General features: G+C 34.3%; 1 protein-coding gene across 1 annotated transcript; it reads left to right on the plus strand.

Moving 5' to 3' along the window:
- The first annotated feature begins 20,999 nt into the window (after positions 1 to 20,999).
- On the plus strand, positions 21,000 to 97,896 carry LOC143228563 (locomotion-related protein Hikaru genki-like). Its single transcript, XM_076459802.1, has 10 exons — positions 21,000 to 21,053; positions 24,091 to 24,301; positions 59,326 to 59,535; positions 69,057 to 69,314; positions 72,494 to 72,653; positions 74,978 to 75,126; positions 78,141 to 78,317; positions 91,838 to 92,014; positions 94,515 to 94,685; positions 96,052 to 97,896. The coding sequence occupies exons 1-10, from the start codon at positions 21,000 to 21,002 to the stop codon at positions 96,246 to 96,248; spliced, it is 1,764 nt and encodes a 587-aa protein (XP_076315917.1). The 3' UTR covers positions 96,249 to 97,896.
- Positions 97,897 to 136,608: the final 38,712 nt, after the last annotated feature.

Below are 136,608 nucleotides of genomic sequence, written 5' to 3' on the forward strand. Positions count from 1 at the left end.
TGTTTATAAAATGGATGCCCGTTATGATTCTTAGCACTTACGCCATTGAAACGCTTACAGCACAATTGAACGTGATTAGTATATTGTATTGATTTGTTTGTTTTTGGTCAAACAAAAATCTACACAATGGATTATTTGTGCTGTGCTCACCACAGCTATTGAAACCCGGTTTCTAGAGGTGTAAGTCTGCAAACATACGGCTGTGCCACTTGGAGTCAAAACGATAAGCACTCCTCTTCTTTCATTTGGACATATTGTAATATTACTACTTGATTACAATAAAACAACAACATGCTAAACACGTGTTGAGATCACGTTATAGAAAAAACCTGTTTCAGTTTCAAATTTCCAAGGAATTGCAGGCTAATAATATTTCACAAAATATTCCAAGGGTTTGGTTTGCTTTGAATTTCACGCAAAGCTAAGAGTTATCTGCACTAGCCGTCCCTAATTTAGCAGTGTAAGACTAGAGGGAAGGCAGCAAGACATCACCACCCACCGCCAACTCTTGGGCTACCCTTTTACCAACTAATAGTGGGATTGACCGTCACATTATAACGCCCCCACGGCTGAAAGGGCGAACATGTTTGGTGCGACGGGGATTCGAACCCGAGTCCCTCAGATTACGTGTGGACGCCTTAACGCGATGCTGGGTCCTATTCTGAGGGAAAACTCACTTAACGGTTTAGAAACAAAACATGTTATAATGTGGCAACTAGGGACAAATTTTTACAGAAAACCCAAATTTGTACGAAAAATAAACTTAATCACCAAAACATTAACATGAATGTTTGTTTTTAATTTTTGCGCAAAGCTACACGAGGGCTATCTGCACTAGTTGTTCCTAATTTAGCAGTGTAAGACTAGAGGGAAGGCGGCTAATCATCATCATCCACTGCCAACTCTTGGGCTGTTTTACCAACGAATAGTGGGGTTGACCGTAACATTATAACGCCCCCAGGGCTGAAAGGGCAAGCATGTTTGATGTGACGGGAATTCGAACCCGCGACCCTCATAGTAGGAGTCGAGTGCTTTAACTACCTGGCCATGCCGGACTGATATGAATAACTTAGGATAGTGTTTTAAATAGGAAAGTTAAAACCATTTCGGTTAAAAAAATCGAAAACTCAATATAACGTAATGTTTTCTTAAAACGCTCATGAACGATAGTTCAGTTTTCTAAGTTGTGTATAGGACGGAAGTAACTCAAGAGTTAGCACGTCCAACTGCGAAACCGAGGATCCAAGATTAGCGTCCCCTGCCACAAAATCGCGATTCGCATTTCAGGATCGTGGTATGAAATAAGAATGATAGTCAAATCATATTATTTGATTAACGTATTTCGAAAGTTGTAAACTTGTACTCTTGATTAACTACGTATTTACAGTCTATTACTCAAAATTAGGAACGGTTAACGCAGATGGGTCTTATACAATTGTGTGCGAGTTTCCAAAGCAAACCGGATGTGATCGATCTATTCCTGTGCTGAAAGACGTAACGGCTGAACGAGTAAAATACGCTGTTTCATATTTGTTTGTATGTGTGTGTGTCATTAATCTTAAAAGTTTCTAGTAAGTAAGTAATTAACTGCGTAGTAAGGATTTAAAAAATAACGTGTTTTAATACCGTTTATGACATTTTGTAATTTAAGTATTTGTTATCCATTTTACAACATAAGGAATGGATATTTAGGAAATAGTGTTAAAATATACTTTCAACAAAGACGCAGTTTTTCGAAGTTTTAATAAGACCTCGTAGACAAGTTCCTAACAATAAATAAATCAACATTACTAATTTTGAGTAAATGGCGATTCTGTTACAAAAATAAATTTTACACTTCAAATTTTTGGTTTGAATTGTTTTTTGAATTTCGCGCAAAGCTACACCTGGGTTATCTGCGCTAGTTGTCTCTTATTTTCAGTGTAAGACCAGAGGGAAGGCAGCTAGTCATCACCACCCACCACCAACTCTTGGGCTACTGTTTCACCAATGAATAGTGGGATTAACCATAACATTATAACGCCCCGCAGCTGAAAGGGCAAGCATGTTTGGTGTGATCGGGATTCGAACCCGCGACACTCGGATTACAAGTCGAACGCCTTAACCAACTGGCCATGCCAGGCCTGACTCTTTCATTTCCTCTAATTTTGAATAACAATAATGGCATTCTTTGATGGATTGTTTAAGCAGAGTATTCGTGATGAAACTTTGTAGAATGGACGGCACCTTCCTGTTGTGGAGACACAAGTGGAGACACGCCTTTCGTCTTCAGAAGACTTTTAAAACGTCGTCCTCTACACTTGTGTCTCCACAACAGGCAGTTGCCGTCCATTCTACAAATTTCAACAATAAGGGTATTGAGGAATAACTTGTAGTGTGCTCAAAACTTGTGAAAATTAAGTACAATGTTGTAGAAAGAAGGATTCGTGGAAGGTTTTTATCCATTTGATATATTTCATAACAATCAGGGTTATGTTTATAACACTGGGTTTAAACGTTCACTTTTCATCTCAGTTGTATATAATGTTCAGTTGGAAAGTCGTGACGTAGTACTATATCACCTCCGATAATTTTATGCAAGTAAACTGTGAATTTTATTGTCGATTTTTTGTGTGTAAAGTCACGTGTATAAGCTGCTAATCGAACATTTATAAAGGAAATAAAAGTTCCCCGCTAGTACAGTGGTAAGCCTACGGGTTTACAACACTAAAATCAGAGGTTCGATTCCTCTGTTTCGGTAGACTTAGTAGATAGTCCAATGTGGCTTTCCTGTAAAAAAAAAATATATATATATATACACACACACGTGAAATAAAAACTATACAGGTATTTATTTTGATTTGATCTTTCGATCTATTGAAAAACTTTGCAAGAAACCGACTACAAAAAAATATAGAAATAAATGTATATATATATATATTTATCTGAGAAGCAGAATTATCATATTCTTCGTTGTAAAGCTATTCAGAAAACGTTTTTGTACTGTTGACAATCGTTCCATTTATCCATTATTTCATTATACCATTAATGTACTCTTATTGGTATTCAGATATATATATATATATATTAGTGAAAATAATTACATTTTAGTGAAGTTAAACAGTAACACCATAAGGAAGGACTGTATTAAAAACAGTAAAACCAAACCTCTGACTAATTATATTAGTTTGTTGTTTTAACTCAAAAACAAGACAAAAAAACAACAAATCAAACAAAAAACGGTGCGTTTTCTGTTTAATTTGTTTTTGTTTCGGCTTGTTTCTGGGTTAAAATAAATTTTATATAGATGGATGTCCACGAGTAGTTGTTTTTTTACATTTTCACGTTGAAATTTATAGCTTTATTGTTCTTGGTAAAAACTGTATGCATCATTTTATTTGTCTATCTGGTGTAACGTTTGATATACATGCTTACCATGGTAATTTTTTCTGATGTTTCGAACATTGCAGAAGATATCTATGGTCCGAAATTGATAAGAATATAAAATATCAAGTATTCGTAATTGTATCGTAGAAGTATTTACCTCAGATTTCGAACAAAATAGTATAGAAGCATTATAGCGAATTAAAACAATTACAAAAAATATAAGGCCAGGTGAGTTAAAGTGTTCGACTCGTAATCTGAAAGTCGCGGGATTGAATCCCCGTTGCACCAAACATGCTCGCCTTTTCATCCCTAGGGGCGTTTTAATGTTACGGTCAATCCCACTATTGGTTGGTAAAAGAGTAGCTCAAGAGTTGGCGGTGGGTGGTAATGACTAGCTGCCTTCCCTCTAGTCTTACACTGCTAAATTATGGACGGCTAGCGCAGATAACCCTTGTGTAGCTTTGCGCAAAACTCAAAAACAAACAAACAAAAATATATCATAAAACATTTGAAATTGCAGTAATTTGACAATATTCGATGTATGTTAGATGGGGTTTCTTTGTAGTTTATGATAAATAAAGAAGGACTTTTGTTATTTCGAAATTTTTCTACGTGGAAACATCTTTATAAAACAGTCAGTTGATACAGATATATAATGTATACTTTGAGACTACAAAGATGTGATCAAAGTTTAAACTCATAATGCGAGCACTAAAAGAACATTAAAGGTACTGATTTCTCAGTAAGACTCATATTAAAGTAATGCTAACAAGGACTTGATGTAAGTTGTTTTCTTTTAAAACGTTTAAAAAGTGTATTATTTTTAACAAGCAAAAGACCCGTTCCCAGTGACGTAAATGTTTAAGTTAATCTATCAATTTAAATTATTTCATGGACTATAAAAGGGTTTATCGTGTTGCGCTCTTGGTTTCACTCGAAACCAAACTCCTTAGCTGTTTATACTACCAATCGCGAAAAGCAATAATTGTTGAGCATTTCAGCGACCCTGAGAGCCACTCAACAACAGTATATCTACAATATTATTAGTAAAATTACTTTGCACATACCGTATATCAAAACCCGGTTTTTATGGTTTAAGTCTTGACATACTGGAGACAGTATTTAGAGATATTTATTTGTTTGTTTAAAATTAAGCACAAAGCTGCCCAATGGGCTATCTGTGCTCTGTCCACCACGGCTATTGCAAGTCGGTTTCTGAAGTTGTAAGACCGCAGGCATACTGCTATGCCTCTGGGAGGCATTTACGGATACCCGCGTACCATTCAGCCAGATTATCAAATGATAGTTTTTACGATTTGATAATTTTATTAATCTTTGAGTAACAGTTATATCCACCAGTATACGAGTTCCTTGTGACGTAAATACCATTGTCCAACAGGTTGTAACTAAAGTTACATGTTCTGTTACTAATAAATCACTTAGTTTCATGTGTCTGAAATTAAAATGCAAGTTGTTATTTTCAGTCGAAAATCTCACTTGTTGCTCTTAGTAAACGCTTTTATTCACTCAATACAATTTGAGCACAAAACATTTGTCTATTTACCCTTACATGATAAGTAGTGTATCTGCCTGTCTTGCTAAAAAAAAAAGTAACAGAATATACAGTTTATCTCCGATATACTTGTTCAACACGTTGTTAAAACTGGCGCTCATTTCACGAATGAGCATAAATAACCATTCCTGTTAAATAACAACTTACAACGCGAAAGCTTAGAAGATCATGTTATCTTAATTCTTAATTACCTCATGATCAGAATATTTATCTTAACTTCAAATACTAAATTCACTCTTGATCTAAAGTCTTCCTTAATAAATTTAAATACTAAATTCACTTTTGATCTGAAGTCTTCGTTAAATTTAAATACTAAATTCACTCTTGATCTAAAGTCTTCCTTAATAAATTTAAATACTAAATTCACTTTTGATCTGAAGTCTTCCTTAAATTTAAATACTAAATTCACTCTTGATCTAAAGTCTTCGTTAAATTTAAATACTAAATTCACTCTTGCTCTAAAATCTTCGTTAAATTTAAATACTAAATTCACTCTTGATCTAAAGTCTTCGTTAAATTTAAATACTAAATTCACTCTTGCTCTAAAATCTTCGTTAAATTTAAATACTAAATTCACTCTTAATCTAAAGTCTTCCTTAATAAATTTAGATACTAAATTCACTTTTGATCTGAAGTCTTCCTTAATAAATTTAAATACTAAATTCACTCTTGATCTAAAGTCTTCCTCAAATATAAATACTAAATTCACTTTTGATCTAAAGTGTTCCTTAAATTTAAATACTAAATTTACTTTTGATGTAAAGTCTTCTTTGAATTTAAATACTTAATTTCCTCATGGTCTGAATGTTATCTTAAATTTAAATACTATGTTTCCTCGTGGTTTTAATGAAAAATGTTCTTCACAGTGACTGATTACTCTGTTATACGCTAATTCGCAGAAGAATCATAATTGCTGTACATATACATTCACTTTGTCGATGTGTACTGCTGATTATTATAATAAAAGATCATTAGAGCAGGATATGCCCTTTGTTTTGGAGGTGAGTAAGGAAGTAGGGCTTGCTCAGCGGTGAGATATACCGCTAATATTCTTAACCTCACATATTGTAGAATAAAAGTAAACACCAAATAAGTAAGAAAAATAAGAATAAGTTAGGAAAGAAAGATAAATGCCCAATTGTCCCACACCTACATCATCTTTCACTGCTAACAGACAGTTGTTAGAAAGTGACTGCTTTCCAAAGAAATTTAAAATGAAAGAAAATAACTAAGGTTCTACAAATAGGGTAAGAAGTGGAACTTTATTCATGATGTTGGCATTTCGTCTTCTACTGTATCATAGCAGCAAAAGCTGAAATTGTTAAGTTAATATTCGTAGTACAGTAGACAAATTATACTAGTGTAAAACTACAAACCCAATCAAGTTGTCTGAACTAGCACACTTTCCAACCTCCACCCATTAAATATATTCATAGAGTCTACTGTAACTATTAATTTTCAGATTTTATCTACCTGTTATAAAAACTTTTATATTTATGTTTGGTAATGGTGTTATTACGCGCATGAAAATAGTACCAAAATGTCTAAACGATCTTATTAAAAATTAAAATTTTTTATCGGAAGTTTCAAGAAAAACATTTTTAGTTTTTACTTCTTTACACTTATGTTATATGTTTATTACAAAATGTTTTAATAATTTTATTTAGTACTAAAATATTGATATAAAAAGGAATATTTAATTAACTTAATAAAGAAACATAAAATAACGTTATTACAATATTTTATGATAAATACAAAGACACAACTATCCATCGCAGCTGTACAGTAAATCTAATTGATATGTGTCCATATGAATGTGTTGTTGTTCCAGTTTCTCCACGTATCTTTTTTTTTTTCAATAAAACGGTAATTTATTTTGAACTGTAACTGGAAATGGCATTAACTCTCTTGTTAATTATATCAAGAGATGTTTCAGCTTTATTACAATATTTTTGTAACTGAGATGGTTCTGTTTCGGAATTGCAGCCCTCACTTTGCGTTTAAATGCATTGCTTGAATGTTGTATCGGCATCTTTTGTTATTCTAAATATTCTGTTGGGTTTTTGGGAGCTGTACAAATATTCTTTCTTGGAAATAGCTGAAACACATTAATCCAGCCATAATTTTCACCGATAGTGATATTGCATAGTTGAATGGTTGGGAACTTACTGTGAACCAGTTCGTATCATCGATTAAACATCACTGCATTACGTAGCATATGTTTAGGTTTTTAACCCTGTATAAAAGGTCTATATATGTCTGTGTAATTGAAAGATTTTTCTTAAGTATTTATGATATTATATCTTATATCTTGTCAGCTATGGGCTTGGCATGGCCAGGTGTTTAAGGCAGTCGACTCGTACGTAATCTGAGGGCCACGGATTCGGTTCTCCTTCACCCCAAACATGTTCACCCTTTCAGCCGTGGGAGCGTTATAATGTGACGCTCAATCCCACTATTCATTGTAAAAGAGTAACCCAAGAGTTGACGGTGGGTGATAACGATTATCTGTCTTCCCTCTAGTTTTACATTGTAAAATTATAGACGGCTAGGGCAGATAGCTTTCGTGTAGCTTTTAGCGAAATTGAAAAAAACAAACAGACGAACTTGTCAACAATGTTCTATCCTACAAAAAAGTCCACATAAAGAGGAAATGGAGATTAACTTGAAAATAAATAAAAATAAAACTGTAATCCACTGTGAATTAACATAAAGGATCACAAAAAAATAACTAGATTTCTAAAGACTCAGAAATGTTAGTGTTATTCCTTGACATTTCTTTTCCATAGTATGAATATGAATTGTGAACTATTCAAAAGTGCTCGTGTTTCTTGGTCTTTTGAAACCTTCAAAAAAAAAAAAAAGGAACATTAAAATTCAGCTAGTTAATTTACGGCTTTCATATAACGTTTTTCATATTCAGTAATTTTCTGATATTCAGCTTGAATATTTGCATATTAAAGAGTCCAAGTTATTTGGTTGGAAAATTTTTCACTGTATATTTTTTTAATCACTTAAAATCCTGACATAAATCCTACATATACATATATATATACACACACAAACAATGTTTTAGAGGTTCTATAAAAAATATCAATGGGGGAAAAACTGTAATGAAATAAGATTAAGAATACCATAAAATCTATATTTTCAGTGATTCTCTGAATTCCATATGAAAGATGTTGAGGTCTAAAGAACGTACTTAAATAAGATTCTAATAACTGAAAATTAACCCCCGGAATACTAGTATATATGTTGTGAGCTGTCTGAGGATAGTATTCACTTCACTATAAAGTTTGAGAATTAAACGTATCCCAAATAAAGTTAACGATTCAGTGCTCTCAAAGAGATATTTAGAAGTAACTATAAGACGTTTCTTGAGTACACTAACTCGTATTACGTTTTCTTTTAAGGTTCACAATTGTTCTACATCGAATAGAATTTTAGCTGTCTCAAGGTGTGGTGTCAAACCTTTTATTGATTTTAATTACTTCTGTCTCTGGTTCTAATATCTTTTATAAACATTGTTTGAAGTAAGTTCTATTGTTTAATATTCTTCGACATCTCACAAATTCAACTATTCCAATTCCTGGTGTAGCAAATTGTAAGCTAAAAGAACATATAGCATGTATGCAATGTCACATAGGATGTTAGTTTTGTTAACTACTGAACGTGTTTTTGACAACAACAAAAACTGAGCGACAGTGCTTTGTAGAACATATTAATAGCTTATCAGCATTTTAAAAAAAGGCCTGACGTTAAGTCGTAGAATAGCATTATAACCTAATTTAGTTATTGTATCAAGTACGATAAAGTTTAACCTCTGCTAAACTAAACTAAAACAAAGATACACAAGTTACTGTGTTAATTTACAGCTTTTTCGAATATAGGCTGGAAAGGCTTTACTAATGTTAGGCTTAAGATAAGTAGACTTATTGGTTTCGATGTTTATTTTTTATTCTTCTATTGAAAGTAGTGTTGCAATAAATATACTAATTTGACCACATGTGTATTGTAGGTTTCCGCCAGTTAGTAAGCAACATCTAGTAACAAAAAGTAATAGCTAAATAGTAATTACAATTATTTGATTATATAAACCACTGACCATTACAAGGAGTTGAATGTTTAGGCTAAGATTATACCAACAAAATTCTGACCATAATATAGGATGAAGTTTTAAAAATAAAACAAAATTACATTTCGTCAGTGTTCCAGAGTTCACATCTCGCTTTCCTAATTTCTAATTTTCTTATGTAAGACTAGCGAATTGGAGGTTAAGACTGATAGACGGTGTATCCCCACCGCAGTGTGGGCCCTACTTCTGCAGTCACCTCCAAAACCTAGGAAATATTTTCTAATCCCACGTTGTAGCATGTACCATATGATCCTTTATAAAAACATGCAGTGTATTGTGTTTCATGTTAATGTGTTTTGTTTATGGCTTGGGAATTTAAGGTTATAATATATATATATATATTGTGATTGTTTATTTTATACTTCTTCAAAGGTACACTACATATCAACAGAGCTGTAAAATTAATCATTTCTTTACTTCCGGGTTCCCTTTAAGTTAACGAAATCACTGAAACCCAATCTAGCAATGAAACTAAAGACACAACATAAACTATTGCATTAATTTTATGAAAAACTAGCTTTTGTTTGTTAAAATTAAAGGGTCTTGTTAGGAGACGTTGTGATGACTGAACGCAACCGATTTAGTTGAGTTATGTTTATTTTATATATATAAGCAATTTTTTGCTTCGTAATACAGGTTACAAAAGGATAGTAACTTTTAGGAGTCGTTGTGATGACTGAACGCAACCGATTTAGTTGAGTTATTTTTATTTCATATATATAAGCAATTTTGTGCTTCGTAATACAGGTTACAAAAGGATAGTAACTTTTAGGAGTCGTTGTGATGACTGAACGCAACCGATTTAGTTGAGTTATTTTTATTTCATATATATAAGCAATTTTGTGCTTCGTAATACAGGTTACAAAAGGATAGTAACTTTTAGGAGTCGTTGTGATGACTGAACGCAACCGATTTAGTTGAGTTATTTTATTTCATATATATAAGCAATTTTGTGCTTCGTAATACAGGTTACAAAAGGATAGTAACTTTTAGGAGTCGTTGTGATGACTGAACGCAACCGATTTAGTTGAGTTATTTTTATTTCATATATATAAGCAATTTTGTGCTTCGTAATACAGGTTACAAAAGGATAGTAACTTTTAGGAGTCATTGTGATGACTGAACGCAACCGATTTAGTTGAGTTATTTTTATTTCATATATATAAGCAATTTTAATGCTTCGTAATACAGGTAACAAAAGGTTAGTCACTTTTAAGTGGAAAATTAAAATACTAAGCGACCAGGCATGGCTAGGTGATTAGAACGATTGACTTTCAATCTGTAGGTCTCGCGATTGAATACCCATCACACCAAATATGCTCGCCCTGTCAGCCGCGAAAGCGTTATAATGGGACAGTCAATCCCACTATTCGTTGGTAAAAGAGTATCCCAACAGTTGGCGATGGGTGGTGATGACTAGTTGCCTTCCCTCTAGTCTTACAGTTACACTGCTAAATTAGGGATGACAAGCGCAAATAACTTTTGTGTATCTTTGAGCGAAATCCAAAAACAAACAAACAAACAAACCAAAGACCGAGTTTTAACTTTAATTTGCCTAAAACTCTTTAAATGAAAGTTTGTATTCAAAGAGTAAAAAAAAAAAATATTTCTCTTTTGTCAAATAAAATATCTTATAAAGTACTCGTTAAAAAGGAAAAAGCTCTCACTAAAACAAACAGCGCATGAAATAATTCCAAGGACTGACCTAACTCTATTAGTTAGATTTCACCAACTGTTTGAGGAGATATATTACTCTGCTTGTTTACTTCCATTTAAATATTAGCCCTTAAAATTTTCATCATAGAACAGAATGGCGTATCTTGAGGCACGAGTAACGTTCTTGCATTCTACTGCCAATAGGATGAATTCGGTTTTCAAGGACTTTTCCCTGAATTGGATGATATTTAAACAATATAGTCGAGTTCGAAGAAAGAGAATGCAAATAAAAGAGAATGACACGCATTCTGAATGAATCTCATACATTTTAACGAAACATCCGACGGTTAGCTTAATTAGCTTACTGAAAAGAGAACACCATCTACATACGTAACAGAAGGATAGAATGTAATTGTTTAGTTCCCTGTGCCTGAGAACCTAATTTATATACAAGAATTAATGTGTTGTTACTATAATTTCAAAATATGCAGACAAAGCAAGTATTGCGGTTTTTATTTGCCTTTGAATCGTTATATTATGATTTATCAAGTATATATGTGTGTGTATATATGTATAGTTGACTGGTTCGTTGTTGATTTATTTACTAAGTTCGTAAAGAAAAAGCATGAATAACCTTGGTTATTTAAATGTTTAATTTGTTTTATTACTAAATCAAGTTCGTACCAAACGAAATTCATCAGCAAATTTGATGATTAGTATTCACTATTGTAAATGATAATTTATATCTTCGATCAAAAGTAGTTTGTACTTTCAAGAGTCTAAGACTTATTACGTCATGTGCACGTGCACATGCATCATTTCCACGTAAAAAAAAAAAAATTGTTGAGAGGTTAAATGTTCCCAAACCTGTACCTAATGATAATACTTATTTTCTAAGGATATTAGTATTTTGAAATTCACTATGTTTATCACAGTAGTTTCAAAATACATGTCTGTTGCTTGCAAATTAACAATAACAAGAACAACAACAAAAAAAAACTAACCCGTGGCCCAAGCCCTTAGAAATAATATACAATTCTGCCACAGTAAATTTGTATCATTTGCATAAGACAAAACAATATAAACAAACAATACAATTATCACTAACCCTTGACCCTCTACGTAGTTACATTTGTAACACATGGAAAAAGTTTAAATATGAAATGTTCCTGCACTTATTAGACAGTAACATCAACCCCCCTCCACACACATATACACTCGCATATATAATTTTTTTATGTGAAAAACACAAAAAAATCAAGTACTTTGAGGCTGCATTTCTCAGACACGTGTACTCTTTGTATATTATGATGGATTTACTGTTATATATCTATTTTGATATCGATGCTTGTTTCAGTTCAAAATGTATTTAGAAATGCACGCAACTTATAATATTAAATGCGTATTGCAAAATTCTCGCCTATTCACTAAAATTGTAGAATATTTTCGAGTGTAAGAATCAAGAATATATGTGTGTACGATGGCACGAGCGTATCGTCAGTATTGTTGGGCGGACTGAATATTCTAGAAACTCTCCTCACGCCTATAAATGTAACTAACGCAATATTACAAAACGTTTAACTTTAGCGGATTAACATCGGACGTTAGTATTTTTACCAGGGCATTATATAACTTCAGTGCTAAAAAAACTCACCTGTGATCAGCGAAGAGCGAGCTAACTCCCAGCCAAGTGAATTGTACCTTTATCAACTCAGAATTAGCCCTCGATAACATGTCAAAGAAGTTCCTTATCGGATAGAAGACTTAATATTGTTTCTGAAAATTATTATAAATTATGTTATTGCTTCTATATTAAAATATATTTGTATTAAAAACTGTGTATCATTGTTTCTTAGCAAATACAGTAAATTTGATACCCAACGACATTTAATTAATTTTTAAATCCAAATTAGAGTTAAACTTAATTCCAGACTATTTCAAATTGTAATACGTAACATAATAAATTGGAGGCCTCATCCGAGATAAATCGTAATAGCTAACAGTACATAAAGGAAATTATAGCTACCATTAGTCTCAGACCCTACAGGCACCATACTCTAAAACCGCAGTATTTGTGTATCATTGATATCTGATTTGTAGTTACGCGTGGAGATACGCAATGAGCTGTTCGTAGCTGGAAAATAATGTTCATTGTAACAGTGATTTGAAACATTTTTTGTGCCCAACTACATGTTGCATGAACACAATAACAGCTGTAACACGTGAAGAAGGTACGTAAAACCCAAACGTGGCGTAATGTGTGTGTTGTTTTCTTATAGCAAAACCACAACTGGTTATGTATCTGCTGTGTCCACCAAGGGGAATCAACCCCCTGATTTTAGCGTTGTAAATCCGAAGACTTACTGCTATACCGGTGGGGGACACGAAGCGCATTAACTAAATAAAACGTTTATTTGATAGTAGTATTTCTATAATATAATACATAAATGTATATTGTATCATGATAGCAAAATTAGTGGAATAAAAAACAAAACTTTGTCAGAGACAACTACTACATAAAACAGCCTAATTATAAACGCTTGAGTTTTTTTTTTTTTACATTTAAAGTTAGTGTTTAGAATACAGGAAAAAAATCAGCAACTCTTATTGTTATCACTCTTATAGCTCCCCAGTGGCACAGCGACATACCTGCAGACTTGTTTGTTTGTTTTTGAATTTCGCACAAAGCTATTCGAGGGCTATCTGTGCTAGCCGTCCCTAATTTAGCAGTGTAAGACTAGAGGGAAGGCAGCTAGTAATCATCACCCACCGCCAACTCTTGGGCTACTCTTTTTACCAAGGGATAGTGGGATTGACCGAAACTTTATAACGCCCCCACGGCTAGGAGGGCGAGCATGTTTGGCGCGACGGGGATGCGAACCTGTGACCCTCAGATTACGAGTCGCACGCCTTAACACGCTTGGCCATGCCGGGCCATATCTGCAGACTTATAACACTAAAAACAGGCTTTTGATACTCGTGGTGGGCAGAGCGCAGATAACCCATTGTGTAACTTTGTGTTTAATTATAAACAATTACTTTTATAAATGTGAGAATTTGAAATTTAATAGATATCCAACTGCATTATGCGAAATGAATATACATTGAATTAATTTAATACGTCCATAGATAAACACTTATTTGAAAATATACTATTAACAGAGTTGGAATGCTATTGCTGAAAGAGCATCCCAATATTATATTGTTGTTTTCATATTATTATTGTTTGTTTAGCACAGAGTTACACAATGAGCTAACTGCGCTCTTTCCATCGCGATTATTCGAACCGAAACTCACCAGGTGAGGGATGGAGTTTTTCCTCTTAACAGGCGTGTCTTATTTTTTTATCATCACTATTTGATCTAGTCAAAGATCTCTCATTCAGTTGTGCCATTTCAGCTTATACAGGTTAAACAGTGATTGGTTGGCTTGTTGTTAAACGTAAAGCTACACAATCGTTTATCTGTGATTTACTAACCACTGTTATTGAAACCCAATTTTTAGCGTTGTAATTACATAGACTTGCCACCGAGTTTCTGGGTAACTTGTTCGATTTAATGCAATTCGATGCAAATCTTCGCATACTCTTTCGTATTTCTTGCACTAAATGAAAAATTGGAAGACGAAGCACCACATTTATAAGCATAAAATCGACTCCAACAATAAGATGTGTACTTACAGTAAAAAAAATCAAACAAACACATACGTGTATTACCAAAATCATTTTCACTATTCTTTTGAAATTCTCCTCTGACAATAGAGTAGAAGACAGACAGAAGATTTTTTTTCTGGAGTAAATTATTAATAGAGAGATGAATTAAGTATTCTAAACGTTGCCAAGTTTTAAGGTTTCAAATTTTGCTTTGATTATATAGCAGTTGGCGACAGTCCTTTATTGTTACATGGAGTAAGTAAATTTTATGATTATATTGCAGTTGGCGACAGTTTTATATTGTTACATAGAGTAAGTAAATCTTATGATTACTTATGATTCTCCGGTTTATTATGTTACGTACTTACGATTTCAAATAGCCGGAAATTTTAATTTAGAAGTTAATTGAATGTCGAAATGTATCAAATTTATGATATCTGCCAACAAAATTGATGCACACAATTTTCTCTCTTTTCACAAATATACAAACAAGAATACAATTTATAATAACGGTTGTTACAAATACTTATTACAAGTAATGATTTGTATACAAAAGTTTCACAACTTTACAAACAATATGAGTCTTGATTCTTCGATCTGGTCTATAACTGAATATTTTATCGACGGTTCACGGATAGCGAATTAATTTTTATTTATATGAAAAAGTTTTAGAAACTTACAAACAGTTATAAGCTCTAAATAATTTGTTGACAGTTCACGAGGCCAAAGTTACTTTCCTGTTGATAATCATATATACTTTACTTAACTATATTTTACTTCTATTTTTCAAATGGAAGTTTTTCCCAACAGAAATATCTTATGTCCTCATATATACTAACGACAAAAGTTAATTCACTGAAGTCTGTGATGTTTGAAATCTATAAACGTTCCTGGTTAAATATCTGCAGTTTTGCGGTTAATGAACGTTTATTACAGTTATAGCTTCAGAGGATCACACTATACTGACTGTAACAGACAAACAACAATATTTTAAAACTGCTTCTTGGCGCATCAATTTATGATCTTTATGCGAAATTCTCGAAAGTTCACTTGGCGACAATATTCGAAGATACTCTAGTGTTTTATTAAAGCATATGTTGTTGATTCTTTCTCTTGAGAATCATCCATAAATTTAGGGAACAGGCGAGACTTTCACAACACACATTTAACAATACCAGTTATACAAATTTCTAAATATATTTTAAACTGAGACAAATATAGATATTATAATAAATATACATTAGTAAATCCGTCACAACTTATACTGATATCTGTACAATGAGAGAAAATAAAACAAAGGTAAAGTATTGATGAAAAGTAAAATAAATAACAAAACTAAAATGGAATATCACTGATCCGTTCTTAATTCTATTGCTCAATCTTGATATTAGCGAAAATAATTATTAAAAGTGTATTCAAGTCTAACTTCAAGTTGTATGTAATTACAAAGATTTGACTGACTTTGTGTCTGAAGTTGGACGTGTGGGAGTGAACTGTGAATGTGAGGTTCGTGTCTCGTTGCCACTAAACCATGCTCTGAACTTTGAGATCATAGATAAGTTATAAAATTGACTGTCAAAACCTACTGTTCGGTCAGATAATAAGTTGTCGATAAATACTGTTTACCATTACCTCCACTCTAATTTACGAGTTTACAATTAGGGACAGCTATGCGCAGTTATCTCTAGTGAGCGCAGATAGCCCTCGAGTAGCTTTGCGCAAAATTCAAAACAATTATCCCTAGTGTAGTTTTACGCAAATTCCTAAAATAAACAAAACTTTTTCATTCGAGATTTACACTCGAATGAAAGGTTAAAGTAAATTATCGAAGGGATTAACGAGTTTTCTTGGTATAGCACTTAAATATTGATATAAATAACTACTTTCTTTGACGTTTTTTTTTTATTTGTACCAGACTTTGAAATATTTATGCCGTTTGCAAATTTGTAGGAACTGGTTTGGTTTGTTTTGAATTTCGCGTAAAGCTACACGACAGTTATTTGCGCTAGCCGCGCCTAGTTTTGCAGTGAAAGAATAGAGGGAAGGCAACTAGTTATCACCACCCACCGTTAACTCTGGGTTACTCTTTTGCCAACGAGTAGTGGGATTGACAGTCACATTATAACACCCTTACGGCTGAAAATGTGAGCGTGTTTTGTGTGACGGGGATTCGAACCCGCGACCCTCAGATTACGAGTCGAATGCCTTAACTACCTGGCCATGCCGGGCCTGTTGGAACTGACTTGTACTGTTATATTCCCAGATTAAAGTGAAAGTAGTCTTAATATCTTATACGGTAATCCGAAGGGCAAACAAACATTTTGTAAGATTTATTTCTGTGCTATCTTACGAGTAAACTCTGTAGGTTGTTGATAAAGATGACGTACATCACAGCTTCCATTAATGAGGACTATAATTTGGAATGTTTCCATGACAACGGGAAGAAATTAGATACTGAGTCATATAATAGACTGTATCTCTTAAGAAAACATAACTATGGAACGTTTCAGGATTGGAATTCCCTGGAGTTTTATTGTATATATATATATATATATAGGTATGCACAACAAAGAAAATCATCCACTATCTCAAATTAAACGACAAAAAATAGACTCATCATAATTTGAGATGCATTTCTATTTCCTCGTACTCTGGTTGCTCCATCGCTTTCTGGAGAGGATAAAAATACACTAAGCTATGCATAGTTAATTTATGAAAGTGTTGAGGAAATGTAACCAATGCACTGTTTCCTAGTTTCTTGTTTCAAATAAGCTTTAAATAAAAAATATGTTCAGAATTTTGTAAAGAATATTTTATTTAACTCACTATTCAAAATATAGTTATAGAAATGGTGTGATAAAAAGAAACATTTGCGTGAAGATATTGGTAGATTGACAGACACATGGAAGGACCAGTGGAAAACATTTTGTTTGTTACAAATATTTGTATAGGCTAAAGAGAATGTGGCCATCTCTAATTTTGATTGATAAACAGCCTTCACTGCAATCTCTTGGGCTACTGTTATAGAATAATATGATTTGGCTGTCACCCGTATAACTCACTCACAGTTCCAAACTGCAAAAAAGTGCTATTTTTACAACTCCGGGACACAAACCATGGATTCTCCTGCACGCTAGCCGCCAGATCAAAAGAAGTAGTAAGTTTAGTACATGGTACAGAACACAATACAGACTTGAAAAAGAAGAAAGTTCTAAAAGAAGGTATTACGATAATGAAATATATACCATGAAATCTCGAATGCGATAATATTGAATTCTTTGAGATGCAGCCCATTCAAAAACTATCCAATAAATTCCAAAAATTTCAGAAATATTATCTTGCGTAAGGGGTGACGATAAATTAGTTGACATATAATACAGATACGCAAATAAGATGATCCAATAAGGTATAACATTTGAAATACATGAGAATTTCCAGTTTTATATACTGACATTACGCCACCTAGTGTGTTCGTGATAGGTTGGAATTATATTACTTTCAGCACATGTCAATGTTTTCCTTTCATTTAGCTCAATGTCATGGGATTAGCAAGACCGCATATGAATAGGTTCAAAAATTACGTATCGGTATTCCTCAGTCACTTACTGACAAATGCAATACACGTATGGATCTACATGATCTATACGTATTCTATATGCGTACTGATGTATATATTCATTAATATTTCTATTATAGGCTTATCACGTTGGGTTAACTTATCTCTCTCTTTAAAGGCTCAATAAATGATATGCTCAGAGAAGTTTGACACACACTAAAATGCTCTAAAGATCCAAATGCATTTAATCGCCTATATGCGCACGCATTCATTTGATACCTGTACAAAATTCATTACATGAGGTGAACTAATAGCGCTAAGACAATTTTCATAATATGAGAAAACACTGGTCTCTTCCTTATGCCGTCTTTCTCGTCGAACCTGTCTGTAATGACAACACTAAATGTAGAATATAATAACAGAATACCTGCCTGAAACATATCGTAACGGAATCTTTCCTTTATATATTACCTTTTCACAGTCTATACGTAAAGGAATAAGCACATCACGTTTGTTTTGTCTAATGTGAGGGTATCCGTAAATAGCTCTTTCTCAGTCTGTATGAGGACCTTTTTAGTAAGTATCTGTGCATCTCGGCTTCCACCTGTGTGTGGGTGTTTTAACTTACGTATCCTGTTCTCCTCTCATGTATGAATATTTTAGTATGAATCCTACTCTCCTCCTATATTTGATTATTTCATTATGTTCTCCACTGTTAGGTAAGCGTTTCAGTGCCTATCTTTATCTGTATGTGGACGTTTCAGCGCGTATCAGATAATCCAACTCATGTCCGAGGTTTTCAGAGCGTGGCGTATCATCCAATTTATATGCGAGATTTTCAAGGCATGTGTATCATGTCCTCTAAATTATATGTAAGGTTTTTCAATGCGTATTGCATCTTCATTAATATATAGGCGTTTTAGCAACGCACCGTGTCTTCCATCGGCGTACATGAGTTTCACTGCGCATCGCGTTCTCCATTTGTTTGTGAATTTGTGTCATTTCCAGGTATATTGATAACTTTCAGGCAAATATAATAGTCGAAGAAACGGAAGACACACCATGTTTTTGTTTTCTTTACAGAATTAAACTCGAATTATCTACCTTATTTAATTGAATGTAAGGATCTAAACACAATGTAAAACAGCTCATAAACAGACACTTTATTCTTCTGTTGATACAAGACAGATGGATGGGATTTTACAAAGGGTGACTACAAGAAATTCCTAAACAGCACAGTTCCCTAAATGGAAAAACGTCACAACCAGAAAAATTCTGAATAAGCTTGCATGATGAATTAACCACTATTCAGAATTCCCTCAACAACCAATTAATTCAAAAATAGAATGATACAGGGAAACAACAACTAATGTAATGAAGTTTCACGGTCCCATCCACTGACAATATTATTGAGGTCGTTTGAGGTCATCTTCAAAATAACACTCTTTGGCAATTTTATCGACATCCATCATACACCCAAGATGACAATAATAAAGATGCAGAAATAACAAAAGTAACATTTTAAGCCAAAACTTACTAAATTGTCTGTTCAAGAATAGCAGTTATATCACCAAAGGCACCCAGTCTGTGACATGGAAACGTGTTACCAAATATTGAAATTCTACCGTATCAGAGATTGTACCGCAAAGCTGGTTTGAGGTGCAAGTTCAGGACTTTGTATGGGCGGGTTATTTTACCCTGAAGTGCTCATAATATTAAAAAAAATACATATTAAAAGTTCCCATATACTGCAGCTTCCGGTCTTTTAACTAAATAATTCAATTTCATGGAAGTCTGGAACAGTCCTTCTGTTGGAGAGTGTCATTAGAATGCCTAATCTGCTGCTATATTACACCAGATGGATACTTCCCTGATGAATCTCATCATTTATATCTTAAACTTTCTACAGTCCTACTTATGCATAGACGCTGCACGGGCAGACCAAGAGCTATCGTCACTGCCGACAATGAAGACGGCATGTTGACATTTTTCACATCCATATTTGGTATATGATACACATCGATAAAAATGTCGAAAAGTATTATGTTAAAGTTAATCTTGAACGACTACCTCAATAACAGTATCGCATGGTAGGCTCATAACACCACATCCAGTATCACTAACGATTATTCTTTTATACCTCTCCATTTCTAAATTATTTGCCAGTCAATGAACTTTTGACACATCCGTTCAATAAATATTTGTTAGGTCAAGACTCCCAGGGTACATTTTCCATTCACAAAACATAGTCAGTCGTAAACGCTTGTAAGTGTGCGTTTTTTCGAATGCTTTGGAAAACTGTTCACAATGCTAAACTAAAAGGGAAAGAAAATATGATATTTTTTATATACCATAGATGGGCCAATAAGTAATTCTTTTTAGTTGTATACCTAAGTGAAAAAATAGGGATCCTTGATGTATGCAAAACGTGAAGATCCAGATATTATACTTTGTAAATCTTAAACAGTATCTTGTAAAGCATAGACTTTATTCTGTCCATAATAATTCTGAGGTTCTTGCAGGTTTGTATGCATGTCCAGCTAATGCCAAATTTTCTCTTGAGAGGAAGTTAACAGAACCAAATTTGTCAAGCGGACTTGGTGCAGTATCCTAGCAAGAGAGGACATTAAGGGAAGGTGAAACATTCTCAGATCACCCAGATAGGATATGAGTATAAAGTAGACATCGAATTTTGTGTTCATGGATCGAATTTTGTGTTCACGGATTTTTGGGATACTGGGTGCATCATGTTTGAATTTGTGTTCATATTTCAATCACAAACTAGCAAGAATGTATTTGGCAGAATGATAAGTATCGTTCTCGAGTACAGACTTCATTAGGGTAATTACAGAGAGAACTGAGGCTGATCAAACAGCTAGAGTGGAGCCTTTATGAATTTTGAGGGACCTTTTGAAACTCCTAGCCGAGCACTGGTATTGTATTCTAACAATAATCAAATAATATATGTTTGAAGTTTCTAAAGATAAAACGTAAATCCAAAATAATAATCATTTCGCAGTTTATTGTTTCCTTGTTTTGAAGTTAAGCCCAAAGCTACACGATGGCCCATCGCTGCTCTGCTCACCACGAGTATCGAAGCCCCGTTTCCAACAATGTAAGTCCACAGACATACCGCTGTGCCACTGGGGGCATTCTCAGTTGAAGAATACTACATACAATATATTTTTCTCAAATAACATCAGTTTGAATTTTCGCGTATGTATACTCAGACAAGAAAAAACTAACTTCCTTAAACACATTTTTGTACTTATTAGTGCTATAGTATTATAGATGTGTATGCTATCCCAAGGCTTACAACACCATACAAATAGTTAAGTGTATTTGTAATTGGTGCCGAAATTCTCATAAGCTTACATTCGCTTTCTAGTTCTCTAACACTAAAAGAAATAAAAGCTATCTAAACTGAATCCAATTTGTCAAATAAAAAATGGTAAGGAGCTTACTTGTGTTTGGTCACCAAAGTATTTCTGTCGTTAGCAGACACTAAAGCTCCTTTCCTTTTCATGTTTGTCTCAGAACACATACAGATATACACGTTAACTGTATTGACTTTCATAGTTACATGTCAGAAACAGATATTTGTTTTGGAGTCTTAACTACCGAGAAACCTTAGGTACACACGGAAATAATCGCTTAAAGATAAATTGAATGTTCAATTTCGAATCAACATTTTTCTCTAATCGCTTCCAAAATGATAAATAAAAAAAAAAAAAATTAAACAAAGCTAAAACTTAGAAACAAATTGACGTTTGAAATAGTGACATTGCATTTAAAAACTAGTGAATAAAGTGTACTGCAAATCGTTTCAGGAATCATAATAATTTTAAATGGAATGCACCAGGCAAAGCGTTCAACATTTTCAATCTGACTGAAAGATGATTACAGTTCTATATACAAGGCATGGTATAATAGCTAGAATGCTCAGACCGTGGACCTGGGGTTTCATGATTTGCATCCCATCGTAGAGAAAAATATTCTATGCACTTTGGATAGTGGGCACGCTATAAAAATGATGTCAAATCTTCATATTTGATCAAATAAAATTAGCTATCGTCTAGCTCTGCCTTCTTTCTAGTTTGTCAGTTCAAAGACAGCTATGCACAAATAACTCCTTGTGTAGAGTTGCACGAAACATCTGGACCAAACAGAAAAAAAATCACTTTGAAATCATTTTAATAGAGTTTAAGTTTCTCGAGTACCTAGCTAATCGTATATCAACTATAACAAAACAGAAAATCCTGGGATTACTTGGTTATTTGTAATAAGCAATGATATTTCTGAAGCTCACCACAAGCAGGAATCTAATTAATAGGCCTGGCATGGCCTAGCGCGTTAAGGCGTACACTTCGTAATCTGAGTGTCGCGGGTTCGCGCCCGAGTCGCGCCAAAACATGCTCGCCCTCCCAGCCGTGGGGGCGTTATAATGTGACGGTCAATCCCACTTTTCGTTGGTAAAAGAGTAGCCCAAGAGTTGGCGGTGGGTGGTGATGACTAGCTGCCTTCCCTCTAGTCTTACACTGCTAAATTAGGGACGGCTAGCACAGATAGCCCTCGAGTAGCTTTGTGCGAAATTCCAAAACAATCTAATTAATACGTGTTTGTCAAGTCCTATATGTGCAGGCAGTGCTTTTTAACAATAATAAGATATTTTTTAAAACAAGAAGTTGAAACTGAAGTGGTATGTATTAATAGTGTACAGGCCGGAAAACATAATGATGAAAATTATCAAATGAAACAAGAACATAAAAGAGGAGAATTGTTTTTGTTTGAATTTCGCCCAAAAATACACGAGGGCTATCTGCACTATCTGTCTCTAATTTAGCAGTGTAAGACTAGAGGGAAGCAGCTAGTCATCACCACCCCGCCAACTCTTGGGCTACTCCTTTATTAATGAATAGTGGGATTGACCATCACAATATAATGCCCCACGACTGAAAGGGCGAGCATGTTTGGTATGATGGGTACTCGAACCCACGACCTTCAGATTAAGAGTCCAGTGCTTTACCACCTGGTCATGCCGGACCCGTTCGAAAAACATTGCAGGATCAGTTTTATAGCATGTAATCATACTACTGTTAAAGCACTGTTTTAGCACAATATATATTTACTTTAGCCTTCTCATGCGTGAAGTTTATCAGAAACGCTCACTCTCAAAAGCATATCACTAAGAATTATTGATTTTTCATGAACGTTTGGGGCTCGGCATGGCCAGGTGGTTAGAGCACTCGACTTGTAATCTGAGAGTTGTGGGTTCGAATTTCCGTCACACCAAACATGCTTGCCCTTTCATTCGTGGGGGCGTTATAATGGTACGGTCAATCCCACTCTTTGTTGGTAAATGATGACTACCAGCCTTTCCTCTAGTCTTACATTGCTAAATAAAGGACGGCTGGTGCAGATAGCCCTTGAGTAGCTTTGCGCAAAATTTAAAACAAACCAAACCGAACGTTTGGTGAGGGGGAAAAGGATATTAAATGGTTGATTTGTCTATCCTTTGTGCCAATAATCTGGAGTATATCACTTTAGATCGTATTTAAGTTTGTTTATTTTTATCATCAGATATTGGTAAGGAATATCGATAAATCTTTCAAAACTGATGCCTTGTCAACAGTTTAAACTCTTACAATAAACTGTATGGCAGTAACTAATTGTGGAAAAATATAATAAAATATTATTCCTACGTTTCCCTCCAGGAAGGCTCTTTTTATCGATATATCCACTTCATTCTAATACAATACTATAAAAAGTAACTTTGATTTTCGAGCCAATTAAATTTGCCACTGTCTGCATGTAAAAACTACACTTCATCTCCTGAAGCCTCAGAACTATCATTACATTCCCTATGGTCATCGTCTTCCCATTTGTTGTCTTTCTGGCGGCGCCACCTCGAAAAATCTTCTTCGAATTGGTGATTGGTGTAGTCTGACGTGACGTATTGATAGCGTTTCCAACCAGAAACAACACTCTCGACGCAAAATAACGCGGTTCGAACAACAACTATTCAAAGAGGACCAGGCAGTCAAACAAACGAGTGATGAAACTGCGTTCGACTCTCAGATCGACTTTCTTTGTAATGTAACTAAACATTTCTGTCTTACAAGTTAACAATTTTAAATACTGATTAAATCTCTAAAGTTACTCACGTTTTCTTCACCAAGAACACAGCATATTTATTGACTAATAAATATAATTTTAAAGAACAAAAGCGATCACTCATCGAGTATCTCAAGGTGAATCTTCTACACATCCATGTATTCCTTCAGTCAAACGATCGTGTCATTGATTTGCGCTCTTTTGGTAACAGTATTTTTAACGGAGAACACATCTTGGCGAAGTCGGAAGGTATGTTTATTTATGAATACTTTTCGTTAGTGTAAACTTTATTTTCGCCTTTAAATGCAGTACGAAGTCAACACATGTCCTTTGTTTGCTAAGAAAAAAGTTTCTTATATTTTTAGGATACTTGGAATTTCACATAATTATTTCTTACACTAAACAAGTATATTGTTTATTACGTGGTGTCGTAGTGCGTGGGAGAGCCATATCTGTTTATCTTGCTTCCCAGTGGTTCGTTGGCAGGTCTGCAGTCCTCTGACCATAAAATTCTGGTTTCAATACAAGCGCTCGCCAGAGCACATTATGTAGCTTGGTGCTAAACATTAACTATTTATCTAATGCAAGTCTGATATATTCAAATTATGCATTACTTTCACACAAGCATTAAAATAACCAAAGGAATAATTTGTCATAATATAAAAAACTTAAAAGCTAACTGCAGCTTCCTTACTTACCTGATCTGAGGTAAGTTTGGAAAAGGTTTTTAATAGTTTCGCTGTGCAGTGCATATCAAATGACATGAGCTAAACACTTGCTTTTGTACTTGTAATTCAAATGCTGATTTACTTCAGCATTTTAAGGTCATCTTCCCTTGTCTGACTAAACCGCCAAACTGTATTATGAAAATAAAGTATGAAAATTCATACAGCGAACGTAAGTATATATTTTGCTAACATCATTAAACGAAGGTTTATACTGTTTTTTTTTTTTGCTTTTCTTACAAGGTTATTGAACATTTCGTCAAAAAAAATATTTCTAAATACACTGCCGTTTTAAGTTGAAATACATATTTAAAATAATTATTGTTAAAAACGGTTTTCCTACGGAAGTATGTGTTTTCTTACAGCAAAGCCACGACGGGCTATCTGCTGAGCCCACCGAGGGGAATCGAATCCCTGATTTTGCGTTGTAAATCCGAAGACATACCGCTGTACTAGCGAGGGGCGCTAGGGAAGTAAATTTCATTAGTCACACGTACTTTGTGAATAATAAATTACATTCAATTACGTTTGATTACATTTCTCTCATAAATTTTCAAAAGAGGTGTCTCATGTGCTTTTCATCATGTAAGCAAGTTTGTTCACGTTTGTGTCACAGATTTTCAAAAAATTGTCTAACGATCTTTCTTCCATCATTTAGGTAAGTTTGTCCACGTTTGTCTCATAGATTTTTCGAAAAGCGTCGAACATGCTTTTTATTATTTAGGCAAGTTTGTTCATGTTTGTCTCACACACTTTCAAAAAGATATCTGAAGTGCTTTCCATCATTCAAGTAAGTTTGTCTCACAGACTTTCAGAAAAGCGTTTGATGTACTTTCACTCCTTCTCAATTAACACATTAGTGCTCCCCACTGGAACAGCGGTAAGTCTATGGACTTACAACGCTAAAATCAAGGGTTCGATTCCACTCGGTTAGCTCAGCAGATAGCCCGATGTGGCTTTGCTATAAGAAAAACAAGTACACCAAGGCTATTTCTAAACGGAGTTATTGTAAGTATCATCTATTCCGAACATAATTCATTAACCTTAGCAACATAATACACACTGAAATGCACTTTATTCAAATCACCATTACAATATAATTGAAAGGGAGATAAAGTGATTTAGGAATTCAATATAATACGGTTGAGAAACATTACGTACCATGTCCAAGCCTTCCTTCTTGAATAAAACTCATGAATGATTCATTCTCAACATGTCTCTAGAGGAAATAAGTGTTCTGTAGGAGAAATGTCTGTTAAAATATAAGTTGTTTTTTATTCCAAAATCTCTCTGTAGATTACACATTTTTTCAGATATTTCTTTATGAAGTTTAATTGTAGAGAATTATGGTCTATACTAGAATTTTTACTGTTATTTTATTATGTAAATAAAGCAAAGAAATGTCGTATTGAGAACTCAAGTGTTTCGTTTCTACATCCGCTTGCCGTTTCTTTTATCCATTAAGGTTATATGTATTTCAATATTTGTCCATTTCTATTTGTACCGTATATGTTCTGCATTTGATCTGAAATTAATATTTATATCTAACTTTAATTTTTTTTCCAATATTATACGTTGTTATTATAGTGGTACCTAAACTCTGATAAGACCTTCTTATGCGACAGATAAAACCAGCCACCAATAAAACAGATGCAGTCAATCCCATAAAATTTTCATTTCTAAACATAACTAAAAGTGTCATTAGCAAGTATTGTCATATTAATACTGACTATCAAGGGAAAGTAGAGACAAATTTTATTTGATTTTGTAATTGAGCGTAAAGCTGCACAATGGGCTATCTGTGCACTGCCCACCACGGGTATCGAAACCCTATACTTAGTAGCGTGGATCCGCAGACATACCGCTGTGCTATTGATGGGCATAGAGAAATTTATATAATAAGTTCAATTATGGCTTTTTTAAGAACGATAAACACAATACTTCTTCTAAGAGATTATTGTACTTGAAGGTAAGAACAACAAAAAACAAATGTGAGAAATTATAAGGACTTATGAGTACAGTAAAGAATCTAATGATATGTCAGCCACACTTTATTTACTATATAGTCCTAATAGCAGCGTTTACGAGGGCAGTTAGGATATGCTAAAAATTTAGGTAGCCCGGTGAAAGAAAGTTGTCTGTTTCATATTATACTTCCAAACAGTGTTCATTTCAGGGTAAGAACACAAAAAACAATCAACGAACTTGTAGGATAAAACATTTTGTATAATGTATGACACTGAAAATCACGCACTGGAATTATTATTAGTTTAAATTGAACGAGGGGAATCAAACCTCTTATTTTAGTGTCGTAAATCGAAGGAACAACAAGTTTAGTTAACATATTTGTATTTTCTCCTGATTAAATTATAGATCATTTTATAAATACGATAATATAAACACTTATATTTTTATGTATTTGCACAAGTAACGGTATGTATTTTCGAATTAATTAAGCATAGTAAAACTTCATAAAATTATCCCAGAACAAAACCAAACTATGTTCAACAAATATGAAGTTACTTCTTACCAAGTATATAGATTTTAGTCGCAGATAAATGGAACTTTGTTAATTACAATTTCTGTCTCCTCTCGAGAGTTAACGGATCGCTAAGTGTTTACAGAAGAAATTACACGGCGGTTGTTGTCTGACTCGCTTTATCTTCCTCGAGCTCATTGTGAGACAATAGAATAATGTAGTAGATAAAATTACAGTTATTACTTTACATAATAATAGATATTCAAGAACGTTACAGTCGGAACAAACTACACGTTAAACTATCTTGTTATTATACACTAAAAGTTGTATCGTAATTGTTTTCCGATAAGTTTGACGCAGCTAACATTTATCGTTGTTTTTATTAAAGATCCTTCGGTAAATAAGACCTATGATGAATTTTCTCTCGGTCCATTTATACAAGTTAACTCTATAGTAAGTGGTTTTCCTTTCAAATCCGTTCGTAAATATACAGTTCTAGAAATTTTCTTTTGTCAACATATATATTTTTTAAATCTTCACATACGTTAAAGATAACAACTAATGAGTGTTCAAGGGCGTCAACACAAAATTTTGTTCGTATTCCCATACGGTGAACATAACTGATGACAATGTTCAAAGGCGTCAACGCACATGATTGTTTCATGTTCACAGACGCTGAACGTCGCTAATGACAATGTTTAAGGGCTTCACGCAATAATTTTGTATTCAACGTCAGAGAAGAAAACTCTTCCTCTGGTGGTTCAACGGTAAACTGGGAAGCTTATAACAGTAAAATCTGAGGGTCGATTCCTGATAAGAGTACAGTTCAGAAAGCCCATTCGATCAGTTTCGCACTTTAAAGCCAAATCCTCTTTATCACAATTTGTATTCAGTGCCCCAACAATACTGATTTATTTATTAACTTGGTTTTTTTTCCCCTCTTTTACAGTTAATTACGGTTAAAATGTTTATATATACGTTTATTTCTTTTAAATATTATAATTAACTTAATAAACAGTACAACAAGTACAACGTGTTAGGGTGTACATGGTCATTTAAATAATTTCCCCATTCAGTCATGAAGAAGGACGGTTTATATTACGAAAGAGCTAGGGTTATCAGTTTTATTATCGCTACTTCGCTGTCTCTTTAAAACTTTTTACGCACCTCTGAAAAAGAAAATTTTGTCTTTCGAAAGAGCTAGGACTAATGTACTAATTTTTTTCAAAAACAGAAATTAGTCTGTCAGAACATTTAATCTATTGGGCTTTTAATGCTTAAAATAACCCTAACGAAAGAGCAGACGTTCCTTGATCGTTTTTCAATCTTTATCTGAAAGTCTTATTTGTTTTTTCGTGTAAGCCCGGTATGACCATGTGATTAAGGCACTCGACGCGTAATCCGAGGGTCGCGTTATGATGTTGCGGTCAATCCCACTATTCATTGGTAAAAGAATAGCCCAAGAGTTGGCGGTGGGCAGTGATGACTAGCTGTCTTCCTTCTAGTCTAACATTGCTAAATTAGGGACGGCTAGCTCAGATAGCCCTCGTATAGCTTTGCGCAAAATTCAAAAGAAACTAAAACGAACAAACGTAAGTATCTCTATGTAGCGTGCGCGAAAATTCTGAAGAAACAACAAAAAATGAATTATTTTTTTCTTGGATAAAAGAGTGAAACTGTATTGAGATTTTGATTTTAATTTGGTTCAACATTTTAACCACGAGAAAAACTTCTTGCTAAAAAGACAACTAAATTTGTTTGAATTTTGCGGGAAGCTACACGAGAGCTATTTAACAGCGTAAGATAAGATGAAAGGCAGCTAGTCATCACCACCCATTGCTAACACTTGGTCTATTTTTTTACTCAATCGATAGCGGGATTGATCGGAACATAATAACGTCTCCACGGCTGAAAGGGCGAGCATGTTTGGTATGACAGAGATTCGAACTCGCGACCCTTAGATTGCGAGTCGAGGACCTAGCCATCTGGTCATGCCGAGCCTAAGAAAATTAAAATGAGAGATGAGTTGTTTTGAATTTCGCGCAAAGCTACTCGAGAGCTATCTTCGCTAGCCGTCCCTAATCTTGCAGTGTAACACTAGAGGGAAGGCAGCTAGTTATCATCACCCATCGCCAACTCTTGGGCTACTCTTTTACCAACGAATAGTGGGATTGACCATCACATTATAACGTCTCCACGGCTGAGAGGGCGAGGATATTTGTTGTGACAATAATTCGACCCGCGACCCTCTGATTACAAGTGAAGTGCCTTAACCACCCGGCAATGCCGGACCGTAAATGAGAGATGATGAACCTCATTACAATATGCTAACATGTTTTGTTTTCTTTAGAAAGTTTGAATTTGCAAAGAAGGTATAACCAGTAAGTTGTAAGTCAACATATCCTATATATAATATAGGTCTAAAAGTGAAAAAAAAAAGAGATAAGACGGGGAACTTTCTAGACTGGTTGTCACTAAAATATGAATGGTTGAGACATTTTTCTGACGTCACTGTGACTATACACAAGATACATGCAGCAAATTTTCTTCAACTAATCGATGTGGGTTATCGAAAGTTTTCTCGTATTTTTGAGCTTTGTTGTTGTAGCCCAAAAATACTGAACCGTGGCGGTAAATGACAAAGAATAGTATGCCACAAATCAACAAAGCAAAAGTAATTGGTCTTTGAGAGCAATTAAAAATACAATAAAAATAGTACCAGTTTACAGTGAAGAAACTTTAACATTTCATAAATTTAAGAAACAAAAATGCTTTGAATAATTTATATATACAATTACTTCGTCTCTTTTCTATATAGAGAAATAAGAGTCAGAAAGTTGTTGGTTTTAAAAATAGTAAAGTATATAAACATACGTTACTTTTGGGGCCTGTTGTTCTGAAATGTTTAGAAGTCTGGCAGTCATTCGACAAGTCTTTATGTTGATATTCAAACATAATTTTGGAATGTAAAATTTTGGGAAATACTAAATATATGAGTAAACGTTGTCTAGTGCTTGATTGATTTTTGATCAAAGTAGCTAACCTTATATCCTTGATTTTTATCTCGTACTTAGTGTTTATGCATCAAAAGATGACTGTGTTGGTGTTAAAAACAATAATATTTTAAAATATTTTGTCTCTTTGTAGTTTAGCACAAAGGACTATCTGTGTTCTGTCCACCAAGTGGTGTCGAAAGCCGGTTGCGAGCGTTGCAAGTAGGCAGTCATGCAGCTGTGCTACAGGGAGAAGTGTTAAAAAAGAAAAGAGCATACTATACGAATATTGTTGCTTAATTAAGTCATAAAATTTATTGTAACGATAGGACATGTTCATATGTAAGCCTCATAAACATCGATATGTTTTCCCTTATTCAAGGTTTTATGCTATCATTGATGTCTATTTGGCAATGTATACAATACTATAGTTTTTGTAAGGAAGTTTGATTTATTTACAAAAGAAGTTGAGAAACGATAGAATAACGTGTGCCGATTGTAATTCGAAAATCATCTGTTACGTTCAAGATCTGATATGTTATGTACAAGTCGAGTTTTGTTGTCTGCAAACTTCTATATTCATACTGTAGTATGTTTGTGCGTTTTTGAATTTAGCGCAAAGCTACACGAGGGCTATCTACGCTAACCGTCCTTAATTTATCAGTCTAAGACCCACCTCCAACCATTGGGCTGCTCTTTTACAAACGAATAGTTGGATTGACCGTCAAGTTATAACGCCCCCACAATTGAAAGAGCGAACATGTTTTGTGCGACAGGAATTCGAACCCGCGATCCGAGTCGAACTCCTTAATGCACTTGGCCATGCAGGGCCCATATTGTAGTCGCTCTTTAAGGTAATTTTTGATGCGACAGTTTCTTTATTATATTGAATCATTTCGAAACAAATACTCATCTTATATCTTATTGATCCAGTCATCACGATCTTGTAAAAGATTTTGTTCATTCATTTCAATGATGAACTGTCGACCTTTATGAGAGATTGAGAGGAGAAGAAAGAAATGCGAATAGATAACAAGCATCAGCGAGAGGTCAAAAGATGAACCCATCGTTACAACCAGGGTTTAATAACAAAAACTAATCGTTCACAATAACAACGTTTGTATATATATATATATACTGCTAAAAAAATTAAAGGAACAAGTACGTTTTCTTATATAATTTATCTCAGTCTTCCAAATGTGATGATATTTTATATTTTTGTAAATTCGCCTCATTTTAGTTCCATCTGTATCAATTTTTTAATGCGTGATGAACGGTAAAACATGGAGAAATAAAATTCTTAATGACCAATATCACCAAAACTGATATCCCATATGAAACAATACTTTAAACAGTTTACATGCGTTTATTCAAGAAATGTTTGAAACAATCAATATCTAATGTGATCTACACGGGATGTGACACACTTCTGATACCGATTTGGCACACTTCGAATCAGTCTATCGATGTTATCTTGGGGTATGGCAGCCCACTCGCTTACCAGGGCTTGTCGGAGTGCCTGTACATTCTGAGGAGGGTGCTAGCGTTCACTAACACGCCTTGACAACATATCCCAACAATGTTCAATCGGATTTAAGTCTGAAGATCTGGCGGGCCACTCAAAAGTCTCTATTCCTTCCTCGTCAATGAAGTCCACACACAATCTAGTGACGTGGGCTCTCGCGTTAACCTGTATGAGAATGAACCAATCCCCGAGGGCACCGGCAAAATGCCTCACAATGGCTTCCAGAATTTTGTCTCTATATCGTCGTGCGTTCAGAGCACCCCTGTCGAGTATGAGTTGGTCCATGCGGCCAACCAAGCATATGCCTACCCAGAACATTACAGAATCTCCTTTATAAGCATCGAGTTGCACAATGTTACAGGCGGAAAGTCGCTCTCCTCAGCGTCTTCACACTCTCGCACGTCCATCATCATGAGACACAGTGAACATGCACTCGTCTGTCCACAGCACGGTGGCCCACTGACGAAGTTCCCAGTGCAGGTGTGACAGGCAAAACTCCAATCTGGTTGCACAGTGTTGCTCTGTCAGAATGACGTCTCTTGCAGGCCGTCTGGCCTGAAGGCGTCCTTCGAACAGACGATTGCGAACAGTTTAGGTAGACACGCAGGTTCCAGTGGAATGCTGAAGGTCATTTCACAGTGACCGAGTCGTAGCTAACCAGTCCCACAAAGTGGTAGTCACAATATTAGCGGTCCTCTTTGGCTGTTGCGCAGCGATGACGGCCTTGGCCTGGTCTCTTGCCATAAGAATTCATCTCCTGTTAGCGTCGCCAAAGTCGATTGATAACACTTGATGACACACCGACGCGCTGTGCCACCCTCCTTTGGGTCTGGCCATCCTTGAGCATCTGACAGAGAACGAAGTGGTAAGAGCGGTCGGTACACACTGACAAAACGAGCTGCAAAATATCCAGGTTTGTTTTGGTTTCGAGAATTAATGAGTAATGCATAGTTCCTTGTCGGGCCCGGCATGGGCTAGCGTGTTAAGGCGTTCGACTCGTAATACGAGGGTCGCGGGTTCGAATCCCGGTCGCACCAAACATGCTCGCCCTCCCAGCTGTGGGGGGCGTTATAATGTTACGGTCAATCCCACTATTCTTTGGTAAAAAGAGTAGCCCAAGAGTTAGCGGTGGATGGTGATGACTAGCTGCCTTCCTTCTAGTCTTACATTGCTAATTTAGGGACGGCTAGCGCAAATAGCCCTCGACTAGCTTTGCGCGAAATTAAAAACAATAACAAAAAACAAACAGCCTTGTATAAGGCACCTTGAGTGTTATTCTTCTTGAGGGAGGTGAGTTTCCTTTGAGTTGCTTCAAACTTCACTCGCAAACGTAAAGAAATACACTTGTGGACGAACGGATATGTTTTTCACACATAAATTTAGTTATGACAAAAATATACTGAAATATGTACTTGTTCCTTTAATTTTTTGAGCAGTTAATAAACAAATGCGTGGCCAGGACGTCACACCAATATTAATAAACAAAAACTATTGTAAATATCAATAACTCACTAATAAAGAACAAGAAAAAAAACTAGTTAAAAAATACAGCAATCGTAGCATTCAAACAGCACCTTTCAATATCCAGAAACAAATAACAATAACTATCCCTCTATTCTTTAGCGAACCTTCTGGCACGGTATTTATTCATAGAATAGGTCACGAGAGTACGACTTCAAGTATTCATGAATTTGCATACTCTTCTGCCACACGAGTAGTATCTGTTTGTAATCGCTAGGGGAGCTGGCGTCAGTTTCATCATGCACACACACAAAACTCAAGTACAAGTGATTGTGTAAAAGGTAAGTTAGCGCTTTAATGCAGCTTAAAATTCATAGACAAACTAAACGATAGAATGAAATAAAGGAACGACAAACACAATCATAAAGAAAACAGAAATTGCTATCTTATACTCCTGAAGAAGAAAATGTTGACATTAATCACTTCAACATAAAATACGATTCATGTTTTTGAATCTTCAACTAGGCCTTTTATAGCTTGCAACACCGGTTCGGCTTATCGAAAGTCCAACATTTTGAAGACCAGCTAACTACGATAATCAATTCTACGAAGATACGTTGAATAATAAGAATAAGATGCATCAGCAGAATTCCTTTTTAGTATGTGTGGGACAACTATCGAGTCTTCTGGAATAGGCATTTTTTTTTTTTTGTGATTGCCTGGAACGATATTACTATCTTCTTCACTGTCGAAAGAATTGTAACAGGGGAAACTAGATCTCTTTATACTAGAAATATGACTGGACCTGAGCTGGGATTTTTAATTCATACACCAATGGAGTAACACAGTTCGTAATATGGCTCAGCATGGCCAAGAGATTAAGGTACTCGACTCGTAATCCGAGGATCACGGGTTCGAATCCCCGTCGCACTAAACATGCTTGCTCTTTCAGCCGTGGGGCAGTTATAAAGTGACGGTCAATCCAACTATTCGTTGGTAAAAAAATAGCCCACGAGTTGGCGGTGGGTGGCGATGACTAGTTGCCTTCCCTTTAGTCTTACATTGCTAAATTAGGGACGGCTAGCGCAGAGAGCCTCCGCAGAGTTCACTGTTCTGCTGGCATATGGTACGACACCTTTGACATGGAACTGCTCCCAATCCAACATTTGAAACACCAGTATGAAAAAAATTCCAAAAAAAGGTGAACACATTAAGAAGAGAGATTCACATAAATACTTCTTCAAATTCCGGAATGCATTCTCACGTTTGGCGAGGGGCGGGGAAGAGTCCCAATTTCTACATGACAAGCTTTCTTTGTAACTGATATGAAGGTTCAGCAATTTCAACAACGTTTGGAATGAAATGATTGTACCAGGCGCACACACACACAAGAATCTGTTTAACTCTTTGCAGTTCCTTGAAATTGGGAAATCTGTACAACTGTCAATTCATCATAATTTGTGTGTATTTCCTCAGAAGAGGGTTAATATTCTGAATTTGATACTTGTGATTGTCAAAATGATCTTTTAAAAACCTTTACGATTAACAGTACGTATATTGAAGAAAACCAGTTCAAGGTCAATATAAGCCTCAGAATATTCAGTTGTTCCTGCTATGGTTGTTTGAAGGTTGATGGTGCATTTTAAAGTCCAAAAGGAGTCACCTTACACTGATAAAGTTCGTTATCTGTTGCGAAAGTAGTATTATGTCGATCTTTCATTTTAATAAGAATTTACCAATATGCATTGGACAAACCTGAGGTACTGATACAGGGTGCCTCTGATAAAGTACAGTGGATCACTTGTGGTTTAGTGTTTATTAAGCACGAGCTTTTCAATCATGGTTACAATACTATGTTCGGACAGTGGATCACTTGTGGTTTAGTGCTTACTAAACACTAGCTTTTCGATCATGGTTACAATAACATATTCAGACAAGCCTAGAGTTGTTAAAAACATTGGAATATTTCAGCACACGTTGTTTTAGTTGTTCAGTCTTTACGTTTTAGATGTGAACATCATATTTCTTCAACCCTCGTCTTCTTATTCTCAAAGTCATTCCTGACAGTTGACACATTAATTCCAAGAACAGTTGTGAAGTTGTTAAGGATTGCACTCCTTCGTTTTGTTGAATGGAAATGAATCCAATCAGACAAGATACAGTTAAATCTTGGACGACACAAAGTATTGGTCCACAATGCTCGTTATAAGTAATAGTTTTTACTTCAACATATCCTAACTGTTGACAGTTCGTCATTTCATCTGTAAGACACAAATTACATTTACTCTAACATTTTGGTTGAAGCGATGGACCATTTCTCTTGATTTGTTGCCATATATTTTCATTTAGTGGTGAATAATCCTATCCAGTATCTATATCACTTACTTCCTTCGTACCATTAATTTTCAAGGTTAGGTATGGCAGCTCCGTTGTTGTTAAGTAAATAATGGAAGGTTTTAGCTTTACAAAACTCAAAATTTCATTTTTTTTCCTATCAATGTTCTCATTTTCTAAATGCTGTCATTTGTGCCTTTGTTCCATATTTTATTTTCTTTGAACAATGCATAGCTAAGTGCCTTATTCGATTACAAGCATGGCATCGTACAGGTCCATTATGATGCTCGGTTTTAATTATTTCATTATTAAAATTTCATTCTTCCGTGAATGCTCAAATTGCTACACAAATTTAAGCATATTAGCGATCAATATGACAAAAGTGGTATTATAAGTATTCTCGTGAGAAAACGTATAATTATGGAATTATACACTTCACAATATATGTTTCTGCAGCTCTATAATTTGTACATTTTCTGTTTTCCAAACTAGCATTACATCTGACTCCCATACATTAGCAAGATATTTCCTCCTAGAGACTTCCTCAGTCAACTCAATATTATCTAACAACGCTGGCTAGAAATTGGTTATTGTTTCTCTAGTCTTCCCAGTATTCGAAAGCTATTTCTGATCCCAAAAGCTTTTTGCCATTCTAGTAGCCCTTCCCCTCAAACAAGAAACAGCAGTTTCCACCCATTTTATCTTAAGTACTTGAGACACATAAAAATATCTTAAATTTTTAATAAATGTTAAGTCATAAAAATCCGACTTGCTGTCAGTCGAACTTTTCAACAGACAGGGGTGGTGGGTTGACTGCGGTGGCATAAATCGATGAATTCCAATAAGTCTGTGGGTAGAATGGACTCTCAACGTTTATGGTTGTGGAAATGGAGCCTTAGATTTTCTTTCCAGTTGTGTTAACATGTGTGTTAACATGTCCACTTGTTCTGAGAATACTCTTGTGACCCACTTTGTGTTTTGTTTGTTTGTTTTTTGAATTTCGCGCAAAGCTACATGAGGGCTATCTGCGCTAGCCGTCCCTAATTTAGCAGTATAAGACCAGAGAGAAAACAGCTAGTCATCACCACCCACCGCTAACTCTTGGGCTACTCTTCTGCCAATGAATAGTGGGATTGACCGTTACTTTATAACTTCCCCACGGCTGGGAGGGCGAGCATGTTTGGTGCGACAGGGATTCGAACCCGCGACCCTCGGATTACGAGTCGAATACCTTAAAATACTTGGCTATGCCGGGCCGGTCATAAGAATACAACCCCGTGTGATTATAAACTTACATACTATTATGTCACATTAGTAGCATCTGTTACGTCATCGAGACGGAAGATGTCATTTTCATCAAATACACATATATATTTACTCAAAATACAGATGATTATGTGGGACGTTATTAGGAGTTAGCGTCCTAATAGAACTAAATTTTAAATGTAATCTAAACAACAGAAAAAAATAATAAATGGACAATAAGCCCAACCGTAATAATAAAAACAAATAGAATTTGCTAACTCACACCGATTTCTCGATTTTCGGACCAGAAACATTAAACCATCAAGATGGAATAAAGACACGTAATCTAATTTTATATTCCAGATTCTTCTTTTCATAAAAGCAATAATAACTAAATACTGATCATAGGAAAACGTTTTTCACTTTAAAAGAAGGCAACAAAATGTAACCATATGCGGCTGAAGGTAACAGTTTTCCAAAATCTTAATTATGCATTATTGCCAGCTAGAAGTTCACCAGTTACCTTTTACACTCGAATTTTATGGGTAATTTACGATTATTAGCAGCAATATTAATACATTTTTTTTCAGTTATAGACATTTAAAGAGATGGTTATGTTAAAAACTATATAATGAGATTGTCTTGTACACTTGTTTCTTTTTCGTTATGGGGGAAAGTGGTGCTGAGAAGGTATAAGGTAATTTTTAAAGCATTATCTTAAACGTTATTCTTAATATTACAATATATCAAAATTATCCCTTGGACACCAAAAAAAGGAGTAAGAATTAGCTATAAATTTTATGTTCTATAATGATTCTAAATATAAACCGAGACACAGTTTATCCAACACTATAATATATCTTCCCTGTTTTATACAAAGCAGAATTTATTTTCCAGTCGGAAATAATTCTTATACTGATGAGAAAAATTTTTTTTCCTAATATAATTTTCTACAATATTAATAGGTAAGGATTTGGTTTTTGAAACAGTTTTGTTAAAAGTTTAAACAATTTTTCGATTTACTAAGAAAATAACCTAAACGTTTTGATAAAACACACAATCATAATAATTAAGTATGAATGATTGGCACTTGCGTAACAGTTAAACTCAAATAAATAATAGAAATATGACGTTTATCTGCACGGAATTAAAATGTATCTATTGAAACCTACAATCACCTTCTTTGCAAAACACATAGTTTTTTGTTTAATTTTTACGTTAGCTTCTTTCTACATTGTTGCTAGAATCCTGTGTTTGACTGTATGCGATGGACAAAGAGTACTATTGTGTATTTCTACAACATTTGGCCCAGCATGGCCATGTGGTTAAGGCACTCGACTCATAATACGAAGGTCGCGGGTTCGAATCCCTGTAACACCAAATATGCCCACTCTTTTAGCCTTGAGGGCATTATAACGTGACAATTAATCCCATTATTCATTGGTAAAAGACCAGTCCAAGAGCTGGTGGTGGGTGATGATGACTAGCTGCTTTCCATCTCGTCTTACACTGCGAATTTAGGGACGGTGAGCGCAGATAGCCCTCGTGTAATTTTGCGCGAAATTCAAAACAAACAAACAATTTCTGCAACACAAATTCAGCAATAGCGCTATATTAAAAACTCTAAAGAAGATGTAGAAATTTCGAAACATGCGCATAATTTTTTTATTTAAATGAGACTTTTGACGACTTCGAAAATGTTTTAAGTGTTTAGCAGAAAGAGTAGCATTTAGTTATTTATTTGATTTCATATATCACAAAAATTAGATAAACTGGCTGTCCAGTTAACAGAGCAATCATCAATCTAGGTTTTATTCGTGTCCGGTTGAATGACTATTGTAGAGCTAGAATCGAACACTTCAGGTGGTATCCGGTAATATTAAGAAAACAACAACACAAAATGTATTATTTTCAAATGTATTATAGTAAGGTACTTTTCTAGTAGCTGTAACGGATCTACTGTTTTATATTTATTTTAATATCTGCGTTTGTTTTGGTTTCATACATGTAACATATTTTGTTAAATGTGTAATTCATAAATCCCGCTTGTTCTCTAAATTTGTGGAAAATTCTCGAGCGTAAGAATTAACAACGTAATTGCCAGTATTGTTGTCAATTGAACTTTCTAGAACATCGCCTAAAAAAGTTTATAAATTGACGTGTCAAGAGACAGTATATGTGTGTGTTTCCTTGTTACAAAGCCACATCAAACTATCTACTGAGCCCACCGAGGGGAATAGAACCCCTGATTTTAGTGTCGTAAGTTCGTAGACATACCGCTGTACTAGCGGGGGACCCAAGAGACAGTAAAGAATATTATTGTTCAGCTGTAGTCAGTATACTATAAACCTCGAAAGCTATAATTGTGATTAACGCTTGTTAATTGGAAAACTACAGTTGTTTGACCAGGAACGTTTATATATTTCGAACATTAGAAATCGTTCAACTTTAGATAATTATTTTCGGACGTTAGTATTTCTACGAAGACATTAGATATCTGTCTTTCTCTGTAAAAAATAAGCTTGTAAACTGCGTTAGGCCAAACAAGAGTCAAGTGAAGTATATCTGTGTAATAACATAAAAGTAATTTTCGCCTCCTGTATCCGGTCTCCCTCTAGTACAGCGGTATGTCTCCGGATTTACAACGCTAAAATCAGGGGGTTCGATTCCTCGCGGTGGGCTGAGCAGAGAGCCCGATGTGGCTAGAAAAAACACAAAACACACCTCCTGGATCTAGATCGTCGATAAAATATTCAGTTCCAGACCAAGTAGAAGTCTGAATATTGTTTGCGAGTTTGTAAAACTTTTGTATATAAATAATTATTTCTATTAATTATTTGTAACAACCGTTAAACCATAACGAATTGATTTATCATTATTCATCAGGCGTATCTTTATCTTTAAAGTTATAATAACTTTATAACGTCACCAGGACGTCACCAGGTTTTTGAGGATATCAACTGATATTTTCTATCATTTTCGCTTCATAATCTTCCAGTATTGCCTTACGCAAATTAACCCTTCAGCAGCAATACGTTTTACCAATACTGTCTTGGTTCGATCGATTCTTTTCTGACCATTTCATAACGTTTTATCATCAGCTCTTTTCTATTCTCCCAATACTCATTTATCAGCTGGTCTTGAATCATTATACTACGGAAATTCAAAACCAGAGTCCATGAAGTTTCTTCTACTGGTATTGCGTTACCAGCCAGAATGTTATGATGCTGTTCTTTCTTCATGATAGTAACAATTTGAAAATACATCTCAGATTGCAACAGAAAAACGTTCCCATAGCGTTATAGACCAACCGCAATATTTCACTGTTTCACCCATACTCCTTGCTTAAACTTTTCAGGGTTACATCTTTCGCACAAAGTCTTTGCTAGAGTTTTTAAAGGAACTCTATCTCTGTTTAGTCAGTTCACAGAATATTTTCACATTTTTTTCTTCCAACTAATGTGACTCTTTTGCAAAGTTTAAACTTTTGAATGGTCCCACGTGAAATATCAAACCCTGTGGTTGAAATACCTTCCTGAAGATTACTTCTTTCGGATCACAGTTACATATCCCATATTCCTACCTTTTGTCTGTGGCTCTTCTGGGTCGATTTGATGTTAAAACTTTTCATATAAACTTCTATTCCGTCAAATGTTGTTGGTTTTTGTATGCCTCTTCTTCTTATCAAACTTTAAACTCCAAGTTGGGGGGAAAACGCCCTAATATTCTTTAAACGACATCCTTCGAAACGCTACAAACATAAGAAAGGATGTTGAAGTTTCTTTTAGTTATGTATATCAATACTTTGTGTTCGATTTTCACTACTTCATCATAAATGATTTTTCTTATATTTTCGTCTTCAGCCGTATTGAAACTTGGAAAGTTTGTGGGTGTCGTTGGCACTTCTTTTCATAAATCATTGCAAATTGATGGTTAAATATGATGTAAAATAAATGCACCCAATAATGAATCAAACCACTTATTTAAGATTTTCTGCTTTAATCACGCCACATGTAAGAAAAAAAAATTATGAAATTGAATAGTAGCTCAAGTTAGGATAAGTACAGAATACAATGATTAAATTTATTAATGGTAAATGATAGATAAAATGATTTTGCATCTATCAGTACTGATTTAGCTGCTTAAAAGTGATTTCTTTACTGGTTCGTCGTACTCAGCTTAACAACATCAAAAATTGTAAACGTTTGTTTCTTCGTTTTTAAATTTCGCGCAAAGCTACTGGAGGGCTATCTTCGCTAGCCGTCCCTAATTTAGCAGTGTAAGACTAGAGGAAAGGCAGCTAGTCATCACCACCCACCGCCAACTCTTGGGATACTCTTTTACCAACGAATAGTGGGATTGATCGTTACGTTATAACGTCCCCACGGCTGGGAGGGCGAGCATGTTTGGTGTGACGGGGATGCGAACCCGCGACCCTAAGATTACGAGTTGCACGCCTTAACCCACCTAGCCATGCCGGGCCTAAAGAGTATCCCATATACGATTTTGAATGAATCATATTACTCAGTTAATTCTTTCTTAATTTATCAAAGATGTTGTCTTGAGTGTATTTAACCATATATATGTAAATTACAATAAAAATATGAGAAAGAACAGACTTTGTTATTAGCATATATATCTGCTAGTAACATCACTTAAACATTTTAACTCCAAATTTATCCAAGACAAATCAAAGTTCTGCCCAAAGGTTGGTAACCCCGTAAAAATACTTTATTTCAACGTTTCTTTCAGATGTAGTAATACATCTAACGGGTTTACCCAAGATAAGCTTGTAAAGCTTCGTGTAGTGAGGTACAAATGTTCGATATAATGAAGCACACCTATCACTGACATCTCTAAAACTTCAAGCTATACTTCCGTGTTTTATTCATTCTAAGCCTTTTCACAGCTGTATTATTTAAGTTTCTTTTCTTTTTCTCAAATAAACGATATATCGCTGTGGTTATTTCTAACTTAAAGATCCTTCATTGTGAATTTCTCGCGTTAATTTGAAAACTACATCATTTTTGCTCATGAATATAAGCTTGGATTTATTTGAAGATATTTTCTATAACTTTATATCGTCGTTTCAGCACTATTTTGTCACGCACTAAGACAGTGGAAAGTCTACAGACTTACAACGCTAAAATCAGGGGTTGGATTCCTCTCGGTAGACACAGCAGATAGCCCCATGGAGCTTTACTATAAGAAAACCACACCTTTGCCATCTTAAGTGTCTTTCTATTTGTTACTTTCGAATAATGAAAATAACAGGAAAACCTATGAAATCATAGAGTCTTATAATAAGAGGTCTCTTGAGGTTAAGCCAAGTATGAACTATTAATTAGTTTAACATGTTCAAGTATCTAAAACGGTTACACTTTCTATAACAAAAATCAGATAAATACTCAAGCCAGGTATGGCCAGGTGGGTTAAGGCGTTCGACTCGTAATCTGAGGGTCGCGGGTTGGAATCCCCGTCGCACCAAACATGCTCGCCCTTTCAGCCATGGAGGCGTTAAAATTAGACGGTCAATCACACTATTCGTTGGTAAAAGAGTAGCCCAAGAGTTGGCGGTGGGTGGTGCTTTCCCTCTAGTCTTACACTGCTAAATTAGGGACGGCTAGCGCAGATAGCCCTCGTGTATCTTTACGCGAAATTAAAAAAAATACAGATAAATTTTTTTCAACGAAATGGAAACACCTCTAGAAAAACTGATGCCTTATTAATTCATTTTTAAAACCAGACATATTTAAAAGACGTAAAATAGAATGAAGAAGTGCAAAATAAGGAAGGACTATTTTTAAATTTATAACAGTTATAAACTGTCAGATTTTACCCCACCCAGAAGCCATTAAAATAGTTTCGTATGTTTCTTGAAAACACTGAACACAATATATACCGAAAGTAAAATAATATTAGTTTCGTGTTAGAAGAATGTGTAAGTAATTTTATTTTATGAGTTGGTTTTTTAATTCTTTGTACTTCTTACTTGGTTGTTATATAGAGGGACTGACTTAGTATTTTCGCTTTGCTCGTATAATAAGTGTAATATTTAGTATTAGTAAAAAAAGTTGATATAAAAACCCTGGAACTTTGTGTTCAAAATAGGTGATTATATAAAAACTATACATTGATTATATTAACAAAATATACAATTTAACAGTATAATGAAACTGAAGTCAAAGTGCTTTAGAACATTCAGGCAGAACAATTAGTACCATGAATTTAATATGTGTGCGATTGATAAAGTAAACAATAACGTTAGTGTAATTAAAGTAAGTAAGACGTTTGTCGTTTCATGTATGTTTTCTGTTGAATGCTGTAAGGGCCCGGCATGGCCAAGCGCGTAAGGCGCGCGACTAGTAATCCGAGGGTCGCGGGTTCGTGCCCGCGTCGCGCTAAACATGCTCGCCCGCCCTCCCAGCCGTGGGGGCGTTATAATGTTACGGTCAATCCCACTTTTCGTTGGTAAAAGAGTAGCTCAAGAGTTGGCGGTGGGTGGTGATGACTAGCTGCCTTCCCTCTAGTCTTACACTGCTAAATTAGGGACGGCTAGCACAGATAGCCCTCGAGTAGCTTTGTGCGAAATTCCAAAACAAACAAACAATGCTGTAAAAATTATAAACTGTGTTTATCCCATTAAAGTGGTATTTTTAAAATTGTGATAAGGGTGTGTGATCATAGGAAAAATATTTATCAGACAATTCTTTATGACGAGTAACCCAGTTGAAACAAAAATGTATCTCAGAACGGCTGATGTGGGTATTAACACTTTTATTGATAAGGAGAGAACAACGTTTCGACCTTCCTTGCTCATCTTCAGGTTAAGAAAGAGAGAGTTTACAAGTTTGGATATTTGATCGAAGTAGCTGATCTGATTTACAAGTTTGGATATTTGATCGGAGTAGCTGATCTGATTTACAAGTTTGGATATTTGATCGGGTAGCTGATCTGATTGCACACGACGATATTGGAAATTAAATAACATCTAATGCAACGTTGATTTGGATATCTGGTTGGAGTGGCTTAGGGACGAGAGTATAAACGGGTACGGGATTATAGGGAACGTTGCAGTTAGGTGTAAGGTTGTTAATTGGTATAGGTATAAAGGTATTCCTTTATATTGGTTTAATTTTGGTTCTAGTTGTTGTATAAGTAGGGCTTCTTTGATTTTGCGTTTATTTATATTTGCTTCCCTACTTAGTATCTGTGTGTTTTCTATAGTTGTGTATTTGATTTGCAGTGTTCAAAAACATGAAAAGGTGTTTTTTGTGTTCTTTGAATCTAGTTTCCATTTCTCTGCTTGTTTGACTAATATAGAAGTCGTTGCAGTTGTTACATTGTATTTTATAAATTATGTTGGTGTTGTGTTTGTCAGTGTAGTTTTTACATAGTATGGACTTTAGTTTTGTACCTGATTTTTTGAATAAATTTGGTGTTTACTGGAATGTTGTCTTTTGTCATTTTTTTTTCAAATGTTGGTTACTTTTTCGCTGATGTCGGGAACATATGGTATGCAGCAGTATAAGGTTTAGTAGTTTGTTGTATCTTGGGATTTATTGTTGGTCTAGGTGTGTACGTATAATTTTTTCCATGTTTTTTTTTTTTGAGGAAATTTGTTGACGTTGATGAAGTCTTGATTTCATCGTTAATTTTATCGGGTGAGCATAGTTTTGTGGCTGTGTTTAATTGATTTCTTAATATGTTGAGTTTTTGTTTTGTTTCATGTGCTGAGTCCCAGGGAATGTATAATCCAGTATGGGTGATTTTTCTGTTTTGAATTGTGTATCAGTTCTAGTGATCTTGAGGTTAGTAAATGCTATTTGGTTAGTTTTTTCCTGTTCACAGGTGAACTTAATGTTGGGGTGTATCGAGTTAACGTGATTGAAACAAACTAAGTGTGTGTTCTGTAGATGTAAATCCTGCAATTATATCATCAACATATCTGTACCGGTATAGTGGTGGGTGTAAGGCTGAATTGATCGCTTGAGATTCAATCTGCGTTATAAAAATGTTGGCCAGAAATCTTACAAACTCTCTCTTTCATAACCTGAAGATGATCTAGGAAGGTTGAAATTGTTCTCTCCTTATCAATAAAACTTTTAATATCCATATCAGCCGTTCTGAAATACATATTTATCAGACAACATAAGTGTTTCTAGTGAAATTTATAAAAGTAATTTAATTTGTAAAATATACTAATCTAGAATTTCCTTTAATTCCGGTTTGGAATTATTTCTGACATACATTTAACACCAAGCGCAAAATATTGGATTACTCTTGCCAAACCAAACATTGGGATACACTCATAGTTGCATTAGGTATCTACGGTCCCCAAGGGTTTGGTATAAGGGTAACAGGACGTAAACTGATTAATTTAAGTTTCACGGCCAGACACGTTGACCACGTGCTACTTTTGGTATGGGACCATTGCGATGCTTGTTCATAAACATTTGAAATATGTTTTATTTGTTATTGAGCATAAAACCACACGGTGATCCATTTGTACTCTGGATATCGTGGATATCTAAACGAGATTTTACGTTATAATCTCTTACACTTATCGCTGAGCCATTGTATAATAATTGATAATGAAGTATTATTTCTTGTTTATTGTCTTTAAAACTGATTACGATCGAAGACGTTAGAAATTAAACCATATTTAATCGAACGTGAATTTGGATATTTGATTGGAGTAAATAATCTGATTGCACACAACTATATTGGAAATTAAATAGCATCTAATGCAACGTTGATGTGGATATCTGGTTGGAGTAACTGATCTGATTGACACGATGGTTTTGAAAAATAAATAATCTTTAATCCAACCTTTATTTGGATGTCTAACTGTAGTAGCTGATTCTTCAGTATCAAAAGATTAAAGCAGTTTTTCTTTAGCGCATATTATTTTGCTTTAATATTTTCAGTCGACAATTTTTGTGAAATGCTAATTATTTTAAATATAATTTAGATTATTCACAAATATTCTTTTCCCTGTGCATGGCTGTTGAAAATGTTTTACCAATAAATACCTCTTAATGTAAACATTATGCGACTGCGTTACTATTGTTAATGTTTGCGTTTTGAAGCTAGTAATTTTGTTTGTTTTGTTAAAAGCTTTATTCTACAGAATAACTTCGGCTTCTCGTCACATGATAAATACGTTACTTTTCTTTTATATGTATATTTGTGTGTAAATATATATATATTAATAAATAGACTAGCAAATCATTAGAAACCGATAATTTTATATTATTTAACATTATAAGACGTTCAATGTATCGTATTGTAAAGTGTTTCTAGCATGCAAATCTTTGAAGTAACGTTTTTAAAGAAACTGTTTATATCTATTCTTATATACACAATTAAACCATTAGAAAACCCTATATGAAAAGAAGGCTCCTAATAATATTTTTGTTAAAGATGAAATAAAATACTCCACGAAAAATAGTTATTCTGTAGTAAATATTAATTCTAGGCATGTATATAAGCTTTCTTTCATTATTTCGTTGAAATAAATGTTTATGTATAAAGAGAATGATAGAGAAATATACAGTGTGTGCGCTAGTGCGCTAGTGCGCTGTGTCCGTTTCAATATCTTCATAACGTGAAGTTTACCCTCTCTCAACTTTGAAACGTTTGTGCAACAAGCGTTATCTGATGTTTAATTTTTCTGTCTCCGAACGAAAACTTTTATCGTTATTTTAATTAAAACGATCCAGTCCTTGTTATTTTAGCTTCTCTAAACGATCGGTGTTTTAGTTACTTCAAGAAATCTGATGCTATTATCTTCAATGTTTCTGTGAACACAGATAAGAAGTTCCCTTATTTAATAAGAAATAATTTATTATTTTGTTTTAGGGAAATTATTATGAAATTAACGGTACTTTTATGTTTTATTTATCGAATAACGAAAGCGCTTATAAATTCCATTGTTGAATGTTTGAATTATTAAAGAGTCAGTTAGTTAATGGCGTGTAGATAATACTGATAAACGATGTCATTTTTGTGTGTGTTTGTGTGATTTTCGTATAGCAAAGCCATATTGGGCTATCTACTGATATTTTTGCCTTTACTTGTTAGATGTTTTCATATCTTTAACATTCGAAAGAAAGAAAAGATAAGCAATCTTTTCAATTTAACGACTAAAACATTTTACCTGATGTTTGCAAAGCTATCTGTTGTTTAAATTAGACATGCATGTTTATGTTTATAGATTTCAGTAATCTTTTTAAGAGGGCTCGGTATGGCTTGGTGGTTAGGGCGTTTGACTCGCAATCTGAGAGTAGCGGGTGCGACTCCCCGCCACGCCAAACGTGCTCGCCCTTTCACCGTGAAGAAGTGATAATGTGACGATCAATCCTATTATTCGTTGGCGGTAGGTAATGACGACTTGCTGCTTTCCTTCTAGTCTTACACTGCTAAATTAGGGACTGTAAGCGCAGCTACCCACGTGCAGCTTTGCGCGAAATTTAAAAATAAACAAACATACCTTTCATGGGAAACAAATTAACCAAATTTTGTGAGCTCAAGTTGTAATAAATAGATTTATTTACGTCCATCATTACTAGTGTTTATAGATTGCTTTTATCTTTCCCGTAATTACAAATAACATAGTTTAACATGAACTGGTATTTCTGGTATATTTTCAAATATTCCGAAAAACGTTAGCGCTGTAGGCAAATGTATGATAAAGAATATTAAATAATCTCGACAAAAAGATAAAATGTTTACTGTTAGTATACATTAGTTATCAAATCTATGTTTTAATTATTCAAAGTTAATCATCAAAATGTATTTGATTTTAACATAACTATCACCTGTTACGTTGACTTTTGAAAACCAAGAAAACCTTTTTTTCATGAAGTAAGTGTTAGATATTAACTATTTTACTTTATTCTGTAATGATTATTATATATATATTCGCATATAGATACACGTGTGTAATTATATACATATATATATTAACGCTGTTATTAGCACTACAAAAGAGTTCCTCAGTCACTTTTGCTTGTTTTCTCTAAAGTTTTCGTTCTGGATTATTTTAATAAAACACCTTGGTTCAAATTTGCTATACGTGAATGAAAAATGTCGCGTGCCAGAAATTAAAGCAATAAATCAGCCTCTGAGAGGGGTTTAATTAATTTAAAACCTCCAGCTGACTTCGACCTGACGCAAGTCCTAAAAAAATGTCATTGTGTTCAGAACTAGAGCTTGAACTAACAAATCGACAGAATTTACTTTTTATTTTATATATAAAGAATCTCGCTCAGTCAAAGTTGAATATTAATCTTCTACGGTTAAAGTTCAAGGAATCGTTTTTGTAATCATATCAAGGCTTAAAAATGTATATATTGATGAAATAAAAAAAATGAAAAGAAGCTTTAACTTAAAAATGTTGTTTCTGTTGTCAGACTAGTTACACAAAGTGAGAGCTGTCGTCTTTCCCTTGTATGTTGTTAAAATGAGTTCTCTTTCTATGCACAGTTTTACTCTATTATATCGAGAAAACTTGGAGAGAAAAGGATACACTTTTGTTTGGATGATGAAATGAGATAATTTATCAGTTCGTGAGACAAAATGAACAGTTATCATGTTTTATCTCTGTAAACGTTACCTTTTCGCTATAACTCTCTTATCTTTAACGTTGATTAGTCAAATTAGTTCAACAAAAACAGTATTTCTGGAAATTCGCCCCTCCCCCAATGGCACAGCGGTATGTCTGCGGACTCATACTGCTTGAAACCGGGTTTCGATACTCTTGGTTCGTAGAGCACAGATAACCCAATGTGAAGCTTTGTGCTTAATTCCAAATAATAAATCAATGATCAATTTCTGGGAGTACCAATACATCAAATTATGTAGGTTATATTAAAACGGTTGTGAGTGCAAAAAATTAGCACGTCAAGTAAAAATCCCAGTCGATGTAAAGTCGTGTAGAATAGCACGTATAAGAACTATATTTTGTGGTAGTGTGGTGTCTAGAACACTTTTGGAAAGGGTATGTAACAGCCATTTTCAACACAAAATATTCATACACTCATAAAACTGGGCTCATATCAGGGATATATTTATGTAATTTCCCAAAGGGAGTTTAATTACAATAAAAAAAAACCCATTATTGTTCATCTCCGACACCACAGCTGTTCAGAAAGTCTTGTAAGAAGTCGTATCTTGACCGTACTAATCAAAATGTGGTGTCTTGAAATCCGGGAATACAAAGTTCAGTTCTAAAGGCCAGCTCACGTGACCTAGACAACAGTGCGTAACAAATTAAAGAAGGATCTCCGTCTGTTAAAGCGGCACTAGCCACGTGTACACAAGTTGTTTCCATAACATATCCATTTCACCGTCGCACACTTCAAGCAGCTGAAGAATACATGATATTTACGTAAAGACATTCCAGTTAAGTCACAGCATACAGCACGTATGAATTTGTATTGATCAGAATTTTGAAACTGGCACTGGGAAAGCATCGTTTTTTCATAGTGGATGTGCGGTGGAAAATAATTAGGTTGAAATGAAGTACTTTGGACAATGAGGTGCTGCGCAATTTTCAAAATTCGTAATTGTCAGATGAAACAGGTCCAGCTTGACCAAGTGGTTAAGGCACTCGACTCGTAATAGGAAGGTCGCGGGTTCGAATTCCCATCATACCAAACATGCTCGCCGTTTCAACCATGGTGGCGTTATAATGTGACGGTCAGTTGGCGGTGGTTGGTGATGACTAACTGTCTTCCCTCTAATCTTACACTGCTAACTTAGGAACGGGTAGCGCAGATAGCCCTCGTGTAGTTTTGCGCGATATTCAAAACAACAAATAAACAGATGGAACATGAGCAAACGTGGTGACACAGACTGTTACACGATGAGACTCCAAAATCGTTCTAATATAATGTATTCAACTTCTGCATATTCACCGTAACAAACGCACGCAGTATCAAATGTTACTATGGAGACATTAAATCATTTCTAGTTTTTAATGCGATTACACTTTAATTGTAATCTTTTAATTGCTTACACTTTAAGCAGTTTATGTGTTATAAGAGTAACATCCAATCCCTTAGCATGAACATTATTGATTGGCTACGTTTCCTCTTCTCAGTATCTCGAAATTAGGGATAACGGTAGATAGCTTTACTACCATAAATACAAAATATAATTCCACACACACACATATATATATATATCTTAACAATATTGATTTTGTACCCAATTATCTTGTTTTATGACTTTTTTTTCTTGTTATAACAGGAAACTCGGTATGCCTCTAAAAATCAATGTGGCTCAATATACTATAGATAAGAAACATCTGCTTCAAAAATAAACGAAAGAAAAATGGTAGAAAGAAAAAAAATCGAACATAAACTTTTCCAAAGCTAATGCAGTGAAAGATCTAGTATTCTGGGGAGCTTTCAACCGTTATAGTTTACTTTAAACTAGGAACTTGAAGGATATATAATGGGTGAAAGGTAGAAAATATTTTTTGTCCAAACTACAGCGGTTTGTTCTTCGCACGAGTGACGTTGCTGGGACGTACGTGATATATCATAACAATGCGACGTGTGATCCAATGGATGATACATACATATATACACACTCTTTTCATATATATGAACAGTTCCCAAGTTTTTCATTACTGCAATAAAAAACAAGAAACAAACAAAGTCATAACACACAAATGAATTTGAAAAACAACTGAAAGGCACAGAGGGAATGCGACCTCCGTCCCGAAATGTTTTGGATTTTGCAGGTGAGCAACTTAGAATATACAACACAAATTTCTCACCCTCAAAAACGTTGGCCTAGGTGCCAAAATACTCTTTCTGAATTCGTTTTCGAAGTTCAGACGACACGGCATGGCCAGGTGGTTAGGGCGCTTGACTCATGATCTGAGGGTCGCGGGTTCAAATCCCCGTCACACTAAACATGTTGGACCCTTCAGTCGTGGGGTCATTATAAAGTAACTGTCAATCCTGCTATTTGTTGGTAAAAGAGTAGCCCAAGAGTTGGCGGTGAGTATTAATGACTAACTGCCTGGCCCGACATGGCTAGGTGGGTTGAGGCGTTCGACTCGTAATCTGAAGGTCGCGGGTTCGAATCCCCGTCGTACTAAACGTGCTCGCCCTTTCAGCCGTGGGGGTGTTATAATGTGACGGTCAATCCCACTATTCATTGGTAAAAGAGTAGCCTAAGAGTTGGTGGTGGGTGGTGATGATTAGCTGCCTTCCCTCTAGTCTTACACTGCTAAACTGGGGACGACTCTCGTAGCTTTGAGTGAAATCGACAAACTAAACCAAGTTCAGACCATTTTTCAAAATTCACGTTGGCTTTCATTAAAATGAAAGTTGATGACGTACAGTGTGAGCTTGACCTTTGACATGTATCTTCAAAACATTTGTCAATTCATTTTTGAGAGACAATTACATTTTATACCAAATGTGATTAAAACCGTATAAAACCATTCGTGTTATCTTGTAGATACGTAGAGACATACTAGTACTTGTCTGCTAACTAGAACCCAACAGTAGTGCCTAGATTGTAAAAGTATAGATACTCCTCGAAGCAAGTTACAACAGCAAATTAAAAGATTCGCATCAAAATCACTATAACGTAATTGTAAAAGGTAGAAAAAATATTCTCTCTGAGAATTGAGCTGAAGTTAATATACATTCTGACAGTTGGCGAGTTCCGCAGACATTCACCCTATAATTAACTTGTTTTAATTAGCCATGGCAAAATTGCAGTGTTTATCTATGGGCTACGCATTGTTACCATTTTATGTCGAAACCATGGAAAATTATCGTATCACTAGTTTCTTAAATAAAGGCTACGCTACTAATAAGGTATAGTTAGAACTGTCTTGAAGAAAACGTCAGTTTTAAGTTTTTATTCCTTGTCTCTGATTAGCAGTTGTTTGAAGTTATTTCTGAAGTATCCAATATGTCTTTAGAATCAATGAGTTTGAATAGACTCTACTATATAACTTGTGTGACACGTATTTATTTCCCAAACACTCTTGTTTGTTTCGGATACGCCCACAGAGCTGCACGAGAGCTACCTGTGCTAGTTGTTCCGTGACAGATTAGAGGGGAAGCAGCTGGGCACAACATAACTTCACGACTACTATGATTACTAGAATCGATAATCGAACAAGGGAATCTAACTGTTACTCCTTTAATGCATCAAAGACTCCAAAGTGCAGATCACGATTTTGCAAAAAAAACACCCAATAAACTTCCGGATTCACTGTTTGGATCATGCCATGTCGGATCACATTCGTAACTGATGGCTTTTTTTTTTTTCAATCTGGACAGCTAGAAATCTTAAGGTTATTTACCTACAATACTTTATTCGTTTTTAATAGATTATTAGTACGATTGCTATTCGTATTTCTTATTTATTTATACGTATATAGACACGCATCTGATCAGTTAATAACAGTTTTATGTATTTGGTGGAACTGAAAATTTCAGATTCGTTATTCCTTTATGTGCAAATGGGTTAAAATCAGGTTAAAATCCAGGTATAATTGTCCTTACTAAGCAGGTAGAAACTTTCACTACCACAAAGATTTTGTTCGAATCTTTTGAACTGAATAATGGGGAAAAAATATAGACTGTGTTTAGTGGCAGCACTGTGTCAACAGACAGATACTGAAATACTGTTTCAGTGTTATCTTGTAGACACAGAACTAAATACTTTCGTATCATATGCAAAAAACCAAATCATGTCCAGGGTTTGCAGCTCATTTTGTTTGTCTTTTGAATTTTCCGCAAAGCAACTCGAGGGCTATTTGCGCTAGCCGTCCCTAATTTAGCAGTGTAAGACAAGAGGGATTTGTTTGTTTTGTTCGTTTTTAAATTTCGCACAAAGCTACTCGAGGGCTATCTGTGCTAGCTGTCCCTAATTTAGTAGTGTAAGACTAGAGGGAAGGCAGCTAGTCATCACCACCCACCGCCAACTTTTGGGCTACTCTTTTACCAACGAATAGTGGGATTGACCGTCACATTATAACGCTCTTACGGTTGAAAGGGCAAGCATGTTTGGTGCGACGGGGATTCAAACCTGCGACTCTCAGATTACGAGTCGAACGCCTTAACTCACCTGGCCATGCCGGGCCTTTTCATTTTGAATATTGAGTTACATTTATTTCACTGTTCGAAGTCTTACTTGCCGTATTTTGTTAATGTTTATACGTTATGAAGAATATTTATTTGGTTCTTGCTGGGAAATAAGTCATAAAACAAAGGCGATCAAGTTTTAGATCATTTCTTTCTCTTAATTTTCTAGGAGGGGACAAAAAATGATACTTACAATTACTTTATCTTTTATCCTATCTTTTTGTTATTTTACTCTGAAACCTAAACAGAACTTTTGTTTACGAGTAGCAGTTAAGATTTCAACTAAAGTTTACTTTACTACTTAATATATCAAAAGCACGTTGTACAAATGAACGTTATAGTTTGAAGTGTCATTTATTATCTAAAACTTCATATTTTCGGTTTCGGTTTATGTTTTAGTGAGCGCTCTTGAGGAAAAGTTGTAAAGCAAAACGGTAAATGTCTAATTAAACAGCGCCCAGTGACACAGCGGCACGTTTGCGAACTTATAACGCTAGAATCTGGGTTTTTAAACCGGCGGTGGGCAGAGCACAGATAGCCTATTGTGTAGCTTTGCGCTTAACTTCAAAACAAAATAATAACTAATTAAATAAAAAAACGTTTTGATATTATAACGTCGTTTATTTCTCGTATTAATATGCACTACAGAAAATAAAAACCTTAGCTTAACTTTCGTTACTAAAATATTCAACCCAAGTATTTCTACTGGTTTTTAAAACATAAATTTTGTAAGTATTTGTATGTGTTTGTTGATTACATATTGTTTATAACAGGAGTTACGTACAAATCTAAAGAAAATGCAGTTAATCCACTAATGAGTGTTGGAACTTCCTATGTATCGTGTAAATATATTTATATCTGTCTATCTATCTATATACATACACTGCTAGCCAAAATCTTAAGGTCAATGAACATAAAGAAAAAATATACATTTTGCGGTTTTAGACTCAACCACTTATTTGAGTAGAGCTTCGAAAAATGAAATTAAGAAAAGGGAAAATAAAAATAAAATATTTTTTCAGCATTTAATACGGAAAATGTTAACACTATGAAATTAGTTTAAATACTAGCTGGTCAAAAGTTTAAGACCATACTGAAACGAAGCGTTAATCGGTAAACACGTAACGAAATTTAGTTATTTGTGTTCAAGCATTAGCATTGTCAGTATCTCCCACTGACATCTCCTGTGTTACATTGGGTAAAAACATGGCAAAGGCTAAAAAGTTGGCAGAGTTTTAAAGTGGTAGAATTGTCGAGCTGCAAAAACAAGGTCTCTCTCAACGTACCATCGCTGGTGAGATTTGGCGTAGTAAAACTGTTGTTGCAAAATTTTTAAAAGACCTTGAGGGATACGGAACGAGAATTTCAAGTCGTCGGCTCAAGAAAATTTTGCCGGCGTTGAGCAGGAGGATTCGACGGGCTGTCCGGCAAGACACCAGCCGATCGTCGAACCAGATTAAAGCTCTTACGGACGCAGAATGTAGCTCAAGAACAATAAGACGGCATCTACGAGAGAAAGGCTTTACACGACACGGTGGAGAAGGTTCCATCATGATCTTGGGTTCTTTCTCCTTCCAAGGAACACTGGAGCTTTAGGTTATACAGGGGCGTCAAACAGCAGCTGGCTACATTGGCATGTTGGAGAGAGCATCCTTATTGACTGAAGGCCATCAGTTGTGTGGAAATGACTGGATCTTTCAGCAGGACAATGCTGCAATTCACAATGTCTGCAGGACAAAGAACTTTTTCATGGCGAATAACGTGATTCTTTCGGGCCATCCAGCGTGTTTGCTTGTACTGAACCCCATTAAAAATGTTTCGGGGTGGATGTCAAGGGAAGTGTATAAAAATGGACGTCAATTACAAACAGTGCACTATCTTCGTGAAGCCATCTTCATCACTTGGAATAACATTCCAGCCAGCCTTTTGCAAACGCTTATATCGATCATGCCAAAGCGAATGTTTGAAGTTATTCGCAATGACGGCCGTGCAACTCACTACTAAGACCTCTTGTTGGGCATTTCATACCCTATGTAGGTCTTCTTTTTTCGTATTGTCTTAAACTTTTGACCAGCTTATATTTAGGCTGATTTCATAGTGTTCACATTTTCCCTATTATATGCTAAAAGTATTTTATTTTTATTTTTCCTTTTTTTATATTTTGAAGCTCTACTCAAATAAGTAGCTGAGTCTACCAACGCAAAATGCATATTTTTTCTTTATGTTCATTGGCCTTAAGATTTTGGCCAGCAGTGTATGTGATATACATACAAAGTGAGCGATTTCTCCCTACATTTTTGTCGACAGTTTTTGGCACAGAGTGTTGTAACGGATAAAAAACATAAAAATATACATTGTCGTGTTATATTTTTTGACTCCAACGATATAATGGATTGTATAAAAACAAATTGATAACTTGAAGTTTAAAACTAAATAAATTACTAATGATGACTGGACGTGACTTTTTAGCTTTTTTGTTCTTTTTCATTCTGGTAGAGCACTGTGGTTTCTGTTTTTTATACTGTTATAATTGTAACCTTTTGACAGTTGAAGAACATGAAATGCTCGTCAACTACGAAAATGCTGAATAGTTAAAAGCAATAATATGTGTCTCATGATGTCTAGAGTGAACATACCTTGCTCATTTACTGAGCTGAAAGGTACATGAGGCATTAGCATTTACTAATAATTTAACTTTTTTTTCTGAAAATCGTCCGGAACTGGAGTTAAAAAAATGTATATGACCCCTGTATATCATCTTCATTTCAGTGCGCTAAAGCAGTCAGGTTAAAACTTTCAGACAGAGCGAAATAATATAAGAGGTAGCTGCCTGAAGAGACACAACCCAGTGAAAAATTTGTTTGTATATTTATGGAGATAGCATAGAAATACGGAAAAGGCCCTTGAACCTGTATATTAATGTGACGATCAGTACGTTTTTTTACTTAAACAATTTGAGGATTGTAAGTTAGGACAAGAGAGAAACTCTAGGTACTCATGTTGAACGTAGCTTATTGCTAAATCGATTAAAGTTTATACGTGTATATATAATAAATGTGTGTGCGTGTTTGTATGTTTCCGCATGTGTGTAATTACAATTTCAAATACAGCAAAAGTAATGACAACAAAATAAGACGGACCTGATTTGTTTAAGAAAGAATGAATAATTATGAGTTCGGTGATAAATAAATCGGAAACGGACAGTAGAAGAAAACAAGCGGACACTTGTGCAGTTTGAAAGCTGAAACACAGAAGTATTTATGTACTCAGTGTAGAGCTGTTAAACACTGTTCAATGTCATCCGATTGCTATGATGGAACAAATGTAATGCACCCTTACCCAATCGCCCAGCGATAGTTTTGTGAACTTACAGGTTTTTATACATTTGGTGTGCATATAACAGATAGCCATTGTGCACATTTGTGCTTATCTTTAAACAAACAACTTTTCATCAAAAATACCTAGACGATATCCTTGGCGATTTTCAAAAAAATATTGTAAAAATATTATTTTCATATTATTGGAGTAGAAATTTGCACGCGATATATGCTTTAGAAATTGGAACTCTACACACCAAAAACTTCGTATTCTGGTATTTAACAAGACCACATATGAAATCAATGTTACACGCTAAGCCAGTTGTACATGTGTTTACACTGTATCCTTCAAAGTCATGTGGTACGTAGCTTTTCCTTATCTGTGTGAAAGGATTAGTACACGTTTAGGCTTAACATTTAAGACGAACGTGATTAACTAAAGACGTATTGACTATCCTCGTTACATGACGTTGATGGCAACTCTCTCAACCTGGCGAGGAGATTGATGTGGGCTAAACAAAAATTATTGGAACTCTATTCTATAACATTATGGGCAAACATACTGTAGTATGTATAAAGTAGACCGTTTAAGAGTAAGTATTATTGGTTGGGTGTGAAATATGCAGGTAAAGCTGTGGCACATTTTGGGGTAGCTTCAGTTCCAGCAATTGTCTCTGTGGTATAGAGTGTTACCGGACATCACTTATTTAAATTTTACAGACGTGAAAACTGTTATGATAAAATTATCCAATATTGACAGATGCTATCCAAAACTGAAGAGCAAGCGCTTTGAATATAAATATAGGAACAGTAAAAACAAACTTCCTTCGACACAACCACCCGTTTTCAAGTTTGAACGAATAAGTTAATCGAAATAACAACTTTTATTTGATCCATTGCTTTATCAGCGGTAAGTGTATAAACTTACAACGAATTTATGGTTTGATTCACCGTGATGACAGAGTCTAGATAGTTAATTTTCAACTTCGCGCTAAAACACATCAAATTTTTATCTTTTGAAACTACAAAAGGGTAGCAAAAGTTATAACCACATCTTAAGAATTATTACAGTAATTGCTAAGTTTTTCATCTAACCTAATTATCCTGACGACCCAGCATGTTCAGGTGGTTATGGCTCTTGACTCGCAATCTGAGGGTCGCGGATTCGAATCCCCGTCACATCAAACATGCCCGCTCTTTCAGTTGTGAAGGCGTTATAAGTAACGGTCAATCCCACTATTAGTTGGCAGTGGGTGGTGACGACTAGATGCCTTCTTTCTAGTCTTACACTGTTAAATTAGGGACGGCTAGCGCAGAAAGATAGCCCTCATGTAACTATGCACGAAACCCAAAACAAACAAATTATTATGAATAACATGTATAAAACTGGCATACTCAAAATATATCGTATATTTCAAGTTAAAGTCTGCAAAACTTGCGAATACTTAGACACTACATTAATGGAACTGTAACTGAATAACTCAACATTTGTGAAAACTAATGTGTAGTTCTATACATCTGATAGACATTGCAGATTTCTATCACAGCACTTAGAGTATACATTTCTAAACGTATCCATTTATGCCAGTCTTCAGTGATAAATTTCATGATGTTGAATAAATGATGTAACCTACTCGTTGAAAGTGTTAGCCACTTACGTTATAATATGTTTAAAATGGTAGATAATTTGATTAGATCATGCGTTTAAGGTTCCATATGAAACAAAGGAGACAGTGCATGGCACCGTATAAATACATAGTATTTAGTGAGAATATTTGATTTTTTCTCAAGGAGTATATACAATAGCATATAAAAATTATTGCAATATCTACGTCACTAGTGATAGTTCACATTAAAAGCACCAGATGTAGGCTTAAAAGTGTAGTTTTACTGTTAAATTAGAAGAAAGTTTAATATTTATAAAGTTAGTATATGAAACGATAATTTATGCACTGAAGCAATTTATTATTGAATTATTGGTTTTCATTATTGCAGAACGCTATGAATTACTAGTTTCATTGTTAAAGGACCCTATGTATTATTAGTTTAATTTTGCTGAACAGTATCTCAAGGTAAAAATCCGACTAAATATAAAAAAATAAGTGTTCTTCATGTTTTTACAATCTTCTGGCAATAACATAAACACAATCGACAAAGAAAAATTTCTTTGAGATATTTTTCACAAATTAAAAAATTGCACACATACAAAATAGTATTGTCCGATTAAAGCAAGGTACCTAGATATATCAAGTATTTATTATATCTACGAATTCTCCTATTACAAATACAATTCTCTTCGAGCCCAAGATTTGAGCTTTAACACTCGTTTTTAGAAATTGTTTTACCATATCGTTTAGTATGTTGAAATACCTGCCTTTTTTTTCTTCCCCTTTCCATCCCTTTATTCATCTAAACGTTTCAAACGTTTTTTTCATTCAAGTAATTTCCACGTGAATGTTCTCTAACACTAATTTCAATTTGAGAATTTAATACAAACTTCGCTTAAGCATAAAACTTCTGAATAATAAAGCTAGATGTTGCTAAAACTTTTGAATAGCGCTAGATGTTGCTTAAACTTCTGAATAATAGAGCTAGATGTTGCTAAATTTTTTTAACAGAGCTAGATTTGCTAAAACTTCTTAATAATAGAGCTAGAGGTTGCTAAAACTTCTGAATAATAGAGCTAGATGTTGCTAAAATTTTTGAACAGACCTAGATGTTTCTGAAACTTCTGAATAATAGAGCTAGATATTGCTAAAATTTCTTAATAATAGAGCTAGATGTTGCTAAAACTTCTGAATAATAGAGCTAGATATTAATCTTTTTTTTTTCTTATTACTACTGTAAGCCACGAGCTTACATCTTTTAAAATATCTCGTGGAAATCGTGTCATTAACATAAGAATTATACATTTTTTAAACTTATGATACTTCCATTATTCTACATATATCTTATTCATAAGTATATAAGAAAAATAGTTTAATATAACAAACTCCTTATTAGGTGTTTACATACGAAGTTTCTTTTCGAGGACAATCCACAGATCATGGTCATCTTTCTATTTCAGTTCTCCAAGAAGCGAGGTTCCGTAGTAACTGTGCTCCACCAGAAGTCCTAGTAAATGGATCCGTTTTATCTGGCGGAGGAGGAACAAACTTTAGAGGAGTGCACGAAGTCCAGTTCCTTGGGATCATCGGACCATTAGCACAGAAGCGCGTGTGCAAAATTAAGTGTTTTAACGGAGTTTGGATAGGACCACTCTGTACAATTGAAGAAGGTAGTATCTTGGCTTATAACAATGATAATATTGTAAAATTGTATGAACAAAATAAGAACAGTAACAGTTAAATTAATTGTCAGTGAGAATAAAGTTTAACTTAAAAAGGAATATTTGGAAAAGCGAACGGCTTTCCTTGTTCTAATAACATGCATTATAGATAGTGCATATATGTATATACATATGTATAAAATTAAAAGTAGGTTAAAAGTATCGATGACGTTGGTGGTATCCAGCTGATCAAACAGTACATTATAATCTCTGTAAGTAGAAATCTAAGAAGGCTATATTTAATCAACTATACCAGTTTCCAGGTTGAATTTCAGTTTCTCTCTAACTTGTTTTGGTCGGAAGTTAATACGTACACTTTTATTCTGTATAACAAACACGTAAGATTGGTCCTCTGCTAGTGTTGCTGTAAGTCTGCGGATTTACGACACACACACACACACACACACACACATGAGATTGAAATGTTTTATCATAATTTTAATTGTCTATGCCAGACACCTTTGATAACATTTAGTGACCTCTAACATCTCTGAATTACAGTGTTTGGACATTTACTGAAATATGATGACCTTGTATTGGAATCAATGAATATATTTTAAGCCAATAAATGAAACCTCTCAATAAATACAAAGTGTCAGTCAACATCTATAGCACCTACGCAAGGAGTATGCAGTGTGCGTAAAATAGGCCGTTGTTAAATTTACTATACAAGTTACTTTGTATTCATAATATTCATAGAAAAGCAGAAATTAGTCAGGGTACCTTAATAAATATTATAAGTACAATAGTACTTATATTAGGTCTGGGCAAAATGTGCAACGTAAACTGAAATCTCAAACACACTCCAAACATCATGTAAACGAACCTTTATAAGCACGTTACTCACTTTGTTGTCGGTAGAGTAAAAACAAAACTTTACAAACCGCAAATTTGTCTATGTGACTAATTATCATTATTAGAAAGTCATGACATTCTCCTCTCTTCTCTTAATGTAAGTCTAAATACACATGATTGAATTATGCTCCCGTGACTAAAAACGTTTTTTCTTAGTTTTACTTATAACTTGGTAATAACAATAATCATTTTGCAACACTAATAACGAGCTAACGACACAATAGCATCAATATTCTATCATTACGACAACGCTCTGTGAGTTGCCAACTAATAAAACGCTCTCATATCACGTACAGGTACGCAGTTGCTTATGCGCATGCAGTACGTGATCAAACTGCACCTAATCGGTTAGATAAAAAAATGTTAATTATGTAGATTCTATAGATTTAGGTTCTAACAATGATATAACCTTTGAAATCAAAGCTTTCAGTTCTGTATGTCTGACCCAAGGGTTCTATATTAGACAATGTAATTGTATCATAGCAGACGGTGCTTCGGATGTGAACTTTCTACGTGAGGAGAAATGCTACCACTGTTAAAGAAGATGTGGCTTTTTTCAAGTTCTCTGGACTGAAAACAAGAACACTAAGTTGTATAAATTACCTTTTCGTGTTTTTTTAAAAAAACAAAGTATAATCTATAAATATCTAAGATTGTACTTGAAAGGGTATGATTTTTAAAATATGCTTTTCACGTGACCAAAACGAGAGAAAAAGAGAAAATCATATGTTGATAACTTTGAAAAGTCTTTGTTCTAGCGAAGAGAGCAATGCTGTAAAAACAAAGATAAGGCTAGAAATAGTAATACTATACATGCGAAACAAGCCTTAGCCATTAATACACCTAAAGAGAATGCTGCCACCCTGGCTAGATGAAAGAAAAACTATAGCAAAGATAGCAGCAAAAACAATAACTGTAATATAGCTGTCATAATTTACTTATTGCATGATCTTTAAGCCAAAAGGTGATAAAACTAGCATCTATGTTGTTAGAGATTGTCAGGTGCTTATACATAACAAACGTTCTATTATTATTATTCTTTGACTTTTTTTAAAGACAATTACATCAAAAAGCTCACGCACGTGGTTACAAGTTTGTTTAGGTAAGTTCTCAGGGTTGCCTTTTTGAAGGTCTCTTGGAAGTCATCTCGTAGATCAAGTGCCATTCGTACTTCAGATTGTTAAGAGGATCTTCCTCTCTCCAACTTGTAAAGTTAATGTTTTTTTTCTGAAGAGCTAGCAACTCAAAGAGAGAGGGATTTGAGACTAAAATATAATATTTTGGGTAAAAAAACATTTTGGTAATTAAGCTATTGGATGTATCGAATACTAAAGTTACAAAACGCTATTCTAAAACATAAAAAGTCTATAATGCACGCGTATTGTCAACTTATGACTTTTTTCAAATTATAGACTTTACAAGAGTTTTGCTACTTTACGTTCTTAGTAACTAATAGAATAAAAACAGAGAACTTCCGCTTTATAGACTCAGCGGCGTAGTTGGTTGACGTGTATAGTCATAACGGTAAAGTAGGTAAATTTTTGGTTTCGAATTCCACTTTGTCTCAGTTTCCCTTTCTTCAATTTTGTCATTTGTCTTTGAAATGAATGTGGTTTGCTTCTCAAGGTAATGAATGAAATCTTGATATGACATAAAATAATAAATTTTTGAACTTAGAAATTTACTTTTGAATTATTCAAACTACAGCTATTTTTATGCTGTTGGCAGAGTTCGACTACGTGTTTTGAATACATCACATCTTTTCCCAATTAGACTAGTAAATGTTTGGCTCTGTAGCCTTCAAAACTGGTTTGTTACCAAACCATGAATTTTTAAAACAAATAGGAATCGTTTACAGGTCTCTGGTGAATAACGGGTAATCTACGAACTTACAATGCAAAAATCCTGAGTTTGTTTGTTTTGAATTTCGCGCAAAGCTATGAGAGAGCTGTCTGCTATAGTTGTCTTTAATTTAGTAGTGATAGACCAGAGGGAAGGCAGCTTGTCATCACCACCAACCAATAGCTCTTGAGTTACTCTTATACCAACGAAGAGTGAGATTGATTGTCGCATTCATAACGACCCCACAGCTGAAAGGGACAACATGTTTGGCGGGATGAGGAATTGAACCCGCAACCCTCAGATTACGAGTCAAGCGTCCTAACCACCTGGCCATGGGGGTCATTCCTTAGTCTGATTCTTTTCCGTGAGCAAAGTGCAAATAGCTCATTTTATAGCTTCACACTAAGAAACCAACAACAGTTATGTATGTAACGATTGTTAACAACCATCTTCCAAAATTATTATTAATTCACAGTGAAAAATTTCGAAATATGTATTTATGAATAAATGTATTAACTAGAGAATAATTATTGTTAATATTAAAAGTTGTGGAGAGGAAAGCAAACTATTGCTGAAACAATTTATATGTATAATCATTTTTAACAAGAAAAGTAAAATCATAGTTTGATATTTTGAGCAACTTTATAGAGATATAAGTAGACGCATAACTGTAGGAAGAAAACTAGAGGCGAGAAAAAAGTTTTTCTTATTAAGTCAGCCAATAACACGTTGTTTTTTATTTGCTTAGTACCATGCCAACAAGTAATTAAGTTTTTAAGTAGTAATTGAAACTACCTAAGTTCTGAGGACATATAAACGGTATCGAACACTTCAGGCAATGCTGCTGTTGAGAATCAACCAAAAATGATGCACTGAATTATGAAGGCCCTCGAGTATGTGCTTAACAACTCCACTTCATGCTTCTTATTTGTTAAAATACAGTTTCTTACAACGGATTAAATAAAATTTGAATTGAAGACTTACTAAACTCGATGGTTATTAACTACACAACCAAACAGTGACGCCACAGTAATGTCACATTTATGAACACAAATTAACTTTTACAAAATCTATTACGTTTTCGTTCATCAACTCTTAGAACCTCCTACAAAATTAAAATCAGCTGCACAAGTTATAATTAGATAACAGCCAAGCACTAGATAAACAAGTAACGTAAAATTGATTCTAAACATTAATTATGCAAAAATACGTGGAATGAAGTTTAATTAAACTTATAATACATTATAATGCATATAAACTTTAAGTTGTATTTCACTACTTATAAGCATTTTGTCGTACAATATTACTTAATCGTAAACGTTTATGTCATACTTTTGTTAGTCAAAACCTAAAACACTATTTGTTTGTAACTGATGGTTTCCTCTGAGGGTTAGGTAGGTAAGTAGGTTTTTCTTTAAATAGTCATTGTTACCTATACGGTTCCATCTCTGTGCAAGTGTGTGGATGTACGTATATTTATTGCGACGGGTTTACTATTACATAATTATTTTGATATAGACGTTTGTTTCAGTTAAATTTATATTTGGAAATGCATGTAACTTATACTGCCACATGAGTATTGTGAAATGTCCACCTATTCACTAACTTTGGAGAAGGTTCCCAAGTGTGAGAATCAACAATATATATTTTACAAAAGCACTAGCGTATCGTCTATATTTTTGGCCAAGTTGACATTTCTAGAAATTTGTCTTATGCTTATAAAAGTTATCAACGCGAGGCGCTAAGAGACAGTATACATTACTGGTTTGCTACAGTTGGCGTACTATAAACCTCGGAAACAATATTTGAATTAACGCTTATTAATCGGAAATTTCAAATATTGGCCAAGAAACGTTTTAAGATTTCAAACATTACAAATCTTTCAACTTCAGCAGATTAACATCAGACGTTAGAATTTTAATGAAGACATTGTATAACTTCAGCGGTGAAAAACTCAAATGTGATCAGCGAAGAGCTAACTAATTTCCCGTTAAGTGAATTCTACCTATATCAACTCAGAATTAATTCGCTCGTCGTGAACTCTCGAAGTTCTAGGTAAGTAGTGGCTTGCTTAGTAGTGTATATATATGTATATTGGATTTTTTACAGTGTGACATTTTTCCAGCCTTTCCAATGCCTTTTAACCCTACTTTCTTCAAGTGGAGTTTTGGAGTCTTTGCCACATCTCAGTATCTAAGTCGTAAGGTTGTAGATTATTAAGGCTTTTTCGTGAATGTAGAACACAAATCTTCATATTATATGCCACTAGCATATATGCCCTATTCCTTTCTACCCTGTGAAGGTTTAATTCCAAATGTGATGATGTTGATGGGATTTGGATCATCTGATGCTGGATCCTCCTTATAACACTAGGTTCAGGTAGATAGTGTTTTGTACCTATAGTTGAAACCTGTATATGCCCTCTTCTCGATAATTTCTGTTGTAGGATGTTTTATTTCACTGCTTCTATGGTTGCACTTGAGAATTTCATCTGCCTCATGATACTAGTTGTAGGATATCCAACGTTCTATTCCTATAGTTTGTGATGGATTTACTATTATATATCTATTTCAATATCAATGTTTTGTTTTAGTTAAATTTGTATTAAGAAATGTAATAACTTGTACCTTTAAATCTCTTTTGTGAAGTTCTTGCCTTTTCACTAACATTTTAGAAGATTTGTGTGTGTAAGAATCAACAGTCTGTGTGTGTATTTAAACTCTAGTGTATCATCTATACTGTTGTGCAGGCTAAAATTTCTAGAAACTCTCTTTATGCCTACAAATTTAACTAACATCCTGCACCAATAGACAGTTTGTAATATTGGTTTGCTACAGTTGGTATAATATAAACCTCAGAAGCTATAAAGTGATCAATGCTTATTAACTGGGAACTTCAGATATTTGACCAAGAACGTTTAGATATTTTGAATGTTATAAATCATTTAACTTCAGCAGATTAACATTGGATCTTTATATATTTACAAGAACAGTATATAACTTCAGGGGTGAAAAACTTCTGTGTGATCATCAAAGAGCTAGCTAGCTCCCAATAAAGTGAATTGTATCTACGTTAGCTCGAAATTAATTCGTTCATTCTGAATTTTGGATAAGATACAAAGGAAGATGGATTAGGCAGAAGACTATATTGTTTGTAAAACTTTTATATATAAATCATTATTTTTAATAACCGTTATTATAGGTCGTATTATTATTTCTATATTAAGATACATTTGTACTTAGAAAAAAGATTGTGAGTATCAGTCTTGTTGGCAAATATCGTAAATTTGATACATCTCGATATTTAATTAAGTTCTAAATTTAAATTACAATTTTACTCGATTTTAGGTTATTTTAAACTGTAATAGGTAATATTGTATATATATATTGTATAGCTGAGATAAAACTATAAATAGCACTATAGAGGTATGTGTTTGTGTATATATTTCCTTTCAATGTATTTTAATTTATACTGAGTTGGTCCTCAGTTTATCCTCTGTTTCGTGATTTTATTGTTAGCCTTAACTAGTATTTCTTTAAATTTTGCGTGTTTTGGAATTTTGCGCAAAGCTACATGAGGGTTATCTGCGCTAGCCGTCCCTAATTTAGTTGTCTAAGACTAGAGGGAAGGCAGATAGTCATCACCACCCACCGCCAAATCTTGGGCTACTCTTTTACCAACTAATAGTGGGATTGGCCGTCGCATTATAAGGCCCAATGGCTGAAAGGACGAGCATGTTTGATGTGACGGGGACTCAAACCTGCGACCATTACGAGTTAAGCACTTCCTATACATGCCGGGCTGTTTAGAGAAGTAGCACAAACTAAAATATTTGTTTTTGTAATAAACAGCCTATATAAATAGTGTTATTATCATAACCGAATTTTAACGCGTACCAGCAGGCCTGATGAGCTTTGTATTGAGCGAAACGCATTGTCGTCAATGGATATGATGAATATAGTGCATTTAAAATGCTATCATACACTCTTCGTCTTATAGAGAATGTTGAATTAGAAACGCGGCTGAATATTGTTGTTTATTACAGTTTATAAAATAGGTACACATATTATTATATTACGAATCATAAAATGCATCATTTAAAAACATATGATTGCAAGCAAAAGATTCTATTCAGAAATTGTTTATGTGCACATTTAACTGCCCAGTAAAGTATTTGCCCTTGCTTAAGGCACTCGACTCGCAATCTGAGGGTCGCAGGTTTAAACCCCCATTTCACCAAACTTTCTCGCTCTTTTAGCCGTGGAAGCATTGTAATATGGTGGCCAATCCCATTACTCGTTGGTAGAAGAGTAGCGCAAGAGTTGGCGGTAGGTGGTGACGAGTCGCCGCCTTCTTTCTACTCTTTCACTGGTAAATTAGGGACGGCTAGCGCAGATAACCCTGGTGTAGCTATGTACGAAATTTTAGCCAAACCAGTAATTTAGCTCCTTTCATTTCATTATTGGCACAGCGGTTAAGTCTTAAAACACAACTCTCTATAACTGACTTTCAATATCTGTACTGGGCAAAACACAGATGGCACTTTGTGGAGCTTTGTGAGTTAAAACAAAAAATAATAAATAATGAAGCAAAACATTTAACATAATAATTACGGCGTATTGTATACTTTATAAACAATTTAACTTCAAAATATTATGATTTTGTTTATTAACGGAATAAATTTCAGACTTAGAACAATTAGATATTTTAAGGTTTAATAACTCATATATATCAAATGGATATTCTTTCCTCTTACAAAGTAATATCATTTGTTTCCATTTGTTATTTCTGAAGATTAGAGAAATCACTGCGATATGGACAGAACATCGACGAGATTCACTTACAAATATACATAACTGTTAAGCATTGTTATCATGTTTCTAGAATCTTTATAGAAGAATAAATAAATATTTCATTTCCGTAACTGCAAAATAATGCGTTGCAATACTTTCTCTTAGTTAGAGCTCAGAATTAATTTATTATTATTCAACCATGTTGCACGTGGATAGGTACGATAGCAAAGGTGGTAAGTGTGTTGTTTTGTACAAAGAATTGGTATTATATATAAATATATGGGTGTGTGTCTCTCTCTGTATATATATTATGTATACACAAACTAAGGCGTCTGTGGACATAAGGATTGAATGCAAGACTTGAACTAATAAATTAAATCAATAATTTGTATCTTTGTGCATAATTTATTTCACACCTACTTTATTCCACGTTACAGAAATGGCGCTACAGTTACTTTACTTTATGACGTTTCTGGTTCCTCTTTACAGACTTGATGTTTGTTGATACTCCGAGTTTTTGATGGACCCCAATAAAATTTATTCCTTCTGACTGGGCCAAAAATAGATTTTTGGTGTTCTTACATTTGAAAACTCAACATAGAATTTACCATGTGAAAAGCAACGTCTTTTCAGATGTAGCCATACGACTTTAATGATCCGAAGTTATGCTCAAAACATTTCAAGAAAATAAACTCAAAATAAAAGTTTAAGAACAAAAATTGATCCAAGACTGTTGAGTAATTATCCGTGATGACACTTGTAGAGAAATTATATATGCAAAAAATTCGGTCATCGTCAGGATCACTAACCTTTTATGAACCTGACGATGACCGAAGAAGGTTGAAACGTTGTTCGCTCCTCTACATAGATCTTTCTCTATAGATACCAGCCGTTTCTAAATATATAATGTTGAGTGATTAGTTAGACAAATATATTTTAGTTGTGAACGTGGATCGAGGTTGTTAAGGCTGAGTAAAAACTACCATACGGAACGCTTCATGGTCAAATATATCATCCAACCAAGTTTAATTCGTATTGGTCCAAATACCAAGGAATAATAATTAAAGAATACCAAGGAGCAGTTCGTGGGTAAACAAGCGAACTTTTTTTTAACTTTTATAAGGAGAGATCTCGCGATTTACTCAATAACCAAAAAAGTGACCATTTCGCGACTTGAGCATTATAAAGTTATCAAAGAACGAATTGAAATGCCCTTTCTATATTTGCGAGTATATGTGTTTTGGATTACTACAGTTTTTGAACTGCAATTTGAAAAAAAATGTATTACTCAAGGACGTAAATATCTCTTTCTTTGCTTAGTTGGTATTTCTCGTTTCAAATTTTAAAGAAAATAATTAATAAAATCACCGATATAAGATTTCATTTTGAACTTTAATAATTTTTAATTTTAACATGTTCAAATCGGAAATCGGTAATTCTCCTCTCGATGGTGGAATCCTGAGATTGAACGTAACATATATGTATATTTAATATATTATTTTTTCAGTCGTCATTCAGAAATTTTGTTTACGATAAGATTTATCTTTCACGCACAGAATCTAAGCGTTATAGAGCCGCGCAAAGATGAGAAAAACCTGGATGAAGCTGCATTAGTTCAATGCCATAAAAATTGAGTCTTATGCTATAACTATTATCCTATGTATGAAGGTAACAATGAGTGTCATACTAGGAATATCATATAACAGATGCAAACTAGTGGTAAGTTTTATGTCCACTGAAGAATTGATGGCGTACGGAAATCTAATATGAATTATTTATAAAACAAATTAATTTCAACGTTTATAATTTACGTACGAAGAACGAGCTCAACGTCATATATTAAATGTGTACATTACTCTGAATAGCGTGTAATAAAGAAAGATTTTTAACGACAAAAACAAAAGAAAAACTCAATGAGCTGAAACACATCCTGAAAGTAAGTTATCTTTAGTTAATTTTAGATTGTTTCTTTTTCACTAGGAGGAGATCGTTTTCAACCCATCTTTCGGCAGTGTTCTTTGCGAGTAACAGACGCCGAAGTAGTGGCCAGTTATGAAGGGAAAATATTGACCATTGATCAAGAAATGACACTTCCTCACGGCAGCAAATTGAAAATTAGGTGTTCTGAAGTAGGCATGTTTAAATTCGTTGGTCAGAGGAATTTGACATGCTCCAATGGTCAGTGGAGTTCTACGTTTCCCAGCTGTGTAGCCACAACTTTGCAGCGAAATTTCTCAGGTACGAAGCGATGCCACTTAATTAGGTAAAGATTTTAAGAGAAAAAATATCATGCCTTCCTTTGAATTTTGTGTATCTCATACATGTGGCCATATAACACTGTTCACAGTTTTTGCCAGTTTTGTTGCTTATGTTTTAAATTAGGTACTATTATCCAACTGACGCATAAACATGAAACACTATACAATTTTACGCAGTAATTTTAGGTCTGTCAAAAACCTTCGTATGGCTAGGAGGTAGAAATACTTTTTGTTTTGTTAAACATGCATATTCTGTACTTACCAGAGAGTGGTTTAAACATGATATGTGTTTCAAAAGATTCCAAAGGTACATAAATATGGAACTACAGACAAATCAATATAATTCTTTAATAAAAAAAACAACGACCACAAAACATAGAATTATTCCTTACACTTCTTACCTCTGTATAAATTTTGTGGTATTCTTAGGCACATACATCATATATCACTTTTACGCAGAGAGAAATCATTTACCATGAGGTTCGTCAGAATATCTATTGTAGAGTTGTTCTGAATTTATGGTCTGATGGAGTTGGAAAAACCGGGAATCTTATGAGAATAGTGCAAAATTATTTGTGTGTATGTAAGAACGAGCGGATAGATATCCATTTCAGCACAGTCAGGACATGTCCACAGAACCAAAGTACAGCACAATCTTCTTGTAACGATAGCTTCATTTAAAAAAACAACAAAGTCTGCACAAGATTGAGAGAATTAAACAATTTATTTAGATTATGATATTATATTTGATATCTTGTCAAATATGGACCTAGCATGGCCAGGTGGTTAAGGCGCTCGACTCGTAATCTGAGGGTCGCGGATTCGAATCCTCGTCACACCAAACATGCTTGCCCTTTCAGCCGTGGGAGCGTTATAACGTGACGGTCAATTCCACTATTCGTTGATAAAAGAATACCCTAAAAGTTGGCAGTGGGTGGTGATGACTATCTGCCTTCCCTCTAGTCTTACACTACTAAATTAGGGACGACTAACGCAGATCATTCTCGTGTAATTTTGCCCGAAATTCAAAAACAAAAATAAATTTAGATTATAATGAGTTCTACTCTTCCATTGTGCACTTTCGTTTACATCACGTGGTCATACCATTCGTAAAATTAGAATGGAGGATAGTGTATTGAAACCCGATATACGCCCTCGAACTAACTGCTGAGCCACTGGAGGGGTGAAAACTCGAAGAAGAATAACTGTTCATACTTATAAACTGAAGAAAAAAGAAATACATCACCAGTATGCCTTTCAAGAAGAAAGGTCCACCTTTCTAAAGCGGTAGGGTTATTGGGTTTTTATTCATAACCAAGAGGAACCGTTACGGTGAAGGTATCTTTTTTTTAACACCAATAAATCCATGAAATGAAAAACAAAATAATAAGTATAATATAAATTAATATTTTCCCAAAAAATAATTTTAATGTGTGATGTTTGACACTTGTTATTACACTACAAACACTTTAACTGTGACATTGGGGTAACATTTTCCAAATTAAACTTTTCATTCTGTCATTATATACAGTTTGATATGATTTTGGAATGTTAGTTTGGTTTATTTTAAATTTCGCGCAAAGCTATACGAAGACTATCTGCGCTAGCCGTCCATAATTTAGCAGTGTAAGACTAGAGGAGAGGCAGCTAGTCATTACCACCCGCCGCCAACTCTTGGACTACTCTCTTACCGACGAATAGTGGGATTGACCGTAACATTATATCGCCCCAACAGCTGAAATGGCGAGCATGTTTTGGTGTGACGGGGATTCAAACCCGCGACCCTTAAATTTCGAGTCGAGTGCCTTAATGACCTGGCGATGCCGGGCCTTTGCAAGGTTAGTACTTAGGCCATACTAAAACATGTATTATATTGACATTTTTTTTCTAAATACAATTAATTGTATATGATCCCACAGAGTTTGCGCAAGAAATAAATAAATAATGAAAATGCACATATTCAACGTCAATGCTCAACCTTCACGAAATCAAAATGAGAAACGTAGAAGATACACAAAACACCTTGCTTGAAGCTGAAAGAAATGCTAAAAATATATGGGGTATGCTCAAATTATTCGAGCCAACAATATAATGGGTGTGATAATGATAATGCCACGTGATGTTGAAAAAACAAATATGTCATAATCAGTTTCACACAGTATGTTAGCCAGTTAATAGATTTTTGTGGATCAGCACACTTGATCGAGGTGGTCTGTCAAAAGTAAGATTTATAGTCACTCCAGAAATCCATTTTATTTGAATTTACAGTGTAAATTCCAGATTACTGTATTATTTACAAGGATATCTAATTATTTTTACTCAAAATTACTACACAAAATTCTTTCTTAAGTTTACAGGAAATGTGCACAGTTCACCAAAATTCAAATTGCAGCTTTTCCGAAAATAAAGTAAAATCATAAACTTTCATTTATCTATTGGATTTTGAGTTGGGATTAAAAAAGCTTTGTAGTATTATTGATTACTGATGATTTAATGTGTGTTTTTCTTATATCAAAGCCACATAGGGCTATCTGCTCAGCCCACCGAGGGGAATCGAACCCCTGATTTTAGCGTTGTAAATCCGGAGACATACCGCTGTACTAGCGGGGGTCGATGATTTAATAAGATATCAGTGTAAACTCATTTCCCACATAGGATATAGTAATAATATTGATATTAAATATTAGCGAGATTTTGTTTTATAAACACTAACACTCGTAAAATAAACATCCACCAGTGGCGTAGCAAAATGGCTGCAGAGTCACACCTCTAAAAACCGAGTTTTGATACCCGTGGTGGGCAGAGCACAAATAACCCATTGTGTAGCTCTGTGCGTAATTTCAAACAATCAATCAATCAAAATAAACAAAATAATTTGTAGCTAGGTTTAGAAAAACGCAAAGAGGACTGAAACATCAAAACAATAATAATAACAAATACAATTAAATATTTTCCATGATAATATAAAAAGGTTCTGGATAGTTTCGTAATTAAGCCCAAAGCTACAAAGTGGGCTATCTGTGCTCTGCCCACCGTGGATATCAAAACCTGGATTGTAGTGTTGTAAGTCCGCAGATATACCACTGTGCTGCTGGGGGCATTTTTCGTTTCAATAATATATAGTGTGTTATTGATAACATAATTCCCTCTGGTGTTTAGAACAAGCTCCACCCACAATAATATACAATGTGGTGACTGGAGACGCTGACATAACCGAGACAGGGGAAGTGGTCGTTCTTCCAGGTAGCATCGTCCATCTTAATTGTCTGTTTCAACGAGAACATGGTAATCCTGAATGGACATGGTCATCTACCCAAAGGTCGGTCATTTATCTAGACTTTAGTAGTATTGCGTGGTAGATACAAAATTATCACTGTTCTATAATATATTATTTAGGATACGAATTATTTTTTTTATTAATGTTGTTCAGCAAAATACTTCTGTACATTGTATAGGGTAAGAAAGACGTTCCTTGACATTAAGATCAGAGGCAAAATCTATTAGAAACAAACAGTCATTTTTATGGATTAATTTCTTGACATTTTTAAACATATAAAACTCAAATTTATCTGTGTTATAAATTCTGTATTCATTTTACATACTTATGCAAGTGCATCGTTAGTACATGTGTTTACTATGGGATTTTAAATACATGATCGCTACACACTGTTCAGGAATTGATTATTTTCTTCAATGACTAACTCTTTGTGTGCAGATATTAAGTCCTAAAACTAACCAGTAAGAATTTTAAAAGTTAATTTAAATATCCTTTGGCGTTTCCTATATTTGATTGAATTAGCTGATAGCTTCAGTTTGAGTAGCAGTAATGTTAATCCTCTAAAAGCCTTTTCTTCTAATTGAACCAGGTAAGATATAGACAAACACAGGCTTATCACATAAAGGTCGTTGGATCTTAATAAGCAAGGTTACACGTACAATAGCGAGTTTCAATCAATATCAGATCTCATTAGACAAGATAGGTCGATGATGAATTAAGTTACTAGACTTTAAACTTTGGTCTTCTTGGCCCATTTCGGTTGATAAAGGGGAAAAGATATAACAATATTAATTAAAATAATTGACGTGGTTGGTGAAAGACAAAAGTACTGCATCATTACGTTTAATAAGTTAGACTCGTTAGTTTGATGATAGAGTAAATACAATGACATCAGTTTTCGTCCAGCAGACCTTTTAATTTAGCGAGTGAGAAAAATACCAAGAAAAACATTTAGACTCGTCGGGCGGAAAAGATATTCGTTAGATAAGAAAAAAGAAGTGCACAGTCGTGTTAAATCAGACCTTAAGAACAAAATTAGAGGGAAAAAACCACAGTATCAGGTCTCGTTAGGTAAACCTGTTGATTTGACAATAGATAAACACAGATTTATTCTTAACAGACAGGTCATGGTAATTTAATGTCAGAAAGTATTACATGACTGTATTAAATCAGACTTATTGAGACGATTTTCAGAAGAAATGCTACCATTCATACGTTGTACTTGATGACTAGAAACCCACTTGAAATAAAAATGTATCTCAGAACGGCTGGTATGGGTACTAACACTTTTACTGATAAGGAGAGAACAACGTTTCGACTTTCCTTGGTCATATTCAGGTTAAGAAACAGAGAGTTTGAATGTAACCGTTGACGGACACATGTCTTAGAAACGAGAGTACAAATGGGATGTTGCAGGTGGATGTTAGGTTATTAATTACTATAGATATAAAGGTGTTCCTTTATATTGGTTTAATTTTGGTTTTAGTTGCAGTATAAGTAGAGCTTCTTTGATCTTGCGTTTGTTTATATTGTTTCCTTACTTAATATCTGAGTGTTTTATATGGTTATGTTGTGTTTATTTGATTTGCAGTGTTCAGAAACGTGTGAAGGTGTTTTGTCTGTGTGTGTGTATTCTTTATTCTGGTTTCCATTTTTCTGCTTATTTCACCAGTATAGAAGTCGTGGCAGTTGTTACATTGTATTTTGTAAATTATGTTGGTGTTGTGTTTGTCAGTGTAGTTTTTACATAGTATGGACTTTAGTTTTGTACCTGATTTTTTTGAATAAATTTGGTGTTTACTGGAATGTTGTCTTTTGTTATAATTTTTTTTCAAATGTTGGTTACTTTTTCACTGATGTCGGGAACATATAGTATGCAGCAGTATAAGGTTTTGTAGTTTGTTGTATCTATCTTGGGATTTGTTGTTGGTATACGTAGGTGTATATGTATAATTTTTTCACGTTTCTTTGCGGAAATTTGTTGACGTTGATGAAGTGTTGTTTTATTTTGTTGATTTGATCGTTAATTTTATCGGGTAAGCATAGTTTTGTGATTGCGTTTATTTGGTTTCTTAATATGTTGAGTTTTTCTTTTGTTTCATATGCTGAGTCACAGTATGGGTGATTTTTCTGTGGATTTTTGTTTTGAATTATGTATCAGTTCTAGGGATTTTGAGGTTAAGAAATGCTATTTGGTTAGTTGCTTTTTTGAGGTTCTGTAAGGTGTGGCGAAAATCGTCTGCTAGTTCCTCATTGTTTATTTGAGACCAAGAAACATTGCAGCAAAAAGAACTATTTGACAACATGCTTTCGACTTCAGAAGTTACACCTAAACATGTTATTATGTTATTACTGGACAATTCCAGGCAGTATCCTTGCGGATGGTCCCTGTCAGCTGAAGAAAGAAGATGGAAGTATCGACTTTCTATCTATTACGCTAAAGAAGAAGACACTGGTGAATACAGCTGCATTACGCCACGAGGAGAAAGTAATGGAATTCACGTTATTGTAAAAGGTAAACTAAGTGCACAATAAATAATAATAAACAAACACTCAAACAATTAGGTAATATATCTAGATTGACACTTAAAAATAATTTGTTTGGATAATAATTTCTTGCTTATTTACAGACGGACAATAATTTTATAATAAATAAATAACCCAGTTTAGTTACTAAGGAATGACTTGTAAAATGTTCTGAAGTAATGGAATATATATGTTATGTGCTTCTATTGTTTATATCAAATATATTGTTTTGTATTTGTAATCTGAAAGACAGCTTATGCAACACACAAGTTAAACATCTAGGTCAGAAAACTCCACAGTTCAAGTAGTACAACACTCTCTTATTTTGGTTTGGTTTGAATTTCACGCAAAGCTACACGAGGACTTTCTGCTCTAGCCGTCCCTAATTTAACAGTGTAAGACTAGAGGGAAGGCAGCTAGTCATCGCCACCTACCGCTAACTATTGGGCTACTCTTTTACCAACGAATAGTGGGATTGACCGTCACGTGATAACGCCCTCACGGTTGAAAGGATGAGCATGTTTGATACGACGGGGATTCAAACCCGCGACCGTCATATTACGAATCAAGTGCCTTAACCACTTGGCCATGCTGGACCTCTCTTATTTTGAACTACTCATAAGAAGAGACAGTAAATCTATTCATTTGTAACCTCCGCCAAATAGACTTTATCACATTAAATAATGTGACTAACTATTATTTTAGCTCCTCGACCATAGCTAAAAGTGCGGATCAAGTTTAGCGGCTTCATGATTCGAACCTAGAACTTTTCGATCTGCAGCCCGGGACACTCAGCACGATACCTTCCACAGCCAGTTTACATTAGAGCGTAGCTTGTTTGAAAAATAACTGGGTGATAATTGACTCTGGAAATAATATTAAATTTTTATCTTGCTTGTTTATTTATTTCAGAATTAACATGGAAAGCTTCACAGACAACTGTCTGAGCACAGCTATCTCTAATTTTGAATCGGTTGACTAGTTATCGGGTCAAGAGTATCCATCACCAACTTTTTGTTTGACAGGCTAATGGTATTTAACAGTTTGCGGCAAGAGACTGTAAACAAAAAAAAAAATCCTCTGATTCACATTCTGAGCTCTCGAGCTAACACCGATAGGCCTCATTCGCTCCGATAATCCATTTTGTAAGCAAACATATTTATTGACTAAATGCCACATACCTGAATTAATTAAGCAATATTGTTTTTCTGTCTGTCTTTTTTCTTTTGTTTGAAATGAAGATATGAATAATATTTCAGTAATTTCTATCAAAATGGCTGAATCGTCGTGCAGCCTGGCATAGCCAAATGGTTACAGTGCTCGGCACACCTTACATGCTTGCCCTTTCAGCCGTAGGGATGTTATTATATGTCAGTCAATCCCACTATTCGTTTGTAAAAGCATAACTCAAAAGTTGGCGGTGGGTGGTGATGATTAGTTGTCTTCTCTCTTGTCTTACACGGCAAAATTAAGGACGGCTAGTGCAGGTAGTCGTAGTGTAGCTTTGCGCGAAATTCACAAATTCATTTTATGTAAATGATTAACTAAATTTGTCATAATCTTGAAATATACTGATATTTTATCTCGAACAGAACATTTTTCTTCTAAATGCATTTGCTTCACACAATAATGGATAAACGTTCCTCGTGCAGCGAGCTTCTTTTTGTAATCCGTATTCTCTTTTTACGGATAAACCTGAGAAGTTCTAAAATACATCTCTAAGAATCCCAAAGATAATGGTTCTGTGAGAGAGCCCCCTGCGTACTTACAATGCTAAAAACCGGATTTCGATACCTTTGGTTGGCAGAGCACAGATAGTCCATTGTGTAGCTCTGTGCTTAATTCAGAACAACAATTTGTAAGAAAATTATGCATTTTAAACTTCTGTAATTATTGATACAAAGATTAATGTTAAGAAATTAAGATAGAAACTACTGATATCTGATGATCAAAGCAGTGTTTCTCAGCTGGATTTGCAAGATGGCCCCGCGTCCGGATCTTGTACGTCGCGACCACCCATTATCTCAACAACGATAAAATATTCTGGATATTTCATGTCATAGTTCATAACAAAGATGTTATGTGCACCTCTCAGACACCTCAAGAACCGAAAAAAATGTAGAATTAATACAGAGAACTTGAGACCTTCTAGAAGCCAAGCTCGCGACCAACCGTTTTAAAAACACTGGTCTGAAGGAAGAGTTATGTAATAGAAATTATATTTTCAGGATTGTTAGTTAATACAAACAAATGAAATTTACCGCACATCGTTTCAGCCTGTAATCTACGTAGAAGTTAACAGAATTTTCAGAGACTTTGTATATGTTGAAAATGCTACGTGAGACGTGGTATAATTGTTAGCATGCCGCGCTGTAATTCTGTAAGTATTCAAAATTCGAGACGTGAGGTCGGGGAACATCTTTCGGACTTACATTATAAAAGAGCCAAGCAATGTCTTCACGGTAGTGGTTTTCGCTGACTGATTGGTTTTCCTCTTGCTCAAAACTAGGACCTGCTATGCCGAAATTCTAGAGGTTCCTGATCGTGATGTTTAGCCACCTTGCGCATGAGGCGCCGTTTCAATTAAATATTCCGACTTCACTAAGAAAAGCTGTGTCAGCACGTGCTGTTGAATCATCTTCCTTCATCTATTCAGCAGATCAAAATTAGGGGTAATTGTATCTAATCTCTGGGATCTTTGAATTGAACGTTTAACTCAGGAATTGCATAAGATGTCGTTGGGATTGAAAGTACTAACTGCTGTAAAAGATTAGAAACAGTTCGGTATTATTAAACTTATTGTTACTTTAGATATTTATATATAAAGTCTGTTCACTTAATTAGCTTTCTCCACAGTGTCATAGCACTAAAATTATAAGAAAAGTCTAATACAAATGATATAACAGTCGACTAGTGAACCAACAGCTATCATATATTCCAACATAGGGGAATTATGTAAGGATAAAGTCAAAGCTTCTCATTACCAATATTAAAATTGTTCAGATGTGGACTGTCCGCCGATTCAATCAGTAGATCACAACCGTGTGATGGCCGTGGAAGGAAACAAATTGCATAGCAAAGCCCACTTTGCATGCATGGAAGGCTTCAAGTTGGTGGGTTCAAAGGATATCAGGTGCACTGCTTCAGGCAGATGGTCAGATGGTCCACCTAGTTGTGAAAGTAAGTGAAAATAATGATAAGAATTTTTATCATAAAGGTTTTATTACCATTGAATGTCACTAATTGGCAGAAATGTGCTGACATTAATTTTTATTAAAACGAACTATATTGTTAACTTCGAATATATAGAATGTTTTCCTTTAATCTAAACGTACATGGATCATGCGACATTACGTAAACATCGTGTAATTTTAATACTTGACATGTCAGACTATTTTCGTTTTATTTAGAATTTGAGTTCTGAAGTATTATGTAATTCACATGAAAATCGATCACGTTCTAACACAATTTACACAAAACGAAACATACCAAAGATCATCATAAGATGCAAAATGGCTACCTGACACGTCAAATGATAAAAGATTATGTAAACCTAGATCACAAAAACACAATTATAACTGATTATTTGAATGTTCTGGTTTTCAAAATTTTTCTAACAGTCTGATTTTTGTCTTAAGCGACGGTGGTAATCATTGTTGATTTATTTGTTTCCTGAATTTTTCCACAAATCCACTCGAGAACTATCTGTGCAAGTCGTACCTAATTTTTTAGTTGTATAGTACAGGGAAGGTATCTAGTCAACACCCTCTACCTCCAACTCTTGAGCTACATTTACCAACGGATAGTAGGATTGATTATCACAATATAAAGTCTTACTCCTGGAAAGGCAAGCATGTTTGCCAATAGGTTTAGATCTCGCGAAACCTACAAGTCGAGTGCTCCAATCATCAGGCCATGAACTCTCTAACAATTTTTTCAACTCAAAGTTGACCAAACATGATTTTAAGAGCATAAAACAAACTAATCGATTTAATCGTTTGTAAATTAAATGTTGAGAAAAATTAAAAAGTCCGAAGAAGAGGAAAAGATAACATTTTGAAATTAAGATAGATCCAAAATTACCTTGAAAATAATTATAATCCCCGAGTTATATCACGTTTCTGCTTTATACATGTCATGGCATTTCGTTTGTAGAATTATTAGTTTCAAATATAAACTTGTAAATTAAAATCACGTTCGTGCTATCAGCTTTTTAAAATTGCAAGAAATAAATAATGTATAACAATAAGACATTTAAAGTAACATAATAACGCTTATGATAGGTAGAAAACATATATATACATTCTTCATATGAAGGATTATTCTATACCAGAATGAATATTATTGTTTTAATAATTTCAAGATAATAATGGTTTTACTTTACGCACGTGTTTGTTTGTTATACGCATGTTTCAACACTGTTAAAGAATTAACTTATGCTTTATAGATGCACGTAGAAGTACTTTGTTGAGATCTGTTTGTGTGATGTTTCTGTTGTTTTTGAATTAAGCACAAAGCTAAGCAAAGGGCTATCTATGCTCTGCCCACTACGGGTATCGAAACCTGATTTTTAGCTTTGTAAGTCCGCAGACATACTACTGTGCCACTGGAAGTGGAGCTTGTTTGTTAAAATAACCACAAAGCTACATAATGAGCTGTTTGTGCTATGTCTATCACGAGTATCGAAACCCAGTTTCTAGCGTTATAAGTCCTCAGACGTACCGCTGTGCCACTAGAGGACTTTATTAAGATATGACACATTAAGCCATGATTATTTCATAGCTAGAGCGAGGCTATTAAGAACATCGAATTGAAGGTTCCATGGTTCAAGATGCGAAGCTGAGATGTAGATTAGCCCTTATCCGCACCTTCAGTTGTGGGCGCGTAATAAAAGTAATAGTTAATAACACATTCTACTGTATCGGTGGAAAGTTTTACTTACTGGTTGTCCTTCGTCTGGCGAGTAGTTTCTAGATGATAGACGACTATACCTGAACGTAGGAGTATGATCTGATCGATTAGTCCGTGTTTCACGAACATTTTAGTCTGACCTGATTACTTTGTCCATGCATCGTGAATATTGTAGTTTGAATCAATCGTTCAGTCCACGTGTCTCAAACATTGTTGTCTGATATGGTCGTTTAGTCCATGTGTCGAATAAGCTGTTGTTTTGGTTGAGAATACCAAGTACAAAGTGGCTCTCACTCATCAAAACACAAAACAAAAACACAACAATTCTGAAAGATAATTCCAAACTTGTAGTTGTACCGAACACGACTCAATATTGCAAACCGTAAATTATGACATTTTACGAATTTTTAAAATAACTTTACTCCTTTCTCTTTAAAGTATTTCCAGAGTCTTACATTCTAACTAACAGCTAGTAAAATGATGTTATTCATTCCTAGCGTATAATTCTAACGATCACTTTATAACTCTAACGAAGATTATGATGTTTTATGCTCCATACTAACTTCGTAGAGATGTTTTTTATAGCACAAAGTGTTAATGCATTGAAACCAGTAAGTTTTCTTTCATTCGCCTCTGAACATTATCATTTTTCCTGCATTCTTTTCTCAATGCGAAACATGTATTAGAAAAAGTATTCGTATAATTGTAGACCATGCTTGTAAACAAATTTTATTGGTTTAACACCATTTCTTCACTTATATTATGTTATTCCATTGCTAATAGTCGAAAAATATGTAAAGCCCACTTCAAGCTATGACACCGAAATTCTCTATAAAAATCAGTGAAAGAATTTCCTAAGATTTGCAAATTGAATCATGATAAAATGATTATTAAGATACATTGGTGACTGTTTATCTAATTAGTTCTAAATAAGGCGTCCTCGCGCTGTATAACAAATGGAAATGGAAGCACAGCTTAACCTTTCTTTATTACTGAGAAGCTAGCCGGTTGTAAGAATGTTAATAAAAATGTGTTATTTTAAAAACAACATTAGATGTTATAAACGCTTTTGCTATTTCAAAATTTCAGTTTCTTAAACGATAAAAATAACTGAAATATTATACTTTCATTGTAGAAATATATGCAGTTAATTATCTAGCATTTTAATTACTATATGTATCATCTGTATTTTAACGACTAACATTCAGCGATGTAGGAACAAACATATTACTGTTATAATGTTCAGTCAAATCTGTTTGTCCCTAGGGCTATCTATTCCCATACATTTTCTGTTTGTTGTTTTGTTTTTTGAATTTCGCACAAAGCTACTCGAGGGCTATCTGTGCTAGCCGTCCCTAATTTAGCAGTGTAAAACTAAAAGGAAGGCAGCTAGTCATCACCACCCACCGCCAACTCTTGGGGTACTCTTTCACCAACGAATAGTGGGATTGACCGTCAAATTATAACGCCCCCACGGATGAAAGGGCGAGATTAGTGGTAGATTAATTTTGTTAAAGTTTTGGTTGGCCAAGCGTGTTAAGGCGTGCGACTCGTAATCTGAGAGTCGCGGGTTTGCATCCCCGTCGCGCCAAACATGCTCGCCCTCTCGAGTAGCTTTGTGCGAAATTCAAAAACAAACAAACTTTGCTATTAATACTATCGTGACATAGAATATTGTGGAAGTAAGAAACTGAATTCTATAGTTATATTTTCGCGTCAAAGGGCTCTTGTATTATGTGGCGTCAATTTACGAATTACATGAACTATTACAACAAAATTAAATAAATTATCATAAAGTTAAACCACTCTTTCACTAAATAAATTACCAAGATGAAACATGTACGTTTTAGGAGCACCACGCATTCGTGGAATACGATTTTAAAAATCAGAATAATTTAAAATATGATGCTAGTTACAACCCTTGAAACACGAATATCGTCAAATTCAAAGTACTCAAAATTGGGAGTTTACCGAGTTGGCTTGTTTAAAATAATGTATTTGGTAAAAAAAGCTAGTTTTTTTTAGAGTGGCGCAACTAAACTTCATGGGCTATGGAACAAAATTACATGGGATTCCTTTACCACTGTTGCAACTCTTTTGGGATACCCGAGAGGCTGTGGGAGGGTAGAACGAGCAGCCTCTGACCTAAATCTGATCGATAAGATAGATAGCTGCCTCCGTTGCTCATTAACAAATTGGTTCTCTTACATTATCTTTGATATTGATGGATTCTGCTTTTGCGAGGCATTCTTCTTATCAGAAAATAGATGACGTTTAACTTTATGAATGATCCTGTCATAGTCCTTACTTGGAGGAACGTCGAACTCTCAGAAAGTCGTTTGACCAGTAGAAGAGTTAAAATATATTGCTTCTAAATATGCCTCAGAACTATCCTGAAGGTTTTACTTCTGGACTTTCTGGAGTTCATTCTTTGGTTACGATGACTTTTTGTTCATGGCAGTTTATCACAATACATTGTTAAGCAGTAAACGTGTCCTCCGTGTCCTTCGAAAACATACTAAGATATGTATATTTAATCATACCGAAGGTTACCACGTCACAAATGAATCTCAGCAACATTTGATTTTCCACCACCTTATTCGGTGGCTTTAGTGGTAAAATATTTTATTTGGTTGCGAATCCGTGACCGTTCTCACTACAGATTCGGATACACCAAAAAGGGTTTCCAAAACTTTAACAAAATTGTTTTTTTGAATTTCCCACAAAGCTACTCGAGGGCTATCTGTGCTAGCCGTCCCTAATTTAGCAGTGTAAGACTAGAGGGAAGGCAGCTAGTCATCACCACCCACCGCCAACTCTTGGGCTACTCTTTTACGAACGAATAGTGGGATTGACCGTCACATTATAACGCCCCCACGGCTGAAAGGGCGAGCATGTTTGGCGCGACGGGGATTCGAACCCGCGACCCTCAGATTACGAGTCGCACGCCTTAACACGCTTGGCCAAACAAAACTTTAACAAAATTAATCTACCACTTAACAGTATTCGCCAAAATTATTTTACATTGGCTAAACCAAACTTTATATATCACATAACTGTATTTGTGGATGAATATTACTCCAACAACTATTATTTACGTATATAGATTCTAAAAAAATAAATTGGCCAGATTCTTTTCTGACCAATAAGTAAAAGCAAAACCACGTACACTTTCTTGATGACGAGAAACCCATTTGATGAAAAAATGTATCTCAGAACGGCTAGTATGGGTATTAACACTTTTACAAAGAAACAGCGAACAAAGAAGAAGACCTTGAAAGATCGAAACGTTTTCCTCTGCTTTATCAGTAAAAGTGTTAATACCCATACCAGCCGTTCTGAGATACAATAGAAAATTTAATTTTGAATATTGTCAGTTTCCTAACTCATCTAAACTATATAGAGTACACTCGTATAAGTGATAAAACGTTGTAGCATTTCCAGTAAGATATTATTTGTGGCATGCCTGCTTTGCAACCAGTTGAAGCAGTTAGATTTTTCAAGATGCTATAGGTTTAGAAGAATGTTTAACCGTGTTTGTGGCAAACTAGAAACTAGAAGAAACTTCAAAATGCCTTTTATTTTGATCTAAAAAAGGCAAACTTTACATTACTTTCTCTAAAATTAATCAAATACGTAACAAAGTATGTATATAACATACAATTCAAACATGCTATTCCCAAAGTAAATATGGACTATCATACCATAGTCAACATTATCAACATTTATTAAGATGCCCGCTGTTGATTATCCAGCTTTCAATACGTCCGTTTCATTCAATTTATTTTCCTAGTTAAACCACGCTTTGATAATTAATAACGTGTCTTTAATTACCCTAGTCCAATAAAACTGAAATCATTATATAGAACTTTACTTTTCCCTGTTTAAACTTACAAGATTTTGGACTCACAAAATACACACAATACGTTTTATTATTCTGTTTGGTGTATACGCTTAGCTTATGAAGGCCACCTGCTAGAACCAGCAGTAAGTCTTCAGATTTACAACGCTAAAATTAGGGATTGAATTCCTCTCGGTGAATTCAGCATATGGTCTAATGTAGCTTTGCTGTAAGAAAACGTACACACACATTTACAAAATATATTTTAATTCATAATCATTGTAAAACTAATAATATTTTTCAATAAGTACTCGCTCGTGGAATGTGCTGGATATGGAAAAAGCCCTATGAATATTAATTTGATTTTATGTGGCACTGAATAAATGCGGCTTGATTATTCTATTAATTTGTATTCACAAACTCTTTAAATGATAAAATTTTGGTAATGAGTTCCATAGCTATATGAAAAAACGGTTCATTAGTAGTTTACATCCACGGACGATAATCGTTCAGTAAGAATGTAAACCAATAATGCTGAGGCAATTAAGTGTGCAAATTATTTAGAAATACAGCAAGTCCTGCAATGGATTCTTGTCTAAAAATAGAAAATAGATGTTTTTGGTGTCAAGAGATAAATAGGAAATTTATATTCTAAGTTTGGTTCTCTGTGGTAACTAATTTATAAAAACAAAACTGTAGAAACCAATGAACAAATAATACAGAGTGATTACAACTTGAATCTTTAATAGCTACTGCTTTTAACGATGATAGCGTAATACACTAGCTGTACAGTGCATAACCTTCAGAAAACTTCACGTTATTACGTGTTTCGTCACTTGTTTTATGTCGTACTGTGCCCATTTCTCAGAACTGTATAAAAAAGAACAAAAGCTCAATTCTAATTATTAATTATTTTTAAATTTAGGTTTAATGTTAATAATAGTAATAATAGTGTGTAATTTTAACAATCTAAAACAGTTATTAATGAATTAACAAAAGAGTAGCCCAAGAGTTGGCGGTGGGTGGTGATGAATAACTGCCATCCCTCTAGTTTTACACTGCCAAATTTGCGACAACTAGCGCAGGTAGCTTTTGTGTTGCTTTGCGCGAAAATTAAAAACAAAACAAAACAAACCATTATTGAATTAATTTTAAAACATTAGAAGTGAGGTTATAATATATATATATATATATCCAAAATATGACGAACATAATTAGATTTTAATTGCAAAATATGATATGTAGGACTTATAATGAATTCTGATTCGTCGAAATATTAAATATTAAATTTTTATATTTTCTGTACGATTGATTATTCGTCGGTAGACACCGTATGTATCTTATTTTCACTACATTAAACCTCGCTCATGTATCATGCACATCTCGATGTAAAAAATAAAACCTTTTGTTAGCACTTTCGATAACTTGTTTGAAAATATCTTCTTAGCTTATTTTGTGAAATGTAAAACACTATTTTTACAGCAAGAAGAAAAACATTCGAATCTTTTGAGTTCATGAAAAATAATTTCCTAATTGGCCCCTTGGTAACAAAGCTACATTGATTCTTGGTTGTTATTTTCTGTTGTTGTTTCTCGACAATGTTTTATTAAAAAATAAGTTTTACATTTAAACATCTAACATTACTAAGTTTCTCAAAAGCATACATTATGACTTTGTCTTAAAAGATTGCCGCAATGATAAAAAGTACGGAAGTATTAGACTTCATATAAAGTACAGACGTATTAGGCCTCATGTAAAGTACAGAAGTATTAGGCTTCATGTAAAGTACAGAAGTATTAGGCCTCATGTAATGTACAGAAGTATTAGGCTTCATGTAAAGTACAGAAGTATTAGGCCTCATGTAATGTACAGAAGTATTAGGCCTCAAGTAAAGTACAGAAGTATTAGGCCTCAAGCAGAAAAATATCACAGCAAATGGAACAAAATGTCAGAAGTTTCCATACTGGAGAAACTATTTGACCCGTATTACTGCATTATTTTAATCAGATATCAATTTATTTACCTTGTTATTTTACTCGAACTTCGAATATTTGGAATAAATTCGAAATGTTATCACACTAATTTGGAATGTAGTTAGATTCACTAAACCTTATAAAGTGTCCTCATACAGATCTGTGGAAGTAGCTCGGAAGTGGTTGATGTCTATTTACGGACTACATACCTACTGTGATAAAAGATATAAAATTAGAATGTGTCTGATTTATGTATAATCAACAAGATATGATAATAAAAAACGTACTTGTAACACGGCTGATCTTACGAGTCTTCCTGATAGCGTTACTCAGCAGAAAAAGTGGTTGAGATACTAATGATACAGAAAATATGTGGTTGAGATACTGAAATATTACTAATATAGAGCAAAAAATGTCGAGATACTACTCATATAGAGAAGATGGGGTTGAGATACTATTAATATAGAGACGTGATTGAGATACTAATAATACAGAAAATATGTAATTGAAATACTACACATAAAGAGCAAATACGGTTGAGATACTACTAACATAGAGAAGATGGGGTTGAGATACTATTAATATAGAGACGTGGTTGAGATACTAATAATACAGAAAATATGTGATTGAGATACTACTCATAAAGAGCAAATATAGTTGAAATACTACTAACATAGAGCAAATACGGTTGAGATACTACTAATATAGAGCAAATATTGTTGACATACTAATAATACAAAAAAGATGTGGTTGAGATACTACTAATATAGAGAAAATATGGTTGAGATACTATTCATAAAGAGAAGATGGGGTTGAGATACTATTAATATAGAGACGTGGTTGAGATACTAATAATACAGAAAATATGTGATTGAGATACTACTCATATAGAGCAAATATAGTTGAGATACTACTAACATAGAGCAAATACGGTTGAGATACTGCTATTATAGAGCAAATATGGTTGACATACTAATAACACAAAAAAGATGTGGTTGAGATAAAAAGATGTGGTTGAGATACTAATATAGAGCAAATATAGTTGACTAATATATTAGTAGTATCTCAAAACGGTTGAGATACATATTTAATATAGTAGCATCTGAATATAGTTGAGATAGCATCTCAACCAATAATAGTATCTAAAGCAAATATGGTTAAGATACTTTTAACTCTTTGCTCTATATTAGTAGTATCTCAACCGTATTTGCTCTATATTAGTAGTATCTCAACCGTATTTGCTCTATATTAGTAGTATCTCAACCATATTTGTTCTATATATTAGTAGCATCTGAACTATATTTGCTCTATATTAGTAGCATCTCAACCATATTTGCTCTATATTAATAGTATCTCAACCGTATTTGTTCTATATTAGTGGTATCTCAGCCACATCTTTTTGTGTTATTAATATGTCAACCATATTTGCTCTATATTAATAGTATCTCAACCGTATTTGTTCTATATTAGTGGTATCTCAGCCACATCTTTTTTGTGTTATTAATATGTCAACCATATTTGCTCTATAATAGTAGTAACTCAACCGTATTTGCTCTATGTTAGTAGTATCTCAACTATATTTGCTCTATATGAGTAGTATCTCAATCACATATTTTCTGTATTATTAGTATCTCAACTACGTCTCTATATTAATAGTATCTCAACCCCATCTTCTCTATATGAATAATATCTCAACCATATTTTCTCTATATTAGTAGTATCTCAACCACATCTTTTTGTATTATTAGTATGTCAACAATATTTGCTTTATATTCGTAGTATCTCAACCATATTTGCTCTATATTAGTACTATCTCAACCGTATTTGCTCTATATTAGTACTATCTTAACTATATTTTGCTCTATATTAGTAGCATCTCAACCCCATCTTCTGTATATGAATAATATCTCAACCATATTTTCTCTATATTAGTAGTATCTCAACCACATCTTTTTTGTATTATTAGTATGTCAACAATATTTGCTCTATATTAGTAGTATCTCAACCATATCTGCTCTATATTAGTACTATCTCAACCGTAATATAGAGCAAATATGGTTGAGATACTACTAACATAGAGCAAATACGGTTGAGATAGTACTAATATAGAGCAGATATGGTTGAGATGCTACTAATATAGAGTAAATACGGTTGAGATAGTAATAATAGAGAAAATATGTGGTTGAGGTCAGTGGTAACTGCAGATTCCCAAAGAAAGATACGCACACTTTTCTAGATGTTTATTAATGAAACAGAATCAATGGTGTGAGGTACAAATCGCATATGAACATTACACACATTTTATTTAAGTTTAAAATAAGAAATTACACTTATAGATTTACTCATTTTCTAAGAAAAGGACAATTCGACGATGTATTGAAGCGTTGAACGCGTGCAGAACAGATTCAGTGTTCATGGTTGCATCCTAATGAACATTCATTAAAGCGAGTTCACTTAAACGATCGTGACCCGTCGTACACTGCAGGTAGGTTTCAAGACGATGAAGATTGACACGTTCTATTACTGACACTGGCATACATAGAATAACTCTCAAGACTGTGGATGTTCGAAGGAATATGCAAGAGTTCTTTGTAACAGATTTAGCGTTTCACATTTATTTTATCGCCCAAGATTGTTTTAGTGTAATTTTCTTTTTGTCTGTGACGTATATATACTGTTAGCAGTATGTTGTGCGTGTCTTGCCTGTTCTTGAAATTTGTAGAATGTCCTCGAGCGTAAAAATAAACAATGCACTAAATGTGTATATAATACTGGCGAATGACGTTGTTGTTGCCAAGCAAATTTTGGTGAATGTTCTAGAGTCTCGCGCGATTCGTATAAAAGCAACGCGCCAAGAGAGAAGATGATTATTGGTGAGCTACAGTCAGTGTGCTATAGGCCACGGAAACTGCAGAATTTGTCCAGGAACGCTTAGAGATTTCAAACATTACATACCGTTCAACTTCAATGAATTAACTTCGGACGTTAGGACATTAAATATATTCGCCGGGCTTGTAAGGCTATGAGGCCAGTCATGCTGTCTTATACGATGTGTAACAATATCAACTAAGAACTGATTCGCTCATCCTGGATTCGGATCATCGATAAAGTATTTAGTTCTAGACCGAATATAAGACTCAGTATTATTTGTCAGTTTGTAAAATTCTTGTATCTAAAACATCACTTTAAATAAGTATTAGTAATAACCGTTACTATAAAGTGTATTGTTTTTTGTTCGTATATTAAAATTTATTTGTCACATAAGAAAATTGTGTGTTGACAAATACTATAAAGTTGATATACGAGGGCTGTTCAAAAAATACGCGAACTGACGTCATAAAACAAAATGTACTTTATTTAGAAGTTACAGGTCTGGGACCCCTTCAAAGTGCTCTCCTCCCCAACGAACACACTTATCCCAACGGTGTTTCCACTTGTTGAAACAGTCCTGGTACGCTTCTTTTGTAATGTCCTCCAGCTCCTTCGTCGCATTTGCCTTAATCTCGGGAATCGTCTCAAATCTTCTTCCTTTCAAGGGTCTTTTGAGTTTGGGGAACAAGAAAAAATCGCAAGGAGCAAGATCAGGTGAGTAGGAGGGGGTGGGGAAGAACAGTGATCGATTGTTTGGCCAAAAACTCACGAGTTCTGAGACACAAATTTCGCAGCAACGCGGTGCATCTTCAATTTTTCGGTCAAAATCTCGTAACAAGATCCAACTGATATCCCACACTCTTTAGCAAGCTCCCTGACAGTCAGACGTCGATTTGCCCGCACCAGGGTGTTGATTTTGTCGACGTGTGAGTCGTCAGTTGACGTGGAAGGACGTCCAGGACGCTCATCATCTTCAATGGACTGTCGACCATCCTTAAAACGTTCATGCCACTTGAAACATGCCGTACGCTTCATAGCAACATCACCGTAAGCCGTGTTAAGCATAGCACAAGTTTTAGTCGCAGATTTTCCAAGTTTAACACAAAATTTCACAGCAAGTCGTTGCTCCTTCAATTCATTCATTCTGAAATCCGCCAAACGAAAAAAATCGCACTTCACTTAAAACCGCGTAGCTAATACACAAATGAAGATATCTGCAATCGCGAAATGGCGTCGTAATCAGCTGCTCTGTGCGAACCTAGCGACACCAAGCGAATTCCCCTGGAACCAACTGGAGCCGCGCAATTCAAACAGTCCGCGTATTTTTTGAACAGACCTCGTATGCCACTATTCATTGGTAAAAGAGTAGCCCAAGCGTTGGCGGTGGGTGTGATGACTAGCTGCCTTCCCTCTAGTCTTACACTGCTAAATTAAGGACGGCTAGCCCTTGAGTAGCTTTGAGCAGAAATTCAAAAACAAACAATTCACTTCTAAATTAAAATTAAAATTTTCGGTTATTTGAAATAGTAATACATTAATCTACGTGACATAATAAACTGGAGGCTCGTCCGAGACAAATTATAATACGTAACACCTTGCATGCTCCAGAAAGGTCTGATCAATAGACGCCATGCTGTCAGTTCAGTGTTCAGCACACACTAGGGGGAGAAGGAATTCTATGTATTCTGACTTGATATTAGATCACACTGCAGAAGCCTTCACAAAAACAATGACTGGCGCACAAAGACCCTGAGTCACAGCCAAACACTGGGAATATTTATTACTCATTTATAGCTCTTCGGATATCAACGGTGGAATTTAGTTACGTACATGCGTATGAAGCATCCCTCGTGCGCGACACTGATTGAGACACTACTGATACAAAGAAAATGGGTTTGAGATATTAATAATACATAGAAAATATGGTTGAAATACTACGAATACAGGATAAATATTGTTCAAATACTAATAACACAGAAAGTGTGGTTGAGAGGCTACTAAGCTTTACGTTCAAGAGCAGAGCAAACAACCAAAAAAATAAATAATTAGCTTCGCATGAAAATTCTGAAATGCAAAAAATCTTCCAATTTAGGAGATTTGGATTAGTTCTAGATCTGTATACTAACGGTCCAAATAAGGGTAAACAATCAATATTAAAATATGAAAAAATTAATCACACATATCCGTCATAACCAATGATGCCAATGAAAGATATGACAGAAAAGTAGATTACGTCACACCAAGGAAAATTTAATTACGGGACAGAATTGTCATCATTATTATACTAAGTCGAAATTATAATTCGTATTCATCATTAACCATTGTTAATTATTTACGTTATAAGAGAAGGACATCAGATATTTGTTGTTGTTTTTTAACAATAAATTGAGTTTGACGCGAAACAATCGTCAAGAGAAAAACTCTTTGAACTTAAACACGCAGAAATTTTTGCGTGCACAACCTTAAAGTTGTTTTTTATAACAATGGCAACTTCCTTGCCAATTGATTTCTGCAGTTTTGACTGCTTCATGTTTTGTTGGTTTTTTTTATCAGTACCTGACTGAGTCGGTAGTTCTTCGGGAAAAATTGGAACAAAGAACATACATTATGTAGCAGGCGTGAAAAACACTAAGCTTCACTGTAAATAAATGATAATCCTGCTTTTGAATGGGCTTCGCTTCTTCGACGTAACAAACACGGCCATGTTTTCGAATGCATACAGTTTATCCGGCGTTTCTTTTATAGTTTATTTACCTTTATCGTATATTTCCGTTATGGAAAACATTTACTTATATGCGAACATTTTTTCTTCTACCATTCCTCTAGTTTCCCCAAAAATTGAATATTTCTGTTTATTTTCAACTCGTGTTATTTCACTTTCTCCCTCTCGTCTCTTTTTTCTATTTCCACTTTATTTGTTTAGATTTATTGTGTTTTTCTTCGTCTTCGTTCTTCTTGCCACCATATGTTCTTTTCCGTTTTGTGCTTACTCGCGTTTTAATTTATTTTCACTTGAAATATATTTATTTCCTTTTTAGCTTTGTAAGTTTTGATCCTAATTCTGTAATATTCGTCAGTCTCTTTTCTCTTTTGTTTACTGAAAGTCATTCAGTGCCCACCTCTCACACCGGATTCCCAGCACCTGAAACTCAGCACACACAATCGGACGTATGGTGTCAGGGTCAACTTTTCCTGTCCAGCCAGCTACCGACTTGTGGGGGCATCTTCTCTTGAGTGCCTGAAGAATGAATCCTGGTCAAGTGATCCACCAATATGTGAAGGTGAGCTCAGTTCAGAGATAGAATGTCTTACTGTATCCAGTGTTAAAAACAACAACAATAAGATGTTCTAGCCATCAAAATGGGTTCTTTTTACTGTGATAAACGTGCTTCGATGCGAAAAAATATATAAAGTACATAACAAGAAAAGATGTCATATTCCTATTCTAATATTAGCAGTGTGTTCACTTTTTTCTTGGTCCAATGAGTTTTGTAAGTGCCACTCTACTTGTCTACGTTTCGTAGAAAATATATTATTCACCAAAATATTTTGATTAAAATAAAATCATCTTTGGGCTGTGCCATGTGTTGAATAAATAAATGAATTATTTCGTGCGTGGAAATTAATTTTTAAACCATCAGAATAGTGTGTGTGTGGGGGGGTAATATAAATCAACGTTGTGATCTTTGGATGTCTTTATTAGCATTCAAATTTTTAAAGTACTATACACGGATGGTAAGCATTAACCCAATAAATTTGTTTATCAGTGTTGAAATAACGCATAAAATTACACTATTTGGCAACTCAAGTTTGTGCTTGATATTTCTAAGTTGTTTTTCATTAGTTAAGCACAATTTTTTAAATTTTCAAATCAGCGTATCTGTTTTACGTGTTCTCCTTAAATTTACCATATTGTATTAGTACGAAGCTTTAGAGCTGATTTACTCTCTGTACTAATAGAACTACAATATTTTTAAGCAGGCTAAACATAGTTCTTAGTGACGAAACCTTATCCTTTGCACAAAAATGTATACATTTAGACTTACATTATACTATAAAGCTGATTATAGTGCAGCAAAGAAGACCTGGAAAGGTTTGATTTGAATTTCGCGCAAAGCTACTCTAGGGCTATCTGCGCTAGCCATCCCTAATTTAGCAGTGTAAGACTAGAGGGAAGGCAGCTAGTCATCACCACCCACTTCTAACTCTTGGCCTACTCGTTTGCCAACGAACAGTGGGATTGACCGAGCATTATAACGCCCCATGGCCGAAGTGGCGAGTATCTTTGCTTTGACGGGGATTTGAGCTCGCTGCCCTCTCGTTACGAGTTGAGCGCCCTAAATACCTCGAAATTCCGTGCCTAAATGACATCGAACATACTTCGTACTTTCAATTGTGAGTACGTTATAAAAGGTCGGTTCAAAACCTTTGTGGCGCTTGTTGTTTCAAACTATGTGCATCCCCTCTATTCATTAGTTCAATATTAGGGATAGATATATTAGAGTTCTTTGATCTGACTGTTTATTCTCCTGATGTGCTATTCAAACTAAAATATTCCTATAGCGATTTTAATTAAATATTTTCATTTTTTCCTGAAAATAAATAACGATATGTATTTTTAATTGAACTATTATAAGATAATAAAATATCCTTCTTCAGATTAACGTATTATTTGCTTGTTATATTAAACTCTATACAGTTTCCTTATAAATATTGCCTCAGAGTGATTCAACACGGCATTTGTTCATTTTAATGCAATCATTCCTGGCTTGCCCTGGTCATCTACGAAAGGTCTAGTCAGCACTGGATATAACGGTTATAATGTGTTTAACTAATTTTTATTATTATATACGAGTACTTTCTCACTTTCACTCAACAACATTTATTAATACAAACTCTAATTGAGATCACACTCCTTTTGATCTTTGGCTTTGAATTAAGGAAAGCAAGAAAAATCCACGCGGTAACGTATACCATATAGTTTTCTTTTTCACATAGTTGCATCTCTGATCGAGGGATTTGATATTTCAATTTATTTTCTGCAAAATAAATGACAGTTACGATACAGAATGGTTTCATAATGAAATATAACTGGTTTAGTTAGCGTCACGCTATATGACAAAGAAATAACATAATTAAATGGTTTGGCCAAAATCTCATGAGTGCTGTTTTAAGATTTTTTTTTCCATTCTATTGAAACTCAAATATTTCAAACACTTCTTGTGTACTAAAGGAAACAGACTAACTTCATCACGTTTCCCACTTATTACAATCAAAACAAATACTGATTAACACACGTTTTGGAGTTATTACCTTTGGATTTTTCTGCTGAAAATATTTTCGTATTTAAAAGAACAATTATTGATTTTACGTGATTCACAAAGCTTGAAAGTATTTCATTTCGTTATATATATTAGACATATATATATATATATATATATTAAATATATCTTGCAATATGTTAAAGTATTTATGGATATTTTATGTCTGATATTGTTATTTAAAAAACCGACTAAAACGTGTGCATACGTTTGGTTTTTAGATCTTGAAAATTTGATGCTGATATATTAAAAAACAACACAAAAAATACACGTATACATTTTCAAAAAAAAAAAAAAAATTGCTATTTCTACCAGGATTCTGCCGTTTCATTTCTACTGGAGTTTAGAGTTACGTAAGTGGCGTGGAATCCATTTTATGTTTTTGTAGCAAATAAATCACTTTTTTATGGTTTGATTTCTGCTATAAATAAGCACGTTTCTTGTTGTTTTCTTTTTTCAGCTATAGCATGCCAACCTCCGATTCCACCTCCTAATGGGCGAGTTTTTGACACGGGGCGCTACCTGACAAGAGACACAGTAACTTTTGTTTGCCACGCAGGGTTTGTTCTTATTGGTGAACCTGTAGTGGTTTGTACTGACAAAGGAGAGTGGTCTCAACAAACACCAATTTGTAAGAAAATCTTCAAACTGTCAGTGTTTTTCTTTGTTATATTTTTATCTATATTTAGTTGGAATGGTGATGCTACCAATGTTATTAACAATTAAGAGAGGGAATCGAATTTTTATTATTTCTTAGTAGTTCTCCAGCTAGAACCTTTACTATAGGTTATACAATTATGGACATTTATAATGTCCATATTTTACCTGTAAAATTGAAACTGTTACTGGATGTTCTACTATATTTCATGCTAGATGTGATCATTGTTTAAAAGTAAGCAAAAGTTAATGTTCAACTGAAAAGGAGAGCTAAGTTTCCCTGATTTCTTCTCCTGAGTACTCTGATTATTACGCTTGTTGTTGTTCACATCTGAGCAACGAGAACACAGAAGTGTTGTTATTTTAGTTGTGCAAAGCTACACAGTGGGCTATCTGCGCTTTGTCTATCCTGGGGAGTCGAACCCTGGACTTTATACTGTAAGTCCATCAACTTACTGCTGTAATTTGAGGTATAGGGTAATATAATGAACTTCTTACAAGTTAAACGTATTTCAATGTTTTTTTATTTCGGAAATCCGACATTTTGTTTTTAAAAAAATTATCGCAGTGAGTTTTCCAAATAGTGACGATTTACTATGGTCGGTTTCATCCGTATGGCTTTCTTTGCGTCGATCACTTTGGGTAATTTATGGTAAAACGGACGGCTACTTCTCGTTGTAATATTAAAAGCTATTTCATGGTGGTAGCAAGAATGAGTCTGCTGCTTTTAATGTATTATTTATTTTTGTGATGCGATAACATTTTTTAACTGTAAAAAAAATACCAAAAACGAAGCAATATTTTCAAAATGTTAACGGTCTGTCTTCTGAATATATTGAGAAACATTATTTCTCAGATGTTTTGTTTCTCGTGTAAGTTTTCCTTGTTTATTGACTAATGCAGGGATCTGGTATAATCTGTTGGTTAGGGAGCTCGATTCCCAATATACGAATCGCAGGCTAGAATTCTGACACCAAACAAATTCGCCTCTTCAGCCATGGGGCCTTGTAATGAAATATTCAATCATACTATTCGATTAGAGTGGGCCAAGAATTGGCGTTGTTGACTAACTGTTTTCCCTCTTGTCTATCACTTCTAAATTAACGCTGGCCAGCGCAGACAGTTCTCGAGTAGCTTTGCGCGAAATTCACCGCAGTAATAAGTAAGTTAAGAAACAAACCGAGTGATGCTTAATTATATATTAAAAAACACTGTATTAAGCAGTGCTATAGATAAATATATTACTACTTTAAAGTTAGAAGAACGCATCATGATTTTAAGCCACATCATATATATTTTTCACGTTAACAATTCTAATATCATTTCTCTAATGCCAACAGGTAAGCCTGCATGTGAATTCCCGGGTGAACCAGCGAACGGACATATCATCCCGACCAAATTTCATTATGACATCGATGAATTTGTTGTAGTGTCATGCAACAAAGGATACCGTCGATTGGGGTCCAAGCAGTTGCGCTGTACACGCTCTGGACACTGGTCAAGTCCCTTGCCTCACTGTCGTCCTCACAGTAGATGAACAAGATAGTTTTCTGCCCTCTACTGGTTGTTTGAATAATTACATAGGGAAGTGGGTCCAGCTAGTTATGGTCAAATGAACTTGTGATAAAATTCAAATCTGATCCATATAAACCATTAGCTATTCTTTCTTTTACAGAGAAAAGCGTATAAAATTGGTAGATATATGCGCCATTTAATAAAGTGTTTTATACCGAAACAAATTAGTCTCTTTGATGTAATAACGTGCTATACTCGAACTTTTGAATATCCTTATGGATCAGGGTTACTAATATTATATTATTTTCCAATTTAATTTATTTTCTTCATGATGTTGTCGTATATGATCCTCAAGGTGTGTATCATTTATTATTTGAAAATATGAAGGGTTTTGTTATATATATATATATATAGTACAAAGGATATTATCCTCCGTATCATTTTTTATATAATAAAGTTTTATAGATGGCATTATTGTTCAAATTTCAGTAGGTCCCTGCAGTTGTGAAAATGGTTTGAAGCCAAGATTGAACAGTATAATCTAGTTACTTGGCACAGTGTATTTTGCATTCATTTTAAAACTCAATAATTATTTCTCAAACAACATTAGTATTCATGATAACTCCTCCTTAACCCTAAGACAATATATCGAGCTTTGCACGGTATTCCTATTAGAGAAACTTCCAACATTTATTTTTAGATTAAGCCTATTAAATATGTAAATCGTATTTCTCAAGGCATATCTACCACGCTAAAAACATTTAGAAGAGGAGCCGAAATACTGATGGCACTTAATGTTCCAAATGAAGTACAGAATACAGCTTTAAATGGATAACTATAAATTAACTTATTAGCATTGGAGACAATACGTTATGTAATCCAATAAAAATACATCAAATTTCATTTAAAGTATTTTTGTTTTATTTTTAATGTTCCAATTAGGCGAAAATAAAACATCTGCAAACATTTACAGCATTTTCGTAAGCTGGAATAACGTGTTATTTTCGTGGATATGTAAGAATAACTTTTAAAAACAAGTTTAGACAGTGTGCTTGACATATGGATTAAGTTTGTTTATGAATTTCTTTTGCCATTTTTATTTTCTGTGTGAGTGATTTAGTTTCGAGAAATCGTTTCAGAATTCATGCTTAAAATTGACAGAACTTCAAAAAAACTCAGTCCAAAGGACTAAAAAACCTTTTATTACTATTTGTAACTAACTGTGACATGTAATTCTGCAATTTTTTATAATAGTATATACAGATAAATGTACAAAACGCACCTTGATCGTTGTATTCTATTGTATTCAAATATTCATTTTATTTACAATACCCTATTACCACCAAATCATCATTGCTTTGAAAACAATGTTAACAATTGTTGGACGAAATCAAATAAGGGTTTTCTTTATTTTTGTAACATAAAATGACGTAAAATGAAAAAAACAAACTATCTGGAGTTTTGCATCTGATAAGACTTAATTTGTACAGTAATATGTCAGGTGGTTATCTTTGTGATGCAGATAACAAATACTGTGTTTAATGTGCATTATTGTCTTAATTATGAAGCTTCCATAAGTACTTTTGTGTATATTTTGATTTTAAAGAGATCTGTTCTTTAAACCAAAGAAACATATAAACTCGTATGTTTTACTTATCTTTGAAAATAAATTCTCCCCTCTCATGAAATTAACATAACTCTTGTAGTTGTTAAATCGACTGTACAAAAAAGTAACAATATTTCTGAATAATTCCATGTTTTTGTTGAAATAAAATATTTAGTAAATAATAATATTCCTATACGAAAAAAAAAAAGTTGTGGAAAGCTGAAACACTGACTCTAACAAACCACTTATAAAATATGTAATAGGCTTAACTCCCAACTTTTTCCAAATAACCTGTTAAGAATTAATCAAACTTCAACACATAAAAATAGCCAAGAACTGTTTTTGAAGTGCAGATGTGAGTATTAAACCACTAATCTAGAGGAAGGAGCGGAAAGTTTATAAAATTAAAAAAAATGTCCAAATATAATGAAATAATATATAGAGAAATGTTAAGACGACCCTTCAGTTACCTACACAGAATTCCAAAACTAAACATGTGTAATATACGTTTATTCTTCTCTTTGCTTGGATTAAATGACTATATAAAATAATCTACTTCGTCTCGACCACAGTACAATATAATTACCTTACAACTTTTAATTATAATCATTATAAGTGATTTTATATTAAATCGCATTAACTGGTGGAACATAAAACGAAACATTTTACCAAAAGTAAAAAATTACTTAGGACGAGTTTATTTATTTGTCGATTAAAACCGTTTAAACTCGCTTTAGAAATTGAGATTCTTCCAAACGGATACACCAGTGAAAAGTGACACAGTTAGGTCTGTTTAATTCTTTCTAAATGGATAAGTTAGTGACGCGTTTTTGGTGTATTGACGTGTTATGTATGTTTTCCATGACAAGTAGCTTGAAAAAGAGGATCAAGATTGTTGTCGGTTAACGCACGGGTAAAAGTTTCTGAAACCTAAACTCGTTTAGAGGCCATTTACAAACAAAAGTGCACAATCTAACAAAACAGAAACCAGAATCAAATCCAAAAATAAGACAAAAGCATTTTGGCAAAATTAAAACAGTTTCTTCTATTTTCTAAATTATTTAATACATTTTCGTCCTAAGTTTGATCTTCAACTTTCTGCAACCAGAATAAACTGTTTTTTTGGGTGACAGTCAGAAATTTACTGGTCCACTGTTCATTTCACAAGATATGTGTTCATTTACTACAAGAACAAGTTTTACATTCTACAGGGTGTTCGGAAAGTCACTGTGCAGTTTTGAAAGCAGCGATAACAGCATTCATTCAGTCTATTTCAAGCCAGCAACTGATAGCGATGTTTAGAAACAAAATAAGAAGGATCCAAGCTTATATTGATACCAACGGGGATCACTTTCAACATTGTTTATAATTGTCATTCATATTTATTCTATATTCTGTATTCTATTCTGTTCTATTTAGAATTCTACTATTTCTATTCTATTATACTCTATTCTATTCAGAATATTCTATATTCTGTATTCTATTCTGTTCTATTTAGAATTCTACTATTTCTATTCTATTCTACTCTATTTTATTCAGAATATTCTATATTCTGTATTCTATATTAAACATGCCTGTTAATAAATATATAAGTGCACAGTGACTTTCCGAACACCCTGTACAAGCAGCGCCATCGAGTGCAGTGACCACAAATTGGCTTTTTCATTGATTCTATTATTAAACTGAATATGAGATACAATGACTTATATTTTTGGTTCTCCTGAGTGCTAACTATGGTATTTTGTGGAACATATTTCTTTGATTATTTCACGAAACATTTTTTTTTTATTGGTCAATATTTCACCTTACGACTTGATAAGGAAAATATCATTACACATACTGAGCTACAAAAAAACATGTTCATTACGATTTAACATAAGGCACGTGTTAGAAACAGCACGGAATTCTATACACAATACACTATCTTATAATAAATTGCATTGTACTTTTATATTACTTTGTATGCAATTCATAACTGAATTTAAAATTCATTGCTATTAAACAACTCACTGATCAAGAGATCAGTTGTGCCCAAGATAATGAGAAACAAAAGATTCTTTGAAACGCTATTTAAATATATATAGATATAAGCAGCCACTGTTCGTATGTCCACAAAACTCCTCCATCAGTTTAAGTACGATTTCAATAACACTTCGTTCGATTTTTCAACATCATAAGAGGAAGTTCCTGACAACATTCCATTACAATTGTGTCTCTTATTTAAAAAAAAAGTGTTTATTTATTACACGTGTCTACTTTTTAAAAAAATAATAATATCACACCAGAGGAAAAATGTTATAAGATAAGCCCTCGTTAAAATAAAACAAGCGTTAGAAACTTTTTTTTTCCCTGAATCACTGTCTCTATGGTGAAATGATACTTCTTTGCTTTTAAATAATGCACATTGATCTGTACGTTTATTATTTCAAACGAAATTAATTTTTAATAGAATTTCTTGAACTGCGGTGAAGTGAGTTGAATGCAGAGTTTCAAAATGAGGCTCCCTAGCGGAGAATCAGTGTAATATTTCAGACGAAAAGTGACTTTTTCTATTGGATACTCCAACCATACGCTATGAATTGAGTTGTTCTGTGACCGAATGAACTGTAGCTCATTCGTACGGAGTTTGTTGCATAGAAATTTGCAGATATTTTGTAGAAACTCGACCTATGCCACTTACAGAGGTATATATTTGTTTTACTTTAGTATGAGCGTAAATTCATCGAATATCACGATTCCTAAAAGTGCCATAAGGAAAAGTTTTGCTTTTGTCTTTGAATTTCGCGCAAAGCTACTCGAGGGTTATCTGCGCTAGCCATCCCGAATTTTGGAGTGTAAGACCAGAGGAAAGGCAGCTAGCCATCACCACCCACCGCCAACTCTTGGGCTACTCTTTTACCAACGAATAGTGGGATTGACCGTCGAATTATAACGCCCCCACGGCTGAAAGGGCGAGTATGTTTGGTGCGACGGGGATGCGAACCCGCGACCCTCGGATTACGAGTCGCACGCCTTAACCCACCTGACCAAACCGGGCAAGGAAAAGTGACTTATCACGGAGAAATTCTGAAACTTTGAGAAAGAAAATAAAACGGCAGAATGAAAGTTACAAAAAAGAAAGAGGCAAGCTTGCTCATCAAGTTACGAAGCAAGATCCAGCGAGAAGAAGCTAAAAACAAACCCAATATACAAAAGCACATCAAGGAGTCAGGAGAAATTTCGTGAAAGATTGTAACAGAACAAACGCCCTTAGGGTGATGTTTCTGCTAGTGCGATATAAGGACTAAACGCTGAAAACTGACCAATCATTGGACGTTAATTAACCTAAAATTTGTATTTATTTGTGGTTAAGCGCATAGCTATGCAAAGGACTATCTGTGCTCTGCCCATCGCGTTGCATCAAAACCTAATTTTTAGTGTTATAAGTGCACAGATGTATCGCTGAGCCACAAGGAGGTCTAAAATTTGTGATAACTCACATAACTTGTTGATGTTCTTTTTTATACCTCTCTTATTTTGTCCAATGCAGATAAAACATCTCTAAGCATATAGAAATTCATCTGTTGTTTCTAATAAGTCAATGTTCAAGAGGCCTTTTGTCTAATAATAGAACTCATGAGTTGGGCTGGATGACGAAAAACAAATGATTCTTTACAATTTCTCTTTGCTGTAACGGGTGTGTGTGTGTGTGGTTTGGTTTTGAATTTCGGGCAAAGCTGCACTAGAGCTATCTGTGCTAGCTGCCCCTAATTTAGCAACGCAAGACTAGAGGGAAGTCAACTAGTTATCAGCACTCACTGCCAACTCTTGGGATACTCTTTTACCAATGAATAGTAGGATTGACCGTCATGTTATAACGTCCCTACGGCTGAAAGGGTGAGCATGTTTGGTGTGACGGGAATTGGAACTCGCGACTCTCGGATTTTACTAGTAGAGTGCTTTAACCACTTGGTCATACCGGGCTTGTGTGTGTGTGTGTGTGTTTGTTTGTTTTTTTCTTATAGCAAAACAGTATCGGGGTATCTGCTGTGTCCATCGAGGGGTAATTAAACTTCTGATTTTAGCGTTGTAAATCCGTAGACTTACCGCCAAGAGGGTATCAAGAGGGATCTGGTATGGCCAGGTGGTTAGAGCGATTGACTCGCAATCTGAGATTTCAGGGTTTGAATCCCCATCTCACCAAACATGCTGGCCCTTTCAGCCGTGGGAGCGTTATAATGTGACGGTCACTCCCACTGTTTTCTCGTTAAAGAGAAGCCAAAGAGTTGACGGTGGGGGATGATGACTAGCTGTCTTACTAAATTAGGGACAGCTAAAGCAGTTAGCTTTCGTGTACTTTACGCAAAATTAAAGAAAAGCAAACAAAACCAGTCGAGAGGAACAAAACTTTCTTACTAAGTTCAAGAAAGATTTTGAGACCAAATGCAAAGTTAATGGGGTGAGTTGTAGTTTATGTTTTAAAAACCACCAATAAAAATCATTTGAAGAAAATTTTGCGATGACGAATATCGTACAAAGGCTGGTACAAATTTAATATTTATTTGATTGCTCAGTGCATTTAAGGATATAAACACTAAAAAGCAAGGTTCATAAAATGATGTGCAGTGCCTTGTTTAAAAAGTTTGACAAGTGGTTTCATTTTGTAGGTTATTGTGGAGTTTTAAAATTTCGCGCAAAGCTACAAGAGGGCTATCTGCGCTAGCCGTCCCTAATTTAGCAGTATAAGATCAGAGGGAAGGCAGCTAGTTATCATCACCCATCACCAACTCTTAGGTTACTCTTTTACCAACGAATAATAGGATTGACCGTCAAATTATAGTGCCTCCACGTCTGAAAGGTGCGAGCGGGATTCAAACCCGTGACCCTTAAGTTACAAGTCAAACGGCTTAACCCACCTTACCGTGCCGAGCGTTGTGGAGTTTTACAGTTCGAATAACAGTTAGACCTTACTTGGCACAATGAATTACCTACATGCATCTTTGAAAACTCGACGATTCGAATTTACGTATATATATATATCGAGACTAGTAAAGTTATTACACACTTTACTATTCTGTAGTTTTGTGGGTAAAATTAAAATATCACAGAACTCCTTCAACGAGCTACCACTGCGAGCTGCCCATGGAATTTGTCTTGAATTTTTTTCTTACTTAGAACACGAAGTATTATTATTTTATTTACTTCTTTAAACAAATTATTTAATTATGTTTCGGACGTGTGAAAGTGATTTTTTTCATAAAGGATATATTAATCAAATTATTTATTTAGTAATTTCATTTTTATTATCAAATAATGTTTGTATATAGTGTAAGAAACCATAAATGATGGCTTATTTTGTTACTGGAGTGTGAATTGCAATATAGAAACAGGTTGTTAGTTAATATATTTTGGTTGTCCATTATAGTAATACAGCATTGATTACTCTAAGGTTGTGTGTTATGAATAAAATTTCATGCTGTTCCAGGCACGTGCATTGAGGTAAATTCTAACGTATCTTTACTGAGTCTCAGTATGCGTAATGTAAGCTCCAGATGAAGCCGTTAGGCGAAATATCGACCAATAAAAAACTATTTTTCTGGAGTTGTTCTGAACTAATCAAAACAGAAAAAGCTAGACAAACTTCCATCTTGATAACATTCAACTATGCCTGAATATAAATCGTGCTAATTAATTTTCTGTTACTGAAACGATGTGTAAATATATCACAAATGATAACGCATACTATAACTTGAGTAATCTAACCCCAGAAAAATATAAGTTTTAATCAGTGATGACGAGAAACCCACTTGTTGAGAAAATTTATATGCAAAAACGGCTCGTTTGGGCTGAGAAAACACTTTTTACATAGAAGAGCGAACAACGTTTCGACCTTCTTCGGTCATCGTCAGGTTCACAAAGAAAGAGGTAACTGACCGGAAGCTGACCACATGTTTGAAAGGGGTTGTGTAACTGTGTGTCGAAATGTAGAGGGCGGTATTAGATGTTTGAATATATAATTTTATTTATTTTATTTTATTAATATAGGTATAAAGGCGTTCCTTTATATTGGTTTATTTTGGGTTTAAGTTGTTGTATAGGTAAGGCTTCTTTAATTTTGCGTTTGTTTATGTTTGTTTCTTTATTTAGTATTTGAGTGTTTTCTATGGTTATGTTGTGTTTATTTGACTTGCAGTGTTCGAAAACGTGTGAAGGTGACTTTTATGTTCTTTGAATCTGGTTTCCATTTTCTACTTGTTTCTCCAATATAGAAGTCGTGGCAGTTATCACATTGTATTTTATAAATAATTTTGGTGTGGTGTTTGTCAGTGTAGTTTTTACATAGTATAGACCTCAGTTTTGTGCCGGGTTTTTGAATAAATTTGGTATTAATTGGAATGTCATATTTTGTTACTAATTTTTGCCAAATGTTGGTTATTTGTTTGCTGATGTCTGGAATATATGGTATACAGCAGTATATGGTTTCGTGGTTTTTTGATTCGTGAGCTGTATTTACTTTAGTTGGTTGATTTTGCTTTCTGTCTAGGTGTGTGCGTATAATGTTTTCTACGGTTTGTGGAGGAAACGTATTGATGTTGGTGAAGTATTGTTTTATTTCGTCTAATTCATCGTTAATTTTATCTGGTGAGCATAGTTTTATGGCTGTGTTTATTTGGTTTCTTAGTATGTTGAGTTTTTGTTTTGTTTCATGTGCTGAGTCCCAAGGAATGTATAGTCCAGTATGGGTGATTTTTCGGTGGATTTCTGTTTGAAATTGTGTATCAGTTCTTGTAATTTTGAGGTTAAGAAATGATATTTGATTGTTTTCTTCCTGTTCACATGTGAAGTTGATGTTGGGATGTATAGAGTTAATGTGATTGAAAAAATTAAGTATGTGTTCCGTAGATTTGAATCCCGCAACCGTGTCATCTACATATCTGTACCAGTATAGTGGTGGATGTAATGCTGTGTTAATTGATTGTGTTTCAACTTGTGTCATAAAAATATTGGCTAGAACTAGTGATACTGGGTTGCCCATGCTTAGGCCATTTGTTTGTATATAGTTTTGGTTGTTGAACATGAAGTTTGTCTTTATCGTGGTGAATTCTATGAGGGTTGCTAACTGGTTACTGGGAATTTTTATAGTTGGGTTAGGGTCTCGGATATAGAGTTCTAAGGCTATCTTGCAGGCTTCAGTGGTTGGAACTTCTGTAAAGAGGGATATAACATTGAAACTGGCCATTAAGGCTTTATGATTAAGTTGATTTAGATTAGACTTGAAATTAAAAGAGTCTTTGATAAATGAGCTGGCTTATGTTACATATTTGGAGAATGCCCATGCTATGTATTTACCAAGGTTGTAATTAAACGATTCATATGTGGACATTATTGGTCGTAATGGACAATCTGGTTTATGAGGTTTGGGGATGCCGTATATTTGCGGTGTGCGTGAGTCGGTTTTACGTAGGTAGGAATAAAGTGTTTGTGAAATTGTGTTGGCTTTTTTCATTTGTAGTAGTAATTTGTTCAGTTGCGTCTCGTGTGTCTTTGTTGGATTTGTGTGTATTGGTTTAAATTTGTTCGTGTCTGATAGGATGTTATTCATTTTTTGGATGTATTCATTCGTGTTCATTATGACTATAGCGTTACCTTTACCTGCTTTTTAGAATTTTTATGTTTTTTGTCTTGTTTTAGGTTTTAATGCAATTAATGTCTCTTTTGTAAGGTTGTTTTTCAGTTTTCTGTTTTGTGAAATTATGTTGATGGTTTTGTGAGAAAATTCTTTGAAAAATCGTTTAAGATGTTGTTTTTAGGTGTTTCTGGAAAATATAAATTTGTAATTTTACCTGGGAAGTTTGGCTGTTGAATGTCAATAAAATTATCTAAGTTGTCTTCTTTCTGTTGGTTGTTTTTGGTTGTTTTCTTGTTTTTGTTCTCTGTAGAAAGTATCACAAGTCTCCTGGCTAGGTCTTCTAAACATGTTTTGATTTCTATGGTTGGAATGTACCTAGGTGCTATAGCGAAGTTGAGTCCTTTGTTAAGTAGTTGTTTCTCGTCTGTGTTTAATTGACGGTCGGATCTGTTAATTATGAGGTTAGTCAACGGTTTGTCGTTTTGGTGTCTTTTCTGTTGTTTGTTTGTTTGTTTGTAGTTAAGCGCAAAGCTACAGGATAATCTATTTGTGCTCTGCTCACCACTGGTATTGAAACCCAGTTTCTAGCGTTGGAAGTCCACAGACAAACCACAATCTTTTTATAGAAAATCACAGTACTTCATACGACTTATAATTACAGAGTAACGTCAGTGGCACGAATTGGAAATAAGAAACGGTACTTATACCGTAGACTTAAATAACAAACTAAAAATATGTTTTTGCTTAACCTCTTTCATCGTTGTTGTATCTAATTTGGTTAAATTCTAAAGTCTTTTCACTATGTTGTTTGATGGTTAATATTAAAAAAAAACATTTTACATCTTTATGTGTTTTTAATCTCATTAGGTTTTTCAATAATCATATTGAGCATGTATAATTGGTTAGCTGTGAATCCAATGAATTCAGTGCTCACTTTCCATTGTTGCAAAAACCCACGTTTCACAATTTGTGGCCATGAGAACGAAGGTTAATTAAATCCTACTATTTCTTCAAAAAATAATCATTTCTTTCATTAATTTATTGAAATATGAATATAAGAAGTGAACCCAAACCACTAAGTAAAACATATTATTAAAAATTTCCTTTCTTCCCTTACCTATCGCAGTACATTATAGATGAAAATCAATTTAATATTACTGAATTTGTCTTTAGCAAATCAAATAATCAGTTCGTTAATCAACTAAGCAAATATAAAAATGAGTATGAGAAGAAACTTGTAAGGTTCACTAACAACTTGAAAAAATAAGAAAAACAGATAAACAAAAACATTAAACTAACGAAAATTCTGTAATGAAATGTCAATTAACCTTTCTGAGAAAGATTAGCTGTAGGAAAGCTGTAGCGAAAAAAAGTCATAAGAAAAAGAGAAAGCAGATTGTATAGGATTCACTCGGGAATTTTGTTTCGTAGGCTTACAAAGAGACTATATGGAGTTCGGACTATCGAACTCCAAACTTGGAAAGACAGGTCGTCCATATGGTGCCGCCCAGAATTGCCAATTATTGTGACATGTGAAATAGGACTGTCAGGTCTTGTTGGATTCTATCCAGGAGTTTTCTTATAGCTATTGACTCGCTAAGACACCGGCTGGTGTTTCAAAGGAAAGTTAGTCTTGCCTCCGGAGAAGAGATAGGACGCCAATTACGGCTGATGTCTCCATAATCCTAACGATAATGGGAGTGAGAAGCAACATCGTTAGACACAAACTAAATCCTGGTATGGGGAACTGAATAGGAAAAAAATGAGCACGTATCGATTCACTATCTACAGAAAAGCAGATAAATTACTACATTTGCTAACGTCAACGATAAATTCCATAAAGTTTGAATGGTTTCTGCTGTATCGTAACGTATAGAGAAAATACGTGATTTTAAAATTGCGTTTTTTTATTACTTAATTAAAGCTCTGTAGCTTCACATTAACTTTCCCTCAATTCATAAATATTTTTGGAATAATAAATAAACGGAAAAAGAAAGATGTAACTTCTATTCAGAGACACAGATTTACACTTGTTCTCTCATTCTGGATTCTCTACAGTGGCTCAGCGATAAGTCTGTGGGCTTATACTGAAAACCGAGTTTTAATACAAGTGGTTGGCATAGAACAGGTAACCAATTGTGTAGCTTTGTGCTCAATGATAAAGAAACTTATACTAGATATCGTGAAATATTGGTGGGAGTGAAGTATTTGGAGCAGTTAGTTAATTGTGTGAAATACAAATTAAAGTATAATAAACATATGTTTGTATATAGTTTATATGTGACAACTCCCTTACTTAAAACGTTAAAACATGAATATGAAAAGTTTAAGAAATAAAATTTAGTTTTCCCCGATTACAATGTTCAGATATTCAACATTTTACGTTTTTCTTCAACCATATTATCAGGATAATGTTCAGAAGTTTCAGCCTTTTTTTTCGTATTTTCTTGTTGTTTAACAATTTATTCTTAGTTATTTCAGATTTATTATTCACGTTTGTTCGTAATACATGAACGTCTTGTATTTTCATCTTCTGGACTGAAAAGATAGAAATTATCCTACGTAAACATCAAGCTATTATGTTAGATGAATCACTGTTGTATATGAAAACAAGCTATTATAATGCTAAATGAATCCTTGTTGTATGTGAAAACGAAGATAGTTTTACACAAACAAAATCGTTAAATTCATATATTACATCTCAAAACTGTATTTCTTTGGATAAAGCAGGGGTATAGAGTACGTTGCACAGAATATAACAAAACGCTAGTCATATGTAATAGAAACGTTTAAAAACAAAGTTAAACGAAAGTACTACATTTATAACAGAAAGATACGTACAGAAGCGTATACATGTGTGCACGGTGGGTTGATGCTTAAGATGCAAAAACACGTTTTATATTTTCCCATTAAAACTACTTCCATACTTCTTTTAGAAAAAGTAATACAGACAAAGCTATGTCTTAGGGCTATTGGAAAACTGTAGTAATGACTCGTAATTCATGTTATGACACCATTATCAACCAAACTGGCTGAACAGGCTTAATGAATATATACTCTCGTTGGAATTTAAATGGATCCAAAACCAGTGATGCGATTTTAAAGGCTTTTTCTTTCAATGTTACATTGTATGATAAGAAGTGTTAACACAATGTGTATTTAGATAAGAACTGGGTCTCTTAACATGGAATAATTTAAGATTATTAAATAAAGCTTTGGGCATTTCTTCATAATAGTGTATTTGTTTGTTTGGCTTTTGGTATTTTTTTTTTACTGTGAGATTTGTTCTCTGTGGTGAGTTGTCTATAGCATCATATCCGTAGAATCCATCTGCCAGAAAGCTGAAAGGTAATACTAAAGCAGCAAAAGAACTGTTATTTACATGAAAAAGTTTATTGTTTTTATCACTTGGATATTATGTTATGAATTTTGTATATTAATTTGGTTTGGTATGTTTTGAATTTTGCGCAAAGCTACGCGAAGAATATCTTTGCTAGCCGTCCCTAATTCAGCAGTGTAGGACAAGAAGGAAGGTAGCTAGTCATCACCACCCACCGGCAATTCTTGGACTACTCTTTTACAAATGAATAGTGGGACTAACCATTCTGATAGTAGGCTTAAAAATACAATCTTTTAAATTTGATTCAGCTTGTTTCTGTACTTTTTTACCATTCCTTTTTAAATGAACAGTTTTAATTATTTTGTCTCCTAAGTTTTTATGTTCAATTATTGAGAATAAGTTTTAAGCTACATACATTCAAGTGATTCAATAATTTAATGTTGCATTGACTTTTTCTCCACTCAATCATTATTTACTGAGCCAGGTGGTTTTGTGCCTGAGATTTTGTGTACATACGCGTTTAACAAGAGTTGAGTACAAATGAAACCGATCACAACAACATCGCATATATAATGCATTTATAGCCTTGTAAATCAATTTTTTATGGTCACAGACACCCAAGAGTTTTATATTGTGATTTTGTGTAAAAATATCAATACGATTTTATTTTAGGCTTGTGAAACAAAAATGTGAATAATAATAGTGAAATAGTAATAAAACATGCACTGATATTTCAGCGAAGTACGAAAATAAGTAAAATAAATCACTACTCACAAAAGCAGAGAAATCTGATATGGTAATCGTCTACTATTATAAAACTCACTTAAACAGTCACAGAAAAACCATGTGGAAACAACGTACAATAGCAAACTCCAGAAACAATGAAAACATTAATTTCGAAAAATGATGAACCCTCAACGTGGCAGGTTCCAACTAATTCGTTGTAAACTGTACAAATTATTCCTCAATTAATGTGCATTAGTAAAACATTGTATTTTTAATTATATAAATCTTACAACAACATTGCAATTAATATGCATTGGTATAACACTGTATTTTTTAATTAGAAAAATTATTTGGGGCATTAAAACGAAGGTAGTTGAATTAGTTTTAAAACTACCCTATGATATAAGGTTTCAGTAAGATATTTGTAATTTGTTTTGCTTTTTCTGGAGCAGCTTGTAAAACTATAATCTCCCTATATATATATTACGAGACTAGTTCCAGTTTTTTTCCTATAATACTTCATCTTTTGATTGAACGTTCCAATTTTAGTTTAATATAATCGCTAACACAAGCATAGATAGCTCCTAAATGTATAAATTTCGGCACTTTTTCTGCCATACAAGAGCCTGTGAAGGAGAAAATTCCAGAACCACATAAGGAATGATGTTATGCGTGTGACATCACATTATCTATCTCGTTATGATGTAAAGTAAGGTAAGATTTCAATAGAAAAGCTGGGAACTCTCCAATCACTTGGCCATTGTATGTTTTAATCTTATATCTAAAGGCACCAATATGTAGCAAGATTTCTCAGTTATATGTAATGTATTCAGACGCAATATGTGGCATGCTCCTAAGATTACCAATTTTATATTTCTTTTGTGTGCTACCAGTTTCATAAGGAATAATTTCGGTTTTTATAATTTTCCATCATTTTAATGGTCTTTTATGTCAGTCAATAATAATAAGGCTGAAGACACAGTTATAAATACACATACATTATTCACTTTAATAAAATGAAACACTTCCAATTGGTATCATTATTCTTAAATAGCTTTCACATTTCTGCGATAAGGGTGGAAATTTTGGCTTTCAAAATTCAACTTTAAAATAACCTTACAACCTTCGCAGGAGTTTGTTTAGTAGATGTGCATAGACTTTTGCGCAATATTTCTTTTATTTATGTATACTTTAGTACTTGAGTGGTTTGGAAGAGAAATTTTGCTAGTAGCAATGAAAAACTGATAAAAATCCCTCCTTTCCTTTTTAAATAATCATCATAAGATAGTCCTGTGAGTTGTGCAGACGTTTCTCTCAGGTCTGCCCAGGTTTTAATAAAATATTCATAGCCATTTCTCCAGTAAGCTTATAAAACAAGGATAATATGAATATTAATTGCACGAAAAAGAAATGGATAAATTTTGAGTTTTGTGTAACAATCGGAAAATAAATTTTTAGCAGCCTTAGCAACTGAGATTGAATGTCTTGAATGTTGTTGCAAGAGCAAATCTACATCTTAGAATAATTTTTTGCTGTATATTCTATAACAATTTTTGTGAAAACACTAAGCGATCCGTCTAATGAACCATGATATATACTTATTTTATAAAAGCGCAGATAAATATATGACCCACTTTAAACTTATAATATTAAAATATACTGATGTATAACTTTCGAATGCTGTTTTTATTATTTAGTATAGTTTTTCTTTATCCAAAGCGTCTTTAACAATATTTTTATTGTGGTTTGGGATGTTTTGAATTTCGCACAAAGCTACACAGAGGCTATCTGCTCTAGCCGTCCCTAATTTATCAGGGTAAGACTAGAGGTCATCACCACCCACTGCCAACTCCTAGGCTACTTTTTTACCAACGAATAGTGGGACGGACCATCGCATTATAGCGCTCCCACGGCTGTTTGGTGCGACGAGGATTCGAACATACGACTCTCGGATTACGAGTCGAGTGCCTTACTACCTGGCCATGCCGGGCCTTTCAGTGTGTATAATACACCAATATTTTCAGCATTTCTTATTTAGGATATTTAGGATTTAAACACTTTTGTGTGAGTCATCGTTAAAGTACGTTTATTATTTTAACACTTATTAATAGCATTCCTAAACATATAGTTATAATGTGTTAAGCATCTAAACACAAATTATAACTAAATGGTGGTTAGAGTGAGTTAAGTCTGTTCCTTCACCAACTGTTGGTACTAAGGGTGAGATCTGTAATTTGTAGCTCTTAGCAATAAGAGGTGGTTGTACCGGCTAAGGCATGTAATCTTCTGTAGCTGTTGGTACTAATAGATGGTTGTTATGAGTCTGGTTTTTAATCTTCTGCAGTTACTGCTTTATTTGCCTTACTGACGATGATGTGAGACTTAAACAATCAAAAATACAGTTTTAAGTGGTAATATCTCTAGATTAAAGGAGTAAGTTTTTAAATATATCCAATAAAAGTATTAGTATACTGTCATACATCTAAAATGTTTGTAATAGGTTAGTTGGTGTGTGATTTTATGTAATACTTTTATTAACTGGTACTCTCTTAACTGCTGTTAAGAGGTTTTATGTATTAGCAGAGTACCAGATAAAGTTGATGTCTAGTTGCGTTACTTATACATTTAATAATAATTTTATTCAAAATAAACGGAATGTATGGTCGAAAAATTTTGAAATGTACATATGCTTCTTGAACTTACAGAATCTTTTAAAATTTATTTACGAAAATTTCGATAAGAGTTTGGACCCGCAAGAAAGACATGGATAGAAATATAAGCCTAAAATTTCAGTTACCATAAAAGAAAGTTATTGTAAGTTTGATGGGTCAATTGGTGGGCAATGAACAAAAAGGTTTTTATAGAGTGGTCTTGCATTTTACCCCATCCCAAAAGAAAGTAGTTATATGCCAAATGTCTTAACCACTTTATTGAATTATATTACTTGTACGTGATTTATTCAGAAGTTAGGTTTAATTATTATTTTATAGTATTAACAGGCTATATGCTAGTAAAAAAGTAAGGATCTCTTTACACGTAAGGTTTGTTACGTTACAACGTAATATTGATCAATGCGTAAAAGGATTTAGTGGCTAAACAATTTATTCAATTTCTCTTAATACGCATATATGACATACCGCTAGTAATCTGAGGGTCGCGGGTTCGCGCCCGAGTCGCGCCAAACATGCTCGCCCTCCCAGCCGTGGGGCGTTATAATGTGACGGTCAATCTCACTATTCGTTGGTAAAAGAGTAGCCCAAGAGTTGGCGGTGGGTGGTGATGACTAGCTGCCTTCCCTCTAGTCTTACACTGCTAAATTAGGGACGGCTAGCACAGATAGCCCTCGAGTAGCTTTGTGCGAAATTCCAAAACAAACAAACATACCGCTAGGCCATCTGGGGGCAAGAAGAAACTTAACAACGGATACCCATAACTCTCGATAAATAGAAAGAAAATTACGGACATACAGACATATACCCTTTTGTCAGAAGCCTCTTTACACAAAGTTACATAGAATATGTAAACAATGTAAAGTCAGATCTATGTTCAAAAGTTACAACACAATATGATCGCAATTAGGGACGCACCAAACTGCCCAACATGGCCAGGTTAGTTAGGGCACTCGACTCGCAACCCCAGGGTTCGAATTTCTATCACACAGAACCATGCTCGCCCTTTCATTGATGAGGTAGTTATAGTATTTTTGATCAATCCCATTATTCGTTGGTAAGAGAGTGGCTCAAGAGTTAGCAGTGGGTAGTGATGACTAGTTGTCTTCCCTTTAGTCTTACACAACTAAATTAGGGACGGCTAGCGCAGATAGCCCTCGTGTAGTTTTGCGCGAAAGTAATCTCAAACAAACAGACTCGGTGAAGGGGGAACACACAATTCGCAATATTCACTGTGAATGTAAATAACGTTGGAAAAAAAATCGACAAGAGATAGAATTCAGGAAAAATAAAAGCCCAAAAGTTGGTAATTCCGATCCGTCTGCAATAGCTCCTCCTGCTAGAGAACATCATACAATAAATTAGAATAATCCTAAAATAATAAGTTATAAATTATTCATAAGAAAAAGAAAGATAGAAGAAGCCTTCTACATCCACCTAACTGAAGACCACAGCAGATTAATAGACAAAATGTTAGATAGAAACTATCTAGTTAATAGTATTTCATTATTTAAAATTAGTAATTAGGTTTGTAAAGTCATATAGACCACAGGGATCTTCAATTGACGTCAAAATATTCTTTGGTCTACAGTTTACTCTTTCATGTTTGACGCTGAGTGAAACGTTCGTTTTAGCTAAAAATAACAAGTTGTCTTCTGATATTAGAAAAGCTATCTTGAGCTATCTGCTGTGTCTACCTTGGATAATCGAGCCTCGTATTTTAGTCTTCTAAGTCCATAGACTCTCTCAGTGGGAAACGTAAATTATTTCAGCGATCTATATAAAGAAAAATATCTCGGAAAACTCAAATAGCCATAAGGTTTTAGCATCAGTATTTTGCCAGAAGCCATTGACAGTGTAAACTTTTACCTATTCTTATACTGATATGTGTTTCTGTTGATTTTTAGAAGAGAATGTTTGACTTCTGATTGGGTAGTATTCAAAAAACATGACGTTTTCCTACATCACGTGCAAGATTTCTTTAGACTACTAACCATGAAAACGACTGAGTAAGAACAGTACATGACTACTCCTTTGACGTCCATTACACATAGAAATATTTACTAGAATTGCTCACACATGATTAAGCGTTTCGATTCTAAATACGTTTAGACATTAAACGTGTTAACACAAGTAGATAAGGTTGTGTTTGGAATCTAAACGTCATTTTTACTATACAGTACAATTTGTATAACCTAAATATGAGTTAACCCTGTGTAAGTAATGTTCCAAATGTAGTATATGTATGTACCGCAGCGTGTGATATATGTAAGTTGTGCAGTCTCTATAACCCAAATATGTAGTGTAGTCTATTTATGTTATGCAATCTCTATAATTAATTATGTGTTGTAGTCTGTGTAATCTGTGTATGTAGTGGAGCCTCTGTAACCGAATCATGTGATGCAATCTGTGTGTTCCATCTGCACATTGCAGTGTATAATCAATATGTGCATTGTAATGTATGTCGCTTGTGGAATGTTAGTAATATGTGTGTATTGTAGTGTTTATGTAGCCTATATATGTAGAGAAATTTGTGTCATTCATCAATGTAGTGTGATCCGTGTAACACATGTATGTAGTGCGTCTGATCACGTTTTTTCACACCTTTGTTCAAGCACCAAATCTTGTTTGTCGTTTAGCTAAAAGCTGTGCCCATCGAAAGGATCGAACCACAACTTTTAGCTTTATGGATCATAAAGTTGACCGTATGCTAATATCGTTTTCAAATATGTTAACTGTACAGCAAAGCGTTGAAGAAGGAGGCTGTTTATTCACCTTCATATGCAAGGTATCCCAGAGCTCTTAATTAAGATAGTGGAATTTTTAACAACTCAATTCAAAAACAAACTGTCATTTATTTCAACAACTAAACAAAGCACAATGTAATTCATATCTCTATAAATATCGTTCAAAACAAGTAATCCAACTTCATGAGTTTTACGTCATATACAACTGTAAACACTAAGTAAGAAATGGCTTCTCTTTATGGTTGACAAATAACTGTACGAAAGTAACTAAATAAACAAGCAAACATATCACCTTAATTACCAGATGTTGCGTTGACACAAACATGGGTGTCGAGGTAAATGAGCTTTTAATTCAGTCAAGTTTTGTTTTTGTCCAGGTATACCTTGATGAAAACTAAAATTATTTTGATACATGTTAAATATGTATTTGATTTAAAAACATATATTTATATATTGTTTCTCATATTTTTTTTACGTGGCCTAAACAAAAGCTCTTCGTCATCTGCGCCATGACAATCACTCTTTCTGCAAGCCTTGACTATAAAGTCACCCTGAGAATATTTCTGCTTTCGGACCCGAAGAAATAATATTCTTCGAATTTACTTCGGAAGATACGTGTTTATTGTTAGCTCTAAATCCATAAATTATACACAGTTTGGGTATTTAGTGAATGCGCTCAGTGCTAATGAGATTACATAAGTCCATTTACTATCAGACGTAAGACAAAAACTTATAAAATATCAAGACACATAAAAGTAACCCTACAGTGATGTTTGTCTATTACTAAAAACGTTACCATTGTAACATATAAAAGTAATCTTGTATTTCTTTCTAGTACTTATTAATTTATACAAAATAAAAATAACCGTTGGTTATTCTTCATAAATCTTTCAGCTATACAGTTTTTTAATTCGTCAAAAATAACATATGTTAGAATATTACGGATATGATCAGGTGGGTTAAAGCGTTTGACTCATAATCGGAGGATCGCGGGTTCGACTCCTCCTCGCACCAAACGTGTTCCCACTTTCAGCCTTCCCTCGAGTTTTACACTGCTATATTATGGACGGCTACCGCAGATAACCCTTTTGTAGCTTTGCACGAAATTCAAAACAAACAAATTTTCTTGCTGACGCCCGCTATCAATCGATTTAAATATCACAATAACATTTGCTGTCATATCACTTTTAACAAATTAGTAAAACTAAAAGTCTGATTAAATGGTTTTTCATCCAATTAAAAACCAATGTACTTGATTTTCATGATATTGGTTGCAAGATTCCCATTTTATTCATCTTTTTGTTGAAATAATGCATGGTCGACTAGCCGCTTTAATAATCTCCACTATAGGTTTCGACTATATTTTTGTCACGTTCAGACTTGATATAAAACATTCTTTTAGGATTATAAGAATAATTCAACCATGTCGAAATTGTAAAAGAACAGAAATGTTTATATTATAAGATGTAAAATTTAAATAGGCTTTTGGAACGAAAAATGGAAAAAAATGCTGATTTCATAATATTATTTAAAAAAATTTAAGAATAATTTTTTGTAAAATAATATAAGTTTACCTTGTAAATGTAAATTATAATATAATTACAATTGGAAATTCAATGCATTTTTTTCATATAACAAACTTAACACTGTAAGTTTAATTTAAATATAAACACTTTTATTTACTTAAAAATTTCAGAAGTCTTCCTACTTCAAATTAAACATCTTGAGGTCCATTCGTTTTAAGTCATTTTTTTATGGGATTAATTCTTCAGAAAGGCACTATTTTATTATTCAACGTTTCGTTTCACTGATCCTAGAGACAAAAAACTACTAAGGATGGCTTAAGATAAAATATTGGAAAAAATACTTTCTGGAGGTAACAGTCGTATGAGTATTTTCTTTCGTTTCTTTAAAGGAGCTTGGAGTATATTTCGGACGTTCATGTGTAATGAACGATGAATTTTTCTACACTTATTTTCTAATTTTATATTTTTAACAGCTTTAGTTTAAATTATATGTAGTTCTTACAGGGTGTTTGGTTCTTTGTTTGTTATGACCAAGCGTGTTAAGGCGTGCGACTTGTAATTTGAGGGTCGTGGGTTCGCATCCCCGTTGCGCCAAACATGCTCATCCTTTCAGCCGTGGGAGCGTTATAATGTTACGGTCAATCCCACTATTAGCTGGTAGAAGAGTAGCCCAAGAGTTGGCGGTGGGTGGTGATGACTAGCTGCCTTCCATTTAGTATTACACTGTTAAATTACGGATGGCTAGCACAGATAACTCTCGAGTAGCTTTGTGCGAAATTCCAAAACAAACAAATAAATCTTCGTCAACTTTCGGGCTACTCTTTCACCAACAAATAATGGGATTGGCCACACATTATAACGTCCCCACGGTTTAAATGGTTAGCATGTTTGATGTGATGGGAATTCGAACCCGCGACCCTCAGATTACGAGTCGAGCGCCCTAACAACTTGACCATACCGAGCCTTTTTGGAAATATTGATTTTAAAATAGTTCTGCTTTTCTATGAAAGCGTACGCACACAAAAAAAGTTGAAACTGTAAGTCGCCATGAAGTCCAAAATCGACATATAATGTCTATTGGATAATCTTTTATAATTAGATACAGCTACAAAAGGTATAACAAACAAACACACACACATTATGTCTTGTGAAGAACTTGGATTGAACTGAATGAGCAACAACAAAATCCAATTGAAACCAGGATATCAAGTATGCGTTTCACCCCCTACCACTTCCGTTTATTAAATTACATCGGGTAATGAAGACAGTACGAGCAAACCTGCCTTCCAATCAATAAAGCTGGAAACTTCTGATCGCCCTATACATTATGTATTTTTATAGCAACGATCATAACTGTGTACTGAGCTTATCGGTGCTTTACGACGTACATACGTGAGCAGGTTTTATTCCAACATACAGCCATTGTTTTGAGCATAAGTGTTAAAAGTGATATACTTTAATGTTTTAAACAAATAAATCGCCAAAGTGATTGTTTTGGTATTAAAGTTGCTCCCAATCTCCAAATTGGATGATGAGGTGAAAACGCAAGAAATAACAACAACCGGATAATGGCTCACTTCCTGATATTACTTTATAATGGAATAAAAAAAAACTTGTATTTCTCAGTATAGTTTAATGTATTTAAAACACATAAAATACACATACATAACACAAGAGATTCGTGTAAAATTCAATTATTATCTAACGATGTAGGCGGTAACTCTTTCAGTTTATTTGTATCTCTAACAATAGATAGTTAAGTTGATTTTTAACTGACACATGACACCGTCGGTACTTGACGAAACTCCATAATTAGAGAAATGATCGTTTGTTTTTGTTTGTTTTGTTTGTTTTGGAATTTCACGCAAAGCTACTCGAGGGTTATCTGCGCTAGCCGTCTCCAATATAGCACTGTAAGACTAGAGGAAAGGCAACTAGTCATCACCACCCACCGCTAACTCTTGGGCTACTCTTTTACCAACGAATAGTGGGATTGACAGTCACATTATAATGCCCCCACGGCTGATAGGGCGAGCATGTTTGGTGTGACGGCGATTCGAACCCGCGACGCTCGAATTACGAGTCGAACGCCTTAACACACTTGGCCATGCCGGGCCTAGAAAAATGAGGAAAAACAAGGCAATTGTGTGTTTCACAAATACGTCATTTATTACGACCATGGTTCTGTCAGCAAAGGAAACACCAATTACAGACCTGTAGTTGTCCTGTGGTTTGTTGTTGTTTACCTTTTAAATCATGCAGCATACTTTTAACAATACTTGTACTCGTTTTTAAATAGAAGAGTAATTAGAGTTTGTGGTTGTGTTTTCTTATAACAAAGCCACACTGGGCTATCCACTGTGTCCATCGAGGGGAATCGAACCCCAGCTTTTATTAATCCCCAGAGGGGGACGAGTAATTAGAGAGTGTTCAAATGTCCTCTATTATTTATATATAGATATAATTTTGAGCTAATTCCCCATCCCCCTGGACACTTTCCTCTTGGAGCTGTGTTACGCTTGTTTACTATCTACGTAAGAACCACCATGCATCCATGGAAGGATTGATAAGTGTTCAGAAGTGGCTCAACGTACGCCCACAGGAAGATCAATGCGCTTTCACAGAAACCTTAACGTGTAATCAGTAAAAGACACACATGTATTCGCTGAAAAATATAATTTACGTGTTCACAGAAACGTGAATATGTAATCAGTGAAAAACATATCTTCGCCGAGAAGTATCATTCGCATGTTGACATAAATATCAGCACATTTTTTTAAAAAAACATCATTATGTATTCACTGAAATACATGCATTTGGTCAAAGAAAAAATATCATTCACTCATTCATATAAATATCAACACGTCTTCACAGATATCATCATCATTTCATGTTAAATGCTGTGATATCTTTCCGTTCTATTCAACAAGATTAAAGAGTGGTAAAATCGTTGAATGTGTTAAAACATTTATTTTAACTGAAAATTTGCGACTACAGAAACATCATGCTTTATACTGATGAATGAATTTTGTTACAAAAACGGGAGAAAAAAAGAAAATAATATTTGATAAAACAAATAATGTGTGGGTGTATGTGTGTGTGAGCATGACATAGTGATGTCAACCGAAGTGCGCTCGAGACCCAATCCCTTTTCCATTCTAATTAATAATTGCTACTAATATTAACCTGTTGACTACCAAGTATTTCAGCTGCTAAAATACAACTCTTATGTTTCTTCATTTTGTAACTTTTTCGTGACGCCATTTTGGATCGAAAGTGAAACAATTTGCAAGTAGGTCAAATGCATGTATGGTGCTGACATCTAGCATTGAAGTTAGGTATTATTGAGAACGAATTAACTCGTCCGTGGCACTGTATTACCGATCGGCTTGGACGAGTTATCTCGTTTTCGGTACTGAACAGGTTAAATTCGATGATATATGATTTTTTAACCTTGTGTCAGGACTTTACATTGGTCATAACTATTCCAGAAAATACTAATAATGCTAAATATTTTTCAGCAAAAAATTCAACTCCGCTATAAGGTTGTAGGTTATAAGCAGCTGTCAGTATTTTCCCTAAATTCTTCTCTTCTGATATTTCGACATCTTGAAACTACTGTGAGTAGTACATTCTACTCTCTACCAACAGAAAAAAGCTAGTAGTTATGTCAGTCACGGAACAAACGTGACCACTCAGTCAATGTATACAGTTTCTGTAACAACAGGTCCTGTACGATGTTTATCCAAATTATTACTACCAAAATAGTATACGAATGTTACTTACGATAAGGAAGTTGAAATTACGTAGTCGTTAGTTAACAAGCTCGGGTATTCATAAAGGCCAGCTTCACCAAATGGTTGTCTTTCTCAGAGTGTAAATCAGAAGGCTCGTGGTTCGTGTCCCGTTGCCTCAAAATCACACTCCGCACTTTAAACATGTGGGTACGCTGCATGTGTAAGAGTGGTTGTCAACTCCGATAATTAAAATAATATATTAGTCCAAGATTTGGCGGTTGGTGATGAAGCTACCTTCTTTCATGGTTTATAACTTTGAAATAAAGAATGGCTACGCATGGATAGCCCTTTGTGAAGATCTGTGACGAATTTTAAAATAAACAAACAAACAAATTATTTCTGTTTGTTATAAATGGATAATGAAAGTTTCCACTGTTTTTAGTTAGACACACAAAACTATCATACAAAGAATACGAGCTTTCTTCACCGCCGGGAACGAACTCCGATTTTAACGTATAATCCTCCAAGTTTTCTTATGAGGTACAGCTAAGAAGACACTGTAAAAAGTATCCAATGTATACTAATGCTTAAACTGTTAGAAAAACACACGAAACATTCGAATTTAAGGGATTAATCAAGACAGGTTAATTGAAACGTAGGCATTAGCTAACTAGCTTCTTTATTTCTTTCCTTTTTGCTTTCAAAGGATCGCTAAAAGTAATTTCTAAACGTCTTCATATAAAGACAAACAAGTGCAAGATTTAATTTTTCGAACAAAACCAGAACACAAGAATTTAGGCCTGTAATCCACTGATTACTTTTCTCCTGTCCCTTTTATATATATCACGCTTTCTACAATAAAGAACTGCTGATTCTATAATTCTCGCAGCTTATGCGTGATCCAACTCAATTCTTATAGCAATACGCCAACTTTTACGACTTCACTTAGTAAGATTAATAGCATCTTGGCATCCGGCTCTGGGGCATGATTTCTAAGACACTGTGGATATTACGAAGAGTGAAGGATTCCGGTATTGATACTCTATTTTCCTTTCGGGAATGTTTAAGACACTATACGATTTGTTAGACAAGACAGATATATCTACAGCAGCCACCATAAATCACCTATGATGACATACCAGCGGGCATGGATGTAGCGTGTTCAGCTAAATGGTTCACTGAAGACAAGTTAGTGGTGTATAGTATTATTTCTTGGTACTTGTGTATAATGTTAGAATAATAAATAACACACAACTTTGAAAGAAGTACACAATTAAAATCATTTTAATTGTGGTCGATATTTGACCAATAAAAATGTTGAGTCTACATGTTTCGATGTTGCAACGCCATCTTCAGGAGTGAGTTACAAAATATAATCGCATCTTATTTATGACCAATTTAACAACAACAACAAAAAGTATAAATACGACACGATTGTGTCTTGCAACTCATTCTGAAGATGACGTTGCAACATCGAAACATGTAAAGTTGACTTTTTAGCGGTCAAATGTGTGTTTAATTGTGCACCTTTTTTAACGTTAAGTGTTAATTGTTGTCTTACGCGGTATTGTCTTCAGTTTTGGTTACTTTTCAAGATTTGCAGAAATAGGTGTTGATTATAGCAACGTCTACTGTTCAATCAAATCTTATTCTTCGGATATTAATTTTCCTATCGCTTGTTTTTTGTGGGTAAGATAATCGTTTAAAAAAAATCACATTTTAATAGAGATCGAAATATATCTTTATTTTAATGTTGTTGTTTTCCAACTTACATGACATAACTTACCTTGTCACTTTATGTATTGAATAAAGTATTTCAAGAAAGTGAAAAAAATATTTTTGGAAGAACCGTCATTGCAATGACCTTTATCTTTGTTTTGTTTGTTTGTTTTTGAATTTCGCACAAAGCTAAGAGAGGGCTATCTGCGCTAGCCGTCCCTAATTTAGCAGTGTAAAACTAGATGGAAGACAGTTAGTCATCACCATCCACTGCCAACTTAGTGGGCTACTCTTTTACAAGCAAATAGTGGGATTAACCGTCACTTTATAACGCCCCATCGCATGTATGGTGAGACGGGGATTCGAACCCGTGACCCTCATATTACAAATCTAACGCCTTAACTCACCTGGCCATGCCGGGCCTTTAAACAAAGGTAATTCTATTTTATTGACAACTCAGTTTCTAGAGTATATTACAATAAGGCATATATTTGGGAATGTACATTAGAAACATATTTGTTAAGTCACAGTGTGCCTATAAAAAAAACGTACAATTCCAATAGCTTTAAGCTATTGATCGCATCTAACAACGTTTTTACTAAAATATTTTGAAAAAAAATGTGATGTTATACAATGAGAGATTGTTCATATTTCGAAGAATCCATTAGAGAAATGAACGTGGAAGTGTGTAATAATTTAACGGATTATATGGGAAACGTGTGGCAGATATACTAGTGTAGCTGTGTAGAGAACCAATAGTGTATCTATATGTAATAGCGAAGTAAGACATAAATGTGCACTATTTTTATCTATGTGTAGGTAGGAACGACGTTAAAACGTGAGAAGACAATCAGGTAAGTAAACAAGGTTGTAACTGTGTAATGCAACATAATTTAATAAGCTAATCTAAAAACGTTTATGCGTATTTCTAACAAGTTAAGTTGAATATCTGTATTAGGTAATACGCAGTTTAGAATTGCTAATTTCTGTTGTTTCTGTTGGTTTGTAATTGAGCATAAACCTACACAATAGCTATTTGTTTTCTGCCAACCATGGGTATGGAAACTCGATTTCTAGTGTTATGAGCCCGCAGATAGCCCGGCATAGCCAGGTGATTAAGGCACTCGACTCGTAATTCGAGGGCCGTCTGTTCAAGTCCCCGTCGCACCAAACATTCTCGTCCTTTCAGCCTTGTGGGCGTTATAATGTTATGGTTAATCCCACTATTCGTTGATAAAAGAGTAGCCCAAGAGTTGACGGTAGGTAGTGATGAGTAGTATTATACTGCAAAATTAGGGACGACCTAGCGCAGATAGCCCTCGGGTAGCTTTGCGCAAAATTCAAAACAAACCAAATCAAGCCCGCAGACACGCCGCTGTGCCACTGAAGGGGGCACTAATGTCTGTACGTATTAGAATAGCAGATTTGGTTTTGGTTTTTCGAATTTCGCGCAAAGCTACTCGAGAGCTATCTGCGCTAGCCGTCCCTAATTTAGCAGTGTAAGACTAGAGGAAAAGCAGCTAGTCATCACCACCCACCGCCAACTCTTGGGCTACTCTTTTACCAACAAATAGTGTGATTGACCGTCATATTATAACGCTCCCACGGCTGAAAGGGCGATCATGTTTGGCGCGACGGGGATGCGAACCCGTAGAATAGCAGAACACAGAAATGCTTGGTCACATGCCTACTAACGTTTTAAATATATGGAACATTGTAATGAACATACGTTTCTTACAATTATATGTGAAGAACCTAATATTAATAAACATAAAATAAAACAAGCTATTTTATTAAAGGAATACAAAACTTTAGTAAATGAAACACAAGTAGTAGATTGTGCTGACTCGAGGTTACATGGTAGACATCACTAACTCGGTGTACTTAACCGTCGCGTACAATTGTGTTGTGCACCTGATGATAACATGTCAACTGGGGCGAAACGTTGTTTTTAAATGATGTATCTTTTATCTTTCCAATTTTAGCTATTTTTGAGTGTTAAATATTTATACTGACGTGGAAGTACTTTCCAAGAAACGTTATTCTAGTTTAATATGTTATTATGCATAATTTGTAATATATGAGTCATTGGTCTATATTAGTTTATTAAAAATTACTGAATCATTCCAATTTGGACACAAACGTGTTCCACGTTATTGAAAATGACAAAATTGTAAAAAAATAATTAGTTTCGCTGCAGAACAAAAGTCATAAACTCAGCAATAGTGGCTAAAGTAATAAATAATAATTTAGTACATCTGTATGTGTGTGTGCTTTCTTATAGCAAAGCCACATCGAGCTATTTGCTTAGTTCACCGAATACATCTGTAAAACATCCTTATAATATCTTTGCAACCACCCATAGCCATATAACAACTGAACATAAATTATAAGCTAGAAATATCTGGTAACTAGATATTTAACGTTAGAATGGTACAGAAGTACCTCGAATTCAGAACCCATTTCATTACACAGATCTTTGAAGATGCGGTGCTTCAGGGCACTATTTCGCACAAAGTTCACACATTCCACTACAATTTTTAGTACTTCTGCCAGTTTTGAAGGCAAGGTTTTTGTTGCCAACGCATGCCTGTGCAGAACACAGTGCGTTACAATGACGTGTGGTGCATCGGCTTTCACCAGCGCACCAAAACCAGAGTTTCGTCCCAGCATGACTGGAGCTCCGTCCGAACAAACTGCAGAAACCATATCCAACGAAAGATCGTTGTCTCCGAAGAAGTTATCTACAAGTTTCTTCACGTCGGTTGCCTTAGTTGTTGTTGTAAAAAGTTTACAAAATAAAAAAAATCTTCTTTTATCTCGTCGTTCTTCTCACAGCGCACGAATACAACAAGCTGGTTTAGATTGGAAACGTCGGTGGTCTCGTCGAGTTGAAGGCTGAATTTTGTTGGGCTTGAAATCAGATCTGCAACTACTTGAGTCAAGATGTCATCTATTCTGCTGCTGATGGTGTCATTTGGAGGAGGAATTTGGGATAACTATTTTCAGCAGCTTTTCCCAGCATGATATTCGCCATCTTCAATGCAGCTGGTTTTACGAATGCTTCATCAATGGTGTGTGGTTTGCCCTGCTTTGCGATCAAGTACGCAACTTCGTATGATGCTGTGAGGATCGGTTTGTCGATGGGTACAAAGCCGAGAACAGGCAAAGTAGCCTTTTCATCAAACCAGGCTCTCTTTACCTTGAATTCAGCAAGCGTTGTGTTCTTGTATTTCCCATCTCCATGGAGCTTTAGGAAGTGTCCTCTTAGTTTTACCGGTACTAGACAAGAATTGGTCAACTTGGCAATTCAAATCATGCATTGAGGACGCTGACTCCCACCATGTTCCGTTATACACGTGAAACCATATTGTACGAATTCGTTCGACCACTTTCTGGTTTTGCTCGACCATAGTTAGTTTGAATGGATTGAAAGATTAGGAAAAAAATCACAATTGATGCACGATTACTAGAGTTACAAGTCGACTGCTAAGCGCATGAAGTTCCCTGCAATACAGATATTAATGCCAAGTGATGTGACGTAATCAGCCACAACCAATGATGGCCAAGTGGAGCGTGAAGTCACGAATCATACGAGTGGGATGAACAGAACGAACACACACACAGTGTGTGTGTCTTGACCACCGCCGAGACTGACTTACCGAACCCCTGGGGTTTGATTTAACCCAGGTTAACAACCACTAGTGTAAGTAAAATCACATATTTAGCAGGCATACTGAAACATTTATTAACAAAACGTCAAGATATAATAACAAGATATTTATGAAAACATCTTAGTTTATAAAATACTGAGATCCAGGCAAATGTATAAATATACATACACATTTTTACTGTCATGCTATCAGTCAAACAGAATAAATCACAGTGAACAAAAAGGGGTTTTCTATAACGTAATCAAAGTTTATTTTATAAACTATGCAAAACATACCATGCACTTGAAATCCATAATTAAACTGAATGCCCCTTGTTGTGCTGATTATTAGATCTTAACCCTCACATTACCTTCCTTTAAAGTTTCAAACTTACGTATTTCATCCTACTCTAATATACTATCTACAAAACGGGTAACTAAAGACTTACAAAGTACCATTCATACTGAAACATTGCAGAATATTTAAATGTTCAAGCATATGGCTTTCTAAATTAAATAAATATTTATAAACAGAATGAATATAATACTCAGCAAAATGAACTGTATGGAGATGATGATCAAATTATTTGAAAATATTCACCACAAAGTATACAATCATATCTATTGTCTGTGCATATTTGTGTCTATTATTTGTATACACATATGTAACGCAGTTCAAAGAAACTCTTGTTACCAGGTGGGACAGCGGTAAGTTTACGGATTTACAATGCTAAACTTAGAAATTCTTTTCCCTCGATGGATACAGCAGATAGTCTGGTGTGACTTTGTTGTAAAACACACATCTTCAAAGAAACTATCTAAATATGGAAGACAAAGGATAAAATATTATGAATAGAGCCTTCACCTTTCTCATTAGTCACATGACCAGACCAGTACTTGTTTGTTTGTTTGTTTTTCGAATTTCGCGCAAAGCTACACGAGGGCTATCTGCGATAGATGTTTCTAATTTTGCTGTGTAAAACTAGAAGGAAGGCAGCTAGTCATCACCACCCATCGCCAACTCTTGGGCTATTTTTTACCATCGAATAATGAGATTGACCGTAATTTTAGGACGCCCTCACGGCTGAAAGGGCAAGCATGTTTGGTGTTACGGGGATTCAAACCCACGATCTTCAAATTGCAAATCATGTGCCTTAACCACCTGGTCATGTCTGGTCCCACTACTTCAGAAAAACAAGTAATGCATTCGTTTCTTAAAAAACTGAGAAAAACCAGAAATTATGTTTCAGTATCTTTCAAGTTTATTACGATAAAAGAAAGAAGATATATATATTTTCACCTTTACATTTTCATAAATATAACGGGTTTACAATCTAAATAAGCTGTTATGTGTATCATACCCTGACAGCGAAGAACGGATTTTGTATGTCAGTAAACTTAACAGTCAGTAAAACAGAATCCTCTCTTCATGCACTTCATGTAACAATACAAAAAGCTCAATACTTGATTGTTTTTCTTGTTTTCTTGATTGTTTTCTAGGAAACTGTTTTTCTTCTCTAAGTTACTAATTTCTACTTTCGAACTAGAACTCATATTTGTTCTTTAAATATAATTTTACAAATATAACACACCAAGATTTATACATAGTCTAACTACATGAAGGTGTAATAGTTTAAACACGTAAAGTGTGTTTGTGTGTCTGTGTTTCTTATAGCAAAGTCATATCGCGTTATCTTCTGTGTCCTCAAAGGGGAACAAAACCCCTCATTTTTTGTAAATTCTAAGACCTACCGTTGTCCAGCGAGGTGGAGGGGACAGACACATGAAGAAATAACAGTATTGTCCATCATTTTATAATTTGGGCAATGTTCTTCAATGAGTAATTTCCTTTGATAAATTGACAGATCGATATTATTTGATATTTACAAACAACGCATACTGAGAAATGCATTAATTCTAAATGTTGGGGTACCAAGATTCATTTATCTTTCATACATTTATGGTACGTCACAGTTAGTGTGCTTTGCAACTCATTTAGAATTTCTTACTGATACATGTTCATTAGCCACATGATCGCTACTTGAAAAACAACCTGTTTCTTGTCATGTAATGAAAACAGAACCCGATAAGTTTCATTTGACATATAACAACATAAAACACTGATTGTGGACCTAATACAATAGGAAGGACAGAAAATGTGTTTGCTTGTTTGTTTTTGAATTTCGCGCAAAGCTACACGATGGCTATCTGCGCTAGCTATCCCTAATTTATTAGTGTTGTGTCCTCTGTGAGATCATTTAGCATTGTGTATAAGCCATCCAAAATTTGCTGCCAATCACCAGAACAGGCGCATTGTTTTGAAGTAATATTGACTATAAACACAACATGATGAAAGATAGTTAGCCTGATAGTGACTTTACTTTTCCTCAGAGTGTATTAACTTCACATGGGATAATTCGTTTCTGCTATGTAAACTATGTCTTTATGTTATATTTCTTTTGATTTGTAGGTTTACTCTTAATGGTATATTAAATGTTCAATCTAAGCTAATCTTGATTTTCTTTATTATTATGTATTACCTTGGGTGGAATTTAGGTGAGCTTTCTCTTTTACATATACGCATATTTTCATAAACAGATTATTTCTAATTTGTAATAATGAATTATTAATCAGAGTACGAGTTTCCAACGAAAACTGCATTGAAAACGCAGTTCAAAATAGCACACCTTTCTGAAATGTACCTTGGTATTTACATTATTATAATTTACCATTTATATTTCATATTGATGGCATTTTGGGAAGCCCCTCCACAGTTTACGTCAGCCCCCCCCCTCCCCAACGAAAATATCCTGGCGCCGCCACTGTACATCAAAGTAAAGTATAAAAAAAACCTCTAGTTTTGTTAAATTACTTAACTGTCAAGAATTCCGTACAGGTAACACCGATATCATCAGTTTGTATGATAAATATCTGGCTCTTCAAACCTTATAGATTATGTGGTTCAAACGATGAGATTAATTAGAAATAAATAATCGGAAGGTCTTGTAGGACTAGTCCTACTTGTATTACATAAATTCGCAGTATCTGCTAGTGCAGATGGAATAACTGTTGATATATTTTATTTACACTTTACACGCTGTGTTCTAGATAGATAGATGCAATATGGACGAGTTAAACAAACAATAGTGACAATTCTTAAATTATTTAACGTGATAATTATGATTCAATCGTACAGAAATCGTCAAGAATTGTTTGTAAATTTCAGCAAGAGAAAATCGTTTAGACCACTTACTTGTATAGAACTTTGCACAAATTAGGGGTCAATCCCTAACCTCATTTTGTACTTTTGCTTTTATTCATCCAAACTAGATTACTTTCTTCATTACTTCACGTTACATCAGTAGCACAACACCATGTCTGCGGACTTATACTGCTAAAAACCTGATTTCATTACCCGTGATGTACAGAGCACAGATAAGTTTTTGTGTAGATTTGCAATTAACAACAACAACATCCATCATATAAAGTTCAGCAAAGTAAAAGATCAGTAACCTGTGCTAGAATATAAAGTTTCATTTTTATCTTTATTACCACATAGCTAATATCATTCGTAGCATGTGAATTTATTTTGCTTATTTAAATGTGTAGATTCACAATGAGCAACCTGCTATATTTACCTCAGCAGTCGAAACCTGAATTTTAACGTTATAAATTTTCAAGTTTACTGTAAAGCTTGCAGAGAACACATTTAAGATTTTATTAAATATATTATAAACATTCAACAGCCAATTTACCACTTACTTATATCATGCTAATAAAATTTTCAGTGGAAAGAAAGAGGCATGCATATTTTTATATGTACTAGATTTATTTATACATAAACAGATTACATTATTATAAATTTATTTAATTGCATGGTACAACATATTTCTTTGAACATATAAATATAATTGAACTAACAAAGGCAACCGGCAAAGTAATACCATACATTTCCTTCCCCTATATAAATACACTTGTATTGTCTGTTGTTTGTTGGATGTTCATGAAACTACTTCGCAAGATGTGAATGGACGGACCTTCACTAAAATTGACATGGAGGTTCATTGAGTCTATGGAGAGATGCGTACAAATTTTCAGTTTTGTACTGCGTTTTTCGTGTGTTTTTATAGTCGATTAAGTGTTGTTGTTTTTTTCACTGCTTCTCTCCTTATTGATGAATCTTTACCAAATCTGGCATGAAAGTTTTTGAGTCTGTCTGAAGATGAATGCAAACCTGCTCTTTCACATTTCATATTTTGTAATTTTAAGGGCATTTTTGCAACTTTTTACAATTACATATGTTACGTATCATAATTTATTCCGGGTGAGTCTCCAGTTTCTTTTGTTACGTATTACGATTTCAAGTAGCCGGAAATTTTAATTTTAATTTAGAAGTTAATTGAATGTGGATATTTATCAAATTTATGATTTTTGCCAACAAGATCGATACACACAATTTTTGTTATGAACACAAATATATTTTAATATACAAACAATAATACAATTTACAATAGCGGCTATTACAAATAATTATTTATATACAAACGTTTTACAAACTTACAAATGATTTTGAGTGTTTTGTCTGTTCTGTAACAATATTTTATTGACGATTCACTTTGAACGGGTAGCTAATTATCTCTAATTTCTTGGCTGGTCTCAGGCCGTTTATACGTTGACTTTTTTCGATGAATATATCTAATATCCTCGTAGAAATACTAAAGACTAAAGTTAATTCACTAAAGTTAAAAGGTTTGTAATGTTCAAATATATGAACATTCCCAGTCAAATATCTGTACTTTGCCGATTAATGAGCGTTAATCACAGTTAGTGCCTTCGAGGTTTATAGTATACTAACAGTAGCAAACCAACAACATAAAAACCGTCTCTTGGCGTGTAAATTTATGAACTTTAGGCGAGGTTCTCGAAAGTTCAGGTAGCAACATTACTGACAATCGTTAGGATTTTACATGCATTGTTGATATTTACACTCAAGAATCTTCTAATTTAGGGAATAGACGTGACTTTCTCATACACATTTAACAGTATAAGTTACATGTATTTCTAAATACATATGTAACTAAAACAAACACCAATATTAAAATAAGTATAAAAGAATAATAAATTAATTACACATGTAAGGGAACCAACTTTCATGTCCTAAAATAACTTTTCATTGATCATGAATTTTCGTGAATTTCTATCTAAAGAACACGTTATCCAACTAGTATATAATACAGTATAAGCATTTTGTGTGTTTGTTTATTTGAAAAACAAGATTTATTATTTTAACTTTGGATTAAGTTTTGAACTTTCACCATTTTTAGAATTTTAAGGCATTTGTGATATAGGAATAAAATAAATAAATATTCTGTGCGTTTAACTTTTATTTGTTTTCTTATTCAAGAATATTACTTGCTGTATTAAATGCATTTAATTGTTAATTTATTCTGTTTATTAAATCATTATCTCATTGCTTTTGATCCTATTTTAATTTTATGTAAATGTGATCAATCTTCTCTCATTTTTCTTGTATTTTGTTCCTCTTTTCTTATCTGTAAGTTTCTTCTTAATTTTTTTCAATGTTCTTGCTCTTCTCTATGTTTTCTGTCTTGCCTTTCCTGATCCTGTTTTAGGAATTTTATCATCTCACGAAACACTCATTCTCTCATTCTCGACTTCATGGTCGTCAGTTTCAGTAGTTAAAGTTCTTAAGTGGTTTCTAAGTTATTCCATATTTTAACCAAAATAATGTCTCACTTCTGACGCTAATGCTGTAGTGTTGTTCTTTCATTGGCAGATTTATTTAAAATAGCAGGTGTAATTAATGTAAACTGTAACAAATTAGCTCCACCTGTAACGTTTCTACAAGATTGAACACTTGTGCTCTATCGTTATTTTGTTGTAGGCCTATATTACTTATGACACTAACTAATGTAAAACAAATCAACTTGTAAAAAGTAACTCAGTATGGACGAATGCAAGTCCAAATCTAAATAGTTACGAAAACAAAATGCTTAATTCAATTATATATCGTAAAAGAATGCTCTATTTTCAAATAAGTTTACATACTTCGTATCTCATATTTATAATCTGACTTTAATCGGTAACTAAAACTTGAAATCAGCTTAGAAGTCTTTCAGCATTCTAGGTCTATCTTGACATAATGCACCCTCTAGCTAACACCAAGCCACATGGCAATATATCTGCAGACCTCTACTGCTAGAAAACGAGTTTCAATACCCGTGATGGGCAAAGCACAGATAGCCTTTTGAGTAACTTTGTGCTTAATTACAAATAAACAACAACAGCTATCAAATTACCAAATTATAAATATATTTTACAACAATATAGAACAAGCTTCTAATTGAAAAAATGTTTTGTTTGAGGTATTTTCTGTGGTTTTTAATTTGTGCATGGAACCTGAATGCAAAATTAAAATTGTGATTAGGACAGAGAAGTATTAAATTGTAATTGTGTCTTCCTGTTCCTGATGATACCTTCACAATGTCACATGGCTAATACAAGTAAACACAGGTTTTATTGCATGATTGTTTTTTATTTTCGCGCAAAACTACACGAGGACTATCTGCGCTAGCCGTCTATAATTTAGCAGTATAAAACTAGAAGGAAGGCAGCTAGTCATCACCACACACTGCCAACCCTTGGTCTACTCTTTTTTCAACGAATAGTGGGATTGACCGAACATTATAACGCCCCCACGGCTGAGAGGACGAGCATCTTCAGTGCGACGGGGATTCGAACCCGCAACCCTCGCGTTACAAGTGGAGTGCCTTAACCACCTGGCTATGCCTGGCTTCCACAAGTTTAAAACCCAATAATTTATTGGATTGTAATGATATGCTGGCTGATTCTTTTTCATATATGGCCTGGCATGGCCAAGCGCGTAAGGCGTGCGACTCGTAATCCGAGGGTCGCGGTTTCGCGCCCGCGTCGCGCTAAACATGCTCGCCCTCCCAGCCGTGGGGGTGTATAAGGTGACGGTCAATCCCACTATTTGTTGGTAAAAGAGTAGCCCACGAGTTGGCGGTGGGTGGTGATGACTAGCTGCCTTCCCTCTAGTCTTACACTGCTAAATTAGGGACGGCTAGCACAGATAGCCCTCGAGTAGCTTCGTGCGAAATTCCAAAACAAACAAATCTTTTTCATATAGCCAAGCATATATTTATTTATTTATGGCATATTCACTTTAAATTCTTAAAAGGACTAGAGACGGGTAGCTCAGATAGCCCTTGTATAGCTTTGCACGAAATTAAAAAACAAACAAACTAGAAAGACATATGAATCCGTTGAATAAAATTAAAAATTACCTAATTATAAAAGGGCTCTTTATGGAGCATCTAAGTAACTTTTACTTTCATTCTAAAGTACGTTCTACAAAGTGCAAAGTCAAATAAAGGTTTTTCAAGGTTACTTGAGTGGTTGCTTTGATATTAGATAATACACTATTGCCATCTGCTGGGCAAAAATATATATTCGGTTGAATGTACTGTATTCAAATAGTTCCATATCTCCCTTGTAGCTCAGTAGTGAACATTCAGGCTTATTACGCTAAAAATATTTTCGATACCTGTTATGAGGATAAAACAAATAGCCCACTGTGTAGCTTTTCGCTTAACAACAAACAAGAATAGTTCTCATAAAATTGCAGATAATATAGTTTCAAAAATAATAACCCATGATCTCTGAAACATTGTTAATTAATTACTTTAATATTTAATTTTCAAGTAATTTTTCTTCTAATGGCTTTGTGATAGAAGAAATACTAAAGAAACATTTTACGTTGAATGTCTTGAAGCAACTTGTAGTATATTAGAAATAATTATGAGAAAAACGAATACCGTGAGTGTAAAATGTTAGATGTTTTCCTCTCTATTGTAAAAAAAACGAACTGCACCTCAAACCAATCACTTTGACTCGTTGTAATTCATCTTCTGGATATGTCGTTAATTACTCAAAAATTGCTGATTTGGAGAGAAAAGCAAATCAAAAGGCTAAATGGGCATTATACTTCAAACAATAGGATGGTCAAGGGATTTTTACGTAGGAAACCAAATCTCAAATTGTTTAGCTTGGTTTGCAGAAAAGAGAAAATTGTTATGGTCAAAGTACAATTTTTAATTAGTAAAGCTAATAATGTTCGAAAGTTGCATAAAACTGAATGCATGCTGACTGTCTACAGGTACAAGCAGGTCCTTATCCATCATGTCATTCCTTCAGGAGCAAGACATGTTGGGGAAGGATTAATTTTCCAACAAAACAATGATCCTAAACATGAACTATACGTGTGAATACAATACGTATAAAGAAAATGAAACTGGTGGAATACTTCTAACCCTAAATTAGCTTTTAAAAAGATTCAAATAGGAAAAAATTGTGAAGTTAACTGTCGTATTTTATATTAAAGGATGTAGATCATTCACTGATTGCAGCAAATAAATGGCAGATGGGTTTTAATTATAATAAATACAAGATAATGCATTTGGGTTATAATATGAATTACAAGCATAACTTGGATGAGAATAACCTTAACAGCGTAATGAAAGAAAGGGATCTTCGTGTAAAAGTTGATCAGTCTTTTAAGCCATCTAACCTGTGCGATGTTGCTGATGGTAAAAAAATAGTATTTTAGGTTGTATCTACAGAACACAAGTCTAAAGAGGATATTATTTCATTTTACAGGTCACTGGTTAAGCCGCATTTTGAATATTATATTCAGTCTTGGGTACATTTCCCGAGAAAGAACGTTGAATTTCAGAAAGAGTTCAGAGAAGGATTGCTTGCTAAAATAGTGACTGAAATTGTCATATGAGGAGAGGTTAAGATACCTGAAATTGTTTTCTTGTTATAAAACAAACAAACGAAGAGTTGGGGGGACTGATAGTGTTGATACATTATCACTTTTAGTAACTAATGGTGATAATAATTGGACTAAGGAACATAAATATAAATTTTTACCTGGTAGAGATCTTCAGTTAAAACATTTATATTTTTTGACAGGGTGGGTGGCCTTTAGAATGGGATACCTTCAGATGTCGTGGAAGCCATTAAGTGAGTTTAATAAAAAGCTTGATAACTATATAAAAAATAAGAAGGTTCATAGTTTTTAATTTAATTTACAGGATTAACAGTCTAGATAGACCAATATGTCCCAAAACATTGTGTTATGTATTGTATTAGCTAGCTCCATTTATATTCATTTGGTTGTTGAAACTCGTATGTTATAAGCTATTAAGAAAGGTAATTGTAAAAGTAAAGTTTGGAAGCATCTTCATCATGAATTAGTACCACCAGTGAAACAGCAGTAAGTCTACAGGCTTTAAACAGTAAAATCTGTGTTTCGAATCCCCGCGGTGGAAACAGGAGATAACCCTATGTGGTTTTGCTCTGAAACAACTAAACCATCATGAATTTAAAACAAAGTTCCTTGATCTATGAATATGCATTTTGAAATCAAGTTTTTCTGTATCGTGTTTTTTCACATTTATTTAAGTATAGTGGTGTCTTTCATTAGACACAGAACTGAATAACTATAAAAAATAAGTTTACAATGACACAATACGTTATAGGAGGGTACCAAACTAAGTGTTTCATTACCAACTGTAAACTAATTGAGTTGGATTTTTCAACGTTAAGGCAACTAAGAGAATTTAGAAATATAGTTAAATTCACAATAGCATATCATAATTAAAAATTCGTGAAACATAAGTAAGCTTACTAATTACATATAACAGTTAAAAATGAGCACTAAATTTATTGTGACAATTATTTTATACTCATAACTGTGATAAAATAAATGAGTAATAACATTTTAACTCCAGTAAATTATTGGTCGTCATGCGCAATAATTTGTTTGCTTGTTTTTAACCGCATTAAGTTGTTTAAGAATTACAACCGACCAGTCTTTGAGTTCAGTTTCGCAATAGATAAAGAAACATACGCCGAAATACGTATTTCATCGCATGTAAAAGGGTGAAAGAATTTCACGGTTTGCTATTTTGATCGTTTGCATTATAAACAAATTATTTAACCATTATAATGCAGAGATAAAAAAAAAAAAACTACATTGGGAATAGGGTATCCAATATGTTTATGGTTTTCATTTAATCATACAAAGACATGTATAACGTACCAGTGAAGTTTATTTTTATTAAGTATAGTTGCTTCCTGGTGGTTTAGCTATAAACCTGAGGAGCTTACTCGTATAGTGCTAAAAATCGAGTTTTGCTTAATAACAAATTAAGTATGAGAAGAGTTAATTTTTGTATAAACAACAGAGGTTTTGTAAGATTTTAATTTCTATACAAACCACTACACACTCTTAATTCTCAAACAAAAGGGATTTTTAGTATTTTATTTTTGGATGAAAATGAAATTAAAGAAAATATTGATGATTTTTGTTACCGTATTTGGATATGATAATAACTGTGAAAACAGAGATCTGTAAATTACGTTTGACAAATTCAAATATTTTAAGTGAAACAAGATGAATGAGAATTACTACTCTATATGAAAATGTTTAATTTATTTTTCTCAAAACTTTGAAATATCATGTAAGAGTAAATCATTTTGTGAGTATTATCATTATTTGCTCTGCTACTAACACAACAGGTAAAATACCAAATATTGTGGAGGAAACCTCTCGGTTATGTGTGGATGAATCACAAATGCTAAATATATTTATATTTAGGTGTGTGTATATGATATAGGATGTTGTTTTTCTCTTTTTATTATTTTATATTAACTATTATATGTATTTTTTATGTTGTTGCAACGTTGTTCTTTTGTTGACGGTTTTTTTTTTAACTTAGCTGGTGAAAACAATTCAACGTGCAGTAAATGTGACGGAAACAAGTTACTTTGTTTCCTCCTTAAACATTTCTATAAGCTGACCACTTGTAACCTATCGTAACTTGTTGTAGGCCTGTGCTACACTTGATGTTCACACATTTCTGATAATACTACTAGCACTATAACTAACGTAAAAATGAACTTACTTGTACAACTTCACGAAAACACACTGATTGAGTCAT

Source organism: Tachypleus tridentatus, chromosome 10 (genome assembly GCF_004210375.1).
Source record: "Tachypleus tridentatus isolate NWPU-2018 chromosome 10, ASM421037v1, whole genome shotgun sequence".
NCBI lineage: Eukaryota > Metazoa > Arthropoda > Merostomata > Xiphosura > Limulidae > Tachypleus > Tachypleus tridentatus.

Bases quoted from the DNA above. Each gene is read 5' to 3' on its own strand.
- LOC143228563 (XM_076459802.1), top strand. From the start codon at position 21,000: ATGGCCCATCGCTGCTCTGCTCACCACGAGTATCGAAGCCCCGTTTCC. The intron at 21,054-24,090 runs GTAAGTCCACAG...GATTAAATCTCT, and splicing joins GAAGCCCCGTTTCCAACAAT to AAAGTTACTCACGTTTTCTT. The intron at 94,686-96,051 runs GTAAGAAAATCT...TAATGCCAACAG, and splicing joins GTCTCAACAAACACCAATTT to GTAAGCCTGCATGTGAATTC.